Below are 144179 nucleotides of genomic sequence, written 5' to 3'. Positions count from 1 at the left end.
CCAGCCCAGCCTTAAATCTCCCCACTTTCATTGATATTTCATCTCCACCATCTTTAAAGATCTTTCAGACATTTGAGCAATATGCCATATTTTCTCATCTGTTGTGAGCAAGGTTCAGGTCATCCATGCAACCATAATTGGTTTGTCTTAACAGGTGGGCAATGCTCTGCTGAAATGTAACAGTAGTATAAGTATAAACTTGAAGAGCTTTTCTCTGCCTAGTCAAATCTCTAAGCACTCCAAATTTTATTAACATCTACTATTATCTGATTTAGTATTCCAGTGCATTATGGCTCATAAGCAATATGGGTGGACCATCAAGAAGTGGCTTTGCTGTTAGAAACAAGACTGATGTAAGAAAAGAGAGATCTGGCTTTTGTCTCCTGACAGGAGGACAAACCAAGGCAAACTGCTGTGTGGCCTTAGCAACTTTGCTACCAGAATTTCCTTCTAAACATTCCTAACAGTGGACCCCTGATTTTGACAAATACTTCACCTTCAAAAGAGCCTTTAGCTTCAAAACGATGTCTTTTCAAACAAGAAACATACAGAGCATGTAAAAACATGTTTTATGGAGTAAAGATTTTAGGACTGAAATGGTTTTGATTTTCCAGCTTCTAGTAAGCACTCTGTAGTACTAATTTGGTTTGCAAGTTAGTATTTCTGTACAGGATGGTGTTTCCTCCAGTCTAACCTTCTTACAGAGAACATTTCTATAGGTACTGCAGTAATTCAGTTTAAATTCTGCTTTTGATCCACAGTGTGGGAATTCTGCTTTATCCACAGATATTTGTCTGGAAACCAGTGTAGTGATAGTATCATCTGCTGATTTTTGTCTTCTGAGTTCATCAGTTTTCAGAAGTGAAATAATAATTTTTGAAGAATATGCAACATGGTTATTAGATTAATCACATATTTACTAAGAGAAAAAACATAAAGGAATTTATGCCCTGTGCATTTATTCTACATTTAATGAATAAATTATGGAAATTATTGCATTTGTTCACAGAAGAGAAAATCTTATTTGGGTACTTACCAGTACTGTATTCAACCATCTTGTGGATATAACACCCTCTTCCCCTTCTGTTGTACTTGACCAACAACAAAACCAAAAGGTTTTCTACATCTGTTCATTTCTTTGCCTCAGACAGCAAAAAGAGAGACAGTTTGTGTGTATTTTTTAGGAAGAATAAAATCATCCATTGTCTTAACTGAAAGAATAAATAGTTTTTCCAAATTATCCAATGTAGATTTTTAGAGTCAAGAAGCTGAATTTTGAATCATGTCACTATTTGGTTATTTGGAAGCAATGAAAGTATATGTCAATAATAACGATTTATCAAGCATCCAAATTTATTGTCTTGATATTTTTTTTCTAGTTAGATGGGAATTAGGTATTAGGGAAGACTGTTAGTTATGGATGATGTAATAGATCACTTTGGTACTCTGGAAACAGCACGACCTGCATAAATTGAGGAAGAAGAAAAGCAATTTCTTTGCCAGGGGCCCAAAGATGTAGGTAAAGAAAGCTTCAACCCTTTGTGCTGCAGCGTGAGTATACTGGGAATCGCAGTGCATTCTTTTAAAGAAGTGATGCTGAAGACACATCTTGCTTTCCCCAGCAGTCAGACCACTCAGAAGTTGCATACAAGTATGGCAGAACTGTATATCCATATTAGGTGTTGATATGTTGTCAGATCCTATTGACCAGTTTAATGTTATCCATTAGTATTCAGAAACCTGAATATTAAGGCTCCTGAGTAAGGATAAAAACATTTCTCATATGACTATAGAGCATCTACCTTCATTGAATGCATAACAGCTGTCTGCAGATCACTGAAAATTTGGTGATTTCAACAGTCGAAGAGATTGAATGTATTTTTCTCTGTTTTTAACTCAAAAATCTTTCACGATATATTATCATGTCACTATGCTGGAGTAGAGGCAAATACCAGGTAGAAATACAGAAAAATGTCTGTGATAGGAAAAAAAACCCAAACCCTATGTTGTGTTGGTACGAGGAATCTCTGAGTCAAGAATATGAAAGCTAGTGATTTAACACTGTTTTCTCTCTGTCAGATGCATTGCAGTGTTTTGGGCCTTTAAAGTGCTTTTTATTAACCTGCGATCATACAATTAAGGAACTGCATTACACTGCTCATGCCTTGTTCAGACGCACTGACTTTGAATACTTACCTCTGTAGTATTAGAAGTGCATTAACATAACTTATTTAAACTAATTTGAACATAGTTTTTGGATTATAATGCAGTAATTATTTGAAAGTACTGTATAATCACAAAGTCTGTACAATCTATTTGTAACATTGGCTAGGAAGTCTCTCTTGAACCTTGCAAAAATACAGAATGGTTAGTATGCCTGAGGAAGCCATCTATGGCCATCTAAGTATGGTACATGCTACCCATTTCATCCTGTCCACAATAAATTTTTGTATCAAAAGCTGAAGAATTTTCTTATCCAAGTCCAAGTAGCATTTCAAATTCCTGCCAACATCCTACTTCAAACGTGGTAACCTTCTTCCGTGGTGTCTTTTTTTCAGTTTTAAAAACTGTCATTATTCAAACATTGGTGCATTTCCTGTCTTCTTTCTATTTACAGTCATTGCTAATTGAATGTGTAAAAAAAACTAGGCAGCTATTTCCAGTCACATTTTGTGAGTGTGCATCCTATTATGGTGGGTCAATGTTTGTAGGATGCAGAAATAGATGCACAATTTAAACGTGGACAAAATCTAATGCTGTATGTTTATATTTGTGTGGATACATGTATGCACACGTATGTATATGTGTGTGTGTATACACGCTATCCTGTCCTCATGCACTGGCAGCCTTCTAAAGTCCTTCATCTTTTTTTCTTTCAAAATAAGATACCTGTTTGCACTCCTTATACCAAATCAATTTGGAAGTGGTAGCAACTTAAGAAAAGTCAGTAAATCCTAGGCAGGTAAGTGAAAGGTCATATGTTGGGAACAAAGAGAAAGAACATCAATTGTATGCAGCGAATACTGTTTATCTTTTTCATTCATCTGTCAATTTTGAAAAATTGTATGTTATCTAAGAGTTAAAAATAGAAGAATGCTAACATTTTACAGAAATACTTGTTCTAGATCTTAAATTCCAATTATTGCCTATAGTACATTGATAATTTAGTGCAACTTTTATAAGCAGCAAAGCTACAGCTGCCTGCTGTACCTTAGATGGTTTCAATACTTGTTATAATCTGATGTGTAAGTTAGCGTACCATGAGGAATAGAGAGTCTTCCAATTTATTAGCTGAAGTATCTTACATCTTTCGATACTAGAAAAAATTTTATATTGACATATCCGGAGTTTTTATTGAAGTTATATTAGTGCTATCTATCAGGGATATGCTAGAAAATCTATAACTTCCACCAAAATGTTGCCCATGTGAGCAATTCAGTTTATGAAGTACAATCTTCCTAGGCTGGCTTAGTGCCTCCTGGTTCATTTTTCAAGCTATGTGATGTTTAATGAATTTGTCAAAATAAAAACTAACACACAGTTTCACGTATATCATCAAATTATGCTTTCCAATATACAGCTAAAAGTATGAAAAAAGACACCTATATGAAGGTCTGCAAATGGAAAACATCTCAGGTCTATGCTGTTCTATTTCTTGTTTTGACACTTCTTCACAGCCTCAGAGATGTTTTGCTTTGGTTGCAATTACACTGGGAGTTTGTCCAGATAAAGTAATGACACTGTTTCATTATGTGAAGCATGTAGATATTTGTCTGTGGTACGCTATCGAGCCAGTCAATATATTTGCAAAAAAATAAATAAAAGGAAAGGTTGAGAGGTCTTTATGACCTTGTTTAAAGCAATCTCAGATCCCATTTTCTAAACTACTAAACAGAGATTTTCAGACTCATTCGTTTTCTCTTACATATTAAGTCAGAACCTTACATCAACTAACAGCCTGACATTTTTAAAATAGCTTGACATAATGTTTGCCCTGTTTATATATGCTGCATCGTTTTCCCGGGGCCTTAAGTTTCTTTGAATAAAGCTAAGAACAGTAAACCTCTAGGAATACTAAAAGGGAAAATTACTTCTCTGTGCCCTGTTTTGCAGGCATGAGTAATACATGCTATACTGGCTACCAATTTTCATAATCATCAGCAGTTGTCAATCATAATAAATCAGCCTCTGCTGTGACCTCTGTGGGATTATGCAGGTCACTGCAGAGTGCTTCTCATGTTTTATTTTTCAGTTTTGATGGAGTGAAGTAATGACACAATGGTGAGAGGAGAGTTAGAAGACCTGTAACTTCTCAGGCCCACTAGCCCTCTCAGATGCCATGTGTGCACTCCCTCGGACAGTCCGGGGCTTCAGGGCTGCAGAGCTTGGTTCTCGCTGCAGCTGAATGCAGGGTTGACGATCCCCTGGCCTTTCTACACATAAGTGCAGTGTTCAGGCATATTAAGCTAATAAAGCATGTTAAAAACCCACTGGTGGGGCACCGCTGATTATGGAATCTTTAGTAGCCTAAACTACAGCACAGAGAGGCTTATTGTGGAGAACATATAACCATCAACAGACATTCCTGTATTTCATAATTAGAAAAGTGTGTCTTAAGTGTATCTTTTTACATCCTGTAGTGCCAACTGCTGAGCTGAAATGATGTGGCCTTGAATTTACTAGAGTGATGATGTTTTATATCCACTGGCATAAATTTTACACATGTAGATGCTATTAATACCAGCATATGGATGGAATAATATATAAATGCCTCAAATGCATCTGGCCAAACAGCTTGCTGGCCTTCAAAACTTGTGTTTTGTGCATGGTACTGGGTGTGCCTTAACATGTTGGAGTGTAAGTGTAACCTGAGAAATGCATGTAATCGTGTTGGATCAGGAATGTGAAACAGGAACTGTACGACAGATAACAGTAAGTACCGTCTGTAGCAAGTACTCCTTTTACTACAGAATACAGCATATATACTGGCCCAGATAGTGCCAGTCCTAGCTAGTCCCTGGCTAGTCACACTACTTCAGTCCTATGCAGGCAGACTCTGACAACTTTTCTGCTGTTTTAGTGTTTTCCCGTTCTTGTTCAGGAGATGATACCGCTGGGATAGTCTGCAGAACCAGAAACACCAGTCAGTGAATGAAGATACTAGGTCTTGCAAAGAAATACAGATGGCTTCAGAAATAAAACATGGTTATAGGGTTTTTCTTTGGGTAGTTGGGTTTTGGGGTTTTTTTCCAGGCAGGGTTGAAGTCCCTGCCAGAAAGAAAATTAAGAATTTGAAAAAGGCAGAGATTTCCCCGTGGAATGGTGACCATAAACAGGTGCAAGTCTGGGAATAAAGAAGAGAGGTAGTATTGAAAGCCAATCTGTTGAGGTCTGTGATTGCCCCAAAGGGGTTAATTGAGTTTTTAAAAACATTTTCCATTGGTTTCATATGATAATATCTAACTAATAAAACAAGAATGAAGATTCCTTGAAGGAATGTTCATTAGCATAATTATGCTCATTAACATAATATTGTCATCACTTAATATGGTTCTGATTGGCTTAGTTAGGATTAAAAGCCTGAAGCTGCAAAACTGAAGATGACCTTTGCTATGAGCTGGCAGACTTTACTGCTCAAAAGGTTTGTGGTCACAGGGTCCAGAGTCCTGTGTTTTCACCAGTGCTTCCAGTATATTTTTGTTCACAATTATAGCCTCAGAATAATAAAAGCTCTCAGAGTTTCTTTTCACTGCAAGAACATCTAATATTTGCCAGTCAGACAAATTCCTATGAGACAGTGTTGTACATAGGAGTGTATTCTGGAAACAGTTAATATAGAACCTCTGTGTAAGTTGAGTTCATTTATTCTTGATAATAATGGAACACTAGGTTGGCATCCTAATGTCCTATTTTTCTGCTTAGTTGGAACCTGTCATGTGCATGTTGACATTAACAGGAAAGCTGAATATGAAACTTGACTTCACTACCTAGAACATTAAAATTTCAGTAAGTTCAAAAAAGAAAAATGCAAACATTTGAGAGGTCATTTTGCTTGTTCATTTTTTACAGTAAATTGCATGCAGCTCTCATTATATCATTTATCTCTCATAACAGCTTAATTTGGACTCCTTCCAAATTAAAATGGAGACAAAGTTATTGTTTTGCTGTTTTCAAAAAAGATGCTGAATTCCGTATGAATAAGGCAATAGAGCAATGTCTTGAATACTAAAAGGAATACACAATTTCCTTCTGGTAGCTGTGCTGGCAATTGAGTTAGTATGTTTCCCTTGCTTGAATGGCTAAAGAAAATAATGGTTTTGTCCCTTCAAATGGCACTGTTGAATCCAAGAGTTGATTTCAGCAATGTGACTCATACATCATGCTGTCGTAGTCCGCATATGGCCTCTTCTTCTAGAAGAGTTTCTTGATGGCTTCCCGTGTGATAAAACACATCTCTCTGCAGCTTATATTGCTTCCATTGCATCCTCCCCACTGCAAAGGCAAAATTAGTAGGTAAATCCTGCTTACCTGACCATTCCCTTTTAAAGGCAGTATATGATGTTATTACTAAAAATCATAATTTTCAGAGATGATCAGACAATACTTATTTTTTTAGGAAGAGTCATTATATAATGATATCCACACAAGTACTGCCTATTCTTTCTGCCACTGTAAGCTAAACTGTCAGCATGTTGCATGCTAGTTTAATAAGGCTGGTTCTTAGGCTGTAGTAAGGCTGGTCCAGTACTTAACTACAAATGTCTGTAAGCCAGTCACAAGGAGCTAGAACAAACTGTGTACCTCTGTGGCAGCTCCATAAGTAGCACCCATCACCTATGTGGTGAACTCGTAGGAAGTTGTATGACTGTTGTCATAAACCTAAGGCTACTTTGTGGTCACTTAGTGAATTTCTGCTTTACATTCTGCCTGTCCATAGCTAAGTCCAGTATCGGCTTGTGATAAAGACCCAGCTGAAATTTTCAGAAGCATTCCAGTTTTGCAGTGGTGCACCAGGGGCACGTCACAAGGGCCACATGGTAGCAGCGTAGACTTCAGTACGTTTTATTGGTCACTCTTCAAGACTGTGCTCGCTTCGCCCTTTTATAATTTTTTTTTTTCATCTGGGAAGATCATAGAGTTCAATTTCAATTTAACAAATTGTGACTTTGATTACAGTCCGGAAACTCCAGTGATTTTCCTGTGGTTGCCTGATGTTCCTGGGTTTGCATGGGCACTGAGAGCAGAATATGACCACACACCACTGTCAGATGTAAATACAGGTATTAAGAATAGCAATTGTAGGCATTTTTCAATAACATCCCACAATAATATGGAGCACGTTCTGAAGAATAACACACGCCATTCACTGAATTTTAAGCAAGCAAAATGCAAGTGTTTGCACTGGAAAATGGCCAAGACACAACTATTATCTGCCACATTTTATTTGAAATATTCTCCTCCATAACAAGTGATGAGAGGAGGTCAAAGACAACCTTTAACTCATGCCTTGGAGATAAACACAATTCATGCTGCCTTTTAAATATTAACTAGTGGCTGTTCTGAATTTTCCTATGACTTAAGTAACAATAGTAATCATTAATATCAAATGCTCTCGTGAACCTTTCAAGGCATGAATTTCAAAGAACTCTGCAAAAATATGAAAGTATCTTTATTCCTCAGTTTTGCAAATAAGGAGAGTGATGTGGTTTGGATTAATGATTTGCCTAAAAGCACACATCAATATGATGCACTTCTAAGAATAGCACTTAGAAGTTTTTGGCTCTCAGCCAAAGGATCACTTCACTAAACCACTCTGCTTCTGATACCTGTGTTAAGACCCATGTAACACTGATTTAGATACGAACCAAAAGGAAGAGCACCATTTCATCTACCAGCAACACTGTGCATTTCAGAACCTCAGATTGTGTTATGAGAGATCAGAGATTTCTCATCTAAGTACAAACAGACCTAAGCTGTTGCTTATTTGACAAGTAGGGTCATAGTCCTCAGTTCTTGGATGATTGTATACAGGAATATTTTTGCTTGGTAGGTTTTAGCATGCTTTCCTCTCTGTAATTCTTATTGTTGTGCCCACTCTTCTTGAAGATTTTACTTCATTGATTATAAGTACTGATGGGGCGTTAAAACTTAAAGAAAAGTCTTAGTTCAAAGTGAAATAGAATGAAATTCAGTGTGAATGGTGAAATACACAGCAGTGGCTGTGGGATAAACTTGAGAATAGAAACCCCTGCAAGTATTTTGTTTATAGAGTAAGTTTAGCATTACTAGTCTCATCAGAGATGAGCCAGCATCTCAGTCTGCACCATAATTTCTTCATGGAAACTTTGTCACTAGCTACAGCCATAGTAGTTAAAAAATAATATTGAAAATTTAATGAAAGGTAGAAAGCCACTGGTAACTTTTTACCTCAGATGTAGAAGAGAGCCAAATTTTAACAGCTGTATTATTCTTCTTAAAGTAGTGGAGAAAGAGAAAATAAATATCTCCACACAGCATATACACTTACAGTTTGCTTTGAGATGTACCCAAGCACTTTGCAGTCTTTCACCATTTCCTTTTGCACATGTCTGATAGCTGATGAGGTAGGTAGTGTTACATGTGGTGGAATGTGGCACGGAGACTCACGTTACTTAAGTTAATGGGTTTTGATAGGCTCCATTCACCATTGACTAGTCCAAGGTCCAAATCTTTAGAGGCCTTTATTGGTACTTTTTTTTTTGTCTTGTCGGAGTTGGGAACATTATCAACCATATGCCAAACCACCTGAAGATTGCATGAGTCTGGTGAAAGATAGACCCCACAACACATGCACCATAAGGCTTATGTTTTAGGCACCAATGATCTGACCAAAAAAAGAGACTTCCCTGTGATGCACAGGATAATTCAGGTATAGAATTCACAGATGATTTCAGGTGATTAAATTCTGTATCAGGAGATAAAGGTTTGATGCCTGGGAACGTGTTTCAGACAAGCTGCACACTGAGGCAAGGGAAAGCTCTGAAAGTTCGCTGAAACAGCTGAGGAGAGGGGTGTTACTCTCATCCTGTTTCTCTTGTGCGCTCTTTCTAAACCTTGCTCTTACTCGTTGAAGATGTACCTCTAAGCTACAGGTCCTGAGACTCAGTTGAGCACTTAGGAGCACTGGGGAAAGGTTGGGATAGGGAGATGGGGAAGGAGGGAGTGAAAGAATAAAGGAAATAACAGATACCTAGGAGACACTAACTACCAGAATGTAAAATAGTCTTTTTGAAATTGGACCACTGTGCAGTTGGAAAGTCAGAGGGTATTCAGCTAGTCAGTAGTATGGAGTATTTGAATCTATTATAATGAATAAAAGTCTGAAAAATGGAATACCAACATTTTCCAGTTCCTTGGTCAGTAAACAGTATAGTAATGCTTTTAATGAGTCCTTGTGTTTTTCAGTTCTGGCTGCTTGCTGGATCCCTTCAGGAAGCACAGTCCCTGCAGGTTAAGTGTACATATGCTATGCTTAATTAATTGGGGTTTCCAAAAACACAGGCAGAAATGGATGTCTAATTCACAAAGTTGCTTAGGCTGAGTAGACACTCTCTTTCCCATATCAGGACATTTTGTTCTGTACATGTTCCAGCTCAAAGGTTTTGAGCCAGAGAGCTATCTACTGTGTTTTAGATACCCTCAAGGTTCAGGTGGCTGTTGCTAATCCTGCTGATTCTTTTTTAACGTAGGTGCCTAAATTCTGCTTATCTGCCATTGCAGGAGTCAAGGAAGGAGTCTGAACGCCAAACACAGCACCTAAAGCCTGATGCTGTCTCTTAGGGGAGAGTAACTTCCTTACTGTTCAGGGAGGAAGGAGGAAGGGATCAATCCCCTTTGCTCTCCTGAGACAAGTATTTTGTTTTCAGGATTCATTGGGGCGGGGGGAAGATGTCTGGAGGTGTAGTCATAGCAATATTTATTTTCCCAAAATATGCCCTCAGAAAAAGTTGTATGGATTTTTGGTTTCTTTAATAAGAAATGAACCTAAAGTAAAGAATTAGAATTTTTGGAAAGAGGCTAAAACTTGGTCTAAGTTGCAGGCAAGGAGAAACTCTGGCTTAAGTGGAAAGTGGCTGGAAAACATCTTTTAGATGTAAATTACAAATACTGATGTTACTGTTATTATAAGCCAGCACAGGAAATGTCTCCTTTTTACTCTTCTGTTCTGCATTTATCATCTTTAGCTGTTAAACTACATTTTCCAAAGTTTTAAGGCAATTTTTTTTTTTTTTTTCCTTGGGGCATTTTATTTTGCTGTTTCCCATCTCTAACCAAATCCTGCCATTCACTTCTGTTAGTTTAGTAGCCCTGTAAGATTCACTTCCCTTTTTTTTTTTTCGGTATGTTTATTGCATTATCATTGGGACATATTTTCTTAGAACTACATTGATTTAACCTGTCAACTTCAGAGTCCAAATTGGATACAATTCTTTTATTGAACCCCTGTAGTTAAACATTAGATCTAATGCCAAGTCATGGTGATGTTATTAGCACTGGGTAAATAATAAAAATGAAGTGTCCAATAATTTATTTGAAAGTATCAAATAAATACTGAATAGTCTATGACTATTGTTCACTAGTGCAACGGGATCTTGTGGTGACTCAGGGAGGTGTTACTAATGTAAGCATTGCTATACTGCCATTGAAGTCAGAAGTTCCCTGAAGCTGAGTAACAAGATGAAATCTCACCACACTTATCTGAGTATTGGTGTAGAGCTCCATTCATTACTTTAGCCACTAATCATTTCTGCCAGGAAGAATTAACTGCCATTCATTAATGATTATGGATCTCTGCTTGCATGTGAAGTGCAGTTGACACCTTGCAAAACACACTTTTTATTGCCTAGCGTAAAAATTTGGTTATCAGCCGTATCTTCAGTTGGTGTAAGTGGCAGGACTGCAATGGGGTCCTGCCAGTTGAGGAGCTCTCCAAGAATTTCATCATGTTATATTCTCTGGGAGCACATTATCTAATACAGTCTTACTCATGTATTGCTTTATTTTGCAAGAGCACTGTTAATACCACTGTCACGTGAGTCTTTGATATAACAGTAGGACTGCGTCCAGACTGGCATATACAACCGCATGTTTCATGACAGTCTGTTTGCCCTGTAGCTTTGACTGTATTTTTTCTGAAAGAGGTTGATAGACCATGTTCTTAAAATGAAGTAATTTAATTAACAATTTAAAAAGAGAAAAAAGATTTTGAATGACTTCGTTACAAATTTATTATTATCATCTGGCACTTGACTGAGTTCTCAAGCAAGCTGCATAGCCTGTGTTGCTAAATTACAGTGAGAGAACAGAGTTATGTTACATATTCCATCTTTTACTATATAATCTTGCAACCTACAGCAGCCATAGTTTACCCTGCCAATCTTCTTTTTCTCTTCTTGTCTATCTCTTTTAAGAAGCTGAGTTTAAGACAGCCCTGACTGTCACTGCCTAGGATCTGAGCCTAAAAAGTGTACTGCTGGTTTCTTTGCTTTCCAAGGGCCAAGATGCCAATCTTCTGTCTGTCTGTCTTCCAAACAAAGAGAATGCTTTGCACGTGGTGCTTCATTGTTTAGGAAGTAAAAACTAGGTTAGTTTCTATGTGTTGTAGTACCTACTCTCCTACTTGTCTCTCCCTCTTGGATACAAAAAATTAATTTTTGTCTACCTGCACTGTCTTCTGCAGGAGAATTTCTTTTCCCTGTTTGTTTTAACTGGTAAGCTTTCACCGCAAGACTTTAATTTAGTGTGGTCCACTTATGTAATGTAATCATAAAATTATTCATTTCATATGTTTTTAGTTATACCCCTGCCTCAGACCAGCTCAGCATATTAAATATTTGAAAGTATATTATAGCAGCAAAGGAACATTTTTATCAATACAGTTTACAATATAATTAAAGAAATTGAACTATTGTGTGTAGACAAGGCCTTAACTTAGTAACACGGGGTTTATTCAGTCCTTTCAGCTAGTCCTTATAGCAAAGGTTTGCTGCTATATATATTGGTAGAGCTATAGAGGAGAGCAATAAATCAGTGTTCTTATCATGTCCTCTGTCAGTATCTGGTCTTTACTGGGAAAATTGATGATTAAACCAGCAGACGGAATTCACTGAATCCCAGTCATTCAGACATTCACCAAAAAGACAGGCTACTCTCCTTGAAAATCCTCCTGGTCTGGGTGCAACTTATAACAGTAAAAGAGTGCTTTTGTCGGAATCGCTTATGCCACTTTCCTGGATGAAATAAGCTATGTCTTTTCTTAGTGTGACTGTGTCTACCCCAGGGCTTTTACTACTACAAAAATACTCCTAGCTGACATTGTTCAATGGAAAATGTGTATATCTAGCTTTAGTCTAACCATGATCTTAGAAATATGAGATTGCACTTTAGATTCAGATTGAAGTGGGAAATGAGCACTGCTGTACATGGTCGCCAGTGTCACAGTAACATTATGTATGATGCATTTGATAATATTTTCCTGTAACAGTCTGGCAATCTAAACATGTGCTGAAGAATTTGTCCCACACTCACCCGGTATCATTTAATTGTGGGCGCCTAGACTGAGTGAGTCAAATTTTAGACTATGTGCAACTTTAGTAATTGCAGGGAGATGAACTTGACTCTGCATTTTCTTGACTTATTGATGGCATGTAATAAAATGCAAATGCCTACCTTGTATCTGTGAAATAATAATTAATGATAAATACTAGTAGTTATATATTTCTTAATTGGATAAATATACATTTCAGAAAGGAACCGGTCACATTTTACAACCTAATTAAAAGAATGTATAAAAGGATTATTGCATGCAGTGGTCTATGATAATTGAGAAAGACAAATAAAACTAAGCTTTACTGCAGGCTATTTGAAGCCAGAAGTTCTATAACAGAAAAGGAAAGGAAAGTATGCACTGAATGGGCATTGCTCGGCATGTCAACACAGCTCATCTGCACATGGAAGGCTTCATGGAGTTGTTGCCACTCTTCCAACAGTTCTAGGATAATACTGTATTGCATGGCATGAAAGGAACAACATGTATTATCAAATTCCATTACCCAGAAGCTAGTCTTCAGAGTCTTTGGTTCAGGTAATTATCATGGTCCCTAATTTGGCAGCTTGCAACGAATCTTTCCATCATAATGCTGCAGTCAGACAATACTCAGAAATGCTGTAGCAAAACTGGCCCAGAGTTCTTTCCCTTGGTACTGGAAGGTGCAGAGAAAAAAATTAGTTAAGAAAGCATACTTACCTAGGAGACCTATGCTACGTGCTCTGCTACCAATTTTATTTTGCTTCTGCTAGCAATTTCTCTTCTCTCTTATTGTTTCTTTTTTGAAAGAGGAAGTATGTGAGTATCTCCAAGATAAAACAGACAAAACAAAAAAAAACCCACAAAAAACAAAACAATGGCAAAATGAGAAAACAAATAACACCACTTGCAAACTGTGGAGATGTTTTAAAGCTTTAATGTGTTGCTGTGTATAGGAATCTTCCTATGCTTCAGATCAGACTTTTGTGTCTATTGTATGAGTTTTGTATGTTAGTGATATGTGTCATTAGTTACAAGGCATTTATAGGCCAAAATATTCAGTAATATCAGTGACATGCCATGAGCCTAGAGTTTGAAAATGAGTGGCCTGAACCAGGCTTTAAGAACACGCTGAACAATTTCCAACTGAAAGGTTTATGTAGGAAGAGAAGAAATAAAAATCTTGCATGGGACATGCTACTTTCATTGGAGTTTTCAGTGAGGCTGTATTGAAATATTTAGTAAGATCAATATATCGTGTTCTGTAAGAGTACAATGCAGCATATTTTGTTAGTCTGAAACATTCTGATGATCAAAATGAAATATTTCACACCGTTGTTTTTATTCTGATTTGAGATGATGAAAAAACCCCAAACATGGGCATGTGGAGTAGAATTAATATCTTGAGTTTCCTGACAGTATAGAAAAGAGTCTCTATACCTCATAATAGCAAAATCATAGACTAGCTGAAGTTGAAAGGGAGCTCTGGAGATCATTTGCCCAACTCTGCTCAAAGCCGGTTGCTCAGGCCATGTCCAGTCAGACTATGAACAGCTCCAAGACACTGCAACCTCCCTGGGCAACTTGTTCCAGTGTTTGACTATCCTTACAGGAAAGTTTTTCATATGTTGAAATGGCATTTCCTGTGTTTCAGCTTGTGCCCATTGCCTCTTGTCCTGTCACTGGGCGCTACTGGGAAGAGTCTAGTTCCATCTTTCTCACTCCCTCCCATCAGAAATCGATACACATCGATAAGATCCCCCTGAACTGTCTCTTCTCCAGGTTAAGCAATCCCAGCCCTCCCAGCCTCTCATTGTCAGATGCTCCAAGCCCTTAATCATCTTTGTGGACCTTCGTTGGACTCACTCCACTATGTCCATGTCTGTCTTTTACTGGGGAGCCCAGCTCTGGACATAGTACTCCAGATGTGGTCTCACTAGTGCCAAATAGAGGGGAATAATCACCTCCCTCAACCTCCACTTCACCATCATCAAACTATGGCAAATACTAACTGGCAAAATTCAGTTATGAGCCTTGTCACCAGCCAAGACTGAGTCTTGTTTTTAAATGTATTTATTCAATGTTTAGGATCTGATTCTTACCTTGCTCCTGTGTATAGGTTGTAAGAATAACTCTATTAAAGGTTAACTTATGAACATAAAATTGCCATTGTAAAGCATTAGAGAGATCCTCTGCCATCTATGTGTTCATAAATACATTGACAAAAACCTTTTCAAAGCTCTTAAGTTTCATCATCAGTATCAGCCAGGTAAAAGAGTAGCATTTTCTGGTAATTTTTTTACTTCACAAATGTGTCAATAGATAGGACAAGGTGGTCTATTCTTTTAATTTTGGTACTATTCTTTTAATTTGGAGGGGTAAGTGAAAGAGGCTAAAATATATATAATGAAAAAGGAGAAAGCTGTTTTTGCATATGTGCTTTATTTCACTGTGATATAAACAACAATGCACAAAAGTTGATAGTAAAAACTAGAGATCTGGGAACCTCTCAGGGCAGATTGCCTAGGAGAATGTCCATGACAGGATCTTTCTATTTCTGTTGAAAATCTGTAATCCGTGCCGTCAGGTGAAGTCAGGTAGTAGCTGGATAAAGAACCTTTCCTTGCTGCTGAGGCAAAAGATCTAAACCAGTGGTAGCATCCTACACACTTTGACAGTTGAAGTAGGGCTTTGTACCCTGTTGTCTTGGCTGCACCAGAAAAATTAAAATAATTTTTGTTCCAGCCTTGTTTTATTTTCCTATCTCCTGTACTACTGGAAAAGCAGAAGGTAGAGAAGTGTATACATTGATCCTGTCACATAGGCAACAACTTCAGAATGCCATTGTTTCTTTCCTGCTCTGGAATGAAATAGTTGACCCCTTGTGGGTTTGACTGACAGTGAATTTTCTGAATCTAGAATATCCCAAATACTCTGAATTAATGTCATATCATCTCTGGCTTTAGCAGTCTTTCATGCAAGTGTCAGAGTGTCCTGCCCAGCTGATTGTCAGTGAGTATTATAAGCTTATGCTGTCTCCAGAACTGTTCCCAGTGCCTCCTGTATCCTGGATAATACTTAAAATCTGGTAAATGGGCATGCATTCACTTCTGTGAGATTTTTTCCTTTGGTAAGGAATGCAACATTTGCCCCATTTTGAACAATAATATGTCTGATCTTAAGTCGTAGCACTGCACACCCAATTTTTGGCAATACTTTTTGCATCTTTATTTACAGATGGAAAATGCCTTCTTTTCTGGAGAGAAAGAGAAGTATCTGACAGTTCTTTGAAACATTTACTATGTGTAAACAGATTATTAGTATTCTGGAATAAATATTTCCTTCCAATTTTAAAACTCTCAGCAGAAGTGACTAGTACTCTGATACTGTGTTTTTAAAATGCTTCAGGAGGCAGAAGAGTCTCCTTTAGTACTAATTTGTACATGAATTTTAGTATAAAACAGCTATATTTTTTTCACATTAAATATTGATGAAGCCTGTTTCACAGTTTCATGAAAAAATTGACTGCAGTAATAATCTCCTCCTGGTCATGTAAAAAATCTCCTCTGAGCCTCTAGCTAAAATTTGACAATTGGCTAATTCTATATGAAAATAGTCTTTTGTTCTAGTACAAAACCACACAGGCTATGATTTGCTTCCTGAATGTCACAGGGAAAACTCAGCTGCAGTCCTCAAATAGGAAAATGAGCATATAGGATTGGTGCTGGTGTCCTGCCACAGCACTGCAAAGGATCCCTGCAGCCCTCCAGTGATACTTAGAAAATGGTTTGGATTGCCTGGACATGTCTTTTGGGCAGGCTGCTCAGCGAGTCCTAAACCTTGCTAAATCCAGTCCTGCCTAAGACAAGGTACGGGTTTTTGGCAGTGGCTGGGCCAAGAGAATTTACAAACTAAAATTGATTATTTTCCTACACAACCGCTTTCTGCTTAGGACAGAGGCTAATGCAGTTCATTTAACTCCAGTCAGGATGAATTCCCCCAAGGAAAGAATTCAAAGGCCTACATAATGTAGAGTAATGCCAAGAGTAGCGTGTCTCTGCAGAAACCATGAGCTGTCCTCTGCAGAAACCATGAGCTGTTATTGTGAATAGCGTTGGTTTTTTCTGGGCTAAAATAATTGTGAGAGGAGCAGTCTGAGTTTATAAAATTGGGTTGAATACATAGCAGAGTTCTATAGCTTAATGGTAATGTTGCTTGTGTCTCTTTCAAGTTTCTCTGCTGGGAGACCTGTGCAATTCAGTTGTACTCCTACATATTTAAGTATGACTTTGCTTGCTTTAGAGTTGTGGTCTAAATATGCTCAAGAATTATGCAAAAACCCTAGGTTTGTGAAGCCTTCAGCATCGTTCTTAAACCATTAAGATGGAATTTAAATCACAAGGGAACACAAAAATACTGTAATTAAGTTCAGAAGTTTTTCTAGCATAGATGAGATACATTGTTTGAGGCAGTTCCTTGCCATTAATGTCTTTTGCTTAAGATGTTGCTGTGTGTCAAAAACCCAACCAACCAAAAAAAAAGCTACCCACAAAGGAAAAAACTAGGCTTGTCCATAACTTGCAAAGCTGCATTACCATAATCCCCTACCTTGGGCTGAACTGGTATGCCTGTGTGGCAGTGGGCTTCATCATATGGAGGTGGTGTCCTTCATTGCCTGGAAGTCTACAGCACCATCCATCTGATACCACACCTGTGGTGTTCAATATAGCTGATGCTTAATTCTTAATCAGTCTGGGAGAGCTCTGCACTAACACAGCTGAGTGGTTTCCAAAGCTCAAGATAGACTCAGTGCACTGTGCTGTTGTGGAGGCAAAACAGTAGATGGACCAGCACGGGTTGATGCTTGCTTATGATTCTCCGCATTGGCAATCTTTACAGCCATGCTATGCTATATAGTTGTAGTCCGTGTTGTTTTACCCCTAGGAATGCTCCCTCTACTGTGGAGATCCTGTGCATGCTCTGCTCCCCTTGTTTCCTTATCTCACAACTTTTCTGTTCTTCGTCTTTTTGGTTTTTTGACCCCTTTCTGTAAAACCATTATTTTATATTGAATTTCTGTTATTGCGTTTCGTGTACCACAAAGCATTTAACACATGACATTTGCAGAACTACTCTAATGGAGTGTTTCTGGGTTGTTGGGTCGTTATTTTGGGTTTTTTTTCCATCTGATATACAGAACAGAGTTATTTGTTGTTTGTCTCTCTTGGTGAGAAAAGCTGCTCTGACTGTTCAGACAGGCTGCTCTGTTGCTCTGGTGTCCATGTTTTGCTAAAAAATAACATGCAGTGGGAAAGACTAAAGTTCAAGATATGGCGGTGACATTAGCAGTGGCTCTTTTCTCCCTAAGATTCCCCCAAACCATCTGCCATCAATTGATAAGACGGCGTAAGTGGAAAAATGTAAGCAACAGACTTCCTAGTTCATTGTCTGCATGACCACAAGAGACCTGAAAAAAATGACAGTACAGTTCTGCCAGGAGGTATGAGCATCAGGGGAGTACCCTTAATAAACTAACATACTAGATGCAGTGTGCAGAAGAGTCACTTTAAGAAAGGCTTGAATGAATGAGAACAAATTCTTTATAAAGGTACATAGGTATTACATCCTATGAGAGTGGAGACAAGAAACAATTCTGTAAAATCCACACCTGTGGACATTAGGTCTAATATTTATGACAGACAGACTGAGCTTTGATTGACCACCCAGTGTATAATCATTCTGTAAATATCCAGAGCATGCTATGCAATGGCAGTGACCCAGTGGGTGCAGTTTTATTGGAGGCTTCATACCTGCCTTCACATTATTATGCTGCTGTGGCCTTTTGAGCATAACATTTAAAATGAATGGACTCCACACTGGGTAGGATTTACCTATAAACTGTCATTTCTGTTTATGCAAACAGTCATGACTCCTAACGAGAATTGACTCAATTGCTGGTAGAATGCTACTGCCTCTCTAGCCAGAAATCACAGGCTTCTAAGTCTAATTTTAGGCATCCAACCATTTTTAAAAGGTAGATTAAAAGAGATTGAATTTTGATACATGAAACCAGGTTTTCAAAAGGCCTATATATTTGGCATATCACTCCGATATACATAGCCCCTATTACATGTATTTTTTAATGTGTTTCACTCATCGCACAGGCCTTTGAGAATCTGCCACCTGGGGCTCTGATTTTCATAATACAAGCCTTTTCCCATCAGGTGCACGCATGAAAATCATCTCGTGCAGTCTGTGACTACGGGTCTAACACAAAACAGTTTTGTGCGTGAATGTTGCTAACATGGAAAGTCAGCAGAGCCAATTTTCATCACACATGCTGAAATTCTCAGATGAAATCATATTGTGCCATGAGAGGTGAAGTTGGTGCCAGGGACAGCGTGGAGCAGTAGCAGCCAGAGGGATGCTCTGAGAGAGGCAGGAGGTCTGCTCTTCCTGAGCATGTGGGGAGAAAGTGGGCATTTCAGTTCCCACTGAGGATGATGTAGCTGGGCTCTTGTTTTCTGTGGCTGGAAAGATCCTTCTCTCTCTCTCTCTTTGGAAAACGGAACGTCAAACAAAATTGGCAGTAAAGCATTCTGAAATCAATTGGATTTGGAAGATACAGGGAACAAAAAGGATGGAACATCTTTGTGCCTTTTCTAACCCTGAGTATAGGCACCAGCTAAATGTAACTGGCCCTCACATATGCTAATTTGGCTATCGTCTTTTGTTTTGTTATTTTTTGCTTTGTTCAATCTGTGCACTGTAGCATAGATTGTACAGTCTTGTAACATCCTCTAGCTGCCTTTATTCGTTGTCTTGAAAACTGTCTGCTTACCAGACATGCAATTTTCAATTTCCAAAAGCCCTCATTATTCCCTAAATCCTGCTATTCTTGAGGTATTGGCCTCTAGTAAGATGATAACAATTCCCTATTGGTCTGCTGATGGCTGAGTAGTTTTTTCCCTTTTTTATGCTTTAATAATTCTATGAATATGAGTAACGAATGAGCCACAGCTGATTTTTGCTTGCTTTTTCTCCCAGTGCTAGTTTAAATATAAGTTGGACCTATTCTAAGAATTATTAGCAGTGACTCCTTTCACAGGTCTTTAAGCCTTCCGAGTTTGGCAAGCCAAAATTACAGGCCTCAGTTGCTGTGCAGCCAGCTATATTTACTTTGCATGTGATAATTGAAATCTCAAGTTCTTTGTGCAGGGCAGGAGGTCTTCTGTTTGTTTTGCAAACTCTGGATTATAAAATCCTTTTGTTTTTGCTCATGTAGGCTTATACATTCCAGGCCTGGTTTTTACCTGGTGTAAATTAGTATCATTTCACCAAGCTCAGTGAAGCTATACAGTTTTCTACAAGCTGGCACTCTAATACATGCAATTGCAAAACACAAAGCCCTGAAAATGACCACAATAATTTTTCTTGATTTTATTTGGTTTCCATGCAAAGCTGAAAATTGATCTAAGCTTCACTGACAAGACTGGCCTAAGTGTCAGGCTTGTGACAAAATTAGAAACCAGGCAATTTTCACCAGATACTGAATTTTTACTAGTGAATTTTCACACAGGCATAGTTCTAGGCTAACTGATGAGGAGTTGTGTATTTGTAGAACTTACTCAGTTACTCACCAGTGACAGAAGGCCCGTTGTTTTGTGATGTTCTGCAGGCATCAGAGGGGCAGCTTTGACTGCCGTTTCAGAAAGGGAGAATAGTTTTCTTTCCCCACTTTGTAAATTACTTTGTGCTTTTTGCCAAGGAAAAAACCTGTCACGTAGTGACAGTCCATACGAAAGGAATTTCTTGTAGATGGGGTGGTCACAGCAAGAATGGGTTAATAAGTTACTAGCTCAAAACATTTCCATGCCATAATTTAAAAGTGGCACTTGAGAGATGCTAAGTGCTTAATTAGTCAAGATTTCTAGGTCTTCTCATTCACATGTATTCTAATCATAACCCTCATCCTTTAGGCCTTCTCCCCCCCCCCCCCTTTTTTTTTATGCTTGGGTACCATTCAGCAGCATGGTAATATTCTGCCTAGAGGCTGTGAACTTCTGCCCCCACACATCAGCAGAATTGCAATCATTCTCTTCTTCTGTGGGCTTTCTTAGATTGGAACAGGGAGCTCAGAAGCAATTGCTGAACTCCTGTCATCCATGCTTTAATTTTGCAAACCTGCTTTTCCACAGTGCTAACAGATCAGTGATGTTCTGAGTTATGGAGCATCTCTACCCCTTTTTTGCTACTAGTCAGTTTTCAGTGTAGGGTACTACATTAGGACTTTCAGTCCCTTTCTGGTCATTAAATGGCTTGACCCAAAACCTACTGAAAACAACAACAGTCATTTCATTAACTTCAGTGGCCTTTGGATCAAGCTGTGTCAGGCTGCATAGGATGGCTCTGAAATAGATCTTTTGAGAATTTTTTTCTCCCTTGGAAAATGTTAACACTTAGGAAAAACCGGCATTTGTGAACTTCTTGCTTCAGGAAAAATGCTGAAAAAAATGGCTTCAAGCTGCTGATGTGTCACCTTTTTCTAATGAAAACAAAATGCACTTTGTTTTGAAATATAAATAGCATATACGTGCAATATTTGAAAGACAAAACCACCCAATACATTCTTTAAATAATTGAAACAATGTTTCAGTTTTCCTCATCTGGCTTTTTTCACATTTTTGGGAACCTAATTTTGCCTTTTAATCCCAACTTTGGATAAGACTATTTTACACATGAAAAGAGCCTGTGAATGTGTGATGACTGTTTTGTATACAATATTACTACGCAAGATCCCCCCTCCAGAACTTTTGCCACTGTGCCATTTGCCCAGAGTACCATTATTTAATGTGATAATAAGGGGAATGAGAAAAGCAAAGTAGGAAAAATGACTGAGAGGCGTAATTCTAATTCCTAAATCTCTTGCAATCTGAAGAGAAATTTATCATCTTTATTTTTATCAGGCTGGCTATGCATAACTTTTCTCAATCGTACTTTGCATTTTAAATCTTTGAAGTCTGGCATCATTTAAGTTACTCAGTCCTACATTCCTTCAAGAGAAATTATATCTTATCTAAGAAAGAATGACAAATGGTAGATATACTACTCTACGTGAAGTCTAACCATTGCCTTGCAAGGCAATAACACCGCCTGCTTTGATTCACATTGTATTCCCTCAGCTCACCTCCCCCCAGCCTGTTTATCTTATTCACTAGCAGCCAAGTATAAGGCTGAAAAAAGCTTTTGAGGTTTGTTTCTGTAACAAGTGCCAATTTTTCTATTCTGATCAGCCTGTTGACTGTCTTGTTTGTTTGCACTTCCTCGTGCACTCTTTCTTTTGCTCTCTGGGGCTTATTGTTTTAAATGTTCCCTGATTGTACCACATTTCTCTGTCCATTTATCTGGGCCTAGGTACACTAATAATGTAATGAAAAAGGATTTCTTCTCTGTAGGAGCTGTTAAAAACTGATGTAAAGAGCCGTGCAGAGGAAACCATTTGCAGTTCACAATAACAACAAATTTTATTGGTCAATAAATCCCAGGAACTATACTGCTTTGTTTTCTTGGAGCATCTGCTGGTCCCTTATTTATTAACTACCGATTTCAAAAATATAAAGCACTTTTAATACCAGGGCCTGATCCAAAGCCTCTGGGTAATTCAGTAGGTTTTGTATTGGCCACTAATACAGATGAGTGCTTCTGCTGCACCTTTATGGGTGCCAAAACAGGCAAAGATAGCTCTTCTTGCCTTACCCTCATTTAACACTCACTAATAAATATGACACGAAGTCAGGGTTTCAGGTAGCTGCTCATAAGTATGTCTTCTGAATTCTATGTTCAGCATGCATCTGTGTCTTTAGAGAAACACTGCCCCGGCTCCCGTTTAAGCATTATAATGGCTTTCTCTGCTGTTGCAGGGCTCTTCATTGAAACTGCTAATTCCCCTATTCCACATCACTTCTATACATATCTGCAGGGCTTTCCTGTATGCATTGGCACTGAGAAAATGGACATTAGAGGCAGCAGACATTGGTCTGTCCCTGGCTGGGAATTTCTCAGTAAAATTTATTTAACTAGAAAAAGAGATAAACAAAAGGAAGAAATCAAAATCAATCAAAATCAAAACATTATCTGAGGAGCAGTGGCTCTTAACAAATTTCTCATTTTAAAACCAAAATTGACGTTTTCAGATCTCCCATTTCAAAAGGCTGATGCTATCATGCAATATTTTGATTGATGTGATGAAAAATTGGTGAGGCAAGTAGCTTCAGCATTTCTTATCCAGCGTTTAAATTTGTAGATTTAGATTGCCACACACGTGGTAAGTCTGATGCAATTTCACTGAGACCCCAGGCAGAATGTAGATATAAATCCACAGCGCGTTACTGCAATAGAGCTCTGAGAATATTTTAATTAAATTAGTGTTTCAGAAATAAACTATTAAACCAATCTCAGAGTTATTACTCAGGTAAAATACCACATGGCAGAAAGACTTCAGGATGTTATGACTAGTGTAGCTTATAATGATTTACTGGGCAACAGTAATATTCAATTCTGCTGTTTGGGTTTTTTAATGTTGTTGCCCATGCAACCGCACTGGAAGCTGGCTTTGTATTAATAGGTGATATATTTAATTCTGTCAGTATCCCGCTTAACTCCTCACTTGTGATCTGTCATTCATGCCTTTGCTTTAACCTGTGGTATGATTGATACATGAGTGATGAGATAAATAATCCTTGCCACATTGTGAGGTCCTCATCTTCTTCAGGGGTGTTTGTCTTTCCCAGAAAGGAGATAAATTCTTAATTATTTTAGGCTGACACTTACCTTTTCTGAGGAGGATGGAACATATGGAATGATAGCAAATGATGTTGGGGGAAGAGATAGAGGAATATCACCTTGGGCTTTTTAATTCATCCAGCTCAGACAGAATCACTGCAGGATCCCAGCATTACTTATGGGAACCAATTTGTTGTTGGTGTCCTGTATGCCCCTTTTACCATCTGAGCATCTATTAGGGAATAAAAAAAAATTCCTACGTACAGGGAAGGTTTCAAGTGCAGACCAAAGTGGTTGTGCCAGATCCATGTCACTATGAGAAAAGTGGAAGGAAGTGTAGAAAATAGCATGTCGAAAAGAACAGATGTTGCTAATGAAACATTCACTCCAACGAGTCTGTGTCCTGGCAGAGCTTTATAGGAGCTGAGTGATCTCAAAAATGCCTTTACTTTTTTGCACTTGTGTTATGTATTGTGTTATGAGGATGATGATACTTAACTCCCATTGACAAGCACTTTTAGCTGAAGTGCTATAGTACCATTAAATATTAGGTGGATGAGGACCGTTAGCAAACTATTCTACTTTATCAGCCCACGGCTGCTCAGAGTGCATGCTGACTTCTGAGTGGTTGAAATGTTTCCCGAGGACCTCCCGGTTTCCTTAAAATTCCTATTGTGGAATAGTCTGGGTTTCGAGCAGAAGTCCGTTGTCAGTATAGGTAGACGACTAGCTCAGTATCTGTCTGGATTTGTAATGGCTGAGGTGAAAAGCCCCTTCCTCTCTGACAGAATAACCATTTAAACGTGTGTCGAATGCCATGGGTCCCAGTTTGGCTGCTAAGATGCAGAAGCTTCATCTGACCATGGTGTGAATTCCTGCCTTCTCCAGATTATTCTTCATTATAGATTTCTTTGAAGGGTATTGTTTTTTGAAAATGAACATGCTCAAATATAAACAAGTTTCAAAAACTCAGAGGCTGACACAAAATGGAGTTGTTATCATCTGATCAGCCTTACCCACGATTGTTTCCCATTACCTGTTATTTCGATACTTTGGAACAGATTATTCAGAAAGAGAAGAGGAGAAGATTTAATTGCTATTTTGCAATTTTAATGAATAAATGCCATTTCTGTTCATCTTCTATTTACTTTCACAATTTAAGGCAGAGTTCTAATGCCAAGAATGAATTTCATTACTAGCAGAAAAAAAGACACTTCATTAATACTGAACTGTTATTGCTGGCATATGTGCTGGTTGGCTAATGTCTGTGATTACCAGCAGAAATACTCACAGCTTTTCAGACACAAGAGGAAGGCTGCCGTTTCAAAAGTAGCTAATTCTCAGGGATGCTTCAATTTTTGTAATTTTGGTGTGGGTACTTGAAGAAAAGTTAGTTTTTGGAGCATTGAAGATTGGAATTTTCCATAATTCAGATCTTCATTGATCTAGGTAAGGGACTAAAACTAAGCCCATGGCTTCTTATAATTACTAGTCATTTTCCAGATGAAAAAAGTTGAGGCTCAGGATACTTTGAGCATATCTGCATTAAGGACATTACATCCATAATTCAATATAATTGAAACAATGAGGTTGGAATAAAATCAAAGATTCTGAATCACAAGACTGACAGGTGGTCATGTTCCTGTCTGAAACATTTGGAACAGTAAGTCTCTCAAATGTGAGCTATCTTTGCTTTGAAAACCTGGGGTTAAGGTAAGAAACAAAATAAGGAAAATGTTAAGGAATATTTTAATGTTTCTTTTTCTAATTTAGAAATGTGATGAAATGGTTGAAGATCATTTTGATCTTCATTTTGATTTGATAGTTAATAGAAGACCACAATGAATTTTTGACAAAAATCTTTCTCTTTTTTGGCTGTTTTTATCAAAAAATTGCTAAATGCTAGAAGATTATTACAGGGAGTATTTTATAGTAAAATCATAACTACCACTATGAAGTGTCTCATACAGTAAGGTCACACACTGATATATATACACACGTACATTGATAAATACACATATAAGTAATTAAGCGTACACTGGCTTGGCTGCATTAACTGAATCACTATAATCTCTCTGTAAATGCTCCTAGATCCATTGATACCAACTTAGCAAAACCTGGCAATAATCTGATATAAGATAAACAATTAAATCTGAGGGTGTTTTTATAGGGATTTGCACAGAAGTAGATGTTTATATGCTGTTTTTAATTAAAACAGTGCAATTAAATGGGTAGGCCAGTTTTGTGGTTTTTAAAATACAAGTATATATAAATTGATTGGTGTACACCAACCCCTTTTCCGTTATTAATTTACCAGTAAATAAATGTAGCAGCATTTGGACCCCAGTTTTGAACACAACCACTTGCATCATTCTATCCCCCATATTTTTTTCCTTGCAAAATTCAGAATTAGATCTGAGTTGGCATTTAATTTATTTAGCCTTCTGTACTCAGTAAAAGAAAAAAACATCATTATTGTGCCCATGTGTTTTTGTAATGACAGTCCCTGTCCTAAGAACCTGAACATCCATCTTGGCTTTAAAGTTCGGGTTGTGATGCAATCTAGGTTTCAATCTCAAGACCAGCTCTTACAATAAAACTACAGCACTAATCCTTTGTATTATAGAATCATGACTATTTTTCTTTGACCTTTTTTCCCATTGTATTGTCCTACTGTGTGCAAATGTTTTTATACAACTCTTTTAATCTTGCTATGGATGTATGACACAGCTTGGCTATCTGATGCTATCCTCTCTAGTAATTTTTTCTACATGATTTAAATTACAAAACCCACATAGCCACCAATCTGTCTTACCAGCTGTTCATATACCTATTCTTTCTGATTATTAGTAATCACACTAGTTTCAGGTTTATTACTGGAATTCAGATTTCACTTTAGTGATATTTCTTTACCAGAAGTAAATATCATTTACTTCTCCACAGTGGTTTTCCTGCATAATAGCTGATTCCAGCCAATTGTCTTTAAGTTCTAATTCCTTCAATGTCTGGCTTTTTAAGAATCTAATGTCCTTGTGCTGTGCCATTTGAAAATACTTCGGATATATCTCTGATCTGATTGTATCAGATTAATTAGGGTCAGACACATCCAGTTATCTTCAGTGCTCACTGTGGTTAGCATATAGCTAAGTATAGAGAAACTTTATACCTGCCTTCAGTTACCCCTGCAGCATCCTGCTTCCACATTCAACTACCCTGAGTATTCCTATCTCTCTCCCTGTTGCCCCACGTCCTCCTGGGGGGTTTCCACCCATCTCATATGACTGTTTTGTTCTTCATGTAGGTGCAGGGGATATTATGTATTTTCTCTCTATGTTTTTTCCCCTTACATCTTGACCTTTAACTGGTTTAATTATACCCTTTTACTTTATGGGTTTGTTTTAAACCCTTTTAGGATAATGATTGCTTTTTTTGATGGAATAGAGGTTCTAGGAATTATATATCCTCAGACAGTGAGGATGCAAATGAGAGGACAGCATGACTCCTCATGCTTTGCGCGCTTCAGGAAAACCACCTCAACAAATAAAATCATTGAAAAGAGGAAGTCCAGAGGTTAGTAACAGAAGAAGTATTTACAAGAAGTAGGTAGCTTTAGTCAATTGACAGAGGAAATGGAAAACAGAATACGCATCTTTAGTAAACTGAATGGCCCAGCTCAGCCATTTTATGATTTAACAGCATTTACACTTTTATTGAAGTGCAGGGCCCAAAGAACATCAGTTTACTCTTTTTCTTACACTGGCAGGTTCTTTAGACAGCTTCAGCTTGTAGTTTTCCTCTGGTCACATACATGCTGAAGCACATTAGGTGTAAGGGGATGCAAGAAAAGTCTCTAACTCTTAAGTAATGCCACTGATATCTAATGACAGCAAAATCTAGTCTCTAAAAGCAGAAAATGAGTTTGGCACAACAGAGAAATACAGCAGTCAACGTAATTGTCCTGGTTCTGGCAAGGATAGAGTTAATTTCACAAGGAGCCAGGACAGGTGAGGCAAGCTGGCCGGGGGCTATTCCACACCATGTGAGGTCACGCTCACCATAAAAGGGGGCTAGTCGGGCAGGGGCGGGCTCGGCGTGGCTCTGGGATGGGCTGAGCGTCCGGTCGGTGCTCGGATTGGTAAGTCATTTTCTGTTATCACCCATTGTGAATATCTGTTATCAGCATGTCGTTGATTGTTTCCCTCTCCCTTGCTGTCCCAGTAACCTGTCCTTATCCCAACCCTCGAGGCTTTGCCGTTGTTTTTCCGTTCTCCTCCCCATCCTGCCGGGGGAGGGGTGAGCGAGTGGCTCGTGGCGCTCAGCTGGGGCTGGGGCTGGGGCTGAACCACATCAGTCCTTTTTGGCGCCCAACATGGGGCTCGAGGGGTTGTGATAACAACAAGTCTGACCCAAGTGTGTTAAAACAAAGTTGTTATAAGCATTTATAATGTTACTGAAACAGTCACTGGTCATAATGATGTTCTGTTTGGTCACATGGCTCTGGTTTGTAAACCCGTGTTTACTCTATGTAATCCCTGCAGCGCTGTTTATCACCTCTGGGAGAGGGGTTCGTGTTCTCATGTTGTATTGTGTGATAATGACTTATGATAAGATATCATTGACAGTCATGGGTCTGAGCTGGTATGTGTATGTAGCATTTCGGTCAGGCCCGTACCTTGGTCAACATCTTTCAAACATCTTTCAGAATTGATTAATAATTGCACCCAATCTATGGGGAAGACGGGGGGGGGATACCTTCTCCCACTCTTTCAGCTCCCCTTTTCCCTTTTGGTTGGTTACAACAATTTTTGGAGAATTTTGAATACCCTTGGAATGTTCAGGCCAGTATATTCCTATTGCTAGGTCTCCTGCATGTTTTCCAAGTCCTGTTCAGGGTTAGCAAAAATTGTTTCAAGAATACCACCCAGGGATCTTCCCCGAGGCTGAATAGTCAGGGCTGGCATGTGGAAGAGTATGGGCGGGTATCTAAAAACCTTTTCACCCCCACAGCTGAAAAGGATGTTAATTTTAGCAATGTTTGTCAGAAATTAAGAACAATTCACATATAAGAGGAATCAGATTCTCTACAACACCAAGAATTCCTTGGTCCTTTCAGAAGCCAAGATACTGAGCTGCATACAACAGTGACCTCACATTACACCAAAACCCACAGAGCTGTTGAAATGGGGGGACGGGGGGAATAAAGGGCAGAGGTATTTTGTTTCCAGCGCTGACAAAAGACACTCATATTTTATACAGCATTTAATTTTAACATAGAACAGCATGAAACAGGTGTATTTTGGCTCCCCTCTATTGTTCCACATTAATATTTCAAGAAAAATCTATTATTTTCTCACATAAACATCAACAAAGCATTAAACAAGTATTTTACGTAGGCTGTGTAATTCCATATCATTGAAAATGATTATACTTGACTGACTTCTCCATGTAAAGGTTTCATAACAGGGTCAGACCTTCAACTAGAATAAATCCATACTGAACCCATAAATTATTTATATCACTTGTGGTCTATAGATCAAATTTGACCCGTATTTTCCCATATGTAGTTTGCTCGGAACTTGAAAAACATGTGCAGACATTGCTATGCATGGCAAAGATGAGAACAAATTATTACAATAAGCCAGATAACATGACATTATTATTACTTAATATTCTTAATGTGAGGTATGGCTACAGTCTGTGACTCGGCAAGGCATAGGAACGCTGCCTTTGGCTGTAGGACTTCTTTGAGCTCACATGCTTGAGAAATTCTTGGCTGAACCAGGGCTTAGTGCTAAACGTCTTTGTAAACTATTATTAGTGCAGCCTTTCTATTACAACTTCTACTAGGGGTTAATAGGCAAAACTCACTACACTATTAGCTTTCTATGCCACATGGCTTATTTGTAATTGAAAAACATAAGCTGCGTTTTCTAATCACATTTGTTCCTTTACCTGCTTTTTCCTATGAAGAAAGCATATTTAATGATCAACAGAAGTCCAGAGCAGGCTACAGTTCACGTCATCAGATTGCACCAGTCCTCCTCCTTTGAGCAATCACAGCACCCAGATGCCAAGCTGTTAAAATAGTTTTCTAGCTATAGCATCTGCCTCCAGATTGATCAAGCAGTTGTGTCTGAGTCAGTTATGTGGTTAAAGGGATAATGGACTGTCTGTGCTGTCTGGCCTTCCTGAATGCCAATTTCTTTTGACTTGCGTTTCACAGTAATTTATGCATCTTTACCAATTCTTCAAAAGGCTTTGCTGCAGTCCACCTCGCCTCATTTCAGTTTGCAGGAATAAACAGAAGCTCCAAACCCATCACGCTCATGATTGGACAGTGTCTGTACCTAAGAACGTGGGTTAATTTATTTTTTTGCTAGATTCCCTGTTTAGACAACAGTAGCACCAATTGTCCGCAGCACAGTTGCAACAGACCCTTTGTAATCATGCTGTCAGACATTTTTGCATGATTCTGGGCCACAGCAATTTAGTAACCTAATATGAATATTTCAGTGTTTGTAGCTCTGAATAACATGGGGGGGGGGGGGGGGGGGGGGGGGGCGGGGAACCCGACATCTCCTTTCCCCCCCCAGCTCTTTTTAATAATTTTAGCTCTAGGAAGAATATGAATTAAATGTTAGGTACTAGAATCTGTGATTTTTTTCCTCTAATTCACCAGTATTGGGGATGAATAAATATGATGAATTTATTGCATGTGAGGTAAGGGTTCTGATTTTTATCTTCTCTCTGCATGAAACCATTCTCTCTGAAAGGACATTTGAATCGAAGAAATAGAGGACAAATATAAATATGGATGGAGGTTAAAACTCTCAGTATAGGTGTGAAGTCATAAACCATTTGACCAAAAAAAATCAGTATGTTGTTTCTGCTGCCAGCTTGCTGAGCTGATACACCACAATTTCTTGAAAGATAAAGGAAACAGCATGTGAAACAGTGAAAAATTCAGAGAAGTGACATTCATATAGTGCTAATTTTATTGCATTCTTTTGTAGTGAAGTCACTCTCCAGTGCTTTCATTTTTCCCTCCCAGATTTACGGATAAAAGGACTATTTTCAGACAAAGGAAAATGCTGTGAGAGTACATGTTGTACTTCTGATTTCACAAGATGCACACATGTACATGTTTTCATGGATCACATTGGCTTAATAGTAACAAAGCCGTAGGGGCTTATAGAATGCACATCCTATTTATTCTGAGGTTAAACATTTTCCTATCAAGCTGCAGATAATGGTTAATATACTGTAATAAGTGAAATCTCATTATACATTCCTGTGATTTCAATTATTAACATGCTAATATTTTCTATTAATTTTTAAATATTCAGGGTTTGAATGTAAATCATTGTATGCCTCTGAATAGATTTTTTTATGTTAATTATTGAACCTTTGTTACTGTACCAATACTTTGTTATACATAGTTCAATCTTTTTTGCTAAAAAAACCCCCAAACCAACCAAAAAAAAACCCACAGATGAATTTATACTACCTCTGGATGTAATCTGCATCCATCTGTTCATACACACAGAGCCTTGTATATACATTGCTGATTTTGTAAATAACAACAAAATGTCTAATTTATATTTATTACTGCCGAACCAGAAACTGACAAAATTTGGATGATTAGTGAGGGACAGTGTGTGAGAAAGAGACTAATGTTTAGAAGCACTTAATGTCTCATTGACTAAAGGACCAAGAAGGAGATCCAAATCTGTCCATCTAGAGAAAGACAATGACATGAGAGCAGGAGGAAGAAAAGGTCTGATGTGTAGTGTCCCAGATTAGACTCTTGAAACATGGAGTGAGAGTGGGAAAAGGGCATTGTAGCTGATGGATACTCTAGTTCTGCTAACCTTACCCCTCCCCAGAGCATTCAGGTTTGATTTTGCACGTGGAAGTGATTCTAAATCTATTTTTGGAATACTAATTAAGGGAATTCATCCTGACTACCATAAATCATATTAGCCTCTTAAATTGATGGAAAGAAAAGATGCCTTCGTCTAGTGCTAAGATAAATAGATCATAGATCATAGAATGATTATTCTATTCACGATAAATGTCTGAAGCGGATGGACTACAGAAGGAGGTTAGATATTTCACTAAGAACAGACCCATCATTTTTTTAAGGGTCAAATTAGAAATAGCCAGAATAAAATTCCTATGAAATGTAAAAGGGCCAGGGCATGTGCAAATGTGTGTGGGATCAGCACCTTCAGGAGTGACAGGTTCCTTGTATCATGAACAGAATTGCTGTCATTTGTGATTTGCATTATGTTGCTGTACTAGAGGTCAATTTTTTTGTACTCTTTGGTGTCTTAGCATGCCCTTTCTGCCTGACTCTCACCCCACTGTCTGCCCCACTGACCATGCCATTCACCTCTCCCTCAAATGCCTTTTTTGCCTTTTGTGGTGTCCTATTTACATAGTTCCCTTTTGTTCTCCTTCAAATCTCAGCCATTTCTTCTGTGACTATAAATGACTGGGTAAGAAACAGTATTTATATAGTTTTGCTCTGTAGATTTACTCCAAATATCTGACTGAAGCCAATGAAATTACTTCCATGCCTGAAATACAACATATACCTAACAGCTTTTATAAGTGACGGTCTGTCTCTCTTTGCCATCCTTTCCTTTCATTATATGCTCGTTGTCTTTTATACAGCTAGCTCTTCAGGAGACATACTTGTGGCATTACATATGCTTGATAGTAATTGCAGAAGTAGTAAGAATAGTAATAATAATGTGGTATTCTAGGTTGTTTATTTTATGCTCATTTAAATTGGCATTTCTACTTAATAAATCTCTCTAAATGAATCTGAAAAGCTTTAGCGAAGGTCCTTAGACAAGAAAGTTACCTGTCACAAAACCCAATCAATCAGTGCCATCACAGCATTTTAAGTGAACTCAGTGCCAATCCTCAAAAGTCTTCAGCTTATTGTTGATGCAACTGATGTTTGGATAAAACCCTGTACTGAGCCTCTTTAATTATGCCATAGATGAATTACAATTAATATGTAAATAGAGACATAAAACTAAGCTTATCGCATGTAGCTATCTGTACTAGTAATCAGGCTTTACAAATCCCTCCCTTTTGAAAGTCCCTCAAGCTACTTGCTTCACATTTTATTTTCTCTTTGACTTTAGCTACCGAACTGCAAGCAGAATTCCAAGCACACTGCAGCCTCTTTGTAATTCACACCATTCAAAGGCATGGCAAATTATGATCCACTTGGCTAACTAGCAAGACAACATACTGCTGCTTTGCTTTTACAAATACCTCTTCCTTCCACTATATTTTATAAATGTATGTATACAAAAGTTTATAGATTTGTGTAACCAAATTATTACAGCATTAGTAAGAAACAAAGACTCTTAACAGTGGAAACTTTCTTTAGTCACCTGCCACAGAAACACCCGACCAGAGCTTGTGTATGTGCCAGTTCAACTGAGTCTCATTTTTGCTAGACTTACTTGCACAGCTCTGTAACTGTATATCACAACTGGGCAGCAGGCAGATTTTCTTTTTCACAGAACAAATAAGCAACCCCAAAAGAACCCCCCTGAAAGCCAGGCTTTTCGCTGAGCAACTGCAACCAATATAAATCTTAAAACTTTAAATCTGTTCTTCACCCATTTGTAAATTGCAGTATTTACATGCCACAGAGCTCATGGTGGGCATGGTTAGAACCACTGAAGAGAGGTAATGTCATAATTAATAATGGTGACTGGCACTTTCTGGCACTGAAAGGCAGACTGCATCCAAAACCTCCACATTTCCAGCCCTACGGAGCACTGACTGAAAGTCAAATGAACAACTTTATCTGATTGTTGTTGTTATTAGGGATGCAGTAAAAGCAGTGAAAAGAAGGAGTCAAAGTGAGAATTTAAATATATGTCTCTGAAAGCTTCTTGCATCTACAGATGGAAAACTCCTAAAAGAATAAGCATGGGGGTAGCTAGGATATACAGGAGCTTTAAACATCGCTTATTTATTTCGCTGTTGTAGTGATATGCTTAGCTGAGTTGGTTTGTGTCTGCTTGGAGCTAGTCTAAATCAGCCTGTCTCAGTCTCAGTATGTTTTTTTCCCCATGCATAGTCCCTGGAATACAGTGCTGGATTTGCAGACCTCAATCAGGATTTGCTAACAACCTTCCCTCTTCACTTGAAGATGCATGTCTTGCAACACATTCAAGAATAACCAGGGCTTATCTCTCACATTTACATGTTTGAACAATGTTCTCAATAAGAAGAAAAAAATATTTAGTAATTTGAAGTACAATATCCAGAAAAGTTTGAAGATTCAGATTTTTCAAGTATTTTTGAATGTACACATTTCCATCGATCTTTAAACACTTAAGTAATCTCTTGGACTATGCAGGTTTTGTTGAATTACCAGTTTCCTTCAGCTTAACTATGAAAGCAAAAAGGAACAGTTAGTCTTCAAAAATCCATGATTCTATATATTCATGCTATAGTATATGTCTGCATTCTCTCAGAGCCTGATCCCAGACTGAAAGTCCAATGAATGTCCCTGAATAATGCAAACATAACAGGCTTTCCCAGGCAACATTACCGTGAGGCTGCTCCCCCGCCTCACACCCTCCCCCCACCCCGATCATCACCAGAGTTTGCTGTCATCCTGGAGGTCCTGACCTGCATTCATCGGTTGCTTACAGTTCTCTAAAAATGAGAGATGCCCAGGTGTAAGTCTGTGATGCCCAGGCCCTTTTCCAGCTCTGAAACATGCTTTCTGTAAAACCTTATTGAAATTCTGGAAACTCTGAAGGAATTGGTCAGAAGCCGGTAAAGCAGCAGCAGCAAGAGCCAGTCCTTGTCAGGCTCTCTCTAAATGGGATGAGGATGCTCTCATGCTGTTCCTGCAACTGTGCCCATGTTCCCTGTGATGTCCCCATCACTCCGGCTTGACTAGTGGACCTGAGTAGTTGCAGACTGACTGCAGCTTCCCCTTGCAAATGTCCTTGTACATCCAGGCCACATCCAGTGGCACGAAAGCAAGCCCTGGCAGAGCGCAGTCTGTGCCAAACTATGCAGCTTCTGATTCCTACCTGATGCAGAGCAAGTAGTGCTGTGCAAAGGGGTACGTCGGGTAGATGCTGGGATTGATAGAGTGTCAAAGATAGAGTTTGGCCTTTTGGTTTTAAACTTGGAGAATTATTCCAATAACGATTGCATTAATCAAGCTTTTATGGCTTAAGCTCTTCAGTTATGAACTTGTTTCCAACCTGTAGCCCCACAGATCAGAAGGGTTGAAGTATTCTAGTAACTATGCAGATCCTATCAGTAATTTTCAAAATGTATTACATTTGGAAAGGATCTAATAAAAATACAGGTAAAATCATTCTCATCAATGCCTTTTTATACCAGCTGCATTAGAAAAATAGATCATTTTTGTGACAAAATGCAAAGCTGAACTATTGTGCTTCTCACTGTAAAGATGTTGGCAGGTCTGATGTGTGCTGGATTTGAAATATTTATTGTACTGCTAGAGCAATCTAAAACCAAACAGTTTTACAGATAATTATGCCCACTAATTATATGAAAAGGCATCCATTTCTCCTTCAGTGATACTATACACATATGGATCTTCTGCTAAGAACAATCAAGTTTACACACATACATTAAGGAGAGACAGAGCAACAGGCTCCTCTCATCTCTTCCTTTAAAAACTGGACTTCTTTTGCAGATCAAGCTGTTATAAATTAAAGCACTTGTCTGAAATCATAGTACTTTCTATAACATATGTGGGAATGCAGAAAGCAGTTTGGAAAGAGAGAGAAACCTAGAGGGGCTGGATGAGAGCCAAAACGATAAAGAACAATGAGTGGGCTTGCTGGTCTGTTGATCTTGGATTCTCCCCAAGTAGCATTTTTTTTTCTATGAGCTGCCTTTTTGTTGTTTTTTGTTGTTTTTTTTCCTCCTCCCTCCCCTCATCTTTTTTTCCTTCTTACAAGACAAGGACAAGAGAAAGAGAGCAAGGCACTGCAGTAATTTTAAAAGGAGGATAAATAGGAATGAAAAAAAGAGGTGTTTATTAGTACAGGAAATTGGTTTACAGCTTCATAAATTTAAAACAGGCATATCATATTGCACAGATTATGAAGTGTTAGACTGCTCTATTCAAGAAACTGGACAATCTGCTTTGCAATGCAAAATGTACTTACAAAAGCGCAGTGTGGATTTAATAGAAAGTTAGGGACTACTTTATCCTTAAATAAACTGGATATATACACAGAATTATAGAACAGCTGAGGTTGAAGGGAGCCTCTGGAGATCATCTAGTCTGGCCTCTCCCCCTCAAAGCAGGGTCAACAAGAGCAGGTTACTAAGGGCCTTATCCAGTCTCATTTTGAAAGCCTCCAAGTCCATGGTGCTGGACAAGATGCATCCAAAGATGCTGATGGCATTGGAAGGTTGCTGTCAACTTTGAAAAGTCATGACAGTCAGGGAATAGAAAAAAGCAAACGCTATGCCCATCTTCAAAAAAGATGAGGAGGGTCTGAGGAACTGCTGGCCATAAAGCCTCAATTCAGTCCTGGGCAAGGCCTCCTGGAAAGCATTTCCAGGCCCATGAAGGACGAGAGGGTGATTCGTATCAGCCAGTGGGGATTTACCAAGGCCACACTGCGCACGACCAACCTGACTGCTTCCTGTAATGAAATGACTGCATTTGTGGCTCAGGGCAGAGCAGTGGATGTCTCTTACCCATATACTTCAGCCAGTTTTTCAGAAGTGTCCTTTAGTATCTTTGTAGCCAAACTGAGGAGATAGGAACTGGAAAGGACAGCTACAGAGCTGACTGCCCTGCTGGATCCAAAGAGACAACTACCAACCAGTTCTAAGTGATGCATGCTGGAGGCTGATACTGGGGCTGACACTCTTCTGCTATTTGTATGAGCAACCCGGGCAGTGGCATGGCATACATCCTCAGCAAGTTCACGGGTAACACCAAATTAGAGGCATCACTTTATTTGCTACCCTGGAGCTGTCATTCAGAGAGATGTTACCAGGCTGGAGAACTGACAAAAAAAACAAGTGAGCAAAAGCATAGTTCTGAGCTTGGAACAGAACAATCAGTGAGAGAGGCAAGGGGCTGACTAGCTAGAAAGCAGCTGTGCAGAGAAGGAATTCCGGTCCTGATGGACAAAGGGGTGACCGTGAGTCAGGACTGCATCACTGTGGCAGCAACAGCTGACTGTGTATGTGGCTGCAACTAGGAGCACGGTGCTGATGCTAAGAACATAGCCAGGGAAATCATTACGCTTCTCTACTCATCAGGAGAACTGTCCACTCTTGCACCTCATGGACAAGAGAGAGAATGCTGCACCAAGTCTAGACGAAAGCTACAACATGGTTTGGGAACTGGGGCAGCTGATATTTAAGGACAGGCAGAAGGGAAGTAGTTTGTTCATTGTGGAGAAGAGATGGCAAAGGGTGGATCTCACTCCTGTCTTCAACAACCTAAAATGGAACTATGGAGATGATTGATCCATATTCTTCTCAAAATGTACAGCAAAAGGGAAAGAAGCAAGAGATACCAGATGTAGCAAGAGAAATTCCACAGATACAAGGAAAGTTTCCCTACAGCGCAGGTGGTTAAAGCAGTAGACCAGATTGTCCAGAGAGATGGTGCAATAACTATCCTTTCTGATACCCAGATCTGACTGGACAAAACCCTGATCTAACATTCAAGTTGACCCTGTTCTGATGTATCATACGGAGTTTTACTATCTGGCCTGCTGGCTGTCTCCCCTGGCATTTTGAAGACATGAAAAATTACGCTTTGGAGGACTTGCCAGCTAAATTCTTTCCCTACAGTTTTGCTGCATTACATATCTCTAATTTTCATGCATCCAACTTTCAAACTTTATTATTGTTATCCTTCCAAAATATGGAAGTTATATTAAAGTGTCTCTAAAGCCCCATGGATTCAACAAAAGTTATGCTGATTAATGGAGACAATTACTTCTCTATTAGAGTTACATAAATGAACTAAAAAGAAATTATTTTAATTTTTCAGTTCTCCTTACACTTAATACATGTGCTGCTTCTATGGCAGGAGCTAAAACAATGAACAAGACAAAAGAAAGACATATTGCAGAGTACTTCATCAGGGAAATATATTTCAAGTTCCGTCATTGTTTAAGCTTTACACTCAGTTTGTGCACAAGTACCTTTGCCTTTTCAAACATGGAGACTTACACAGGACATTTAATGACACTAAGACTAAATACACCTATATTTTTCATTTTTTGTAAACCAGATAGCTGACTACATCTCAAAAGGAAAACTATTTTGCTGTGTGTGCAGGGTCAGGTTGGAGAAACTGTTTAGAAATGATAATCAGACTGGGCTTCTCCACAAAAGGTATGTCTGCTGATCTCAGGTACATATTTAGTCCCACCACATATCTGAGTAATTCGTTAACAGCAGCGTATTAATCTTCACTTCACTCTCATGAAATAGGTAAATTCTCTTATCTCTGTTTTACAAGTAGAAACCAAGGCAGAGGAAATACTAAAAAAAACATGGCAAGAACAAAACCACTGAATAGCAGCCTCATCAATTGCAGATGACTTTCTCATGCTTTAGTATCTTTTTGTAGGTTTTTAGCTGGACCATAGTTTCAGCCAGAAGGGCAATCCCTTCTGTTTCTAGTGCATGAATAATGTACCTTTTAATAACATTATAAAAGTATGAGTGCAGCTTTAATCTTATTCCCATTTCAATCATAACTATTTTTTGGCATGGTAAAACACTCCCTCAAAACACTGTCATAGAAGCTTAACTTTGCGGTACAGTTCAAAAAAAAGCAATTAACTAGTTATTATTTAATGGATGACTATGAATGACCTGTGAGAATTACAGCCCAGAGCAGTATCAGCAGTAAGATGAAGTTTCTAACTTCCAGCCAGCGAACAAGGCGATACTGCCATTTTCCACGATGAAGTATCTTCCACTTCATGACTGCAATCAGGTATATAAATACATCACTGCGTTTTACGATGCAAATTTAGTCATCTTTACATAGCGTGTTCAATGTAAATGTCCTCAAATGCATAAAATGAAGCACAGTGAACAACAAATATGCACAATGTTACACAGAGCATGGAAGGGGTGTTTGCTCAGACAGACTCTGAGCACCATCTGGGAGACAAGTGTTTAGTTTTGCAACAGATTGCATAATTTTCATGTAGAATCTGGAGAAAAGCTCTAAATGCTTTAATAGATAGTTGATTTAACATGCATTTAATCTTTGTTTTGTGTTGTCTTAAAGGCTATGCATATGTTTTGAATGACAGAAGTAGTCATTAACTTATTACAGTGCTCATCCCTTTGCACAATTTGCTTTCTTTTCTTTTCTTCTCATTGTGTGTGTCTGTGCGCATGCAATATTTCACCTTACAGAGTTCATTTTCACAGCACATGGTAATTAATCTTAGTAAAAGCCAAGCATTTACTGCATATGCATGCCATTTGATTGATTAGATTAAAAATTTAATGTTACAGTTCATACATTAGCAATATTTCAATATAACATATACCAAGGACTCTACTCTCAATATAAGGAATATTTCAAGAACAACACAAATTAACACCTGAAGCATAAAGAATGACCTTGAGAGAATGAAATGCTTTACCTAAAACACACTGCTTAAACTGTATTTAAACTGAGCAACATGTTTATGTGCTAAAAAAGCTGTAGAAAGCACTGCCCTTCAGAACAGGAGAATCTCAGATAAAGAATTCCTCACTTGGAGCATTTTAGAAGTGGCATAATGTTTAGAAACACTGCATTCTTTTTTAGGTTTTTTAGTGGTATGCATCTAATATATCTGCTACACAATAGTAAAAAGCTATACATTAGAACTTTTTTCAATTTTTTTCTTGCACAAGTTAATAAAAACATTGTAAGGCATAAACTGAGGATTCACTTTATTAGGACCAGAAACATAGAGAAAGAAACATAATAAAAATGAGACTATACATACTGTATAAAAAAGGCATGCTGTATAATGTGACATTGTTATGACAAAATGAAATAGCATCCTTCATTTGGATATCTGTTCTTCTATATCCAAAAGCAAAACTACACCAAAATACTTCTGCACTGATTGACTTGTAATGCAATACACTGCAGCATCTTTGAACCTTAAGCAATGATAATGCTTTCAAACCTGCTATAAACTGGGTCAACTGTACGAAGAAATTGTAAAAAATGATGCAGTAATTCAATTTAGCACTGTGTGAAAACTGCACAATAGCAGGATTAAAGGATCTGAAAATGAAGACAAGTGGTTCATTATTAACTCCTTAAATGTTGTTCCTTCTGCTTTGTCTGGAATGTCATTTATTTCTAGCTTAGAACTGTAATTTCTGTGTCATGATACACTGGATACATTCTATATTGCCTCTCCATATGAGCACATTGAAGTTCCCCCAAAGGCTTAATAAAGTTTATTAAATAAGTCAGCATTCACTGTTAATTTTACCCACATAGGTAACAAAATAAATTAGAAAGAAAAAGCATTATACAATCATATAAAAGCTGTGGTGTGTATAAAACATAGTCAACTTCAAAAAAAAAAAAAAAAAAAAAAGGAAAAACCTCAGCTGTTTAACTGGCCAAAGCCACATAAAAAAAATATGCTAAAGCTGCAAATTTGAAGTGCTTGTATGCAGAAGAGATAGCCTTATTTGTTCCTCATATAATACAATCATTTAAACAGCTGGCCTCTTTTGTACCACAGTAATTTTATAGACATCATTTCTTTATGTGCCTAAAGAGTTTTTGGTTTTTTTCTTTTTTTCTCTTGGGCTATTGTGTGTTGTATGTGCATGTGAAAATGTCTTGGATCAGCATGTGTAACTGCCGTGGCCATCCCTTCAGCAGGAAGTCCAGTCTCTGTCCCAGTGTATAACAATAGCACTCCATGCTGATGATCACCAGAATCCAGTGTTCAATTCAGAGGCAATGTCTAAATGAGTAACAATCGAAAAGAAACCAGCCTGGAATGATTTAAAGAACTGGATAAGCCTAAGATATATAACAAAAAAAAAAAAAAAAAAAAAAAAAAAAAAAAAAAATCCTGCTCCAGGGGAGTAATTGTACTTTTGTGTATGAATCTATAAAAAAACCTCCTCTGAATTCTTTACTTTGAGAGCTTAGATAGCTTCAATTAAATTCAGTCTGGACATCTAAAAATAAAGTTGATAACAGACAGAAGTGTAGTCTTCTGCTATAGAAAATTGTCTTTCTTCCAAACTGTAGTATGTTTGATCAATCTCATTTTTGAACTTAATCTTATTCTTAATTGGCAGAGGATTGATGCAAAATTCCACTTGGTGCTTAGTATTCGTGCCTAAATTGCAGGACAGTGTACTCCAAAATGCATGTTACGATTCTGGCTACCAGTCGTCCAAACCAAGAGCTGTGCTGGAGCTCCTCCTCCCCTGCCTGGGGCTTTCCTGCCAGGGCAGCTGGGCCCCAGTGCTGTGCCCTGCCTCTCATTTCAACAGTCATGGTGCAGCCAGGGCTGGTAACTTTGTTCTGGGGAGCAGTCTTAGGTCCCCCAGTTTCATTGTATGCATGGCACTTTCCACAACGAGAACTGTAGTTGCTTGGCCATCAGGACAAATAAATTAAAAACTGACGTGGGCGAAAAATTGTAATAATCCAAAATAAAATAGCAACTTGAGTGATGATCAGCACTGATATTATCACTAATCAAGAAGTGTCAACCTAAATTAGTGATTCAACTGCAACTTGCAATATGTGTTTTAAAGAATTTGCAGGTGTTTTCCTCTGCTTTCCTATCCCAAATAGTAGTAGTATTTATATGAAATACGACTCCCGTTTGAACTCATGGTTACATGATCCCAGAGCACAGAAGCTACTTTATACCTCATATATTTCTGTATCATTTTATTGTGCAGATCTAGTGCTACATGGGATGTGGCCTGCATCATCTACTTGTTTCAACTTTTATCATAATTCGTCGTAAAATCATTGGTCAATGAGCTCAACTGTAATATTAGTGCTGAGCTATCATTAAGTCAGCATGAGATGAAAGAAAGTAGCTGAGCATACAGAAAAGCATTCATACAAAGAGACTTCACTCAATGACACAAATGGGTATCATAAGCAGAAAGTATTTTAAATAAATATTCTGACAGAACAGTTTGTTTTGAGAATAAAGAGAGAGAAAAGGGATACAATCTTCTAACTGTGTAAATGATCATTACGCAATTAATGCTTTCTCCATCTGTGGTCCAAAACGTAAGTTCTCCTTCAGAAATGATCACGCACTATGACTGTGGATTTACTTTTATCTCTAGGAACAAGGAAAGATGTGCAACTTACCAACTTCTCTTTAAAAAAAAAATATAAATGTTTAATTATATAAGAGAAAATTGACTGAAGGAGTAAGGAAAACTTTAAAATCAGAGTGGAAGCAATGTTTTTTTCCCCTGTAAGCATAATAATACTGTAGATTATATTTGTGAGATAAATTTACAAACCCCTCATAATGTTTGTTTTCTCAGTTTTTGCAGTTTTCTCAGCTTGGATGATGACAATGATTCAACCTTTATGTTTGCTTATAGTTGATCTCATGTTTAAGTTACTGGAATTTGCAACTAGAGCTTTCATACTCTGGAAGAGTGCTCTATGGAGGACAAAAATCAATGATCCTGTTCCTCTCAGGTTTTTTCTAAAGGGTTTTTTTGTGTGTGTTTCTTCTTGATACACAACTGCAGTTCTGGAACTCCCGTAATTTCATCATGTCTTTATGGTAACTTTCAAGGCATCCTGAAACTCAGTTTAACACTAACAGATTTTAACTGAATTTGTTCTTAGCAAAATCAGTATACCTGGTTAACTTCGTGAAACTGAGATTATCTAAAGCGTGAGATACAATGTCTACTAGAGCATCAGATTTCTCTCATGACCATGCAATGGGAAAAACTTCCAGATTTCAGGTTCATAGTGTGAAAAGGGTGTTTGTGTTAAGTTAGGTGCTATTGCAGAGAGCAGTTCTGCACCAGCTGGACCATGTGAGCAAAGAGGTACACGGGGATTTAACTGGAAAAGTAATCCATGGCCTGATCAGCAAAAGATTAAAATATTTGGAGTAAAATTCAACTGGGGCATAGCAAAATGAGGAATGGAAATTACAGCAATATATTCCCAGTTTTTATAGTTTCCTAAATTTATTCATTTACTTATCTTGACCACTGTGCTTGTGAAAGCAAAATGTAGTTTGCTTTTATACATACCTTGCTGTATATAAATGCTTGTTTCTCAGTAGTAATAATATGCGTTTTAGGGATATGACATCAAAAGAGAAGTTTGTATTGCTCTCCAGCTTATTTGAAACAGATCCAGATCAGGAAAATAAGTGGTATGTTCAGTGTTTCTGAGTGAAGTAACATGCGTCAATTAACTGTGCCACAGTTAGTTCTTGGCAGCATCTTTGCAAAGTGATTGCCAGTTGCTTTTGATGGGTATGAATGAAATTAAGACCTTCAGGGTGGAAAAGCATGTACAGTCCTTAGCTGTTTTATGTGAAAAACCTTTTTCATGTGGGGCACAATAGCAAAGAAACAGGGTTTTAGAAATGACATTTCTGTGCTAGAACTCCTGATAAAGTACCTGATATGGGTACCACCAGCACAGCCAGCAGAACCTGTTTGGATGAACCCCTTGGCAAAACAATAACGTGTGCAGAGAGGAAAAGAAAGTTTACTTTCTTGGGGTGACGCTAGGGTGGACGTAATCACAATGTAGGTGACAGGTGACAGCATAACCTTTAACATACAGGGGATTAAAGCAGGAGGTGGCAAAGAATAAATGTGGACTTCTAAATTTGTTTGGTATGACAGACGTGCAATTAGAGGAAGCAGAAATTTAAGAGCCAGTAAACCCTAAATAGAAGGCAGACCTGTCTGCCATGATAAGGTAGTCATTTAGGCCCACAACAAGTGTCACTACAGTAATTAGAATATACTGAGAAATCTGATTGGAATTTTTGCATGATGAGAGCATTGCCAACTGCTTTTGATATTGGCTGATAGCAACAGTAACAGACTGACACCACCTGTTCTGAAATCTTTACCAGCAAGAGGGGGAGATGCTTTTCAGTGGGTTTATCCTTTAGCATCTCCCCTTTCTTTTCCAGCCTCTTACGTCCTTGGTAACCAAATAAACAGCAATGATATTTTAAAGGGTTAGTTGTGCCAGCCATTGCTCAAGCTCACTTAAGAGGAGGTGCCATATATGAATGCATTCTTCATGTGTGAGCTTCCTCTCAGTATTACATTTGCCATCGAGTTTTGGGTTCACTTTGCAAGTCTTCAAAGCAATATTATTCTATTCTGATGTTTTCCATAAGCACTGGCAAAGGGTTTTGCCGTCCTCTCTCCTCTGGAGTTTCAGCTTGCTTGAAACAAAAAAAGATTACTTGCAGTAGATCAATATTCCCTTAAGATGTAAACGCATCAGCTCTTCTAAGTGAAGCAAGATTTGGCCTGGCCAGTACTCTAATGTTAGATCTCGATGGAAATCTCAGGGGCTGCAGAAATTGTAATGAGGAATCAATAACTAGAACAAATCTCTCACAGGCCTGATGCAGCCTCTCAGAGTGTGTTTGTGTCTCTGTATAACTGGAGGTAGCTTTCTGCAAATGAGATGCAAAAATGGAGGAATTCAGGAAATGCATGTGGCAGTTTCAGTGCTGGGCAGGGCTGTAAGTTTGATCCCAGAGGTAAGACTGCCTAAATTGCCATTGGAGAAAATACGCTCCCCTTTACTCACCTCTCTCAGCTAGTATACGTTGTTTCCTTTTCTGTTTAAGCAGAGGCTGTGTTACCCTAGGTATGCCTGAATTATAGTTTGGATTAAAGTGAATAATTTTTATACAGTATTTTGGGGTGAAATGAGCAGTTTCAAGTCTTTTGAAAGAGTATTTTGCTCTCTCCCACGCTGTTCTTGGATATGAACAAGCTGAGCTTTCTTATGTCCATTTGATAGCTTTATAAGAGAATGAGTCAGGATTATGCTGCTGGACCACCACAGCCAGCTTTCTGTCTCTCAGAGCATGAGGGACTATGTAAATATATGCATGTGTGTGTGTGTGTGTGTATACATATTTCTATATCTATCGGGGCTATTTTTTGTACCGCCTTAAATTGAACTGTTCTCAGATGTTTTGCCAGGTTGGAGATCCAGGACAAGTTGAATACCTCTGCAGCTGAATGCTGAGTGTGTGTATTTATTAGGCAAACAGGAATCCTGTTGTATTTATTAATAATCTGAGATGCACAGAAAGTCTGCAAATGGCTTGATATTCATAAAACATAATAAAAGTTCAGATGCTGCATACTGGGATGTTACAATTCTGCTGCAGTAAGGACCTTTTCCCTTTGTTTTGTGAATGACCTTCTCATTCAGGAGTCCTTTTTGTTCTTCTCTCCAAGCTATTGTTCTTTTGTGTTAATTAAACCCCAGACCATTAAGTATACAAAAGTGCACTCAAGCTTCTGTGCACAGCCAGCTGAAAATGGGGCCAAATGACCAGAAACACTCTAGCAGAGATGCGAGCTTTCTCACTGGAGTAGAATGACTGAATATGAAATTCATTATTGGGAAGCAAAGTGACATTTAAATTATGCTGCTGTTTCTCCTACAGGCTTCTGACAGGGTATTTTCAGAAAGAAAATTAAATGAGTTACAAGGTGCTTCAATGCAGTGCTTGAAAATGGTATCTTAATGTGTTTGATTCTTAAATGAAATGTTAGCCCTGTGTATCTCTATGATTATACCATGAATGTGACATGTAAAACTGACACTACATCTCCTCAAATCTTCAGTGCACTAACTTGCATCCTTTAAATGCTGGCCTTGTGTCATTTGTGTTGAACCCACACAATAGAATTAGTCATGTGGAGAGGGGAACAGCTGGCAAAAAAAAAAAAAGGCATGAGCAGCCAGCTTAGCAGTGTCACAGGTAAAAGACAGCAATGAATCACAGGCAAGTGCAAAACTATCAGGGGAAAAAAAGCAAGTAATAAAGGTGATTCAACTGTAATGTCAGGGTCTCTCGAGGAAGCGATCTGCAGATGGATAGAGAAGTGGAGAAGAAATGGCTCCAGACAGGTGAAGGCTAATTTTTGATGTTGAGAAGAATGCTTTATCCTTCTTGTCTGAGGCCCCAGTTTAAAAAGGGTATTTATCTATGGGGTTAACTTCATCAGCTCCACTAACTGCACTCCAGTGAGAGATAAGAAGATAATTAAAATTACCACCATGCTTAATCAACTTGCCAGCATAGGGATACTCTCTTGAATTGGGGCGCAATTAAATTAAGCTTAACTTCTTCCAAATATATGCAAGAAGTAGACATCTGGCAAAGTCTAGCTGAAAATGCACAGAGCTACATTATGCCAATCTCCAAGGACAAAGGAAATGGAAAGTGAAAGGGTATGAGAGAGCAAGACTTCTGCCAAGTCCTTTAATCTTTGTTTTGCAATGCAGACTACCAATCACAAAAAATACTAGTGATTTCACTAATCTATTGCTAAATCACTAAACTAGTGATTTCACTTGTATATACATATATATGAAAATGTATGCATGTATGCTAATGTACATTACTTTATAATGTTTCGGTAAGCATCTCTAACTGTTGTGTTTCACAACAATTTATAACTGTAATTAAAAGGTCTGAAAATGATATAAGAGGAAGCAGACTAATTGAGCTAATCAGAGACAAGATCAAGGCCTTCCTGGCCTGGAAATCTATAGCTCCATGAAAAGGGGTCTTTAAGTATTTGCTGAATCTAAGAATATTAATAATCAGCAGTTACAGTTCTGTCCATCTACAAGGGTATCAAAGAATTAGTTTTTACAATATGCCCAGAAGGTAAATAGTAGAATTCCTATTAATTTTACTGAATCAGAAAGTGGAGAAGACCTGCTGAAGCCACAGCTGCAACTAGTCACAGCCAGATTACATGTTGCAAATTCCTGATTCCTAATCTCTGGGCATCTGCTAAAAGCTCACTGAAGACAAAAAGGCTTCCATTCAGATTGGGTCTGATAAAAACAGTGTGACTGGCAGTTATGCTCTCACACTCTGAGAAGTCAGAAAGGTTTGAAAATAATTCAAAGTGGAAGTAAATAATTATTTTTTCTTATTTTTCTTTACAGTAGGATCCTTGAAGAACCTTTTCAAACGTGAAACCGGCATTTCAGAAGTAGTATAAAGAGTACAGTCACTCACCAAGAGCTGAAACCTAGGACCCATCAAGCGCTTTCTATTTAAATGGTATCTATCTTTATCTTGCAAAGGCATCAGCCCATTCCTTTTATTTAACTATGTGAAGAAAGATACTCTCTTTTTCTTCCCCCCAAACTGTAGAAGTAATAAGTTCATAAGCTGTGTTCTTTGCTTTTCTGTGCTTCTTTATGTAAGTTGCTGTTTCATATACAGGAGGAAGGTTATGAAAGTACTGATGGAGGTTGAAGAAATTAATTTATTCCTTAGTGAGGTATCATTTGAATGCTTTGGAATTGCACCAAATCTGCTGAATTCCCAAGTCTTCCTATATGGCTTGTTCTAGCCTGGCCACAATGCCTGAGCAGTAGAATATAATTGGAGAGCTCTACTTTCAGGAGATCATCCTCCTTTTTTAACAGGTTCTTCCTCTTGCTGGGATCTTATCGTTGATCTTGCCCTTGTTTTCCATTTTACATACTAAATACAGGATTTTACAAAATAGTTCAGCATATCAAATGTTAGTTTTCAGCCAAAATGTGTGACTCTGGCAGCAGTCAGTCCCTTCTCAAGTCACTCATTTAATAGTTCCAGTGGCAAATTAAAAGGGTGATTTATACCTAAATTCTTGTCTGCACTCCTGAATGAAATGTGTCAGAATCCACTTGAGTTAACTAGACTCCCAAGCCATGCTTATTCCAATAGTTTATACTATAGTCTACTATTTTCTACTTTTAAACATTTCCATGATAGCCAAATGTCAGTTGAGCAGGTGATGAATCTTACTCTGCTCTTCACCAGTCTCCTGGGCAGCTGTACAGCAGGCTGGCAGAGGTGGGTCGGCTCCAGTTCCCGTGTCTCAGGCCTTGTATGTGACCTCCAAAGGCGCCTACCCAGAGCCAAACATTTGGAATGCAGACAGCTCCCACCAGCTGGGATGGAAAATTTGGAACCAATGAGGAATATAAAATGAGGCTCTTCACATATATGCATCATTAAGTTTGTATATGGATGCAAAACCAGAAGCATTTGACACGCAGGGTCTCTACAGACCTGACACCATCCCTGGAGGTACTGAAAAGATGTACAGTTGTGGTGCTTAGGGACATGGTTTAGTAGTGAGTGGACTTGGCAGTGCTAGGTGTTGGGACTTGATGATCTTAAAGGTCTTTTCCAACCTAAATGATTCTGTGATTCTATGACACAACGTACTTAGAAAGCACGGGTTGATTTTAATTTGACTATATGTTGGAAAAGAAAGAATATTATCAAACACCTTCAGTTGAGTCTGGCAGTTAATCTAAATAGAAGAAAACCTCAACATGCAAAAATCTTAGACCATAAAAAAAGCCAATGTTGATCTTGGCACATGTATTAAGTTTCACTGGCAAATAAAACACTGAAACATTCTCCATGTTTCCGTAAAGGGAGACAGAGCAATGCAACTCCTGAAGCCTCTACTCAGGCAGAATTTGCTACTAATGCCAGTTCTTACACCAGATCTCATCAGGCTTGATTTGAAGGAAGTTGTAGGCTTGAAGCCATAAAGTTCAGTATTAGAAAGGTAGATCCAGTGGGAAGAAAAAGCAAGAACCAATTTTTTGTCTGAAATTTTACTCTTTGAGTCATGAATAGATTCTTCTGAAAAGCTAAATGAGCAATTAGCAATTTTTCAGAACTGTCCATGCTGGACTACCTCCCCACAGAAAAAAAAAAAGGATGCTTTCATTAATAGTAATCCCAGAAAACCATTCTGGCATGCTCACTTTTGTTTTCTTTCATTGACAATCAAAGAACTGTGCTTGTGAGGGAAAGAACATTCCAATATCCCCATCATCTTTTTCCCTTCCCTTTCAAACTGAGAAGAGTACATCTCTTCATTTCTCTGTTGTGTTCAGCTACTCTTTTACAACAGTGGGTTGTGAAACCAGAACTCCCACTGACATTGGATCAGAGACAGGCTTAAGATTTTAGAGGTGGTTCTGAAGTCCTGAGAAATCCTTCAAAAGCTGTATGCTTTTAGCCTTGCTGAATTGCTACTGTCTTCAGATCTAATCTTTCCAGCAGTCGATTTTCACCTTATCCTGTGTGACCAGACTTCTCCCATAGGAGAAATCATGGTTCTGGCTTTCCTAAAAGTCTGTAATTCTTATTCCCACAGTGGCACAAAAATGGGTCATACTTTACATCCCATTTACACTAGTTTCACAAACTTATTCATTCCTTTATCATGCAGATGGTTGTATGTAAGAAAACATATTTGTTAGATGTAAATTTTAGCTGCTTGGGGTCTCTGTCTCTATATTATATCTAGCCTAATGTCACCATAGGACAACATTTATGTTTTCATTTAAAAATAAAGTAAGCAGATGGGACTTCTCTCATCCATACAGTAGTAAATTAAAAACAAAAGTAACAATGTTTTTAATGTTGTACTCTGCTGGGATGAGCGTTTGGCATTATGACATCTGGTCTAATTTGAGTATTCCAGTAGCTGCCGTACAGGATTTACTAAAACACTGAAACGAAGCCTGCTAGTATTATTTTTGCATAATCCCTGTGAACATGCACACAGAAAGTCTGTGTTTACCCACTTCTCAGCAAAATAAAAAAGCCCAGTACAGACTTTGTTACTTTCACGGCATATGTCAAGTAATAATCGCTATAGTTGAAACACTATCATGCAACGTCCATTTGAGATAATCTGTCAATGAAGACAATGTCAAAAAGAGATCCAGTCTCCCAATTTCTATCTTTAAGAATTTCTTCCCAAGTAAACAGCTTTTTCTCAGTAATATTTAGAACTCAATTCTTCTGTGAATCTTCCAACCATTAGAGCAAGTTTTTGAGATGCCACTGAACATTCAAAATGTTTCTTCAATAGGTAGAGACCTTATGGTGCTGAGAAACTGTCAATATTAACTTAATTTCTGTCCTTTAATTATAAAATATTAAAACTTGTCATTCTTAACTAGACACAAAGCATGACTAGTAAATTATTAAATAATTTTCAAGAGTTCAACATAACATGCTTCATATATGCCATAAAATTGAAATGCCTTGTCTATAGAAATACAAAATCCAAGTAAACACACTAAATAGATAAATGGACAGATTACAGTTCCCAGGAAATAATATCATTTGCTCTACTATGGAATAAGTAACTCATTGACTCTAATCTGGTCAAAAAATCACCTGTTGGAAACTGTTGCAGTTGCTAGTTGGTCTCAGACCAAATAGAAAGAAAATCAGGACAGGTTTCTCATTCAGAGGTAAAGCAATCTAGCAGATAATGTTACTGGATACACATTGAAGAACAGAGCTCCATTCCTTGCTTGACTGATGGCTGAACTGATGGCAAGTCACAGCTGTGTATTTCCATAAACTGCCTAAGATTCTCCATCTGTAACAAAGGAATACAGTTAGCGTTAGTAGTATTTCTAAATGGCATTTTTTGATATAGTGCTTTGAAAAAAACCCCAAAAGCAGTGTGATTTGTTTGGGGGTGTGGGTGGTTTTTTCAGCAAGTAACTAGTTCAGCTGACAGTGACAGAATGCATTTGTCTCTTGTCCTTCAGGTTTCAGTTTGGAGCTGAGAGTCCGACATGCTGAGGTCAGTACGAATGCAGTGACCTTCCGGACATAACTGATGACTTCTGGCTCCAGATCTGTTCACCCCACTACCTTTTCATGAGCACTAAGGATACTTACAAAGGACACATTCTCTTCCATTTTTCAGGAAAATACTTCTGGCAAATCCAGCCAAAATACAAGTTCTTCTTATGTACTTACATGACTTTTTGAGGGAAAATCAACATTATTAACCTGAGAGGAAGTGCTTTTTGTCAGTAAGATTGTATTAGGGCTTCATAAGCATTTACCTTCTGCTTCTAGCTAAGAAGAATGAACAGTTAGTAATACTAAGTGATATGAGAAAACAGCAAGCCATGTGTTATTCAAAGGTTATGCAATTTCTTTAGTTGATATTTTTGTTCTGTGACAATAATGATACAATATTTTACACAAATAAATAATGAATATTGTGAATGCTGGTATTTTAAGGAATTGTATTGAGATAAGAAAAAAAATTATTTGGTCTTAAGCATCATACAAATTTGCTGTGCAAGAGGAAATACAATGAATAAATATTCCACATAGTCTTATGTGGGTAATCCTATATGCATAGTGATCCTGCAACTGGGGCTCTGTGCAGGTGCAGGGCAACATCAAAATTTATGTAATTTTAGAATTTAGACACCAGTATGGAAAATGAACTTTCCTCCTGAATTGGCAGCATGTCTGTACTTTCATTGGCAGTAGCTAGTACATAATGTTTAAAGGACTTTGAGCCGCCTTCTTTCCAGACACCTAACCATATTACCTGTTAGTCTTGGTCAAAATCAAATTCTTTTCATAGACAATTTTGAAAGAAATCTTTTGCTTTTTGCTTTTCAGTCTAGCTTTTATGGTGGGAATAAAGCACTGGAGTCCAAAAGCAAGCATGGGCAGAGGGCCATTTAAAGTACCCATCTGCAAACCTGAAGGATCAGGTATGTCTTAACACCTTCTGTGGACTTAAGGTAGGGGGAAATACTAATCTTCATTCAGAGTTTCTTTTGAAAAAAATAAGGCAAAATGCCTTCTTTTAGACAGAATGCTAAAAAGTAGATGTTTCCTCTTCTGCCCTCATTTATCACAGTAGCTAAAGTACTCACTGAAGAGGTAGGGTACTTCAGTTCTCAGCTTCTTCTATCCAGGGAATTGAAATTCAAATTTAAATCCTTATCTGTCTTTCTGGAGAGCGCTGCATCACCACTGTAAGGTGCACCATGTGTATATCTGTAAGTATGCGAGAGTGCGTTTTTCTCAGTTTTTTTAGGGAAGCAGTTTATTTTGCATGACATACTAATTAGGGAACAGAAACACTCCTTTACAGTCTAATCTTATGGTTAGGACACTTTCCTGAGAGGGAGGAAAAGTGTAGGTTCAGATTCCCTAAAACATGGGAAGTAGTTCAGAACAGACCTCCTGCACTGTGTTCTAGGAACTGGATATAAAGAGTTACCATTGATTATCACTCTTGTATTCTTCTAATACCATATTTTAAAGTTCTCATGAAATTAAAAATGAGCATTTTGTGCTGGAACAGTTTTGTTCCTTAGTAATAACAGAGAAAAGAGAAGCTGGTCTTTGCAAGTAGCATTCCCATGTTGGCTCCAGAAATTTGTTTTATTGTCTTTAGGGCAAGAACTAATTCAGAGAAAGGCTCTTTTATTTGCCACCTGTGAATCTTGACCTTGACTTAGAAAGTCTATCCTCACTGTTGCATGAGGGGCAATTAAACTTCTGTGAAGCAAAACCTCCCTATCATAGCAAAATACGTCAAGTGTATCGGAGCTCAAACCTCCAACCTCATTTTATTCCCTTTAAATGTGCCAAGCTGCCTCACATTAATTTGACTGAACTGAGAACAACAGCATTTAATAGGGTTGAGAAACTTGAAAGTTTCTTTAATCTTTTTTTGGGTTGTTAGGGTGGGGGTTTTTGTTGTTGAGGGGAGAATAGGTTTCCAAAATAAGACAGACATAGATTTCCAAAATGAGACATGAGGCTCAGACATTTAACTGAACTACACTGGTCTAAGAAGTTTCTGTGCACCAAGTGAATCTCGTAGCTGTAAGTAACAGCTCGTGTGCTTACTAATAGCCTTCCCTGCTTGAGAGCTAATACAACAGGCTGTTGCATTTTACTGAGGGAGGGGGCAGGCTAGAGTACACACAGGAACTGTTCTGTTATGGCAGCTCAGCTGATGGGAACTAATTTATTAAGCTTCTATTACTAAGTGGTTGATACACTGATCACTGCTGTCCTTTCACAGACTCCAAGGAGGTGGGAAGTGTGCCCAACCAGAGCACATACTGTTGAACAAATCATGGTCAGACAGCTCACTGATTTCTTACATAAAAGCAAAGATGCTTTTAAAATTCAAATAGATCCATGGATCCTCAGATTCACACTGAAGGAGCAACATAAAAATCTCTGATATTCTGGGTTTCGTCAGTAGTGTCCGACCACAATAAAGCTTTGCTTGTCTCCAAGAAATGCAGGTAATAATTATTTTGCTGAGATCTATGCTTAAATATGCCTTGTTTTCTTATCTACCCAAATGAAATGCATCCAGAAGCCTTTTTATCTTACATCCTTGAAAATAAGAAAGTTTACAGCAGGGAAGAGGGTCCTTAATGCTGAAAATGACATGTAGCTCAGCTTACAGTTTTCCTAGTGAAATCAATGCTTCTAGAACGCTGGATCCCAGGGTTGTGCAATTTTGCATTGATCTCATTCACCTCATTTCCCATGGGAGCCTTTCTGAAATACTGCTATTGAGTAACATGCTCACTAGTATGAAGGGAATAGAGAAGGAGTAACCTTTGCTGCTTGAGTAAAATGCAGAATGACATAAAGCATCCAATTCAGCCTCCTTTAGGGTGTTTAAGACACGGAACTCATTTTTCTGGATGAAAAGCAGACAGTGGCACTGCCAGCAGCAACTGTGTCAGCTCAGGTTCTCCCAGCAGGAGGGACATACAGGGTGGCTGGAGAGGGAAACACAGCAGATGCCACAAATGGAAGTGCTCATGTAGAGCCCACATTTAACTACATAAAATGAGACGTGGAGCATGTAGAAGGTAACAGTGACTCTTCAAAACATAACAAATGCAACTGATCAATAATGAAAAGTATAGAACAATTAAGATCTGTTTAAATGGGGGGTCCCAGCTTGCATCCAGAGCATCCATATCTAGATGTGGATGAATAATGAATGGCTTGGTTTGGTATCTTAACCACAAAAACAGTCAAGAGAGAAATTAGAACATAGTTTAGGGAGGTACAAAAGGGAAATGTTTTAGCAGAAAAACCTTTCCCCTTCTCCCAGAATACCACCACAAATTATGTAATAGTTACATTATATGTCATATTGTTCAACCAAAATGTTTTATATCCTATTTTATATTTATCTCCATTAAAAGTTCTTCTATTGTGTCTATTTTTAAGGAAAAATTATACTTAGTTTTTAGGAATCCAAATATCAGAATGAACTAGATATATTTTTAAAAAAGAAAAAAAAACCCAAGGAATTTTGAAGAGACATGCACAATAGAAAATACATTAGTTCTAAGTAGACTACGTTAACATTTTATACTGCTTAGCACTAAGGTGATCATTACAGGATAGGACTTATGTCATACTCTATACATTGATAAATTAGAAATTAATTTTAATGAAAGAGAAAATATTAAAAAGCAGAAAGCAGAGTTATTAAACATTTAGGACATGATTGCTTATAGTGGTTGAGATTAACAGAAATAAAATTATTTTTTTATAAGTCACGGCTGCTGATAAATTTAGCATTTTCCCAGCACTTACTTATTATTGGCATGGCTCTGTGAACAAAGCTGGTTTTGTTAACTTGGGACCAATTAATAAAGCAGTGCCTGCCATGATCTGTAGATCATCAAAACACTGATTAGGAGGGCTATAGCGACTTTGTTTCTCTGTATAAAGAAGTGATCATTTTCACTGCCTACTAGAGAAACAAAAATCTACCTACCAACCCTACCTACTATTTAAAGGAATGGAAAAGATGTGAATTGCTAACTATAGTTTCTTTTTAATGATTACATTCTCTCCATCTACTTATAAAGGTGGCAGATGCTTCCTGGTTCTGTTAATAGTCCATCATTACATATTATTCTATAATGTGTTCTTTCGTAATAGCTTTTTCTTGAAGTCCATTGTAATCTCTAGGTTGTGACTCAACTGGAAATGTGGCATGTCTACTTACCTGCACTAGAAAAGTGCAGAAATTTAAATAGAGCAACAAGGCAAAAAGACAGGTAAAGGTCCACGGCCCTGCATTATCACTGGCATGCTTTGCAGCACTAGGTTTCTACCATTTAATGAAACTCAAAATAGGGAACATGCAATTCAGTCCACTGACAGACGAAGAGCAGTTAAGCTCGTGTTTTCTCAGGACTGCTATTTCTCCACTCATGCCTCCTCTTTTACTGTGAATTCTTACATGAAATCAGTCTCTTAAGTCCCTCAGATGTTTTTCCCATAAAGCAGTTACCTGATGGTATTCCCATCATCTTAGGATAACCCTTAGATGTGGCTTGAATAATACACGGCTCTGCAGAGGGTGAGTTTCACTTGGCTGAGTGCCAGAAGAGAGATGCAAATAGCTTGAGATGGCCCATGATGAAGATTACAAGTAGCACTTCAATGTCATTGTTTCCATGACCTGTTTCATTTCATGAGTGCACTGGGGTTAAAAATACTGTTCTGTCTGCTGCAGTGTGTTTGTGATTGGGGCAGACTGTATCTGTCAGAGAGAGGGAGGACTATAGACAAATACAGCTAGATTAGATGTGCCAAGGCTGAGACATGCTTTGTACAGCTGCTTCTGCGTTGAGCTCACCTGGTAACGCAGTTCTCAGACCACCAGAGTCCCTGGATGAGCCTCAGCTGTGGTAACGTTTGAGATGCACGCACAGCTATTCTGGGTCCTGCATGGGAAATTCTGCTAATTGGGTAAACCCACTCTAGTGTACAGGCACCAACTGGCAGACACAACTTTCACAATGAGAGAGATCCATAATTTTCAAATGTAACTAACAATTTGTGACAATAAAGCAGCAACAGGAGCCAAGATGCTGGCACGTCTTGTCACCTCTTTCAAGCACAGTAACTAGAATTTGCATTTGTTTCTTTTCCAAAGGCAGTAACTTATTTTATAAAGTAGGTATTTAATGCATGCGGTTTCTTTGGCACAATTTTATTTTTAAGCCCAAGTCTCTAAAGAGTTTAGTGTTGTCTCTCTTAAGAAAAGAACCTGAATAGTATTTAATTAATACTGTATCAAACCAGAGAAATGTCATCATCCACACACTGAGTAGAGATCAGGACTGTCTCAAAAAGGGTAAATAACATAATTGTGATAAAGGAAGGTGAAGATGATGGAATTATACAAAACTATGGGTGACGCAGACATGGTAAACCAAAAATTCTTGTTTAAACTTTCTAATAGTGACAAAGGCAGCGCACTTTAAACCCACAAAAGCTAATGGTTTATCAACATGCAGTGTAACTGTCCATTGTCATTCATGAAACAGTGTCTTGGTTGGTTAAACAATTAGCTTCAGTTGCAGCTCCCTTGTCCCGTGTGTACCCTTGGCTTGTAGGGCTCCTTTGAGGGGAATTCACAATTTTTTCATTTTTAGACCAGGCCGTGGGCTATGATACGCAAGATCTCAATCATTCTTACCCTGGAGGTTAAACTCCATAAAGAAGTCTATGCATGGAGGAGGGTCAGTGCCAGAACAACATTTTTAGAAGAAAAGTATTCTTTATTTGTCATATAGCTGAGGGCATCAATCTTTTAAGACAGAAAGAAAAAAAAAAAAGATGACAAAATTGGAGGGGAGATTTTTAAACACTGGCATAAGCATTGGTAGGGAGCAGGTAGACTAAGTGGGGGTAGCTTCTCAGACACCCTAAATTCATTATCCTGGTTCTCCTGTGGCAGACTTCACAAGGAGACCCAACAGGGCAGATGAAGCAGCATTAACCTGAGCAGGTACATTCATACAGCCCTGTGTTGCGCTGTGGAGGATAGTAGTTCAAACTCCAAACAGGTTATAGCTGTGGTAGCACGGAGCTAGCTCTGAGCTAAAACCATCTGCCTCTCAGCGGCACACATTAGGCAGCCCAGCACCATGTTGATGTAAACATACTGCTGTAAATTCTGGAAGCAGCTCCTGCATAGTTGCTCAGTGCTCCACTGTGCAGCAAAGACTGGCCCTCTCTCATTAAAAAACTCCTAGTTTAAATATTGCCACTTTTTTTTTTTTTTTGGGGGGGGGTGAATCTTTAATAATTTGTAGTCAGAACACGTTTTGTAGGCTGTCTGGAAAAGGAGGTAGAGTCATTAAATCCAACAGTTCTGACGTTGCTTCTTAACAGCTCCTAAGTGTAACTTGATGGATGGCTGTCTGGAATGATATCCTCCTTCCTGCTGATATTCCCGACCAAACCCAAATGATACAAAATGTCTCAGAATCCCACCAATCATCTATTAACAATAAATTATTACACGGCACTCCAGATCTTTTGCGGTCATCTATAATACACTAACCCCATATTGGATTTGAAAAGGATTAGACGTTGTATGGATAATATGCACATCTGCAGTTTTGTTAGATATGAGCGAAAGGGAAAGATCCTGAAACCGAGATTCGCTGTCAGGTTAGAATGGAATTTCCCCTATCAGTGGATTATTGGGGCAGGGTGCTGGATTAGGTGACCTCTTTAAGGTCCCTTCAGGTTTAGGGTTTTGCCCATGCCCTTCATGTTCCATCCCCGTCGTCCCCACTCTGCTTTCTATAATAAACAGGGTTTCAAATTTCTGTGAAGCATCTGTTAGTGTCCATTGCCAAAGGTAGTATAATGGAGAAGCTGAACTACAGGTCCGTCCAGCTAAGACAATTCCTATGTTCTTTTTCACCATTTTAATAAAACAAAGAAATGGAGAACTCATTTGGAAATTTCCTATACACCAAGAAAACAGTTAATTTTAAAAATACAACTGGAATTTTATGATGGTAATTCATATCAAATATTATATAGGCAGAAGCTGCTCTATTTCATTCAGCTTCTGGAGAAAAATAATTACGCTCTTTACAATTTGAAGTGCATTTGTATTCCTTCCAAATAGTCCTATTACAACAAATGAAGTACTTACTATACATCTTTTTCCTGCTGCTTTTCAACTTAAATTTAATTTTCACATAGATTTATTTAAAACAATTCTCAATGTGACTCAGCCAAATGATGAATTTATGGAAGGTTTAGTAAATGTGTAATCTAGTTGCAGTTAAAAATGGCTACTTTGTGATTCTGTGCCTAAATGAAATTGCCCATTGTAGCCAGCTATTGTGCATCCATTTAAAGCCTATTTCTTGAGACACATATTCAATCTTTAACTGAAAGAAAGCATAGTGCAAATATGCTAACAGAAAAATGTATATACACATATATAGCATTAGTATTAAGCAAATGCCTTAATTTCTTTTTTCTATTCTCTGAACGTGCTTGAGCAGTTAGTATGTGTGTATATGTTTTGTATATGCAGAGAACATGCTGTACGTATTGATGTCTTATTTTTATTACTCTTAATACATGACTGTCTCTGTCCAAATGTAAATAGTCTAAATTTAAGAAGAGTTAAATCAAATGAATGTTGCAGAGCATAAAAATATTTGTAATGAGATCTCACTGCAGAAAAGGTTTGTGACTTGTATTGGTAATAGGACAGACTGTGCAAGAACTTTGCCTCAGGCAAAGCGTGATTCTGTTCTGTGTTCTATTGTTGGCACAAAATCTGTGGTTACACCACAGTTAAGTCCAAAATCAGCCAATGTCTGATAAAGAATATCGTATAATCAACCTGTTGGAGAATTTTCCAAGAGAGAAACTGTATCATTGAGGTTTCAAATAGATACCTGGCGTGGAGGTACACTCAACTGAGTGCTTATTATTCAGGAGTTTTGACCAAGTGATCCACACTAAGTTTGGTCAGGATAAAGTTCATTTCTCCCACCCAAATATATAAGAATCGAGCTACTAAATCCTCTGTCCGTATCACCACAACTACGTACCAACTACAGACTTGGTGTCTAATCCAAAACCCACTGCATACAATTTGTGGAAAAACTTCCATCTTCCTCACAGTTCTAGATGAGGCCTGCATTTCCTTCTGCAGTAGTTGTTTATGCTATTTATTTGGTAATGTCCTGATTCATACTGAGGGATTTCCATTACTGTCTTTGCAAGAATTGGATACACAGAAGGACATAATCTCAGAGATACGCAGGCTCTCAAAGTCAGACTGTATTCCGTAGTTTGCATTATCCAGCATGTAAATTAGACTTCAGTTGTATAAATTACTGAGAGTGAGACTACTTTATTCTTTCTTTAAACAAGACCAAAAAAAATCACAAACTGTTTCATCTTCTTTTTCCACTATTTTAATGTTTGACATTAAAAGGTTGACAGCTGCATGCTAAGGAGATAGGCTTACACTGGAATTACGACAAGGTAAGTGAGGGAACATGCCAGCTCTTTTGAGGTAACTGTCTCCGAGTACGTCTTTAACCCACAGCACCTCAAGGGAAAGGCAATAGAGCTTATCCAGCTTCTGCTGAGGGGTTACCTAACGTGCCGGTGTTTCAGGGAAGATGCTGAACCCTGTCTGTTATTACAGGCTGTTTAAGTCAATGTGAGATCATACCCTACTTTACCTTATAATAACTTCTTCATGACTGTGATGTTACTTTTTGATACAGGATTAATGGAGTGCAGCAAATACTCAGATATTGATTATAAGGGCTCATTTTTCATTGTTAGTATCTCCTGCCTACTATTAAGCTATACAGCACAGCAAAGTCTGGAATTTTAATGTTCAGAAAAAGAGAATTCAGAACTCTCTTGCCTGTTGTTGCTTTACTTACTTTAAACCAGAGTGCGTGTACTGAGAAAAAGCTAAAAGGTTTTGATTTGTGATTAAGCTATGGGTTTTAACCAGATCCTGTTTTATAATCCTTTAAACTGTGCATGAGAAGTTTCCAAGTGTATTTTATTACAACAACAGTCCATCAAAAGAGCGACTTTATGTCATGCAACCAGCACTTCCTGAGCAATGCTATACAGGTATATGGAACTCCCAGTAGTTTAACTACTGACTGTCTCAAATCTGGTTCAGTTCCCCACATGGCAGCACAAGGGGTTGCTTTCTTTGGAGAATTTTGTACTCGTGATGTACAGTTCCAAAATAATACTGAAGCCTGGACTTGTATGAAAGCCTCCTGAGTTCCTGGATTCTTCAAAAGGCTCATAACATCTTTGAAGTTGATAGCACCTTCTGTTTTGTCTTCTGTATTCAGTGAAATGGAAGGTAGAGAAGGCAGTTGGTTTTTGTTATTTTGAAATGAGCCAGTGGAAAGGGCCTGCCATAAAAAAAGCTTATGAATAAATGAATGCATCTGACAAAGTTGTTAATGATCACATGGCCTGAGCCCAAATTCTTGATCAATGAATCATGTAGGCTGCTTTGTTTAGGCTTTGGCAAATCAATACTCCATTTTGTTAAACAAGTAAAATAGATTTTTTGTGGGGGTGCTCTGGATTAATTTTTAAATATAAAGTGTCAGACAAAGAAAATCTGCAAGGGTGCTTGAGAGTACTGCTTGGAGCTTTTCAAATTTCTTTGCTTCTTTGTATTTATTTTCTCGTTCTGCTTCTTACCAGGTGACAACACATAGCAGATGACCAGTTATGGGAAAGAAATATTAACATTTAGACGACTATATTGTAGCTACAAAGCTGTAAAAGAGCTCATGACTTTGCAGATTTCTTAGTATGGTATAATTATGTCACTACATTAGATTGCTATTAAATGAAGTGGGACTGGTAAACAGTAGGACCCTCTTGATTCCATTCTCTCCCTGGGCGTCTAACACTCAGGACATGAACAGTTTTTCTTTTTTTTTTTCCTTTGCTATCATGTTGGAGTTGTATTTGATGCAGATGATTACATTGTCCCTCAGTGACCTGCCACACCTGTACTAGGCAAAGCAACTCCAGTAGGTAGTCAGTTGTTGGGTTTTTTTATGACAGAAAGCACAAAAGTCAAGATTCCTAAAGGTACATAATGATGCAGATAGACCCTTCTCCAGTGCTAAGAAATAAATTTAGGCTGGTAGAAAGTTTCTATCCAGCAGCAAGGTCATGTCAATTCCACAGGAAGAAATGTATTTAAGTACTGTGGGTTCCTAGTAGTGGGTAAAACTGGTACCTAGTTTTCAAGAGAACTTGATTGATTTTTGAAAATTACTCCTGCAATATCAGATGTATCAGAGGAATGAATATCAGATGTCTCTTCTGATTCTTGCCCCCACAGCATTTTCAAAGTGGATAGAGCAGACAAGGCAATTAACTCCTGCTGAATGGCAGTGGAATCCTTCTCCACAGTTCACATTCTGCTGAAGTAATTCTGTAGATCATACCAGACATCTACGTGTACTTTTGAATCCTGTCATAGTTGCCGGATTCTGGCCCCAAAATGTTGGGTCAGACCCAGTGCCATGATGCATGTGAGTATTGTGGAGTTTGCACCTGTCCTCTTGATAGAGCAAACTACTGAAATTCCTGGCTCTAGGGCTCAGTGAGTGCAAAAAACTCTGACTTGGGAAGAGAACAAAGTTTCTAACCTCGTCAAGAAAATGACAGTGTCCTGCACTTGATATTGCCTGAACAATATTCCTGAAACATCACTCCTAGATAGATCTAAGTAGAGACAAAACGCCAAATCTGATTACATAGATCAAAGTGGTCTGCTTCTACAAAGCTCTGAGTACTCACAGCTCACGTTGTCAAAATTAGATTTGTGGCTAAGTGGAATTTTTCATCATCATAGCGATTTGTTTTGGGTACTTAACAATGAACTTAGGGGCCTAACTTTAAGTAGCCAACATTGAAAGCTTTGGTTTTCTAAGAAAAGCTACTGCTGCCCAGATTCCCAGAGTTATTTATTACCTTTGGCAGCATATCTTGTTAAAGAGAGTGTTCAGAACTAACTTCCAGCAGGAAAAACGACCAGTGTTGAGACCTGGATAAGAAATGACCCCTTCCCCTAGCCCTGCTGGTTACTGGCCTTTCATCAAGCTTATACATGCAAATACTGCCCTGTCAGAAGATGACACTGTGACTTTAATAAGAAGGCTGAACAAGAAACTGCTGTCTGAACTATGAATTAAGCATTCTGTTATGGTCACTGCATTGAGTCAGTGAAAGAAAAGAAACCAACTGTTCTGCAAAAGATAAGTTATTATCCCCTAAAATGGTTTATGTTCCCTTGGTTATTTGTAGTGAATGATTGAAAGTCAGGTAGAGGACACAAGCTATTGAACAGATCACTGGGGACTCTTCCAGGTTTGGTCTGCTAAAAATCTTCACAAGTATATAAGAAAATTCTGTACAGAATAGGACAAAAAGGAGCAAAATAGAACAAAATCCAAATCAATGGTTATGCCTTACAAGAACGTGCAAGCTTGAAGATTGTTAGAGGAGCTAAAATCTGTTTGGTGGTTTGTTATTTTAAAGCCTGAGCTGGGTTATTGGAATGCTAACAATTACTCATTCATCGAAGAGAAAACAAAACAAGAAACTGCCAGCAAGTAAAAAATAAGCTTATTCACAAAAGTATGGTATTTATTTTGCAAAGCTGTTGGCTTGATATTCTCAGGCTGAGACCACCCAGAGGCAAACACTCTTTCCATTTAAACAGAAACTAAGACCTCATAGCACTTCTTAAAACCAGGCATTTTTTCCTATTCTAACATTCTCCCTGATTGCAGATTCACATATTGCTGAAGGTCGTTTTTTAAATCCAAGTAGAGCTCGATATTAATAGTGGCACAGTTAGTTACTGTCCTTTTCTTTATCAACTTGGGATCAAATGTTCTAATGAAAATCAATAGAGTATTTCCCTACTGTGTCTCTGAAAGCAAGAACAAATACATACATCAGATAAAATGATTATGTTTTCACAAGCGATTAGCATGATTCAAGTGATACACTACTAAAATAACTTTATGCAGAATCAGTGTTTTTTAAAACAGCATTTCACTTTCACTTGTCTACAAATATTTCCGTTTTGGCATATCTTTTATGCAGCAGTACCAAACCAGAACCCTGCTGCACACTGATCCAGGCCATTAGCATCACCTCCATAATTAGAAGATGCAGTCTTACTCATTCACTACAGTATTGCTTAGTAGACTCAAGCACAATGTGTTGTGGTAGATGGAAGTTCAGAACACAATTTTCCCCATGCCTACTTCAGTGCTTAGTATGTAGAAAAATGTTTTGTGTTTAAGAATAAAATGACATATCAGAGATTTCCACGAATCAGTCATACAGAAAACACAACAGAATTAAAGTTAAATCCATAGAACAATTACAGATCTCAAGCAATAGAAAGCATGAATTTGTTAACAGTTTGGATGGCAGCATTGGAATGTCTCACATATTTTAATTTGTTTGATGTAAGCTTAGTGTATCACTGTGACTTCTTTTACTAATATATGCTTGCAAAAAAATAGTATCAATGACCCTCTTTTCCCCTTATTTTAAAGTCGGTGAAAATACTCTCCAGTGCACAGCTCTCAAAAAATCCATGAGCAGGACTTCTGTAGTCTACCACAATGTAATAGCAGTTTGTAATTACAACTTTTCTATCCTGTTAGAGAAAGGTAAAGAGGCAGCACTAGGTTTCATTGGATGTTTTACCGATAATTCTTAAAGGCGATCGGGAACCAAATGCAGTGTAAATTTATGCTGCATTTCCAAAACTAGGTAGTAGCCACTCCTGGTGCTGTCACTGCCAGTGCAGTGCTTACAATGCTGAGACCTGAAAACCTTCAGTTTATGTTTATGCATTTAATGTATGTTTTCTCATATAGATACAAAGGCTGACATGCACCAAAGAATATTCAGTAATCTGGTAGATAAAGCATTCTGCTGGGAACTTTGGTCACAGCGAGAGAGAGAGAGAGAGAGAGACAGACACATGGAAATCTCCAGTTCAGAGAAAGCTCGAAGTGTAATAGAAAGCATGTTGGCTGCGTCTATCCCCAAGACAGAGATTTCACTCATCATTGTTACAGAATGAAAAATTTAAGAAAGCCCCAAGAGAAGAATTTTCTTATTTTATTCAAACGAAGCTTCCATCTGAAGGCACATATGCCACCATATGGGATCCATTTCAGGCATTCATTAGGAGAAGAATAATTAGTCTAGCATCATACCAGGAAGAAAGGAAGAGGCCCAGAGGATAATTACTTTAGAAACAGAAATAAAAGACCTTGAAACTAAATTTGCTAGGGACAAGTCTATGAAAAATGGAAAAAAAAAAGACCTTATTTAAGGGAATTTTGAATTCAGTTATCAAGGAGAAAAAGAAAAGGGGCATGCCCACGACAGGATTATTTTTAGCTTGGGGAGATGCTGGTACACTATTGTTTTAATGATTACAGAAAACATGTAGTCTCATATTTCAGCCATTCACCACAAACAAGAAGCCTCTTCTCTAGTACAAAAGAGATGAAACACTTCCACATTATACTAGGAAGAACTGCACTGTATGTCCTCTCTTTGCAAATACACCATTATTAGTGCTACTGGTCATAGGCGTCAAATACGGCTGTGACCCTTTAAAGGTTGTCAAAAGGGATTATTCCTTTGTAGACCTCACTATGAGATGACCTGCAAGAAAGAGAAATATCCGTATTATGTAAATAAAGCCCAGATTGCATAACATGAGAATAGAGAAGCCTCAAAAATATGTCAGATTTAGGGATTTTTCTATGAGCAATTAAACATACTGGGATAATGCTCTGTATACATCAATTTAATCCTAACTGTGCAGTTAGCCAACATATCTCTACTTCATCTTCTGGAAGGTGACAGCTAGATGCATCATATTGAATAAAAGACATACATTGTATAGTGCACCACAGTCTGTCTGCAAAGCCTCAGGCCCTAAGTAACTAACCCCTAATTAACTGCTGAGTTTGGAGTTTCTGTGCTACTCAAAAGGCCCATGGGAAGTGAAGAGTGACAAGATTTGGCCCTTCAAAAAAGCACTGGTGACTGGATTCCTCCTCTTCATACTAGGAAACACCTGATATTCTGCAGCACTGAAATCATAATGGGAAGTAAAGACTGTCTAGGTAAAATTCTTTGATTGAGATAGTGGTCAAAGGGACAGTTCTTTGATGTCTGGAGCTCTTTGTAACAAAGAATAAAATGAGATGTCACATCGCTGTGTGTGAAACAGATGGTATGGGTTATGCCAGTGGTTCATTCATATTGGGAACACTTGTTACAATGCATTATCTTTTAAAGATACAGAGAAAGCTATCTAGCATTTTGTGACTCACCTACAGTATAAACAAGATAATTACCTGGTTCACCTGCTAGAGCAGGGAGATCGATTATAGAAGCTAATTAGAGACCTGTTTTAAGCAGATATGAACTCCCGGGTTTTCGTTATGGGTTCTTCTCCTCTTAACACACCACAGAGAAAACCATAGAACAACAGTGATTAGCCTTATTTCATTTTTATTGCTTCCCCGTTCAGAGTAAAACCACAGAAAGTCAAAAGTGTAGCTAATTTACTTTAGCAAGCCAGCAAATGTAAGTTAATTTCCTTGCTTTACTACTTAGAAAGCGCTGCCAGAGCATTAATGTCAAAGGAAAACAAAGAAAAAATACGTATCCATATGGAATATGAATGCAATTCATGGTAGCTTGACAAACACTGCTAGAGAAAACTGTCACATTTGCAAGGAGGTAACAGATACTGGTAGTGAGCATTTGAGCTCTTCGTTAATTGTAGATGTCAGTAACACACCAGATAGATACACCAGGTTGTGATGTTTGTTGATTTTTACTTTTCTGGCACTGGAGAGCACTTGCGTTTCCTTTAAGTAGCAGTCTTCCTTACTGTTGTTCCCAAGAGCAGAACATCTATAGCAGTGTCCATGAATTTCTGATTGCTCATATTTAAATAAGTCATATGTCTATGATCTGCAGTCATTTCCCAGCTCCATGTGATCTGTCATAGTCCAGGAGGGATTACTTTAGAATCTGTTCAGTCTGAAAAATTTCACACTGCACCTCCACCCACATGTGGGATGAAAAAACAAATTACTTTAGGAGGGCAGAAAGATTTTAATAATTAGTACTTAATTCCCAAGTGACCTGCTGTCTAGTGCAAACCACAGTTCTGAGTAGGGCACTCAGGCTTCCAGCCCACTGGAATGAAAAAGGTATGACATATCTAAGCCACCAGACTTGGGCGTGAACTGTCACTGTCACTTGGAAATCCCAAGGAGTGCAATGTGGCCTGTACTGTACCCTTGTTAAACATCTGCCGCAGAGCTATAAAAGGGACCTTGGCATTTTAGCCACAAAATTGTAAACTAAAACTTGCATTCACCAGGAAGAATCTAAAGCCTTTAGGTTTTTACCAAGTCCTTAACAAATTGACTGTTTTTGAGAATGTTTGCCTAAATATTTCAAATAATTATGCACATGGCTCACATCTCAGCGTGCTGGGATGTACAAGTTGGGTTATTTCATCTCTCGCATGCAGGACCAAGGGAAGCGTCATTCTAAGACCATGTCTGCTGATCAGGTTGTACATAAACCACAAAGCTTCCCCTGCTCCCCTTCCTCTTCCCCTGTGCACGGACTAGAGCACCAAACTGCATCTCTGTGGCTCCTCCTGAAGCTGTTTCAGTTTGTAGACAGTACTTACCTGATCGAGCACAAGCGAGAGACTGACTCTAATGAGCAGAGCACTAATGTAAGGGAAATGTTAGCTCACATTTGCTGCCCCAGTTCATTTTTTAATGATTCATAGCTTATGTAAGTGTAATAAGGTAAATATGGTAAATGTAATATAGTTTAAACAGCTTGGGCTGAGGAAGTCCTATCCCGAAATGTGCTATACCTGATGTTTCAGGCACTCTCATAGGTGATACAAAGCTAACCTACTCCTCCTCCTCTACTCCCAGTCCTAGAAACTGAGTCTCCAAAACAACAAATGTTCCAGGCTGGATGGCAAAAGCTGCTTCTCCTACCGGTCAGCTAGCCTGCCTCTTCTGTGTCAGGCCAACACATTGATGCTGAAGGTTCCTTCTGAGACTCACCTGTCCAGTGAGGCCCACACAATTGAGGTAAATCAGGCAATGTAAACTGTTAACAGGATTAAACATAAGCAAAACACCCACAAATTTAGCACTGTCAAAAAATGAAATGTCTTTGGATGTGCCCATAAGCAGAAATGGGTATCTGGAGAGTGTGATGGGTGGAGAGAGGCTCTGTACCCGTTCAGTCACTTCATCGCAGAGATCAGCCTGCTCTGTCCTTACTCAAATGCATCAGTGCAGCATTGAACCTGAGACAGTAAACCCTTTCTCAAGCCTAGTAGCTCACCTTGGTGCTGTGCTAACTGAAGCTACATGGGCTGCCCTGAATGAAGGCAGCGTAAGCTCAAATCTGCATGCAGAGGATCATGGACAAATATTTCAAGAATTTAAGTGCCTACAGAGTTGATTGGCAACCAAGAAAGATCATCACAGTCTCAAAGGTACTTAAATAGTGGACTTACCTGCCTGGCATGGTATTTTTCCTGTATCTACGGCTGTTGCATGTGCAGATGCTCAGCTGCCCATCAGTGACATCATTAACACTTCTGCAAAAGCTGGATAGTAACAGATACTAAATGTGTGTAGCTGCTTCATTGTCTCAGTGATAGAGTCATATTTACATCATTTGCTTGCTAAACCCATTTATTCCATGGAAACTAACACAACCTGGGTTACAAAAGCAGCTAATCTTGACTGAGAGCCCAACTCTGTGGCAACATTTAGCACTGACAATCCTAGGGCACAAGATGACATCCATCTCTGACCACAGAGCTGCAGTTCTACCTGCCTGTGTCCTCATTAAGCACTAGGCTAGCGTAGAAACTGCAAACAATCTCCTGAACAGGCCTTCCTTGTGCAGTATGAGTCCATACATTTTTTGGGAACATGGAAACCTATCTTGGGAGGTGAAAATTGTGCTCTCAGGCAAGGAACCAGGTTTAGGGATGGGTAATGCTTAGAAGAACTTAGCATGGACCTACATTCATTATTGAAAATGACATTAAATGTTTGACTAAATGCTTGCATTCATGCTACCAGATTGGTGCAGTGTAAGAAACTACCCTGCAGTCATAGAGGGATACACTGGCTATGTAATTTGAAAAAGGTCGCAGTGCATCTACTCCACATACTTCTTGATATCCTATAGAGAAGTTAGCACCTCTGATAAAAAGACTAAAAGTCACAAGAAACACACCAAAAAATGAGAAGGGCATACGCAGTGTCTTAGGCTCTGTGAGGACAGTGTAGTTAAATTGGGGAGTAATGATTCTTTTCCTATTGAACACTGCAATGGTAAAAAATCTATCAGTAAAAATAATAATACACTTTAAAGCAGGCCTGGCACCAAGATCAAACTGTGCTTGTATTTTATGGTCATTCATCTCTGCTCAAAAAGAACTGATAGTTTTCTCTCTCCTTTCGAGGAAAGAGATTCCCTAGCAATCCAATGAAAGTGTTCACAAGCGTCAGAAAAGGCTATCAGGTACCAATATAAAACTTATTAAAGCCAAACTGAGAAGGGGGAATAAAAAAAAGCCCAACCCAAATCCAACCAACAACAATACAGATTGGGGGGTGGGGGGAGAATATTATTTTTAAGAGTCCAGAGTTACAGTAATATGAAGTTTTTAGGTAGTGCTGCTTTATCAATCAAAGGCTGGCTTTTCACCTTAGCTCCTTAAATACCCTAAATAGTAATTAATTTCATTGATACAGGACAGCTATATCATCCCTGAATAAAGTGATTTGTATAGATCTAAAAGCAAATGGCTCAGCAGAAAGACAGGGGTGATCATTATTTCAAAGCTTTTTTTATTTTCCCCCTACTCTTAAGACTTGTGAAATTATTTATTTGACAATCTGAAAATAAAACTTGAGCTGTATTAGTATGTAGGCTGCTCAATAAAAGGGAAAAAAGGGAGAGAGAGGATTAATAAATTACATGCTAGAAATGGGAAACAAGATTAGAGGTGACATTTTGGCAATGTTTTCTTCACAGTGAAGGAAAAAAAATGAAACAAGATTAGTTAGAGGGAAAAAAGGGAGTCAATCAGTAGGAAAAATGAAATTTAGAAAATGTGAGAAAGGCTGTGAGAAATGGAGGAGTTGATTAGGATAAAGGGTGCGATAAAAGTGACTCCATAGCAGAGAGGAACATCATTGCTATCAAAAGTTAAGAAAGACTCAATGAATCAGAGACTGGAGAATTACAGGCTGATAGCAGTGAGAATGCACAATGGAGAGGATGACAAAAGAGGAACAAAGTGAAAACAATGTATGTAACTGGCACTAAAAACCAAGAGGACTGAGTTTCCCCAAGGCCTGTGCCTGTGTCCTGCCTACGTTCTTACCTCTCCTCTGACAATATGGATAAAGGGTAAGCTATACACAATCGTACAAGAAACAATAGTCCATGTGGATGCACAGATTTAGGCAAGACTAGATTTTCAACCAGTATGTTTTCATGGGTCAACATTGATAGATTGTATCCTACAGCAAATCTCAAATATGCATATCAGGTTGTTTCCTCCAGCACATTACTATAGCAACAACACTTGAATCACTGATATTTGACATCACTGGGGCTGCTGTTTCTCTCTGTTTTCAATGGCAAGGCAAAAGAATGCTCCAGCATTGTGCTACCTTCTCTGCATGGCCAATGGACCTCTTCTCCTTCAACTTCCTCACCGCTGTCATGAACACTTGCCTCCCTAGAACCTACTATCTTTCTGTTCCTCAACCTTCTCTGTCACTGCTAAGATCTCCATTCTTTTTTTCCTCTCTCCCCCTCTTTTTATACCCTGATACTTAGAGTGGCTGTTTGAAACTTGTTTCAAATGAAATGAGAATGTGGGCAGGACAAGCAGGGACTCCTCAAGCTGTAAATAACAAAGAGAAGTGATCACTCTGGATTGACTGTAGCCTCAGCAGCTATTTCTCCTTTGATTAACCAGATTCTCCTGTCCTGGTATATTTGATAATGAGCAAAACGGACAGGGAGAGAGTAGAGTCCACTGCCATGAGACAATGAAGTGAATAGCTATTTGCCTCTTTTCCATTTGCTGGCACTCTGCCATCAGCACTCAGTCTCAATAAAAAAGCCAAAGCACCTCTTGCTTCTGAGTACAATGAGTGTGAAGAGAGCACGCGTAGACGGTTTGCTCTCATTCTGACAAATGTGACGTCTGCATGGAAATCACTCTAATGCATGCCTCATTTGAAACACAACTCATATAAAGCAGCAAACAGGAGGGAGCAGAACAAGACCATGGCTTTGACTGTGCATGAGGCTCTCAGATTTTGTCCAAGCAAAGCCTGTCCTGAGGATGAACACACTGGCAGTTTAAGAAGCTGCTTCTCAACTACTAGACCCAGATTATCATCTGAAACTGATACCTGTTGGTAATTGTGTACACTTACGACAGGATAAAATTCCCATATGCTACCATGAAAGTAAAGTTTGCATGCCAGGCATGCTGTGAACAAGCTTGGAATTAAGAGCAAAAAAAATGGACAGCTAGAAAACCCAAACCTTTTGGGGACAAGTGTCACAAGAGTGACTATTTGGTCACTCTTTGGTAGCAGTTTTAGTCCTTGACTGTCTTGGGCCTCCATCCTACTATCCAGGGGATCCTAAGTAAAAAAACAAACAAAAAAGCAAAATCCAAAAAGTCCTTTGGGTTGACCCTATTAAAATTTACAGGAATCATTCCAGTACTACCTCAGCAAGATCCTTCACCAAGATACAAACATGTGCTCAGTCCAGGATATGGAATGGTGGATCCTGCTGTAATTCCTCTTTACGTGAGTGATCATCTGAAAAAGATGATTACCACAGACAACAGCTCATCTTACTTCATTTGCAAGTATCGGTAAATGCTGACTATGCTTTCTTGCAGTCTTCTACAAGATGCAGGGTACAGGAAGATGTCTTCTGCATGCAGTAGTAATTATCATCCCCTAAAATGCTCATGTTCCAACAGCCATTACACCAAAGCATCTAGGTCTAAGACACAAGGTAGGTGGGTTTTTTCCTGTGTTTAAATATAGGATTTAACTAGTAACTACTGTCATTCCTTGCCAATGTTGACTTTTTGAATCATAATTCCTGTAACTATGACTCATTGAAAAGTTACATCCATTTGTCAATGACACTGAGAGTAGTTAATGTATTAAAGGTATTTTTTCCTGTTCTGAGTCAGCAGGAATATTATACTGCTGAAATATTTATTAAAATTGAGAATTTGAAATGAATGCATGCTTTGCTCATGGTCTTAATGGGACATCATTTCACCTAAACACAAAATGCAGGTAGATGTGTAGTATTCTCTTTTTAATTTATCAGCAGCTTATTAACATCATTTTACTTTTCAAGTATATTTTTAATGGTAATCTTTTTCTAGATTATTTCACAACGTGCTTTTAATTAGGATGACAGACAAATTTAAATTTGCCTTTATTTTCCTTTCTCACAAAGTGTTCTTTATTCCCTATTAGTTTCCCACAGAGAATTTTTTTAAATGAAGAGGGTTTGTTTCAGAATTTGTAATCTCCTGAACAGACTTTATAATAATGAAATATAAGTCTCTTTCACACAGTAACCTGCTGTTTTTCTTAGCTGTGTTTGGAAAGCTTCATGTAAGGCAAGAGGTTAAGTAAATCTCCGGTTCCCTAGGGGTCAATGTGTGGAACATGCAGATACACACCTATACCTTGTATAATCTCTTAAGACTCTGCAAATGTTGCTTATCATCTTGGCCTATGTTTTTTAAAGTTGTGGCAAAAACATACCAGAAGAACAACAACAGCATACAAGAAGAGATGTCAGCCAGTCCCTTACCAAATGCAAAATATGGTGCTTACTTAGAACGGCTTGTTGGAAGATCTTAACTTCCAGATTGCTGAACTGCCATCGGAGACTCGCTGTTAACACAAGTACAAATTTATCATTTGTTAAAAATTATTTTCAAGAGAATCCTTCCTAGTTTTTTTAATCCATCTTGATCAAAGACCTTAAGGCAAGATTCAGTAGTCAGAGCTGATAAAACATTCCTTGTACAAGGCATAAGAAATACAGTTTCATCTGGACATCACCACTTGAAAGTTTTAAGTTACCAAAACAAAAGCACAGAGTTAGTATTCATGATTTCAATCCTACACGACTGGACTTCTAACCATGCGCTGAAGGCATGTGCATTAGTTGAATGACACTTAGACATGTATGAATAAGTTTTCAAGATACTGGGTCAAATTTTTTCAGCATTTTTTCTGTTACTGACCTTAAAAAATCTTATTACTTACTGTGCTTCAGCCAAAAATTCCAGCCTTCATGCCTGGAATAAAGACAGTGATGGTATGTTCTGAAGATAACAGAGTTGTACAAATCTTAAGATGTTAAATGAGAATACTGTAAGACGCAAGGGAAAAGGTTTACATTTGAGATGTACACTAGGTAATGTCTAGCATTATGTGCATTATGGAGCTACAACTATAATACAGAATTAAAGGTAATGAATGAAAAATTTGGCAGGAAGAACCAATGATATGAAAGAGACATTTGACCAAACATTAATCAAAACCAAACAACACACATGTGAAAGTACAGTTACTGATCAGTTTTCAGTCCATTTGATAAAAATTCTGAAGAGGAAGGAATCACTAAAGTATGGCATAGTACTGTAAGTAGAATTTGCACACAATGTAATAAAAAAGAAAAACTAAAAGAGAATTAATGAAATTTGGCAGAAAGCCAGACCTGATGAAGTTACTAGTTGTGTTGGTTTTGCGTGGCAAGGTTTTGGTAGTGGGGGGGGCTACAGGGGTGGCTTCTGTGAGAAGCTGCTAGAAGCTTCCCCTGTGTCTGATAGAGCCAATGCCAGCTGGCTCCAAGACTGACCCGCCGCTGGCCAAGGCCAAGCCAATCAGCGCCTCTGTGATAATATATTTAAGAAAGAGAAAAAACAGTTAGAGAGCGCTTTTGCAGCCAGAGAGAGGAGTGAGAAGATGTCAGAACATCTGCAGACACCAAGGTCAGTGCAGAAGGAGGGGGAGGAGGTGCTCCAGGCGCCGGAGCAAGATTCCCCTGCAGCCCGTGGTGAAGACCATGGTGAAGCAGGCTGTCCCCCTGCAGCCCATGGAGGGAGGATGAGGGGGTGTAGAGATTCCCCCTGCAGCCCGTGGAGGACCCCACGCCGGAGCAGGTGGAGACACCCGAAGGAGGCTGTGGCCCCGTGGGAAGCCCGCGCTGGAGCAAGCTCCTGGCAGGACCTGTGGATCTGTGGAGAGAGGAGCCCACGCCAGAGCAGGTTTGCTGACAGGACTTGTGACCCCGTGGGGGGCCCACGCTGGAGCAGTTTGCTCCTGAAGGTCTGCACCCCGTGGAGGAGACTCACGTTGGAGAAGGCCGTGAAGGACTGTCTCCCGTGAGAGGGACCCCACGCTGGAGCGGGGGAACGATGAGTCCTCCCCTTGAGGATGTAGAAGCGGCAGAAACACCGCGTGAGGAACTGACCGTAACCCCCACTCCCCGTCCCCCTGTGTCGCTGGGGGGGGCGGAGGTTGAAGCTGGGAGTGAAGTTGAGCCCGGGAAGATGGGAGGGGTGGGGGGAGGTGTTTTAAGATTTGGTTTTATTTCTCATTCCTCTACTCTGTTTTGTTTAGTAATAAATAAGATGAATTCCCTCTCTAAGTTCGGTCTGGTTTGCTCATGACAATAATTGGTGAGTGATCTCTCCCTGTCCTTATCTCAACCCACAAGCTTTCCGTTATACCTTTTCTCCCCTGTCTAATGAAGGAGGGGAGTGATAGAGCAGCTCTGGTGGGCACCTGGCCCTCAGCCAGGGTCAACCCACCACACTAGTTCAAAAATAGCCCCATTATTTTAATGTTGTATCTTCAAAGTGGAAGACTGCTATGTAAGAACATTGAACTGGAATTTTAGAAAAGTCAGACAAGTGTTGGGTAAAAGGAAATGGGATAAAGAAATGAAGGAAGAAGATACAGAAGAAAATTTTTTTCTGGACATTAACATTATGTCCTAGAGGATAGTACATAGCATGACCTCCAGCAGCAAATACCACAATAAAATGTCTAACTGGAAAAAGTAATCAAAGGTTAAGGAGCGAAAACTCTCACAAACAGTGGTACATAAGAGTAAATGAAGTTAAAAGAGTGTAACAATTGTAAAAGAAAAAGGAATAAGCTGAAATTGTATATGAGATTGTTTTTATAATATGCATAAGAAAAGAAAAAATGTTTGTAAGGGCTGAGAGGAGGACCATAGTGGGGAAAAGAGATATAGAACATAAAATATTTTTTTGCCAGGGAATGACACCAAAAGAAAATAAAACTATATATATAAAAAAATGCCAGATAGGTATCAAAGAGAATCAGTTTCATATAAAAGAGGATCAAGAAATAACAGTACCTGAAGATTGACACAGCTTTAGAGTGAGCTGAGAGCTGTCCTAGAATTCCAAATAAAATGACAGTCGGTCAGGTAAGCCTCTCAGAGAGATGCAGAGATGAAACCGCTTTAGGAAATAATTATAAGGAGCCCAACATCTATATTCTAAGAGAGAGTCTGGTGAAATTCACTCCTGTATGGAGGATCTTTGCAAGTTCTTTGCAGTATTTAAGATTTCAAGTTTAACAATTAGAGTTCTCAAACAGTCATTATAGAACTCAGAGCTACTGGTAAATACGATGAACAGTGAGGAGATAAAATTTGCAGACGATGCAGTTTCTTAAGATGTACAAGGCGAGAAGACAGTTTCAGGGAGGGTGACTACGCAAAGCTGAATGAAGGCACATCACACAAGACAAAGTTCAATGACACAGTATTGCAAAGAATTATTTAGGCATCTGTTATTCATTGCTAAGGTCTAAATGAACTTAGAATAAAGGGGAAAAAGAACCTCACAAATTTTTGGACTCTTCAATGCAACCTTAGTAAAAGAGAGAAGAATCATTCTACAGTCTCTCCAAACTGTTGCACATTAAGAGAGACCAAAGAGCTGTAAAGATATGTACTCAGGTGTGTGCATGTATTTGTGATTATTGCCAGTCTTTTTTACAAAATTATTTTGTAATGAGACCAATATGACATGGTCAGATCAATTTTGTAGCCACTTGCATGCTAGAAAGCAGGGAAAAAGGGAAGAGCAGAAGACGTTGGAGAAAAAACAAAAATCTGGGCAGATAAACTGGTTTCTTGTTCTTCATTCTCTAAACATTACAAATAGCCTTCAGAGTTCCTCAAATGTGAGCAACTAAATCCTAAGAAGCATAAAAAGCAGTGAGGACACAGTAAGTCAAGACAACTGCTAGAATGCTACACCATGAAACCAGACCTGTAATTACACAATAGACCTTCCAATTAAAGCTCAAAACCCTCTTAGAAGGCGACGTGCTTGGAAGCCAACAAATCTGACATGGGAACAATGTTCATTAGCGGAGTGTACTGAAAACATGATTATCCAAACACAGCTTGGGTGTAAACATCTGTACCCTCACAGTTGCCTGAGTGGGGCCCCTGGAAGACAAACCAAAGCTTTGTTAAAGTTGAACACAGTACTGCACACAAACAAAGCCTGTTGTTGCTGCTAATAAAAAAAATCTAAGAAGGAAGAGCAAACTGAAGATATCTGTAATACTAAAATGGTTGTATTCTGAAAAGGGAGAATTAATGGTGAATCACTTATTACCGTGATGGCTCCTTGGCTTGTGTCCATGCTATATAAGCACTTGTCTTCACCTTCTGTGGTGTGTGAGGGCACTGGAGGGTATTGCGGCTGCCATATGAAACTCTTGCTTCTGATACTTAATTTACTGTGCAACAGAATGCTTTTGAAAACAAAATGAAGTCTTTGCTTCCCTAAATAATGCTCCCTCCCCCCACTGCAGTCATTGTCTTCTTTGTAATATTTTATGATTTGTCACATAACACTCTGGGATATTGTCCTACAGAGGATATCTAAATATATTGCTGAAATGAAATATCTGTATGGTGTTCCTTACTCACAGTACAGCTTGAGCAGTGGCAGACTAGGCTATATCCATATCTTAATATTTTATTTTGATTTTTCAATTTTTGTAATAAAGAGAAAAAAGAAGCAAAGAAGAAAACAAGCTTCACATTGATTTAGGACTTCAGGGAGAAGAATAAAGCTATTCTATCTATTTTACAAATGCGAATATGCTTATAACATTGATCTCAACAGTGTAAATCAATAATACCCAGAGCTTCCCTGTCTCCCACAGATTGTCTGCAAATTATAAATGGTGGTTACAAAAGTATAATCAGGGTGAAATATTATCAAATCTCATATTCTACACTGCTGTAATTCAAAAAAAAAGCAGATATCTTGGAACTTAGAGTTTTGATGTTTTAATGAGTGCACTATTTTTTCTAGTGAAGCACAACCAATTAAACTGAGCATCCAGTCTTTTGCTGAAGGAACAGTCTGCAGCTTCCAGTGATTGCAATTCTCTCTTTTGCCATTACAGAAAAATCTTTTTATCCTGTCACCAAGCTCAGTGCACTCAGAAGGTATAAAGCAGCTGACAGCTAACATTAGCAGTATTCAATATACTCAGATCGGGCTGTGTATCTGACACAAGGAGCCACAAGAAAACACTAGAACATATTTTGAAATTACATCTTTCATTGTGGAGTAAAAAAAGCAGTGTTTCACAACTTTTTCAGGACTTTGGTCCATATCAAAATTAGTCTTTTAGAGGTGTGTCCAGGTTGTTAACTGTGCTTGTAAAAAAAAAAAAAAAAAAAAAGAAAGAAAAAAGCAAGTTTCAACAGGTTCTATTCTTGCCTTTCTATGAGCAGTAAATGTGGGAATGCACCCTCCTCCTTACTCATGTGTTAGTAGTTGAGTAGGAGTATGGAGTAGAGTAGCTTCAAAAAAGACAAACCAGAAGAACTTCTCCTAAAGTGGCATAAGGGATGGAAGATGAAAGAGTCAAATCTACTGAACCAGAGATTTTTTTCCTATGTCAGCTGAATGTTTTAAGCTCTCTACTGCTAGATATAAGACCTATTAAAAAAAACCCAACCAACCTTCTATTCCTCCTCCTGATATATTTTGCCTGAGACCTAAGCTGGTAGGAAAGATCTGAGCTTTGGCTTTCATTTCACAAAGACTGGCTTATGAATACCAGAGAATGTATCAACCATCTGCTGCCTACTAAACATTTAAAAAATCTAAAGGTCCACAGAGAACATCACTGCTAGAAACTCTGATACATTGGATGTTAGGTGCTTCCAGACTTTGACTTTAGCTAAGAATTTCGAGTATCTAAAGTTTGAACTTTGGTGAATTTAGCCCTGACTGATTTGTCCAGATTCCTACAGAAAAACAAGAACAGAACAGACTTTGACCCTGCATCTCTCCAAGCTCCAGCTTCTTTTTCCAGCCATAAATTCGATTTTACCACCCAGTTCAAATTATTTTTTATCAGAACTGGCCAGTTAAAGGAACTCTAAAAATACCAGACTCTGTTTGTTAGAGAAGGTAGCACTTGATCCCTTTCCCCTACCCCACATTCCTCAGATGAGGGTTACATTTTTCCTTTTTTGCTCTTCAAGGAACTCTCTGTCTGGCTTCAGCAATGGTGCAGTAATATTTCCAGATAATTAATATTATGGGTAAGATATTAGCAGTCAGGCTGCTGCAGACAACCTCAGAGATAGTCATGTTGAAGAAGTGATAGGCTGATACTATAAAGATCAGTGTAAATAACATAACTTTAGTGAGAAGCACAGATTAGTTAATGTGTTTATACCAGACCACAAGCAGTAAGTCTTGGTGCCTGCTTACTTCTAGGCAATAACACTGAAAGCAATGAACATTTTGCCATTGTTAAATGCTTAGTTTCAGTCTCTGCCATTTAAATAACAGTAGTTTGAAATCTTTCTTCTGCTATAGTAAATGGAGGTATGGAAAGGTTATTGATAGTGCTAATAAATAAGAAAAAAGTAATTTTACCACTTGCTTAGCAGCATTCGAACAGTATAATACAAATTCCTTATTATTTGCTTTATAGTTATGCCACATACAAGCTTTATGTTAAAAGGTACACTTTTTTCCCAGAATGACAATTAGCCAGTTTTTTTCTGACTTCTGAAACCACCCAGAAAGAGACATAGTTTTGGGAGATGTTGAAAGGCAGACATGAGCCTGATGACAGACATCATCAGTAACTCAGGAAACAGATGTTATGGTGTTTGTTTAGGCTTTCCAAATTGGTCTGGAAATTATTTTTCTGACTATAGTTTAAGAACTTCTTTTCCATGTTCATGTGTTTATTTGTGTTCAGAAGTTTCACATTTTTTACTAGGGGAAAAAAAACCCAAACCACACCTAAAATGTTTGTGGGCTTGTTTTGCCGAGTCCAGAGGTGACCCCAGCTTTGTGCTTCTGTTCTTATATGCATCTATTGTAGCAGTTTGCGAGTTGCTCGCACCTTTTAATGAAGCTGTCCTCACAGTAACCCCATGGGTAGGTAAATGCTATTATATCCATTTTACAGACAGAGAGCTGAAGCACATAGGGACTAAGTGATTTGTCAAAGTTCACACACAGGGTATAGCAGAACAGGGACTTGAAATCGCCTTTCAAATTACAGGGCTTGAACTTCTGCCTGAGGTACTGCCCAGTCCTTTCTCTTACTTTGTCATCCCTGTGCCCCCTTTCCACAGCCACCTGCCTGCCACCACAGACTAAACTCCATCATGTATTCAATCTCATTTCCTTCTGGGCATAGGCCAACTAAATCATTTAAATCACCTGGGACTTCACAGAAAGTTAAATGTAAGAAGGCATATTATGCATACATCTATTCCTGACACACCAGCCTGTGAGACGCTCAGCCTCTTAGAGGGTCCTGGGAAAGTGGACGAGAAAGAAAAAAACCTGAAATTCCAGAAATGGATTTCAGAAGTGTCACAGAGATGTTTTTCCACTGTTTTTGGACTCTTCACAGAGCTAAACAATGTATTCCTGGGAATATGGTGGACATTTTCAGCAGTGTCTCCCGGAACTAGACCTGGGTTCAGTATGCAAGCTGGAGAAATTTTTTTCAGTGTAAAGACACTTATAAATGTTCTACGCTTGGGTAAATATCAATAACTATAATATAATTAATATAGAATTAAATTATATTTTAATTAATATAATTATATAGCATTATAGAAATGAATATACTAAAATATAAGTAGAAGAGGATCTCAGCCCATAAGGTTAAGGGGATGCCTTGCAATTACTCTACCTATGAGGAAAATAATAGCTTTTTTTTTTAAAGCATGACTTAATTGTAAGCTGGCTATATGTAATTCTTTATCAAACTAGATCCTTGTTTCATAAGCACACTGAAAACTTCTCTTGTGTTTCATATGGAGAGCCAATAATTGGCCTTATTTAGTTTAGATGAAATAAATAATTTCACAGCCACTTCTCATTTAATAAGGTTGGCTACAGCCTGCCTTTTTTCTCCTCAGCTTGTATATTTTTGTTTGGAGTGAACATAAAAGCATATTTTCTTGCCTGCTGAGTGTTCATTAAAACCACTTCCAAATCTTTGCAGCCATTACAGTCCTCACTATGTTCTGATCTTACTGGCATATTGATTTAACTGTAAAAACATTCCTTTCTTCAAATAATAATAGTAAAGATATTAACTGAAAGTTATGAAGGACAACTCTTCATCTGAAGGCCTAAACTACTTGCAACGGTTTCAAACAAAGAAAAAAATAGCCCACCAAAACCCAGAGGGACTCTGAAGTAACAAGGGTAAATCTAATGAATTCTACACTTGTTGCTGAAACACAGTTACTGTTGCCCAGTAAGACTATGAAACTGGTAGGCTGCAAAGGAATTACAGGAAAATTCTGTTCCCTGGCTGGAATACAGACAGATACCTGGCCATGCAAAACTTGCCAGTAGCCAAAACCAAGCTAGACAGGAGGAAATCACCATCTACGGCTCCATGTTCTGGACTGGCCCCTGCAAAAATTCACCAAATGAAAAGCCTTCATCGACAGCCATCTTCGGAGACTGGAGCAAGAGATACACGATCAGAAGAAGCCACAGCGTTTGTCTCCACCTGAGGCCCTGAAGTTGGCCTTTTCACCACTGTACTTAGGACCCTGCCCACAAACTTATGTGGATAAGGTGTTCCTCTCTATGCTTACCTTAGCCTCTAAAAGACCCCATTGAGTTTTGAGACTGGTTTTCCTATTTTGGCACTTGTAAGCAACTGTGTAAATCACATTCTCTCTCCCAGAAGTCTGTTTCAAACTGGGTATTACCTACTTGGGAATTTCTTACCTGTTCCTTATTGTGGTATGCAACTCCTCCCTGAGTTGGGAAAATAAGTATGAATGGCAAGAACAGCCCTTGATAATGGCACTGATAATGAGTATTATTATCTTGTAGACAACTGGGGAACTCCAGAGCTCTAATGTTACCAAGGAGGCACTACTAGAAGCAGGTAAGAAAAATATGTAACTAAACATAAACAGAATTTCCGTGAAGTACTCCCTTTGTGAAATTGTAATTTGATATTCTTTTGGGTTAGCAGTCTGAGCAAAATTACTGATCAGCTTTTCAGTACATAGACTGTTTGAGAATGTCTTCCTCTGGTTAAGGTGACACATTGCACATAATATAGTAGACAACACAGCTATATTAAAAGCCTACTTAAGCTCTTACTAAACCAGAATTCTGTAAATAACTTTGCTTTTTAATTACTGAAGATTTTCTATGCATAAAAGCCTCAAATTATATAGAGGCAGAGAGACAGTGCTTTGCAACAGCAACAGGGAACACAGAGAGTAGATCATCTTGTTTTACAACTCCAGTTTTCAGACAGTGTTATAATGACATTCAGCCAGCACGCTGACAAAAGTACACAACTGATTAAAACTACCTAATAGGGAAATACTGAGGACAGGAGTGCACAGACTGCCTATTTATCTGTCTGTACTACTGTTTAGTACTACAGACTGACTAGTTTACTACTACAGACTGCTGTACTACTAATTGCAGTTTGTTGTTGTAGAGATGCTGCTCAAAGGATATAAGCACGATAAAGTCATAGGAAAAAAGTAACGGCTTATTATTGCTAGAAATCAGATATGCTAATAAAGTTCTCTCTCCCTACCTCACTTCTGCTCTGATTGGGTACTGCTGATTACTTCTCAGAGAAAGAGATAAGAACAATTATGATAAAATTACGGAAGTCATAATTTTAGTGAAAGACAGAAAGACTGCAGTGCATACCACTGTAATAAATGTTAAGCTGTTGTCAAGAAAGAACTAGATAAATGATATGATCCATTCTCCACATCTTACTGAACATACAGAGCTGTAACTATTATTCTATTAGGTCTGTCTAGGCTGACAAATTGTATGCTAATGGATAAAATCTTAATCACAGAAATAAGGGCATGAAAATCATTCAGTTTAGCTATGATGCTTCATAATCATCAGTTACTCTTTCATTTGTCCTAACTCATATTAGTAGTTCAGTCACACACCTCATCATTCCCTTAAAACTCAACAACCTCTTTGCAACTCGTCTGTAAAATTTTCCTTTTAACTTCAGTTTACTGTTGATGCCTCTCTAAAGAATTTTGTGTTACTGTACATTAAGGCCATCCTATAAAAACACAATTTATTTTACTACATTATAAAAGAATGCCAGTTATCCCGACACATCTGTGTTATCTGTGTAGTCCCACGGGAAATACTCATGCAATATAAGGGAATATGTTACAATTTGTTTGGAAACATTTTTACAATCACCAGGTGAGCAAGTAATTGCTCACATGAAAATGGTTATCTCAGCGCATTATCTCAAAGATGGAGATTACTGTGTGTGCACAGAATATCAGTAACTGCTATTGAATTTCTTTGGCAAATCTAGCTAAATAACTGGCTAAATGAAATAAGTAATGGAAATGGGAGTGTTCATATTTGAGGGAAGCTGGTAAGTTTTCACTAGGAAATGACACTGTGAGCAGCTGATTCTGAGATATTGAGTACAATTACCCGATGTTGACCACGGCATTGCATGCAGCGGGGGCAGAAGCGATTTATGCTTAACCTTGTATCATCTGGACTCTGCTAGAGCCTGACTACACTAACAGCAGAATCAGGACTCCTCAAATTTAACAAGATTTCTCAGGGTTGTAATCTAAACTACCACAATCTTCTGATGAAGACTGGGATTTAATGAGAGACTGAGGGAAGCCACGTGTCCCTCAGTGAGGGAAGGCAGGAGTACAGGAACCTGGAGAGGCATTTTTCCTGACGAAAGCAAGATATCATTCATGACTTTGGAAAAAGTGGATAGTACAATACAGGCAAATACTTTTTAGACTTTGAGGATCTTTACCTCCTGCTGATCTGCCTGGGAGGGTTTTGCTCTCTTGGTCTCACTCTCTTAACTGAACAGTCTTCTTATGGCTCCCAGCTATGAAGTAGGAGAAGGACTTAGCTTACTCTTTTCTTACATGTTAACATAACACGCTTACAGACTATCAGCGCATGGCTTCAAGAGGCAGCATGCTCTGCCTAAGGTTTTACTGCCTGAATTCATATACATGGAGGACCACAGCCTTATTTGTAGGACTGACTGAATTTTGCTAGTAATAAAATTCTAATATAAAACTAAAACTAAAAAATTCAAACAAAAATGGCTTTTTGCTACAACAGTTTGAAAAAAATAATGTAATGTTATTTCTCCTCCCAAGCAAAATACAAAAGCTATTTTAAAAAATACTTTCAAAAATAAAAATGCAGCAGCTCAGACATGCCTCTGAAAAAGAGGATCTGTTGGAAAATGTTAGTTATCTCTACGTAGAATCAACGGAGTTTAGTTTATTCTCTCTCCCCAACATACCTACCCAATGCTCTAAAAAACAACTCCCAAAATTATCTTTTGGTCACACATTATTTTTATTGGCTTTTTTTTGTTGGTGGTCAATTTTATTTCTTGTTTTAGGCAATTTTCAAGAAATCTTAAGCTTTCCTCCTTTTTCACAGGTCTAATTGTTCTGTATACACTTGTGATATATCTAGAACTACATTTCTGCAGTCCTCAGTTTCTAACTATATGTTGTTCACAACTGGTGATCATCCTAAGGTTTGTAATGCTATAAATAAAAGTTGAGAAGCAAAGCACATCCCTATTGTTATGATGTGCTGAACAAACAAAATGCATTCTTTTCTATTCTGTAAATGGACTATTATCTTGTCCTTCAATACTCAGATGGTTTCCCCTAGTAAAAAAATTTAATAGATAATTTTACAGCTGAATAACATTTGACCTTGGAACTGCTCATTGACATCAATGAGGCAAGTTGATTTTTATGCAGTATCTACGTACTAAAAAGGCACTTTAGGCAATTCTGAACATGAGATAGCATAGCAATAGGAAACACTAGTTTCTTGAAACATGAAAGAGCTTGACTGCTCCACAAGGCTTGTTACTTCTCTGTAACCTTCGAAATAAGTATTATACATTTTAGCATAGAGGGACTCATACAAAAAAACCTCCACAACTGCTGCACTAATAAGGAGATGTAGTGATCCTAGGAGTTTCATCACAGCAGAGTATTTCTAGCATTTTTGATATTTTTTTAATTGAAAAATCTCTCCAAGGACTATCAGCATAGGTTTTTTTGAAGCCAGCAGCTACTGCTAAATGAACTTGTTTTTATAAAAGCACAGCTGAAGCCTACTATGATAGGCTCATATTATTATTAAGTCTCAAAATTCAGAGTTTAGAAATCCAAATCCAGGCCACACTATTAATGTGCAGGCTGATTCTTCTGTCACTTGAAGTCACCCTTCACCAAAAAGCAAAATCATGGATACAGTTATGGAACTTGTATTAATTCTTATGATTATCTATTCATAAATAAAACACCATATAGAAGTGTGTTAGTATATTTAACAGAGAGATTAAGAATTTCTGGACACTAATCTGAAGAGTGAGTTTGATCTGGTCTGGATGAATATCTCATGAACGTATGAAAGACTTTAGCGCAAAACTAAATTCAAATCTACATGTAGGTTTGAAATCAACGTGTAAATTCCTATCTGGGGAAAAACAAATAGCTGGTCCCAGTCAGTTGTTTGTCCTCCTTTACAGACACACATTTAGTATAATGAACGCTAGCAATTTCTTTTTTTCTTCATTTTTTCACTTCCTCAGACATTTACAGATTCCACCCACACACCCCCAACACCCCCCCCCAATCTATGGCAGGCTTCTCACATTAGCATTTATTATGTGTTGTGGAACCACAACCTCATAATTATCTTCAGCTCTGACATGAATGACTGTCCAGATAATAGCTACTAGATAGTTCATAGCAATATGCTCAAAGACAGAAGAAATTAATGATTGGGGCTAAAAAGCCAGATGCCTCTCCATCATGACATGAAATAGGCAATGCAGAACACCCATGGATTGTACTTAGGCTAACAAAAGGACTGGAAAGCAAAGATCTTGTTATTTTTCAAAAACCTGTGATAATATGTAAAAATGTTTTCCTCCAGAGAAAACAAACACACACTTGATCCCTGCTACCTGAGGTCTGTTGAAAGGTCAATAAAGGCTGCTATTTCAGTTTTAAAATACAAAGTTCTGTAACATGGAACAATTACCCCCTACATGATATAAATTACAAATTAATTTTTGCTGATTATTATACACTGAATTCATTTTAGAGAACAACTCACTAGAGCATAAATGTCAATTTCATTATTATTTTTTTAAAACCAGGATTCAATTTTGCATTTCTATCATATTAAAAAAAATAATTTTCTATGTAACTCAGTGGGATATTCATATGTGCTCAGAAACTAATGAGGTATGGGAAATAGATACACTATCATAAAAGGAAAATTACTAAATGAGAAAAAAAGATTTTTAAAGAATCTCTTAGAGTAAAAAGAACAATTTCATCAGCAAATGGAACTGCTTCTTCACTATATCTCTGTTTTTTGCCGTCCCAAGTGGCCTGTTCATTTATGTAACTATTTTGGAATATTCTCCTGCTTTTACTGATTGAAAGAATCCTGTTCATTAAACATCTTTGTAAAGTAGCATTAAAAAGAAAGCCAAAGTAAAGAAGTTTATAAATACTATTTTAAAAGTAAGACCGTGCTCATTTTCTTTTGGTAATTCTGTTATTCTGAACCAAATAAATAGTTCTCTAAACCACAAACAAAGGGGAACACACAGCTGTACTGCTAAGTAACACTCCCTCATTATTTCCAAGTAACTGAGTAATATCTTTCTCATCTCATGGCCCGAGTGCCCCTTTTCATTTGGTGTACTTTAGATAAACTGGCTGGTCAGTGCTTTCACACAGCTGCTTGCCATGGTCCAGCTCTTAATGAAATCTGTGTTTGACTTAGATTTGCCTGCTTTCAAACTTAATTTTGGCAATTACACAAAGATCAAATGATTTGCATGAGCTGATTCCAAGATGCAGGTATTCAAGCTTTAACACGTGCCCTGATGTAATGACAGTATGTGATGTCAGCCTGGACAAGAATGTAAGGTGTGACCCTCCAACAAACTGGCAACAGTTGCTGGAAAAGTGCAGTTTCAGATGAATTAAAAATTCTCTTTAATTAAGAGCTACACATTCAGAGAAAGTTAGTGAAAGATGTCTCTAAGCAGAGTAAGAAAAATACATATTCATATTCTGATAAGGCAATCAAGATGTTGATGTTAATATTAGAGCAATAACTTTAATTGTATTTCAGCAAACGAATGGCAATTAGAAAACAAATTATCTCAGAGAAGCATGTCTGTTGCACAGCTTAGCCCCGAAGGCAAGCCAAAAGCTAAACCTTTTTCTTGAATTTTAATGCAGAAGATAAATAGACACACCTCTGGAATTATTCTAAATAGAAATACATAAACGGTTTAAAGTTACTCTGAGACACAAATGTAAAAATTGCCTTTCCTCTTGAAGTGGATTCTTTGCTGCCATAACAAACATTAGCATGCAAGAGTAAAATATTACTCTGTGCTTTAAAGATGAGGAAAATGTAACAGATGTTGGCCATGCTAATTAAAGAGCATATGTGTATAGTAAATGATTTCCATTAGGGTAAGATTTAGTGCATAAATGCAATATTAAAGATTCAAGGTGAATTTTCGTACTGCTTCTCAGCGCTATGCTGTTTACACAGTGACCAACCACAACTGCAGCCACGGTATTTTCTGACAGAAATAAACACTCCCCCTGCTTTGTATCTGACCATATTGGCTCTAACAAAAGAGCTGATAAGGTTGCTTGAATCTGCTCTCACCCAGAATGACAATGGCCAGAAATACACTGGATTTTTGCCAACGCAACTGAGAGCTAAAATCCGGTGTAACATCTCCAGATGTAAAGTTATCTTCTGTGATAAAAATGCCTCCTTCCAATAAAAGTATACTCATGTTTCTAGGCATCAGTGTTTTTCCTTCTCCCTGGTCCACTCCCTCAAGACAATATGCCCCATCTGTCAAGATGAAAGTCTGTTCTTACGATCCGTAAACCTTTTTGGTCTGTATGATTTGGTGTGGACAGTATTTTGCTAAAACGGTGGTATAAAATGCTTAGGCATTACTCAGCCCTCCATGGTTTCAGTCATACTATTTAGAAAATTTATAAAATCTTTTGATAAACTTTGAATGGGTTTAATGATTTGGTAAATAAATCTACCCAGATTGCAACACAACATTACAATTTTCAACCGTCAAATTATGCATAAATGGTAAAAAGATGGGCTGCAACTGATATCTTGATCCTTAAAAATCTCCTCACTCAGAAAGGAAATCAGTGACAATTTCTTATTGTACCTGCAATGCAACAGTCCATCTTGGTTCTACAAAGCAATTAAGTACCTCATTAACTTTAAGCACCTGCTTAATTCCCATGGCTTTGAAATCAGTGGGAGTTAAATGCTTGTTCCTGAATTTGTGCAGGAAAAACATGCTCGTTAAAACTTGCAAAAAAAGAGGACTATGTCTGCTGAACTTGTTTAATAAACTAGTTTAATAAACTTCGTTATATTTAACCTTCATCTTTGTTACATGCAGAATCAGAGTAGGGCCCAAATGTCTGACAACATATATGTCGTATCTTCAAACGATGCCCCTGACATTAGGTGATTGTAACAGTCTATTTAGAATTTGAAATTACACTAATCTACTCAACAGACTATGACTACCAAGGGGGGGAAAAAATCTAAGAAAAAAGGAATAGAAATATTCTTGATGACTTCACGACTTCACTGATAACTTATGCTTTTAGGAGACTGACTATACCATCTTTACTGAACATGTTCTAGGGCTTGAAGATTTGCATGAAAAATGTGGTTTCTGGCAAGAATTTTCAAGATGGTGGTGGTGGTCAGGTGTTTCACAGCACTTTAAATACGCTCACATATGTCAGCCTTACAGTATCTGTGTTCTCACTGAAGACACAGATGATGAATACAGATGTGGACTACGAAGATGTAACTGACTCTTCCAAAATTGTGCTGAAACAGTGGAAGACAGGCCTGTTACACATGTGTTGGAAACAACTTTATGGCATTCTCTACCAATGCTAACCAAGGACAGATGGAGGGATTACAGTGAGCAAGGCCTAAGAGACATCTCTATGAGCTTCCAGAAATGAGACACATACCTCTTTAGCAGGATGAGGTAGGGGAGGGGTTGCGCGAGCAGCCACGACCTGTGCACTCTTGCCTGCAGAGATGGGAAACAGCACTATGATGTACTTCGCAAAAAATGAAGCATACAGTGCTAACTCCCAGGAAAATATTTTCTGATGAGTTGGTAATGAACAGAATGGTAAGCTCACTAAACTACCCACAACCACCTCTACACTAACAAATATATCAAAGTTTTTATTTTACATTGTGAGCTTCACTGTGATGCAGCTATATATATATATATATATATCTCAATAAATAAAAGATGTCCTCTGGACTGCTGAACACTTCAAAGTACATATCTGAATGTTTTCTTCTCTGTTTCCTGAAATAAAAGTATTTTTGATTGTCTTGGTTATCTGACCACGTATTTTTTGCACAACGCAGTGATCATAGTGCTTTTCTCAGAGCAGCTATTTACCTTCACAGGTGATTAGAGGATTTCTCTGTAATCCTTTTTGATCTGAACAGTGAGATAAAAACTCAAATCTTAGACATTGCTGCTTTCAGCGGGTGAACTTAGCGGTAGAGTGTGTGACATTGTTTGCTTGACTACGAGTAGTCACATAAGCCACAGTATCTTACCCACAGCACTAAGCCCTTTTCTACTAGCCAGGACTTCAGCCATAGGCATAAAACATGTTGAAAATCTGGTTTATTCTGAATTTTTATTAATTACAATACTTTCACTTAAATTAATCAATGGTGGATCAATGAGTTACCGTCAGAAGTGAGACATTTTTATGTCATGTACAATTTACAACGTTTTTTCAACTGTTGTTTAGCTTTCAAAATGTAGATTGAATTTTCCAGTAAACTTTTCAAGCCGTACATTCTTTTAAAATGTATTATGAAAACTACTTCTCAAATATGTCTGCATTGCTTTAACAACAAGAGACAGGAAAAAGCTGCTGAGGAGAATCCAAAAGGCTACTGGATTAAAATTCATGAAGGGCAGTTTCTCTCTTCAGTGTCAGAAGTAATTGCATATACACTGAACATCAGAGCAGTTCCAGAAGTTGAAAACATAAGCAGCAATTCAAATGTTTGCAATCCTTTGCACCTGCTAATATCTTTCTGCAACTTTATCCAGTGATTTTTTTATCCTTAAAATTTTGATTGAATCATAGAGCCATCATAGAATGGTTTGGGTTGGAAGTGACCTCAAAGATAATCTAGTTCCAACCCCCCTGCTACGGGCACAGACACCCTCCACTAGACCAGGTTGCCCAAAGCCCCATCCAACCTGACCTTGAACACTGCCAGGGGTGGGGCAGCCACAACTTCTCTGGGCAATCTGTTCCAGTGCCTCAAAACTCTCATCGAGAAGAACTTGTTCCTCATACCTAATCTAAATCTACCCTCCTTCAGCTTAAAGCCATTACCCCTTGCCCTATTGCTACATGCCCTTGTAAACCGTCCCTCTCCAGCTTTCCTGTAGGCCCCTTTAGGTACTGGAAGGCTGCTAGAAGGTTGTCCTGGAGCCTTCTCTTCTCCAGGCTGAACAACCCCAACTCTCTCAGCCTGTCTTCACAGGACAGGTGCTCCAGCCCTCTGAGCATCTTCATGGCCCTCCTCTGGACTCAGTCCAACAGCTCCATGTCCTTCCTATGTTGGGGACCCCAGAGCTGGATGCAGTACTGCAGGTGGGGTCTCACAAGAGCAGAGAGAGAGGGAGAATCCCCTCCTTTGACCTGCTGGTCATGCTTTTTTTTTTGATGCCGCCCAGGATACAGTTGGTTTTCAGGGCTGCAAGCGCATATTACTGGGTCATGATGAGCTTCTTGTCTATCAACACCCCCAAGTCCTTCTCCTCAGGGCTGCTCTCAATCTATTCTCTGCCTGGTCTGTATTTGTGCTTGGGATTGCCCCAACCCATGTGCAGGACCTTGCACTTGGCCTTGCTGAACTTCATGTGGTCCATATGGGCCCACCTCTCCAGCCTGTCAAGGTCCCTCTGGATGGCATCCCTTCCCTCCAGCGTGTCAACCGGACCACACAGCTTGGTGTCATTGGCAAACTTGCTGAGGGTGCACTCGATCTCACTGTCCGTGTTGCTGATAAAGATGTTAAACAGTGACAGTCCCAATACTGACCCCTGAAGAAGGCCACTCATCACTAGTCTCCGTGTGGACACTGAATTGGTGACTGCAACTCTTTGCGTGTGACAATCTAGCCAATTCCTTATCCACTGAGTGATCCATCTGTCAAATCTATGTCTTTCCACTTTAGAGACAAGAACATTATGTGGGACAGTGTCACATGATTAGGTAACAGTCCAGATCAAAAAACCTTAATTACTCCTAATGTTAGAGATGCTGTAAGAAATACATCTAATAAAACCTGAAGAGTATTAGACCTACTTATCTCATGTGGAAACAGATCAACTGAAAAAATGTCCTGTAGTGATTCCTAAGCCACAAGTTGAATAGTAGAATGTATTAAATACACACACAATTCACATTTTTCTGTCTATCTTTGTAGTTATAATGAATTTAAAAATTTGACTGTTTAGTGCAAATAACCTATACTGACGATATCAGTCTCTATTTAGCCTCTTGGCATAGAAGCTTATTACATTTACATCATAGCATGTTAAAATTCACAGGGAAGCTTCCGTGAAGAGCACACTCTACCTTTTCCTTATTTTGAAAAACGTTTTGAAAACAAATCCATCATATTTAGCATTTGTACATGGTACTCTACCGACAGGCCTAAATGTTACTGAGTGACAGAATTGGTACAAAAATATACTGCAGCACTACCTACTGCATCAATTTTGAAGTCAAGGGGACCATTTCTAGTGTGGGAGGAAACAAGTTTTATTTTTTTTCTTAAGAGAGACAAGCCAATTTCTTTTGCTAGGTTTGCCAACAAGCGTAACAGTACAGGTCAAACACCACGGGTCTATTTTTAATACAAGGAAAGGATCATATATGGTAGAAATTATCTATACTATCTACACACGTGTGTACATTCACACACATTTGTCTCAAGTATAACACATAGACCTGAGTTACACAGAAATATAAATGCGGGTTTTTTCCAACTTCCATGCAGATGCCATTCCTACTTTTTCTGAAAGTGAAAGGTGGCAACTGAAACTGGTTGCACACTGGTATTTCCCAGTGGCAGAGGAGGCACCTCTAGCCTATTTGAAGTAGGTACTTTTCTCAACTTTAATTAAATTAAATGGTCTTTGAGGAATTTACAAAGAGAACAAAAGAGAAGGGAAAAGATAAATGAGGAAGTGGAATTTAACAGCATTTTATTGCACGTATCATCATGTCCTTTGCCTTCATAATATCTACCAGTAAAATGCTTTCTGAAAGTGAAAATGAATTATTTTCTTCAAAGTTTATTAATTAATCATATCCTATTTTATAAGAGACTGATTATTTAATTTCAGTCATCAATGGAAATTTTGAGCTTCTTAGTATCAGACTGAAGCCATGTAAGAAAAAAGAATGTTAATTAGTTTCTTTCCAAAAAGCAGGTGGAAAAGGCAATTTAATGATCTAACAGAGGCAGGTATAGGCCCTGATCTCATGTGAAATCTCATTACTGTCTTTCTTTTGCATGACTGTTAGTTAAAAGTCTACTATTCTGAAAGTTACTTTGTGGCCTACATGAAATAAGTTGATGGTCTCACTCTACTTCCAAGTGTTCAGGTGCCAACATCATAAGGATACTGTCAGAGCTGTCACTCTGACATATATGTTGACAGGATTATCAGATAACAAAGTTTTAATGTGCACAGAAACTGAGTGCAACTCAGTTGCACTGACCCTATGGGGACTGCTCCCTGAGGCACACATGGGAAATGTTACGTGAGAATTTTAATTTGCAATAACACCTAGTAGACTTGTTCTGTGAAGAAACCAGATTATCTTAGTCTCCTTTCTTGTTATTTTCTCCCTGTTTATTACACATGCATTCTGAAAGTTTTCAGTGAAAAAGTGCCTTTGGTTCACTGGAAAGGTTAAGATAAGAATTAGAAGTGTGTGGGGGTGTGGTTGTTTGAGAGGAGAGAGATGTGCTGGCATGCATATATATGCATACATAACATAGAAAATAAAAGAGAATGTTGACAGAATGCAGCACAGATTAGATGTCTGAGTGTGCAGAAGACTGCTGAAAGAAGTTAAAGGTACAACAAAAAAAATTGTGTGTCCCAGGGCACAGGGCCATGAGAAGGGTTTCCTCCAATGCCTACCCCTTTTTTAAATGTTAAGGAAAAAACAAAGCCCAGTAATGACATAGACCCATTATTAATGCATACAATACTTGAAATAATCATGCAAAAGCTTCAGTAAATATATCTGAAACATTTGAAACGGACCGATGTCCTTGAGTCACACAAAGCCCCCACACTGTTTTCCTGAATATGCATCTATACTGACAAAACTAGCCAATTAGTTATCATGAGAAGTGTATAGCACCTTCTCAGGTCACTCTAAAAGTGAATGTAGTGACTCTGGTGTACTATAATTAAGGAAGATACCACCATCAAAGGTTGAGATGTTGAAGGCAAAATATTGAGTCTTTTTTCAAGTAATTGAGTTTTATAAATCAGAAAATTCAGTTATTATAATAGGACAAATTTTAGCTTCTAGTACTACTCCCTCACAGAATGATCCTGCATTATACTTTCTGAAAAAAATATTTTAGCAGCTAGAAACTGAAATAATTTACACATTTCAAACTTAAATAAAGAATATGAAGATCAAAGAAAAGGTAGGAAAAAGTTGTTGCCTGGACAACAGAGAAGTAAGCAAAGTCCTGCAATGACTAATTCAGAAATCTCTCCAGATGACATTATCATACCCCATTCATGGAAGGCAGCCATACAGACAGATGTTGATGTTGACTAAGTACATTTATTCTAAAGAGTGACATCTGTCTTCTGCCAAGCATAAGATGTGTGACTACATCTGTTCACTCCACTAAGGGAGCATGCAGGCATAGGACAGAAGAAAGGGCTGCCATAAAATAAAATGTTAATTAGTGCACAGAGTCCCATTTGAACCATTAGGAAGTCTGTATTTCACAAGCCTTTAGGATTAGCCTACCACAGGTCCCCCAGAAGGCGATGAGGGCTGTGCACTTGGTGTCAATGAGGGAAAAAACAGATCAAAGATTAGTAGTTAAGTCTGACCGTTATCCATAGACTCTTAAATAGGTGATGACAATAAACATCCGTTATCTACATACACGTAGATTTATGCACACATATCCACACTCACACACATACACATGCTTATTATTATAACAGTGTACATACACCTTCTGCCTCCAACTCTTTCTCTTTTTATAAAACAACTGGAAAACAGAATTCTTATGTTAAACTTTCTACATTAGTTAAATGCAAAGATCAAAGGAATAAGAACGTAATCAACTTTGGTCCTGGAATGAATATATTCTCATGGTACAGTTCATGTGAAATATCAAGTTGATTTCCAGTAGCATCATTAAATAATACAACACTTGTAGAGTTCACTCAGAGGTCTGAGACATACAAAACTAATTCATGAATATATCCCTTGTTTTGCAGCTTGGAGTTGATTTTACATTGTACTGTTGCCTTCACTTAGGTTTTAAGTGTCTTCAGGGCACCCAGAACAACTGTCAACTGGAGTACTTTTGTAAAGGAAAATACAATTTGCACATTTGCACATTTATACGTATAAATGTAGTCTTCTATGGAAACATCTTCACATGCTACTTTACTCTTATGTGTATATCTATATAATGCACATACATAAATAAGTTTCCTGACTTTGACTAGCTGGGTTAACAATTGTGAGTCCTTTCTAGTGTAATTCTGTGTTATGTTCTCTTCTCCTTACTGAGTCCTGTTGCTCTGGGTGAAAGTGAAAACGAAATTGCCAAAATCTCAAAGATCTTTAAATAATAATTTAAAATATTTAATGCACTCAAATCTTGAACTGTATCCTAAAACAAGGCAGTAAAACATGTTTATATTGATTGCTAACTTCCTTTCATACTTTGGCTACAGATGTTCTGCTCAGTTTTTGGAATCTATCTGTATAACACTTCTACTCTTCAAATAATCCAGCAAGAGTGGCTGATTTTTGACTGTGTGTTTTGACCATCTGAAAAGACATTCCGTAAGATCATGCATTTCCCTTGATGTACATACAGGACAAGTAAACCACCTTATTTTAAGTTTTCATGGGGTTTACCAACTGACAGCTTAGAAGTTATAAAGTGACTTCCTGGCTACGATAAAGCATGTGAGAGATTCGTTTTCAGTAACTTACTTGGTAGGACAGCCAAGTCATAGTGAATGCTATCTATCATGCATAGCTGCTGGCAAAAGTGTGCTGTAAGCTACCAGGTATGATCATCCTCTGAATTAACAACAGGAACACTGATGAATGTGGCTCCAAGACACAATAAATTAGTAATAACTTCCATTATTATATCCCCAAACTAAAAGTAAGAATAACTTTTCTGCCAGAAGGATATGCAGTAAATGTAGCACTCTAAGTTTGTTCTGATAAATTAATTTTTTAATGGCAGTTTCTGTATTATATTTTGTCTTCATTGCATGAACTGCCAGTTACCTACAAAGTCTTTGCTTCAGTGTTTTGTGGCTTTTATGCAAATATTTGATGTTAATAGCTTCATTTTTTTTTCTCGGTTTGCTTTGTATAGTTTTACTAAGTTGCATTATGCAGTCATTAAAAATGAATAGCCAAAATAAAAATATTTCATATTGGAAACCATACTTAAAAATTAATGGTGTTTTAGCAAAAGACTGTTTCCCATAATTTCACAAGCACAGCAGAAACTTCATAAGGGAATGGTTAATCAGCTGAAGACAGCATTTATCTGAGCCCTTTCTACATTTGGTAAAAAACCCTATAGTTGCTTAAGCTATATAGGATCACACACGCAGCCCAGCAGTGCAAAGGTGGCTTAAAGCTACCTTGTCCTCTGTGCAGCATGCTGCCAGCTGGAGGTACGGCACAGAATTTCCTTCCAGTCACAGTGCTTAAGAGAATGGGAAATAACTTTCTACAAATTCTTGTGCTTTGGACAAATTACAATTTCAGTTTTGTCTGTGGATAACAACAGTAACTCTGCTAAAAAAAAAAAAAAAAAGCTATTTGGGATATCCACCAGAGAATAGAAGAATAATGAGTCTTGTTTCAAGAAAACTAAAGGAAAACCCCACGGATTGTACTAACTGGATTTACATGAGGCACAGAGCCATGACAGCCTGATTCCTCATTGTTTCTCTTTTATGGATGGACTGCAAATCCATCAGTCTCGTTCAATCGAGAATCCAGTAGTCACAACTGGACTTCCTCACTGATAAAGTTAGAAAGTATTCAAAGGATTCACTACGTACTATAACTGGTGTATGTTAAAAAAAAAGATAATGCATTTCTAAGAAGCACAGGTGCAAACAGTTATTCAACATATTGGAAAATAAAGAGTGAAATAATAAGGGCAGTGATTATCCCATTGCTGATTTTATATTCTTAATTGCTCACAGGTTTTTGTAAATCAGTACATGAAAGTCTTCATAGTGTCAGGAAGATGAAGGGAAAGAAAAAAGAAACAAATAGAAATAACCATGAACAGAAATGGATATGCAGATATGGCAAAAGCAACTGAATATGGCAGCACTGGAGTCAGATGCCATACTTAGGGTGGGAAAGGTTTTACTGTCTGTTCTCTCCTGAATTCCCTGCTATCATCATGACTGCATTTTTTATCCCCTTAAATTATATTGCGCTCAGCAGAGAAAATGGCAGCTGAGATTTTTCTCATGAGTAGGTTTAGACTAGGCAAATTATGCATCCTCTTATTTCTACAAAGGATCAGTTTCAAATTCAAACCACTGTATGATTTTCAGTGAGTTTAACATATGATTATGAAAGTTCAGCTATTCCATTTTGGAAACAGTCCAAATTACATTCCTCGTACTTGCGCTTGGTTCTACTTTGCAGTCTTAAATATTTCACTGAGGTGGACTTTGCATCTGCAAGTCAGAATGCCAGTGATTGATTACTGAAATTCTCTCAAGTACATAGTGAACATCAAACAAAAGTGCGTACCCTGTTGGTATTGATTTAGAACTGATGATCTCATTAGAAAGCCCTAATTCTCAGCATTGCTTTGGTTTACATAATCTTTAATTTATTTTAAAAAAGCCGATTGGCCAACTATTTCAGTCTCATGACTGTGTTCTCATCTTACTAGACAACTGCTTTAGTCTTTGAGCATTTAAAAGGTCATTAATCCAAATGCTAATGCAATCAATACTATATTAAATAAACTATAAAAAGTAAATTAATATTAGGTAACCTGATGCATTCTGCCATAAGGTTTTAAAATGTGCTTATTGTCAGCACATTTAAAATGATAAATTAAAACAGCGCACCTTTCAAAAAAATAATCCCTGGAACCTTTTAAAATCACTTTCTCCACTATTTAAACATTGATTCATGGTAAAAACAGTAAGGAAAATATATATTATTTACTTTTTGGTTGAGCTAGCTTTTATACTGATGCTATATCTCAAAAAACAATATGTATGTGAAATTGAATTGTAAACAGAAGTGGAAATCTGTATGCTCAATGAATTTGGCCTTAGAAATAGAAAGAACTTATGTCTAATGTGTTGTGGGTAGAGGTTGATGCCCTGTTAACTGAAGCTCTAGAAGGCAAAGGGGATCAGACCTAGCACACACCTCTATTTCAGACTGCAAAACCCCACAGATTATATACAAATAAGTATTATTTTCTATTCTGAGAACATAAACCTCATTCCAGCTATCTTATCTAATCTGGCCAAGTTAGCCTTCATATTCATATCTCTCATAATTTTTCCATGCTCTTAAATAGTAAGGGGGTTTGTTGTTTCTGTATTTGTAAACAAACCTGTTCAATAGGTCCCAATTCTGAGCAGCCAATGTGCACAACCATAATAATTTACATCTCATCGACATAATGGCATAAAAATAGCATTTGCTGAAAGTTTCAGAAAGCATATCTACATTCTGAAATGAATTTATTTAACAGGCTTTCAAATAAAAAAGCTAGTTAAGACATCAATGTATATCCACCCTCCAGAATCTATGCATCTTGCATCCTGTGGATTTTAAATCTGAGGCATGAGAAAAAGTTTATTCGGTTTTTAAAATCTTGAATAGTGAAAACTGAGCTCTTGCAGCTACACTGTTAAAAGCTTTCTCCCTTTTATCATCACTGGAAAATCCTACATATCTTCAGTGTTTGCATCTACATCTCTGTGCTATTTACCTTCCTTCTTGCATTTTCTTTCTGTATCCAGGTCATTGTCTAGATAGCTCCTTTCTGCACCTTTGCTTTGAATGTTAAAACAATCACTGTGGACTTTGGTATATCATGATTCCTTTAAAATGCCTCCAGTAGCTGATACTGATCATTTTCAGTCTTTCTAATGAGCAGTTGCTAAAAAAGTACCTTTTTGGCAACGATAGTTATTATCACTAGCATTCATTTCTCATTCACTGGCTGTACCAGCTTTTTAGGCTTTCTGTGCTCACCTTCCAGACCCATCATCAGCCTGGCTTTCTCCTGTTCTGCCTTCTGCTAACAAACCTGTCAACCTAAACTGCCAGCTGAAGTGTTCAGCTGAGGAAGCTTTTGGGAGACAAAAACAAAAAACAAAAGGGTCACAATTTATAACCACAAGAAAAAGAGTCGGAATTTGTATCTGCAAAATGAAGACTCATGCTTTTGCTCCTGTAAAAATGGAGCGTGCAGACTTCAGTATTAGGCTCTTCAACTACCAACTTCAAACCAAATGGCTATAGTTGCACCAAAATACTGCTGTGAGCACATTATTTGGGAGAAATTGTTAAGGAAAGAAAATTGTGTCTGATAAAGGTGTAAATGCCCTGTACAAAACAATGTTGCACAGATTATTGCTATGCAGTGATGACAATCCTAAAAAATCACAGCTAGCAATACAACAGAAGTGAGTGACCCCAGTTCAGCCAAAAAAAAAAGAAAAAAGAACAAAATACAGATTGATGAGAAAATCACTTGTTAGAGAAAAATAGCATTTGTTTATAGAATTTGCACCTTATGTACTGTTCCAATTTGCTTGTAGTTGATCCTTCCCTTGTAATCCTAAGGGAAAAAACTTTTTTAGCAGGCCAAAAGCATGCAAAAGAAGGGCTGTGGAATGAGTGGAAAGCCTGGGTCAAGGTTGTTTTCAACTTTATAAACTGATGGAAACAGGCTAACGTAAGCTGTTCTACTGTTAAGACAGTTTGGCTGAAGAAAGAACATTTTAATGGATCAAAGCTAGACTGCAGAGCTGCAGCTCTGACGAGCTGGCAGCTGATACAAAGTCTGTGACCAGTATTGGTGCAGGTGAATATTTATGGCTTAGCGATGATTGCTTGTTCAACCTCATCATGTACTGGGTGTTTGCTCTGTGGAGTATAAAGCTCTAGGAACTTTCTTTATTTAGAAAATTATGAAAGTGAAAGGAATAATTGAACAGTCCTGTGTTCATTCTACTAGCATTGAGAAGTGATTTGCTGTAAGTACATCATATAGTAACAAGACTCCAAGAGAAGCAAGACTACTGCTTATAGCGAGCCTCCAGGAGCAGTACTGCAGAGGCTCACTAGACAGAGCTCACAGCATGAAGTGATGAAGTGGTTCCTGCTGCTCAGAGGCAATATACCCACAGCAGTAACTCTTTATGTGGTATAACTCAGCTTGGTAGTTTTTTAACTGAGCTGATAGATGATGATAAACAGAGCGCTTTAAAAATAATTTTCCTTGATGGGAAAAAAAAATCAATAAAAAGCCAATCATACTTGGATATGAAAACATTTTCTTTCACTTCATTTTACTTTTTTTCATTGCATTTTTATGTTCCCAAGTGTCTTGTTTCAAGTATCTTGGATATTTTGCAACACTATCCACAAGGGGTGACATAATGAGTACAGTGAGAGCATAACTAAGTGATGTGAAACAAAGTAGTGCTCGTTTGTAGGGTGAATCATAAAAAGAAATTTTTACAAGAATATTGCACAGAGCACAGAGAATTTGAAATGACAGTGTAGAGAAGAGAGGTAGTGGTGAGACTATTAAGTGATTACAAGGTGTAAGTATCTCAATTTTGAAGAGGTTAACTTCAGAGCTCTCAAGTATTGCTAGTCATACCAAGCTGAGCATTGGGGTAAACTGCAAATGGAAATCTACCACGGAACCATTTGCAGGTCACCAAGAGGCAAATACTGGGGCTGAGTAAGTATCATCTTGCATAATACTTTTATCCAGAGTAACAACAAATTATGAAGAAAATTCTTTCTGGAATTTTTGATCGTTATTTAAAAAAATGGTTGCTACACAGTTGTGAGTTTTCCCTAATTGCTGGAAGTCTGGAACAGTGCAGTCTTCAAACATTTAATGCATTTGCAGCATTTCTTCAGTGGAGTCACTCAAAATGGAGGAAGCATGCTTCTAAAATCAAGTGCTGATGCAAGGCAGTATTTCATTATGTATATATTGCCGCATAGTGTTCTTAGAGAATACAAGTTTCTCTGGGACAATGGTGCAACTATTTGCAGTGAAGTATATTTGCTAGCAATTGTCAAGACTGTTATGCGTGAGTGCATCCTCACTTGTTACAAGTTCCATGTGCTTCTTACTTCTGGTGTAAGTCACACACTAAAAATTAAGATTACTCTGATTTGAATGAAATTATGCTTCTTTTTCCATCTACATTAAAACCACCACAATCTAATAGTGGATGTATTTTGGATTTTTTTAAAGGATGTTGTTGGTAAAGGATGAAACCCCTTCGCCAGAGTGGTTCCAACACAGTAGTTTTCCCGGCTAATCAGCACCAGAACAACACAACGGTTGAAAGACTATTTTCAATTTGCTTTTTCTTAAGAATCAGCTGACATCTAAAAAAAGTAAAGAAGCCTTAGCACTATCTAAAAGATGATAAACATCAAAGAAATGTATGCAAAGCTTTGTTCTGTTTTGTATCCTTAAAAAGTGCCAATTGTTCACACGGTATTTGGGTCAGCTACCCCAGCTCACAAAGGGAGGATCACAGCGAAAGAAACACGTAAGAATGAAACCAATTGCGCCCTAGTGTTAAGCAAAAACTCCAAACACCTATCATTATCGCCGCCTTTCATACCTTGGAACACCAAGGGCTAAAGACATCAGGTAAAACTTCTGCTTATTGAGGACAAAGTTTGAATCTACAAGAGATAAATATGTCCCAACCAACCTATTTTGATTTCTGATTCTCTTCCACCACAGGCAAAATGTTAGAAATACTGAGGTATCACAAAAAAAGATTAATTTTAATATTTAACATTAGTTTTAAACATTGCTTTTTTTTTAGTAAATTTACTAAATCCTTTCAATCACAAGTATAACTTACTAATATTACGACTTCTGTAAAAAAGACAGCAATGAAACAGGATAAATGGAGTTGGAGAAATAATAACAGATGTCAGAATAAAGTGGCATGGGCATTGTGTGATCCTAGATTTTAAGAATGTCTGGTAATATTGGTTTTCAAGTCTGTTTAATAAAGACATTTACTGAGAAAAATGTGTCTTCGTATTTAGCTGATGTCAGGAATACAAGGTTCTCTCTGATTACAGCAGCACTACAAATGTATGAGGGCCTATTTGCATCCTTCACATCTTCTACTATGCACAAATACAACAGTTAGGAAGAATATGGCCCTAAGTGATTTTTAACCCCATTCATCAAATGCCAGTTTAACATCAAAGTTTCACGCAATGTTAATATCCTAACTGACAAATTTAAGAGACAGCCTTTACTATGAGTTTGTCTTAAAAGCAATGCAAGGAAGGATTAACTTTGTCATTCTTCAGAAGAAGGAGAATATGATTTCTAATATGCTCTTGGTGAGACGAAGAGGAAAGCAAGCATACCACACATTACAATGACTTGAATGACTTGACAGCTGTTAGCTAAACAATACAACATTAATTTTCAACATTTTTGCACATGGCTGGGTGAGAGATCCCTTAATCCCAGTTCCTATTCTACTTCTGCCTCATTGTTGCTGTCTCCTTTTGTATCACTTATTATAATCAGTTTCTGCTGCATACTCCCTTTCACCTTATTATTGTTGCAAAACTAAGGTACTAGGTTAATTCAGACTTGCTTCCCTGGGGTACATTAAGATGGATTTAAGTACTTTATTGAGACAGTCTGACTTCAAAAGCTGCTTTATCAGTTACTACCAGAGAGAGAAAGACCCATCCATGACAGCAGTAAACTAACCATAAATTCTCATATTCTATATGCTGAGTGACTTTCAAAAGAAGAACTATTGATTTTGTCATTTATGAATGGATTTAGTCAAATTAGTCTTTTCATTGTGCACAATAAGACAGCATTGTGATTAGGAATTAGAGGATAAAACTGTGTGGAACAAATGGAACTGTCATTTTTGGGATCCTCAGCGCAAATTCAGTAAGCTTTAGTTATGCCACCCTGATCATTTTGTTCATGACCAGCTACTCTCCATATTTTGATTATCTTCAAAGGAAAGGAAAAGTGGCCTCTGTCTTCAAGAGGCACTTTGCTCTCCAGAAGACTTAACCTTTCAAAGAGCTCTCACGTCTTTACCTTTGAAAGAGCTAATAACTTGTTTGCCAAAATGGCATGAGTATTTACAGACATACTTGAAATCAGACAAAGATTACACAGTGAAATAAACAGAGAGACTGTCACTGTAACAATAAATTAAGTTTGTGCTAAAAACATAAAATGTTTAGAGTGTAGCAGACATCACTAAGCATTATGCTTCTCAAGCCTCTGAACTTTTCCAAACACAATAAGCACTGATAGGCCGTGGATACCTTTTCCTGAAGAGCCACTCCAGATGGTTATTTCAGTAGCTGGGCTGTATTGCTGGAAACAACAAGGCTAACACTTTTGTCCTGATTTTCATCCCCTTGTGTAGTGTCTGGCATGAATATACCAGCTCACAGCTATATAGAGAAGAGAGTCTCAAATGAAAAGCCACTGAGGAGGAGAACTTGTGTGCCACTGTTGTGTAGCCTGTATCTTTAGGTGTTTGTGCATCCAAATGGATGCACAAATGGGTATACATAGAAATCTTAGGGTTAAAAAATGAAATATGTTAACCAGCCCAGCATTTGGTACTTCTTAATTACTTAATTGAAAGGTTTCTGCATCTAAACTTCACCTTGCAATTTAGGAGTGCAGAAAAGCCTAGATTTTTAGTTTCTTCACAATTACAACATTATTTTCTAACCACTCCTGTGTCCTATTTTGTTTTATATTTTACATGCTACAACAGAAATTACAAGGCACATGCTACATCTGCACTCTGAACAGTGCTCCTATGCATTCATGTATTTGCTTGGAAATATGGACTGGATACATTTTGGAAACCTTAATACAATTTCTGAATTTATCATAGACCTAAAAGATTAATGTCTTTCACCTGCTGCGCTATGTCCAGAGATGCCAGAAACAAAGTGAAAATAAGGGAATTTCTAAATGTAAAGTATTTCAATCTCTGATCTCCTTCACTTTCAGGAGGAAATTGTGCATATCTTATGTAGCTAATGTATATCTATGAAGCAAGTCCAGCGCTTCTGGCTGGCTTCTATATGAACAGTAATTCCAAGAGGCAGAAACAGCCATAGGAGCTATATCTTATGCAGTGTATAATGAATCCACTGTGTCCCAAAAGCATCAGTCAGTGCAGGTAGAAAGCAACTGTACAGTATGTACACAAAGTCACACACTTCTCCAAAGTTTTGGTCTTACTGCATATGTAATATACAATACATCTTTCAGAGTAGGAAAACATCATCAGTGCCTTGTAGATATGTTGCAGTTTTAAAAAATATATTTAAAAGAATCTTTTTAGAAAACTCTGACACAAAACAAAACAAACCCCAGATATTAATCACGTAATGACTTTTGTTTTTTTCATTTTACAGCCAAGTGTTAGGTGCAGAAATTGTCCCCTTTCCAGAGATAGCAAAGGGGAAACTGAAGCTTGTGCCAACACATTCAGGATTAACCACTGACTGTTAAATGGAATTAACTAATGGGGAGATAGAGACGAAAGACTTGAAGGCTTGGCTAGCTGTGGCTGCTGGGTTCTTAGACCCTCCACAATATCAAGACCATTCACACAGGTTCCTGACTTCAGTTACTAAATTGTAGTGCTGGTGACATGATTTGTGCAAGTTTATACAGCTCACACATGGCAGAGCCAGGTACAGAAACCAGAAAAGTCCCTTGGCTCAGACTTTTTAAAACCAATAGCAGCTATGTTCTAAGTACATTGCAAACTTACCCTACAGTTAAGTGAGTATAACAAGCCTGGTTAGGAAAATACACATTGCTAAGTAAGCAATACATTGAGTATAAAATTCATGATCTGCTAAACACAGCAGATTATTTAATATTAATATCTTTATATACCTCGGATGAACCATGTTAAAATGAAGTATAGCCATTCCCACCAAAGGATAATGTGATTAAGTTACTCAAATATCTCAAATAAATGGATAGGGATGTGAAATGGGAAAAAAAAGGATATGGAGGTAGGAACCTGTCTGAAGTCACTAGGAGTTTTACTGTTAATTATTACAGGAATGGAGTAAGGCCCACTGTCTCAACTTAGTCTGAAGATGAGCGATCTTTGTATGAAATTAACAGATAACTTTCTTGGAGACAATACTAATATCAGATTAAAAACAGAAAAACAAAAAAAAAAGAAAAACCACTGGTGCACAGCCATGCTTATGCAAAACAGAAATACAGTACAAGCTTAATTATAATGATATCCTAGGGCACTGAGTCTGAAGCAGATGCAAAAAGTTAAACACATTGATGTGCTTCACTAAATAAGAATAAAAGGGAAAAGAGTAGCTAAGGTATCAAGCAAAGGCAAGAAAACCTCAGTGATCTGAGATTTAAGTACAGCATAATACAAGTATTTATTGGGCTCAGTGCTATTTTCAGTGTATTAATTGTTTAACATGAACCAAGCAAAACACATCCTGTCTTTGTCTTGTCTTCTAAGATCACACACCATTAGTTAGAACAGGTGCTTTAAAATAGGGCATTAATGACTTTTGAGACATAAAATAATTATATAAAATAATAACAACAACCATTATACTGAAGTTTGTGTAATTCAAGCGGAAATAATAAAGACATGACTTTAGCTGGTTCATCAGAACAATACTTAATTGTAACATTTACATGGAAAGAGAGCAACTGCTTCAATTCCTACTGCAGCTTTCATTTCTATCATGTTATTTCTATCATGTTATCCATGTAAGAAGGATGTGTATAATGCTCCCACGCCCTACTGTAAGTTAGGACATACTAAGACCATACACTTAAGAGCATTTTCAGGAAGATATTTTGTCAGTCTCCTACCAGAAATTGTTACTGGAAGACACCGCTTCTTTGGTTGCTGGAAAAAAGTAGGGTTTTAGCTACACAACACAAATCTCTTTGACAGTCTAGACTTATTGTGCAAATGCTTAAGCCAAGGGGATTTTAATCATCAACTTTAATGTCTTTAAGAACTGAGCCCTAAATAATTCTACCATTACTATGGCTGGTAAACTGTGTAAGCTCAACTGTTGTGTTATTCAAAAACAACCCTTCAAAAAAAATAAATCATACAATCTCTAGCATCATCATTTGGAATATCGAAGGCATTTGTGTAACAGGTTTGTTTATGCACCAGTAATTTTGCTCTCCATTTTCCCTTGCTATTAACTAATAATGCAAAGCAAAATGTTCTTGCAGAGAAAAAGAGCCAGCTGTAAACAAATGTTACACCCTTGGAGGCTTATGTTTTCCCTTATGAAAAGGAATGCATTGGATAATGTTATATATTTATAATAAAAGATACCCCAAAATATCACTGCATATGACTTTAGAAGGAAGATAAGATTTAGATGTTCGGATAAATGTGCATACATGTGTAATTAAAAAAAGGCACTCTGAAAACCAATGATTTGCTAAGCTTGAAAATCCATGAAGAGTTATGCATTCAAATGACAGATTTAAGGTATAGAATATTATCCATATTATTATTTTAACACTGGAGTCTAAATTCTGGTTTCTTTATATTGCTAACTTAGCCTTTATAAAACTCTATTTACAGCCTGACATCTGAAAATTGATACAGTGAAAATGAAATCTTTTCTTCAACTTTTCGGTAATTTCCACATTTTTCTTATGTGCTGTCCTTCCCAAAATAATTCACTCACTGACAAAAAGCTATTTGAATAATCTTTATATATACAAGTTTCTGCAGAATGGAAACTAAAGAATAAAGAAGTGAGCTGAATACCTAAGTACAGTCTGAAACATTAGGATGCATGAAGATTACGTTATTCACTTCACAAGTTTTCACTGCTAGAAAGAATTCGTCATCAGGGAAAATCGATCCTGAGTCTGGAATGCTATACATCGAGTACAAGACATTTATCATCAAAGGTCTCTGAATATATACGGCATTACTCTTGTTACAACCAAAGGAAACAAAAGCAATTACTGCATCTTAATTAAGGGTAAACACTGGTGGGCATGTTATCTACAAGAATAGCTATGTATCTGAATATGACTAGATCTAATCTAAAATGAGTGCTGAGATTAGCCAAAATCCTCTAGACATTATCTCTGTGTAGGACTGTTTTTATAATCTTGTTCTAAGGCTAAGATCAATGAAACCTTAAAGAAGGATTTAGTGATGCTGATAGGATTTTCTCTTTTTGATAGATTGTTAGGTGAAAAGAAGCCATATTACTAGGAATACATTAAAAAGTTTCTTGATGGTCATACTACGTGTAATACCCATACTGTAAAAATGAGTTGTAAAACAATCCTTTATTAACGTACGACACACTTTTTCATATTGGTAATGCTACTTTAGATGCTCATAAAACATGAATCTTTCTGAGTATAAGATACGAAATTTAAATCGTAAAGAAAGGAGATTTGGGCAAAGATTAAAGCTAATGAATATACTGAAATCTGTTTCAGCTGGATGAATTTTATCTAAAGATAATATCCTGCTTCATATGCTTTCAAATATCCCAATGCGTTAGTGACACTTCCTATCTGCCAACCGGGTGTTTTCTTTAGCAGCAAATGGGTTACATACAATTATTGTCCACATACTATAACCCTCTGCTGAAACACACTCAATTCAGTTATGTGAGAGAATAAAGGTTCCTGGCATTCTTTAAGGTCTTTTAATCCCAAATAATCCAAGAATAAAACAGAATCTGCAGATATTCTAACAATCATTGAAAAAGGGGAACTGTCGGTACAAAATAAAATCCCACGCTCCTCCTTTTCCCTGGAATATGTAAAAACTCTATTTAACAGCCGTACTTTTACATGACAGTCATGTCTGAACTACTATGAACTGTTTTTATTCCTAATTTCAGTATTACCAAATACTTATTATACATTTAATACTACAGATAATTACTGCTGTCAAAACAAACTGTCCACCTGCGTTTAGAATTAGATGCATTTCTTTTCCTAGATAGCAATTACAGAGAGACAGAGTTATCTTTCTAGGAATTGCTGTATGGTGTCCAAATGCAGAAGAGAAAGAGGACTGGTTCAAGAACAGGCAGACATACGGCAACAGGAGAAGTGAAAAAAAGAGACAAAGATGTGGATGGGAATAACAGATAAATAGAGAAGGTAAGAAAGGAACAAAGACCAGGCAGAGGAGGATGGGGGGGCGGAGGCTGGAGAAAGCTGAAAGCAGGTTAAGAGGCCCATTAAGCAGGAAGTCAGGGTACAGCAGGCTGTGGTTCATTAAAAGAGAGATTTAGAAAAAGGGCAAGGTGGGGGGTTTGAAATATGTCAGGACTGGAAAGTAGTTTAAGGACAGTGAGCACAGTGGAAGTGGGAAAAATAATATGCAGGAACGAAAGGTTATATAAAACTTTTATGCAGTATATGTACATTTAGCAGTGATTTTACTGGGAGGTAGTATTTTACAGTGAAACCACCAGCTCTTGCCTTTGAAGACAAGCACTTCAGCCTGAGGGTTGCAGCCACCGTCCCAGAATTCCTATGTCGGGACAAAAAGAAGCTACCTAAAGGAAACCATCCTGGCTACCTCATGCAGTAACTAAAAAACTGGTTATTTTTAGTGAACAAATTGACCAATTCAGCAACTCAGTTGCAGTAGTGCCACCAGGCAAAGGAGAAGGAAAATTCAGTAGTTTGCAAGATAAGGTAATAGATTGGACACGTTAAATTTTATTGTGAATGCAAAACAGTAGCGAACTGAAAACTACATACATGCAAACTGAAGAGATGCTGCACATAGGAAGATAATTAAGCACTAATTAGTACAAATTGGCTGAAAGTAATTTGCTAGGTTTTTACTAGGAGATAGGGATAATTCCACAAGTCAAAAAGCTTCCTTTCCTTTCCTTTCCTTTTTTTTTTTTTTTTTTTTATCCCCATCCCAGGGCCTTTATCTCTTACCAATCATGATGGGCATTTTTAAAATCCTACAGAAGATTTGAGCCACATCCTCAGTTCAACTAGGCTGGAATGTTTTACATCTGAGGCATCTCGGAGGCTGATTCAAGTGAAGAAATATTATGAGAAACAGATTTGAAGGGAAAATATATTTTAGTGTCCCAGAGAGCACCAAGATTTCAAAATCCTCCCACTCTGCACTGAAATAGTAATCTTAGGAAACCAAGAGCAGGAAACCATTAAAAAGGAACAAACCCAGGAAACCTCATGAAAACTGTCCACTTGTAGTCTGCTTATCACAGCACTGCTCTGGAATGTGAAAGAGCCAGGTTCAATCCCTGCTCTGATTTTCACACAGCAATCCAAATCTGGAAAATGCTTTCACAATCCAAAAAAGCTTCTTTCAAATCTTGTGTGTTCCAGCAAAACTCTGTTTTTCACAAGCTGATATTTTCTGATGAAAAACCATTAGTCAGAAATTTCTGATACAGAATATTTCTGCATACATGATATATCCAGAAAAACAGTCACTCACAGACAGTACATAGTATTACAGTAATGGTTACAGCTCTTGTTGTTTAGGCTGAGACTCAGAGACAGAATAGTAGTTCACATATTCTGAATGTGTGCAAATCAACCGTCTGTGTTCAAAAGATTCAAGAAAGTATATTCTTCACCTTTTTCTAAGGAACAAGTGGGGCTTTAATACTTGTGTTGACACAAAACTTATTACAAGTTTAATTAAAAAAAAAATCTGACTTCAATTGAGCTTCTTTTAGTAATATGAAAACCAAAAAAGCCCAAACAGCTGCCACACCTGCCTAGCTCTAAGCATCTCCAAGTCTTTGCAGCTGCCATGGACTTCAGGAGAATGAAATAAAATGTCTATCTACACTTTTGACCTTGTTTAAAGAGAAGTTTCCTTCTTAGTTCCGTTCCCAATTTAATCTCACTGGACTAAACTTACAAGGCAGCATTAACCCTATTTCAAAAGAAGGAATTCTGAATTAAAAAGGGACTCAAGTCCTATTTATGTATCCCAGACTAGAGATATAATAGCATTTAAGTGTGGCTTTAGTCTCCACTTATTCTCTAAATAGACCCATTTGATATTCTTCCAATTCTTATTCAGTCAAAAGCTGAGAGATGGTTAATAACTGCTACTCTCAATGGTTTTCAAGAGGATTTTCAAGTAATCTTGATTCTATTAAAGGGCTATGCCCTGTTTACTTCAATGGGCCAGACTTTGGTCAAATGCACATAAAATACCTGGGTAAAGATTAGAAAATTAGGTCATCAGCTTTCAAGCCATTTGAGGGTAGGGAAACAGGGGTACTCCTCAGTGCCACTAAATCTACATATAAGTAATTGCACTTAAGACAGCTGTGCTCTATGGGGAAATTTTCAAGCTGTAAATAGACTCAAATGTTTGCCTTTGTGTTTGAGTGAAGTAGTTGGTCCTGAAAGCAATTTGACACATTTTATTCAGAGTTATCAGCTGCTGCTAACATAAACAGTTTTGAAAATCTCAACTAAAATACATCTGTGATCATTTGGGCTGGATGAAACAGAACGATATGTGGCTATTTGGGAAAACAATGAGCAATGAGCATTCACTGGAGTTCAGAATTTAATGTTATTCAGATGAATCAGTGAAAACGTTGGATGCAGTGCTATTTCAGACAGATAAGCTGGAGTGAAAGCACATTCTTCTTTTCATCCCCATTAGCAAAGTGCAGTTCCTTTTCCACATTGTACGAGGCCTGCTGTTTTCTCTTTTTTTGTGTGTGTGTATTGTGCATTTTATAGTTTTACAGTTCGTATAAGGGGTCAGATCCTGAGAGATGATGACTGATTGCTACGCATACTGGCTTAAATAGGTGTTCCAGGAAACCTGCCTCTGTTTAAGATTCAGTTGTCTTTACATATTGCTTACATCAAACTCGTTGCCAGTTTTTTGAAACAAGGGGAAAGCAATTGCCTTGAATAACATATTATTTCCTACTGCGTATGTAAGTCGGAAAGCATTCTGCTTCCTTTATATTGCAAAAGAATTTGTCTACAGTCAGTTGACATATTTTTACTGACTGAGTCTTGTATCTCTAGCACAGAAAACAGACTCGAGGAGGTTGCTTCTTTTTCAGACAGAGATAAAAGCCTAGGACTTTTGTTCTGAAAAATTACCAAGTGAAATAGAGCTACAAGCCAGGACCCACAGTTATTCGTGGGTTTGGAATAACTGTGAGATTCTAGAATTGACCGTAAGGTATTCATGAAACTTGGGATTCAGAAAGCATGAAATGCTAAACTTCAACATCCTTGACATTTCATTATCCTTTAATCAGTTTAGATGTTTGAATCTATGTAAGCTGATTGTGCAGTTTATGCTTTTATTCTGATTGATTTGATGTAACTAGTGATGTAAATAGTTGGACAGAGCAGCAAGCAAACTAAGTGATGAGTGGACTCTACAAGGGTGTGCATTAGCAACTTTTTTTTTTTTGGAGAGTCAGCTTTCCTGATGAAACAGGCTTAATCCTCAGTATTAATCCTCCTCTCCAAGTGGAGAACGGTGACAAGTGGCATCCCTCAGGGGTCAGTACTGGGACTGGCACTGTTCAACATCTTTGTCAGCGACATGGACAGTGGGATTGAGTGCACCCTCAGCAAGTTTGCCAACGACACCAAGCTGTGTGGTCTGGTCAACATGCTGGAGGGAAGGGATGCCATCCAGAGGGACCTGGACAGGCTGGAGAGGCGGGCCCATGCGAACTGCATGAAGTTCAACAAGGCCAAGTGCAAGGTCCTGCACGTGGGTCGGTGCAATCCCAAGCACAACTACAGGCTGGGAGAGGAATGGATTGAAGGCTGGCCTGAGGAGAACGACTTGGGGGTCCTTGATTGATGAGAAGCTCAACGTGAGCTGGCAGTGTGCGCTTGCAGCCCAGAAAGCCAACCGTGTCCTGGGCTGCATCAAAAGAGGTGTGACCAGCAGGTCGAGGGAGGTGATCCTCCCCCTCTACTCCACTCTTGTGAGACCCCACCTGGAGTACTGCGTCCAGCTCTGGGGGCCCCAGTACAGGAGAGACATGGGGCTGTTGGAGCGAGTCCAGAGGAGGGCCATGAAGCTGATTGGAGGGCTGGAGCACCTCTCCTATGAGGACAGGCTGAGAGAGTTGGGATTGTTCAGCCTGGAGAAAAGAAGGCTCCGGGGAGATCTAATTGCGGCTTACCAGTTTCTCAAGGGGGCCTACAGGAAACATGGTGAGGGACTGTTTATCAGGGAGTGTAGTGACAGGACAAGGGGTAATGGGTTTAAGCTGAAGGAAGGTCAATTTAGATTAGATGTTAGAAATTCTCTCCTGTTAGAGTGGTGAGGTACTGGAACAGGTTGCCCAGAGAGGTGGAGGCCCCATCCCTGGAAGTGTTTAAGACCAGGTTGGATGAGGCTTTGGGCGACATGGTCTAGTGGAGGGTGTCCCTGCCTGCAGCAGGGGGGTTGGAACTAGATGATCTTTAAGGTCTCTTCCAACCCATTCTATGATTCTATGATTTTTCTTGCTTACACTGCCTGAAATACTGAGGGACAACATTCTGTCTTGTTCATATTCTGCCCAGAAATTATCCATTCTTTACAGATAGGCAGTCTTTGAGGGTTTAGCATGGATAACTTCATACCCCTGCATGCCTAGCTGTTACCCATTCTAGAATCTCAGCATTATTTGCATGGTATCTCTATACTTGTCAGCTGTCATTAAAGTATTTTGCATGATGCCTGCTCTTAGAGATATATTATCATGTGCTCTTACCTTGATTCATAATATATTTATCCTTAGAAGTTGTGGTTTTGCCAACAGGCTTCCTGAGGCCTTAATCCTGCCTTGGTAAAGGAACTGACTCTATTAGTGAAAACTATACAATGGTGAATACTGAAAAGAGTTATAAATAATGCCACTAGCTATTCATGAGATTTGCCATCATTTTTTTAAGAGATAGGGTAATATTCTCCAGGAATGGTAAAAGTGTTAGCAACTACCTCAGATTTTACTGCCCTAAATTGAGTATTAAATTCGAGGACAATAACATTTTGATAAATAAGTGTTTTCAGCTTAAAACCATGGAAAATTCAGCATCAGATTCTTGAACTGGATGAGAAGTAGAGTTACTACTACAGTATCAGCCCTGTGAGATGGTGAAAAATGTTATCAGGGGATATTTTAATTTTTCACAAATTTCATAAGAATACAAAGGAAAAACATCACTTTTCATTAGCACAGCTGTACAAGTTTGTGTTATAAGCATTAAAAATATATTTCAACTTAAAGCTCTAACTACTGTCATGAAAATCATGCTGAAAACAGCTATCAGACATGCTTCTGTAGACTTCTGTAAGGCCTCCTTACTCGATGGATAAATTAGATTATTTTGGAATTAGTCAGCTTATCAGAGTGTTTACTGACCTTTCCCCATTCAGTAACTCCTTTGTTAGGTGCTTGTGCTCAGTTATTTTTTGCTTGTTGTAAATTTGTCCTAAAGTAGCTAGGGTCACTGTGACTTTTGCTTGCTAATGAAAATGGTCACTGAATCAGTCAAAGAAAGATTTTGTCCAAACCCAAGAATATCTATACTTGGAGATATAGATACATAACCGCTCCCCAGCACCTCCACACACACATGTAGGTATGTATGTATACAGAATGTTGGAAGAGAGATATAATGTTGAACAAAAGAGTGAGTGCAAGTAAAAACATAAGCTCTGTGAGCAAGAGCTACTCTTCCACATTAAAGCTAAGCTGTATTCCACATTTCTGAGTTGATCAGGAAACCAGGTATGAATCTGCTTTCTTCAGCCCACACCTTAGGAGCTACCACTTTAGAGAACAATCACAGAAACGGCCACTGTTTGAATAAGGGAAATTAATAATTTTCTAATGCTATCAATGAACTATGTTATACAACCAGTGTACAAAGCAACATTTAGCATTATACAAACCTTGCTGTTCAAAGAGCCACTTCCATCTCTCAGTAGTACCTCCTGTACAGAAGACTGGCTGAGCATCCTCAGACTGGGGCACCTTTCTTACTACTGTAGGGAAATAGGAAAAGAGATCATGATTAGATCATGATTGTGACTGATAGAAGTAGCGGAGTTTCAGGTACCAGAGGACAAAAAAGGTAGTGAAGCTCCTGTAGAGGTAACAAGAAACTCATTTGCAGTTGCTAAGGATCCACAAGCTGAGAAATCAGATCAAACACTGCCATGCCTATTATTAATAAGCACTTCATTTTTAAATACTTAACTCATATGCAACACTCTAGGTAATATGTGTTCATGCTTGTAGCTGAACTGTATTTTAATTGTGAAATTCCAGAATAACAGTTTTCCTATCGGCACGTGAGCAGAAATCCTGCTCTTGCAGAAACTTTGCTTATGGTTACACTTTCCTAGCTCATGGTCAGCAGGATATGCAGATATAGTTCATAATTTAATTCTTCCTTTCTACCTTAGAAGAAAAACTTGTACAACATTATATCCATGACAGAATTACCAAGAAGACAGCAGAGATTCCTTTTTCTATTTAATACTAAAAAAAACCTCTGTATGACTATGCTGTTGAACTACCTAGTCTGGGAAATATCTATATAGCACACAATGCTCCAGTATACAGATTTTCTCAAGTAGCTCTAAATATACTGAAACTGGAGAATAAATTAGCCCTATGGATCAACCCTTGGTCATCACTATAAAACCAGATTGTTTACAGCTAACTTGAGTATATCCAGCCTTCCTTGCAGTATGTAGTACAGATATACCAAGTATTACTTGAATTCCCCATAGCTTTTATCAGCATCATGACAATAACCACTAGGTACCATTCAACACATGAAAACAAAAATGCTCCCCCCTGCCAAAAAACTAACAAGCCAACCAATCACCTCAGGCAACCACAAACCTAAAAAAAGAATAGTGCATGCCTTCCCATCCATCTTCCTCCTCTGACCCTCCTCTACCTGTTCTTCTCATTTTCCTTCTCTGTGTTTTTATCATTGGAGAAATCCTGTTAAGATAGCACATCTTATTTATTCATTTACCTTGTAATCCCTAGTGTGGTAAATAATAAGCTGAATTTGTGCTTTTCCAGTGGTGCATACCTATTTCCATAGATATCTGCATTACACTTAACAAGTGGGTACCACTCATGCAACAATGCTGTGAAGGCAGCATGGTAGGATTTGGTTCTTGAGAATGGTCTGACCTTTGAAACTACACTGGCTGGTTACCATTTGCGGCAGCTCTGTGAGCTCTCAAACCATATGACAGCAAACATCTCTTTCAAGCTTGGGAAGTTCAGTGCTACCAAGCCAGATACCTTCATCAGCTGGGTCACACTGCAGGGCTTCAGTTGGACAAAGTTACAGTAACGCAGATGTGCCTCCATTTGGTACTCCCTTGTGACCGGGCATCCTGCAAAATTCACAGAGATTCTCTATCTGTTCAGCTGCCAAATATATCAACTGGTGCTTGTGCAAACTGGCATATTACAGTTTTGTTTGGATGAATGGTTAGCATTTAAAACACATTCCAGACAAGGTCCCTGGCAAACTATACACAAAGATGTGTGCTTTTGATTTTTCACATTTGTAACCGTATATCCTCCCCCTTGTTTCTCTACTACAGCTCAGGTTTCACAGGCAGTTAGTACATTGGTTATTCATCCCCATTTTCTTCCCTGCTGTCCCTGAACTCATTAGCCTTTTGCATACAGCCTAAGTCCAGCATGACTGAAGTTAACTTAGAGTTTATTAGTATAGCGCCTAGCAGTAAACTTCTGTGTTGAAGCCTGTACAATACACTTTCTCACAAAAATGCATCATCTTATACAAGCTGCACAAAAAAATTTCCACATTCCTGTACGATAAAATAGGCAATCAGATCTGCAAAAACCTGCTTTTGATAATCCTGTGCAGATGTATCTATGTTAATCATAATACAGCTACAAACCCATATAACCAAATGAGAACAAGAATAATATAGGAAGGCACAGATGTATTTTGCATTAAGTGTCAGGGTCAGGTTAGAAGTTCAATACAAACAGAATGTTACTGTCGGTGATGTACCTAGGTTTTGTTCTGTACATTTTTTTTTTAATCTGTCTTCAGAGAGTTCAGCTGAGAGGTTTTGATTTGGGGCTCATGGCTACACAAAGAGTATAGCCACTCAAGGTCATGCAGCAAGTTGGCAGTTTAATTAGGATTTGATCTCAGAATTTTCCCAGCTCTTGGCTATTTGCTCTAACAAGCTGCTGGTACATCCTTCTAAAGATATTTATTTAGATGGTCAGTGGCCAAGAATGAAACCTGTTCCAGGCAGCTGTGTTCACCACTCTACTACTCTCTTATTCAGGAATCTAGATAAATCACCACATAATGAAGTGGCTGGATAGCAGTTTCATATGAAGGGATTTGGAAGTTATAGTGCATTGCAAGCTGAACATGACTCACCACTTAGGTGTTGCACAAAGGGAAACACCATACTGGGATTATAAGCAAAAATATGACCTGCAGGATGCAGAAAGAAATCTCTCAGCTCAGTGCAGCCCTCACAAGTCCTCAGTTAATTTAAGTCCACTTTTGGGCAACACACTTGGAGAGATGCAAACCAATTTGAGAGAATCCAGAAGTGAGAAAAAAAAAAATGATCAGACTGAGAAACACAGATGACAAGGAAAAAAAAAAACAAACAAAAAAATGGAGAATTCAATCTGCGCTCCAGGCTGTGGTGAATAGGGCAGCAAGCAGAGAGATTATATTGCAACAAATAAGGTATTGCTGAGACAGTAAAGAAAACTTACAGACAGCGTAACAGTAGAGGGTTGAAACGTTTGTGATCTATCCTGTTGTAATGAACACAGAAGACACTGCATGTCTGGAATAACATAGTTGCACTTGATTTTGTGGTTCTTTCCAGAACTGCAATGTGCTGGAAATTATTCATATGATAAAACCTTAATCGCCACTTATGTATTTCAAACACCAACCTGTACTTGTATCACCTCTCGGTGGCCACTGATATTCACAAAGTAAGAAGTACTAGAAATTCAGTACCCATCTCTCACACATACATGCTTGGGACTATGTTATCAAAGCATCCACGCAGAGCTGTCCTCTCACTAGACAATTCCCCTTCTGTACCACGTTTTAGGGACGTTACCTCCCAGGTGCAGAACGGTGCTTTTGTCTTTACTGAACCTCATGGAAGTTTTTGTCGGCCCACTTCTTCATCCTGTTTATATCTTTATGAGTGGCAGCCTTGTTCTGCTATAAAGCAGATCAACTATCCCACTCCATTTGGTGTCATCCACCAACTTGCTGAGGATTTCATCCCAACAAACAGGTCATTACTGAACACATAAACAATTGTAGCCCTTTATTAGTATCAACTCCTGAGAAATATAACTTTTAAGTGGCCACCAGCTGGACTTTGAACCAGTGCCTGTTAGTTACTGGATGCCATAGGATCCATATTGCCTTAAAGTACCAACATGTGAGAGAACCCAAGAGAATCCCATAGGATTAAGCACACTCTATCACTTACTCAGCGCATGTGTACTGTCCCACGTATTTCCCCTAACCCCTGTCCCCACACTCAGATACCCTTTGTGGATAAAGAGACCAAGCCATAGCTTTAGTAACATGAACAGATTTAGAGTGGGGAAAAAAAGTAAAAAAATAAATACAACATCTTACTTAGAAACAGCAAATCAGATGCCCACAAATAAGAGGAATTAAGCTTCAAGTGATATTCTGCAAAGTTGTTGAGACATAGTATGCCTTGACAGCCCATCTGGTAAATGTGGATGTCATTCAATACTTTGAATTTCCCAGTGAATGGCACGTCAAAATCTCACTAGAATAAGAAATTGTACACCAAATGCCAATCTTTCATTATTTTCTAATTTTCTAAGGAGTATTTTTCATTCAGTTTGGCATTTATAAAGGAAAAAAATGCTGTGCCTCTATAAATTCTGCACTTTTGTATCAAGCCACGGGTTGACACAATGCATGCACCCAGGCTTCTCTGAGGGGTGACCGCACGCAAGATATGGAAATGGTGATGCTATGAGCAAAAACAAAGGCCTCATTAATGTGCTATTGAATTTAACAAAGAAATGAAAATAGAACCAAAACTATGCTCTTATTTTTTCCTGTTCATTTTCATTTTCTAGATTATCAGTCTAGGAGGGAGAAGAAATAAAAGCAAGTGCAGGAATACCTCAAAATGCCATAATCAATAACTCAAAGTGACTGGAATGAATAATGCAGTATCTTGCCTAGATTTTACATGTCTTATAGGCTGCTTAAAAGTAACGTATTCTGAAGTATGAAGAAGGACATTAACAATCTCTGTGTGCGTGTTAGTGAGGGTATGTAAGAAAATATAAATAAAATAACACGTAAGAACTGCAGGGAAAATGTGTTTCCTGAAAACAGTAGGGTCTCCAATTTTCATAGTTTGCGGTGTATTATTTAAAGTATTTGAAGTGACTTTTTCTATCAATTTATTTGACACCTTCAGTTCTTGTTGACCTGCTGGAACACATACACGCAGTCTTCCTTCCACCCACACCAAAGCCAGCCAATCTAAGCAAAGACAGATTCAAATTGACTAAAACTTTTCTTGAACTTATGTGAAATATGTTAAATATATCATTCTCTGAAAATATTTTACATACTTAGTAAGATTTAAAACAATTCCAAGTGTGTAATACACAGATGGGAAACAAGAAAAGAAAATGTGCAGCCCAGGTCAAGAGAAAAGGCCACCAATGCAAAAGCGATCTGACCTTATATGACCATTGGTTTTACTGAGCTTTCAGCCTCCCCTCAAACTGCAGTGCGCGTCTCTGAATTGAGGAATATAAGAGAGTTGTATACTGTCCTGAAGGATGTGCTAAGGACATATAATGCTTCAGGCATGAACACTGAACACAAGGTATGCCTTGAAAAATGTCGAAGATAAGGGATGAATGAAGGTGTGTGTGACCTTCATTGCACAAGGGCTTGAAACAGGGAGAAACTCAGAAAAGGCATTGATTTTCCCCTCCGTTTGTATGTTAAACTGTTGCTTCTCATAGGGGCAAGATGAAAAGCCATTTTCCTGAAAAAATGTCCAATTCTGTCATGGACATTCTTTTAAAAAAACTCCTCAATTTAAAAATATTATGGATATGATTCATTAAACTGATACACTATTTTCACCCCAATCAGTGGTTATCTCAGCATAATAGAATACCAAAATCAACTCCAGCCTATTCTGTTCTGATTTAGTGAGATACTTAAGCATGAAAATAATCCCAGTAAAGTCAGTGTCTGTGTAGACACGAGAACTATTCCCATTGTTGAATTTTAACAGCAAATGTTCGACTATCTCCATCTTTACCGTGCCTGGAAACCCACAGAATTATAAAAATATTTTCCTTTTTTTGGTTCATTTGCTGACCTGAAAAAAAAGAAACAATATATTCTTATGGATCAAATGGATCTTAGATCATTTGGGTTTTTCTCACTGAGATAGTAAAATAATTCAACAAATCATCTTCACCCTACATGCAACATTTGTTCCTAAAACAAGGTGTTGGAATAACAGCTTAAGAAAACCTTAAAAAAAGAAAAAGGAGGCTAAGAGTCACAATATTTCCAGGGAAGCTACTTATCCAATTATATATAATGGTGCATGGCTAAAGCACACAGGAGCGCAGGAAACCCGCAGCTATCTCTACTGCTAGAAGAAAATGGTATTCATTTCTCCTGCCTCCTAATGCCCCCAACACAAAGGCTGTAGTTAAGCAGAGACTTTCAGTTCTTCTCCCTAAACATCCATTCATACCAAAAACAAGACAGTGAGAATCAGATAATCAGAAAGCTCACCTGGAGCTGATTCTGTCTCTGCATTACCGGCATATCCTGGTACCTGCTGGTTAGGTCATTTCCGTGGAAAGTTAGAAATTTGAACTGAAATTCTTCCAGGCAGGAGGATCTCAGGCTTGCCATATTCCAGATGAATTCTGTAATAGCTGAGCTCCTGGATGCTAGGAAAAAGGCCATTCTCCCACGTCTCCATCCAGGACATCTAGCGCTGACAACAATTTTTCCCTTCCTTTGAAATTATTGAGTAAATATGACCAAAACTGTGAGGAGGCAACCTACATGGTTCATTCTTTGCAAATAAATATCTGAGGAGAAAAAAAAGAAGAAAAAAAAAGCAAGCTTAGTTCTCAGTTTTGTGACCTACTTTTGTACCACTCATCTATGACATAACCCCTGTACCAACAAATCCAATTTTCTCTCATCAGTTAACCCACAGAACAAAGCAGATGGATTCACAGTCTTGCACAAGAACTTGTCATTACAGAACATAAGATGCCCTTCACAGAATTAAATTGTGAAAAATATTGCAATGATCTGTTCATAGATAGCTTTCTGGAAGCGGTCTCTCTTTCTTCCTGTTTCCAAGACCTGTGGTAAGTTAGCATAACTTACATGCTTTTGTGGCCTCCATCATTATGGTATCAGCATGACTCACAAACATTAATTCATATATTTATGGATTGTAAGGCCAGAATGAACTACTGGGACAGTCTAGACTGACCTTCTTCATGATGCAGACCAGTAATTTTTGCATCACATCTGTCACTTCTGCTGAGCTATAAAATATCTTTCAGAAAATTGTTTAGCCTTCATTAAAAGATTACAGTTGATAGAAATTCTAATCTGTCCATAACAATTACCTTTCTGGGCTTTTAAAAACCTTCCCTTTATTTCCACTCTGAATTGGTCCATTTTTGGCTTTTACTTACTGTACCTGCTTATACCTTTTTTACAAATTAAAGAGTAACCAGAAATATCTTGGACATCAAGACAAGGTAAAGCTAAGTCTCCCTTTTTCAAAAGTTAAACAGTTTTACCTTTTCTTGCTTTCCCTGCTATGATCTTTTTTTATCAGTTTTCTGAACAGGCTTCTCTTTCAACTGTTTGCTGAGCGTTTACACTTTTTTATTTCATCTGTCCAATCTTTTTCTTTTTTTTTTTTTTTTAAAAAAGATTAACCAATATTCAAAAATCATTGTCTCCCCAGTTCCATGTGTCTACATAGAGTGGAAGCAATGCTTTACCCCATAAACGTTCACTATAAAATTAACATAAGATATAATATTTGCTCTTGTGAGGAAAGGAACTGTTATGTCCAATTTTCAAATAAAAAATAGACATAAAAGCATTCTGATTAACATCATAAAGGAAGCATGTGGCAGAATCAGGACTCAAATATCTACTCAGTTCCAGCCTAGCCATAAGACAAGATTATCCTACCCCTTTATTAAGCACAGAGCAACTTACTGCATTTAGAAAAGGAGATTCATGCAAGTTCTTAGATCTGTTTGTGTCTTTTAATATTAATTATGATCAGCAGTGATGGCATTTATGACTTTTAATATACTATGTGCCATGTATACATGTTTTCCTTACCAAAATGCTGCTCAGTTTCTTAAGATTTTCTAATAAATTTTTTTTTTTAAAGAAATTGTGCTTTAATTTCCATACTATTTTTCAGAGAAACACAAATCCATGTATGTCATTTATCCACATCTGTACTATCACCATAACATACATTTCATACATTCCACATTCAGAGTCTGTCACATCCAGACTGATGGCATACTATTTGTCAAAGTGTACTGCCATCTTCATGGTTACATCAACTAAAGTGCCTGGGTGTTTCTTCACTGTTAGTTTCTGTTGTTGCTATTTGAAAAAATGACACAGAAGACTTACTTTCTGATTTAACAAATAATAGAAACCTATTGGCTAAAGAGATGATCCTACATCTTTCATTTTATTTTAAATTTTATTTTATTATTTACTTTTGTATTAAATACAATGCTTTTTTTAGAGATTTACTATTTGCCAGAAATAGAAATGTTCAGCACTTTGTACTAAAACACAGGAATCGTGTTTCCTGTGACAATAAACACTTACAAAACATGATCTGTTCATGATCAGTAAGACTTTCATAATGATATAAGACACTGGAAACAGCGTAGCAGAGCAATTTTGTTCTCATTGTTCTGGGGTCACACTAGTCTCTCAAAAAAGGAAGATTTATTGTGGCAGAAATGATAGATGGATCATCTCTACCCCCACTCCCCCCTTAACCTTCTGTAGACTTTCTCCACCTTTTCAATTTCGTGTCCCTCTGTACATGTTATCTCTAGCAATGCAATGCTTGCTCCTGTTACACCCTGATAATGAGCATTTTTAAAAGTAGCTTTTCTTAGGAAAAGTTACTCACACATTCTAATTATTCTGATAGTTAAGACTGAATTTTTACTCTATTTTCAAAGGTTTATCATCTACAGTATGTCGAAGTGATTTTAATTCTACTATTTTATTATCATCCAGTATGCTTATACAGTGTATTATACAGTTCTTATACTGCCATAAAGTCAAAGGAAAACTATCATAGCAATTTTGATTTTATTCCAAATATACTAGCTGAGACTTCAGCTTTAACAGAAATGCATTTTTATTCTTATTCTTTTTCTTTTTAACTGTGATAGAAAAGGGATTGCTTCTGTGACAGTTCAGGGAATTTTCTTATGTACAAGTCATAAATTGCTCTATCACTGAATGTGCCACCGTATGTAGGATTGGGTATATATAAGTCCCAGACCAAAGACAATGGAGGGTCATTAAACTTCATGGTTCTCAGTCAGTTATGATGATATTAGGGAAAAAAAATATTGGCTGAACACTATGGAAACCAGTCCAGCCCAGCCCAAGAAGAACTTGTGAAGAAGTTTCTCCAGAGGCAGAACATATGTTATTTAGTATGAATTAATTTTATTAATATCGTCTGATTTTGACCATTATCTGTAAGTTAAATGTTACCTGGGATAACTTACAGGTATCTCAAGTCTAACAAAAACCAAACAAAACCCCAAAAAACAACAACCCTTCCCCCCCAACAAACAAACAAACAAAAACCCACAAAAAAAATAGGCAGGATAGATAAAGAGAGAGGGATGCTTTAGGGCCAGTAGGAAACTGAATGCACAAACAGGGAAGGCAAGACAGACTCCACAATGTGGAGAGGGAGCAAGTCAATCAAGACTTCCTCTTTATACTCAGGTCACTTTTTAACTAAGTTCCCATGATTAGTTCTTTCCAAAAATCCAAAGCCTCCATTTTTCAGGAGTTAAACTTTTCTTTTAAAGTGTTTTCTGAGGCTAACACTAATATCTTTACTTCTAGTCAGAACAATGTTTTCCTTCTACTTTCTGTTAAGTAGTTAGACATGACTTAGCCTGCTAACAACATTTAAATGGCTGCGCTGGAGAAAAGATGGTATTATATTATTCCCATTTCCAATATTATTGGGAGGAAATTAGCAGCAATTCAAAATTCAGACAATATAGTTACACGAAAAATGTCTAAATTCCCCATTACGTGTTGCTTTCTGTACACTGACGGTGTTTTTAATTTACTTCACAAGACATACTTCTAAATTACAGAAACAGACTTCCATCCTTAAAAGGAAATGTTAAAATTAAAGCTGTTCTTACTGGGATAATTAAATTCAGATAAAAACTGAAAGGGTTGTTGTTTGGTTTTTTTGTTTTTTTTTTTTAATTGCAAGAATATTTTTTTATAGTCTTTAAAACAGAATCGCAAATCTTTAAGAACTAAAAAAAGTTTCTGTCAAACCACAACCCTTTCAACACTGAATAAAACCAGAGGTATGATGAGACAAATCCCGTTTCCTGATCTATGTTTAGCCTTAAAAACATAAATATTTGATTTCTCAAAAATATCCAACTATGATATCTTAATGAATAATTTGTACTCTGCTAGGGGAGAAAGCTTCAATGTCTACTGCGGATTGTTCCATTGTGATTAAGACAAAACCAAGATAAAACAAAACAAATAAAAAGATTCACTCTTCCATCTATTTCCATTCTACCTTACAGAAGTAGATCTGGTTTGCAAAAAAAAACACTCTTGTTCAAAACGATGTCATTCAAAGCTTGTATTAAAATTCCACAAGCTTGTGCATGACTGTTCATGGTGAAATGACCCATTAGGTAACAAAGTAAATTCAAGCAACATTTTTAAATTGATAAAATGTTGAACACAGTAAATATGTAAGAACTATAGCTAATCTAAGCCATGAAAAGTTTTATTTCATTCAAAAAAAACATTCCCATGAGTAGGAATCACACTATTTTATGGGAGCTTCAATGTCACTGCAATACATCAAGACAGAAGGGACACCAACATATTCATTGATTGTATCCTTACACCAATGAAAGGGATACTAGTAGTAAATAAATTTTCACATTATATTTTGCATCTCAACATATATTTACAGTATTTTACTGTTAAACTATGCAAATCTTACCCTCAATTAGCCTTAATATTGCCAGTTTAGTGCTGAATGAGATTTACATTTATATGTAAATGAAATTTCCTTCTTAAAATTTGTCGCAAAATAACTTTACTTCTGAGTAATTGTAGGGGATGAGACAGGGAGATCCCTGCTTGTTTTTCCCATGCTTAGCACTGTATGGCACACATCCTAAAAATATTTTTATTATTATTATTTGAGGGATTGTTTCATATTAAGCTAAATATTTTTAGCGGGTGTCTCATATTGTTTCATCAGAGATTTCACATTCTGAAGGTTAAAGAAACAGCTTTCTTAGACAATTTTAAATAGAAAGATAATTTCTTCTATGGCACACAATATTTTTCCCATTTCTAAGCCATCCTCTCACCATCTCAGTTCAAACTCCTTGGTGTATTTCCACTGTAATGCTGCGAATGGAGGATACTCAGGAGACACTGTTGAAAACTGTTAAAGATCCCTTTAAAGAAGAGGAAATGTAATGTTCTTTTGAGATAAATAGTTGAAGGAAGAGAACTCAGAAGGAAGTGTTCTGCCCTTCTGATAATAGCAATCCATAAGAAAGTCCCTTAGTCCACAGTTCATTCCTCTGTAAGGGTTCACTACAAGTATATCTTCTTGTCCTAAGTTTTAAAAGAAATTTAAGCGTGTACCCTAAAACCATATGCCTAAGGATTTAGCTTGGAACATCTCCATTGTAGCTGGACAAGCTACAACAACTTACACCAGTTTGAGACTAGTGCTGAAGTCAAATCAGTGATTGAAACTTAAACATTTGCCTGTTAGGCAATTCACATCTATACTTTCCTTGTCTGCAGCTTTCTTCTCCATGTACTAGCTTTGGTTACCTATAAAATGGAAGTGGTTTCCTCAAGAAAACTTTAGTCTTGTTCTACACTGAGACAAACCTGAGAGGCTTTCATTAGCATATATGTGCATGTGTGTCCATGTATATATACCTACACGTATATATGTATGTGTATATTTAAAATAAGCAGGACCTTCCTCAAGATGAAGTTAAGGGGTAGTACTCACACACAAAGTATGAAAGCCTGATTTAAATCATACCCAATTCAGACAAAACATTTAAACTTTGACTATAGCCTACTTAAATGACAACCTCATTAACATTCTCTGCTAGTCCTCTTACCTTGACTGTAAATTCTGTCCTTTACTTTTCATAAAAAGTTTTGTCAAGACTGTCAAATCCTAATTTTTTAAAGGACAGCTTATCAATCACCATGGTTTTGATGAGAAAACATTCTTGATCAGACCTAGTCACAATTTTTTTCTCTGCCATCTGCCTGTATCCATCTGTTATCTGTTTTAAGATTAAAAGTGATTTAAGACAGGGAGTGTCTTGTTCATTTTTGTTTGTAAATTACCTAGCACAGGAGGGTGATGGTCCAAGCCAGAAACATACTGCAGTTTCTTCTCAATTCAAATGATAAATATGATAATCCACACCAACAAGTTCCCTGCCAGGGAGGTGCATAATGAAGGCAGTGTGGTAGGGTTTCCAATAGTAAACTCAGTATTCTAGTCCCAGACATTAAGTGAAATTTTGATAATGAATAATTTGGTCCTGGCTCTGAACAATCAGGTAAGTTTTATTTATTTTCTGTAAAAGTTTTTTTCCTAAATTCTAACAAATCATTTTCATCTGGGATAAAAGATGTCATGGAGATGTCCGTGCTTCTAGTTGCATCCTTCATCAGGAAAGCCTATAATTTTGAGAGCTCTTTGGGGGGGACAGGACGGGATGACAGGACGACACAGTCATTTTGTGTTTAATTGCTTTGCCACTTCCCTCAGGAAGCTTCATCTTTTCTTTTACACATAGCAGCTGAATACAGGATAGATCTGTTTCAGTAGGTGCAATGTTAGCTTTTAAGCAGCCTCCAGGGAGTGTGAGGAGTTAGCTCTATACTGCATTGACATTCTATATTCCCCCACTCCCAGTGAGTATATTGCTTTTGTGACACTGGTGGCCTATTCAGCAATACTGGCTAATTCCAGCTCCACAGTCCTTTATTAAGTGTTTTGTTTTGTTTGACCTCGCATCACAGGATCATCTTGTCTACCTCTGACTTTTTCATTACCTTTCATTACCTCTCATTTCAGCTTTCCCTACATTACATTGTCATCTTCAGAGACTTGCACTCATAACACTTAGAATAATTAAGTGATCTGCATAGCAGTAATGCTGTTGCCCTCTGCAAAAATGCCATGCCACCAGCTTTTAACTCAGAATGACAGAAATCCAGCCCTGAAGGCAGCAAAGCAAACAGCTTAAATTCTAAAAAGTTTCCCCTGGCATCTTGAAAGGTGTAAGGCAGAAACAAGAAAGGTGATAGTGAAGTTAGCATTTTCAGTGAATGTACATGACCAAGTACTTTCCCAGAAGATAGCTATTTAGTGTTGCAGTCTTGCAGAAAGACGGAAGGGAATTAGGCCGTGGGTTTTCTTCATCTTTCCTATCTTTCTCTTGGCATGCAAGTCAAGATTTCATGTTATACTCTTGTATTTGTTCTTCCTACTGTTCGAGTGTTGCTCTCCATCTGTTCCCAAAAGGGTCACTCATCACTGACATGCATTGGTTCTAAAGAAAAGGAAACTGAGGCAAAGAAGTTCTCACCCTGGGTGCAGACAGTAGCCATTACTCTTTAGCCTTTCTGCTGAAGCATTCCTTAGATGCACTTCAGACAGAGAGTGTCAGGAGAGCAGACCTTTCAGCTCACGCATTAGGAACGGTGACCCACCTTCCGACAGGTCCTTATATCCATTTCCAGCCTTCATCTCTCCACCAGTTCAGGGCAGGGTGACTGAAAGGACCAGTTGACCCTGCTTCCTGCTTGTCAGATAAAGTCACATGGGCTTGAGGCTTGCACAGTACACCAGGACACACTTTCCAACAAGTTTTAGTGCATTTGAGGAGTCGGCTTTCCTGATGTGCACTGATGCAAATGCTTTGTTACTCAATTTTTTGAAAGACAATTCAACTGAAACACAAGAAAAAAACCCTTGAGAAAACAAATTACTTTTTACAGTTGCTTGTGGAGTGGAACTGAAATCTCTCATACTTTACAAAAGTTGCATTCTTCAAAACTGCTTTCTCAGGGCATTTTTTTTTTTTTTAAACCTTTTCCTCCACACTATCAATTTTACTGCAGTAGGCTGACTGCAGTAGGCTGAAGCGTTGAAGAATATTTCTGGTTTTTACATACACTGTACTGTGACTCAATCTTTCCTCCCAAACAATTCATGAGTACGCCAAGTTACTGTTGGGCTCTTCATCTGTTTAACACACACACGGTTCAGATGACTGTAGCTCATGTTAAACTCTCCTGATGTCATTACCAATTAAGGAGGCTATAATTCAAACATTTACTTGCAGCTTCTCCATTTGTCACTGAAATATTTTCCACAGTCCTGCATGTTACTTGAGCTATTTAGAGTGAAACCTGGGACCAATCTAAAAATTGTAGTTAAAATAAGAAAGCTTGAATCTCAGGTAGACACAATTAACATGATTTCCTACACAAGGTCAGAAGAGCTGTTTCCTCTTCTTAACGTGCGTCATTCTCCTATTCTCTAATAAAGCCTTATCTCCAGCCCTGCTGTGCGAATGCATCATACCTGGTTTTTTTCTCCCCCTTGTTTTCCTGTGTATTGCAAACTTCTAATCACAACTTCTTAGTGTCTTTGAAGTTGTCCCCATTTCTTTTCTGAACTTTACTGCTTCAGTTAAAGCACTTCAGGCTTATGAGTTCTACAAATTGTCCTCTCTGGGAACTTAGCTGCTATGCTTATTGCTTGCAGACTTTCAGGTCCCCAAGTGCTTAGCTTACAATATAGTCCATTTTACTGTTGTTCGGTCTCTAATAAGACTATACTGATACAAGTAAAGAAAAAAAAGTGAAAAAGGAAGAAAACTTTCACTGACTAAATTCCTTAATCCAAATAATAAAAGTATTTTCTCTAACACTTCCCACGGCAATGAACATTTTGTTCATGGGAGCTTATGTTTAGCTACAGATGAATCTTCAGGGATCATAATATCATACGTATTAAATAAAGTCATAAAGTAGGGCAGAAAGGTCACTGTGCTAGTTAGTGACAACGTCTTCTGCTCAGTGGAATGTACCGAGGACTGTTCCTCCAGGCATGATCTTATCTTCTCCTTGCCCTAAACTAATGTTAAGAGAAGAAAAGCTTGGATTTTTTTTTTTTTTAGTTTGAGTTTTCTGAAGAGATTTCAAGGGTGTGCTTGGCCCTTATTTGCAGACTTTTCCCTCATGCAACTGGAAATTTCATTATTAAAGAAAAAGTGCTAAAACTTTCACAAAATACCACGATTCCAGCATTTGATATTTTGAGAAGGATAAACAAACAGAAATCAAAGTTGCAAGAATCCTAATAACACTCCAGGAGACAGCAACAATGCCAACACATGGAAATCATTCAAAGACAGCGGTATAGGATTTATCTCAAAGTCGACAGAAGCTCATCACAGTCCATAAAAACAAGTAAACAGCTATATTAACACTGAACAGTAACATTTGCAACAGGAAATTGAATTCTGTAATCAATGAACAATTAAGAATTGCCATAATATTTTAATGTGTATTTCCTTAGGAGTTTGATTCCAGAAATTAGGGGTAGGAAGGGCATCTGATACAAATGTTCCTGGGAAGGAATAATGACCAAATGGCTCCATTGTATGGCTTAGGAAAAAAAAAAAAATCCCTACACATCTGTAAATAACTCTAAACCAAGCTGTGTTTTATTTTTTTTTCACAGCTGGAATACTAGTTTTTATTACAGCTCAACTGGCATTGCAAATTAAAATCCATCTCTGTTTGTTAAACTGCTACTTAAAATCGCTTCCACCAACTGTTACAGTTGGATATTATGTTGTCATTTATGCATTAAGTGGGAATGGTTCAATAGCATGAATATTTAAAAACAAGTACATGGAAAGTATTTTAATTGAGTTTCCATTGCTAACTGCTGAGTTATGTTCCCAAGGTTTGGTCAAATCTTGCTTAATTTTTCATTACCTGTGAAGCAGCATCCACTGAATTAATGGAATCAAGACCCTTCACAGGTGCATCTCAGGGTGTCTGATCATAGCAGAACAGCTTTGCACTTTTAATGGACACCAATTAAAGTACTCAGCAGACTTTTACCATGCTGGTTAGTCTATGCTGAACAAGTTATTTGGTGTACTCTTCCTTAGAGATGTTAATTGGGAAAAAGACGACCACCTTATCATGAACAAAGGTACTATAGAATGACTGTAAGCACACCGGAATTTCTGGCAGAGATTTTCAAAGGTTTGCACTGGAGCTATGCATGAAACATTGTATTTTCACGTCTCACTATATCTATTAAGGCGCAACATCCATGGAAGCTGTGGTGAACTTTGCAAAACAGGTAACTGTATGAGGATCCAGGTCTAATTATATTTAAACTACCTATGTGAGGATACAACAAGCAATTGTCAGAGGTAACCAGATTATTTATATGGGAGTTAGGCACTTCTGAAAAATTACAGTAAATCTTCACCATCACGTTTCTAAATAGCTCTTAATGACTGACTGCAACTTCCTCAGATGTTGTTACAAATTTTTCTCTTTAACCTAAAAATCACATCCTGCAAGTGACACAAGTATCAGTCTTATCTATCACTCAGAGACAGTCACGTTCAAGATATTTTTGTTAAGGTTGTTCATGAACATTTTCCCAGATCATCTAACTTTACAGAAAGCCCCATGTTCCATATACTGAAGTTATGACTTTTACGATAGCTGAGTTATGAAACACATTGTTAAGGACTTATCCAAAGAGGTACCAATTACTCAACAGCATATTTATTTAGAAATTAAATAAGGTTTTCATAAATGTCAAAGGATTCCTAAATATCACTAAAGTTCAATAGGGCCTGGACACCTAAAATACGTTCAGTACTACTGTTTAAATATTTCCACATATCTATGTGCCTTTGACATCCTTAGCCTCAGAGTTTTTTAAACCACTTGCACTTGTATTGGAAGCCTTCAAGGGAAGAATGTGACTTGTCACGGTGGTCACTGAATGACTGTGGAGGCCAGGAGAGTTCACAGCCTTCCCAGCCTTCTTGACACACCAGGTCTTCCTGGAAAGTGTTACAGAGAGTGTAAATTTAACAACTTCTTTTTTCTAATTAGCTGCATATATCGACTCCAAACCAAATACATTTAACTGCCTTGTACTTTAAGCAAGTGTGTAAGTCTATAGCTCTTCATTATTTAAATATTTTGTAGGTGCAAAGCTAAGTATTTTGAAAAACATTACATTAACTACTCATTTCCTTAAAGTGATGGAGACTGTCCTTTACATTCTGAGTCTTGAAAGTACCTAATATCAGTAAGGACATTATCATCCATCCATCATATTTCCCAAAATAAAATAAGCAGCAGATTTGCTGCCTATTACTGAAAAATACTCTCTTTCCCCCAATCTAGTGATTCTTCCCTTGACTAAAATAAAGGAGTCTGCGAAGTTGAATGAAATTTATAAAATTCCTCATATTGTCTTTTAAGATAATCACATTGGTTTTTAAAATATAGTAAGATAGTAAACATTTGCTGTAGTTGGGGCAAAGGAAATTAGTCCCCCACTGGAAAATAATCTGTGAAGTTTTAGCTCTATGTGGATTTTGTATGTGATTATTCTTGTGGTACATTCATAAATATCTAAAAAAGTGTGTCCTTTGAAAAAGTCTCTTCCAATCCAATTGTGAACTCCCAACATGATTTTCTAGTTGTTTCATTCTTTTCAAAGGGATGGACTAGAGTTGTGGGAAGAGCACACACTCTACTTTGGACTGGACTTTGGAAAATTTAGTTTTCTTTTTTTGACCAATACATGCTGTTCTCCCAAGCGCTTTCCAAGAGCACTACTACCAAAAAATTCTCCTGCTTCAAAGCGATAATGTACTTAAATTATATAAAAAATGAAATCTTCATTAACATTTATCTTAGTCTGAGGTTTACCTCCATTTGAACCTCCCAGGCAGACCAAACCCATGTGCCCATGGGTATCGATGAGTAGCCACTTGACACTCTGGAATGTGTTTCAGAGCATTTACTGTCTTCAAAATAAAAAAATCTGTCAGCTTAGTTTTAAGTAGATTGAAGGTCAGGCTTCCAAAATATCTACTAACTTTCAGGATGTGCCACTGTTGATTCTAGCACTGAAGACTCAAACCATTTTGCCCATTCTTTCAGAAGTATTTTTTCTCTAAGTACAAGATACACGTGTCTCTGTACCCAACTCTCTTCAATGTTTTCCTTCTCTCTCTGCTTACTCTTCTCCGATGTGATTGTTCTCTCAACTTCAACAGCACTCCAGAATTTTAAGAAATATTTTCTCTTTCTGGGAATACACTGTGTAAAGGGGTTTTAGATCCAAGAACCTTTCCACTCCCAGGAAACTCCAGAGGAGATTAAAGACTCATGGAAATCAGCTATTTAGAGGAACTCCACTTTTTTACTTCAGGACATCATTACAATATTGAACTGCTTTTTAAAAATCTATGCTATTTCAGTAAAAAGAAATGATTTCTACTTCAGTGATCCAAAAATGTTTTATTTTAAATGAAAGTATCAAAACAGCATTTATTACTGTATCTTTCAGAATATTTCTACCTGAGAAAATAAAAATGTCTCTATTTCAGAGCAGAACCAAATGTAGATAACATCTAAATTTCACTGAGATCTAACTCTTCACTATTAGGTTTTAGGGCACCTGTATTAAGGGGTCCAAAATGGCAGTTCTGAGATGTGTCTATAATAATATTTGCAGAAGTGTTTCCATCCTTTACTACAGGAAAAGAAAACAGCTAACTGCATGGAATATTTATGTTCAAACAACAAACTGTTAACTTTCTTCATTATATATCTAGCTATATTTTTTCTTTTTTTAACTACTCACTCTCCAGGATGTAACTGTTGTTGCAACTGAGAAACTTCTTCCCCTCCTCCCCCCCAGCAAAATATAGAGTACCTCCCTATTGTTAAACAATTGTTTGTCTTGGCATGGAGAACTGTCAGTCTTAAATCTTTTCTGCACATGGTTTAATACCTCCAAAAGACCAAAAATCTTTTTTCCTAGGGACACTGAATGAAGACAGACACATTTTGATGCAGGTTATACTCTCATTAGTTTGAGCACATGTCAAAGATGGGAAATAGCTTGCATGGATAAGTCTATTTTGAAGGACCTGATATTTATGGAAAAGAATAAGATACTGTATGAAGCTATGATGGATCATGACTGATATAAGAGTTTTCCCACTGACAATCCACTATGCTTCAGGGCTTCCGTCTTCATAATGCTAATGACAAAATTCTCCATCAATTGGATGGAGAATTTTAGGGAGTTTTCTCTCTAAAAATGGAGAAAGAAAAGTTGACTGCATTTCAGGAGAGAAACAAAAGACTGAGTCAGTGAGTTTCACAAAAAAAAAAAAAGTTGTCAGTAGTCAATTATAAGTGTTATTTAGAAGAAGGCACTTCTATTGAGGTGGTGTTTTTTTTAACAGGACCACAAAGAGAAGAGGAGGGTACATTTCGGAATTCAGAACATCTCAATTCTCCATCCGAAGACAGCACTATTCTTCCCTGCTGTCCTATTAGAGACAGCAGATTATCTATTTCTATGATTATTATTGAGATATCAGGTAAATTTAAGTATGGTCTTTTCTCTGGTACTCAAGCATAAATAAGGATGACAAGGTTGACATTTCTGCATTTCATCATAAAAGTACCTGTTAGAAGGGAAATGGCTCAAATACTCAGTAAAGGGAAGCAATTTGAACTGGTTAGTCAGGAAGATCAGATAATTTAATACAAATTTATGTAATTTTCATTTCCTTTCCTGTCAGCCTTTTTCCAAACTAGCATGTCATACAATGTATAATCATGAGACAGCAAATGATGACGTGAGACAGCGTGTCCTTTGAATGACTAGTAGACTTTCGCTTTCTTCATCTTCTAATGAACAGTTTGGTTATCTCAACCAGTGGGTGAGAATTGCCTCATCTGCTTACAAGAGTAAGCAATACAACATAACAAAAATAGGCATATGATGTTCAGGAAGTCTAAAAAACAAAAAAAAGCTGGTGAGATCTAATAGTAAATCCACAGCTATAAGTATGGGGAGATGAATCAAACATATTTTGAATGCTATTCATCAAACTCATTATCTTAGAAAAGCAATAGGACAATCCAGAGAACTGATGCTACTACTTAACAAAATTTAGCAAAAGGAGAATCTGAATCAGTTTGTCTTTGTATTACATATGCACTCTCTTATATATGATAACATTAAGCAGCAGCGTCATATGTTATTATGTTTTATTGCTTAAATGGGCAATTTCCCAACTTAGGCAGGCCTTGGGAAGCTCTTTAAATGCAAACCTAATCAGGAAACTTGCAACTCTATAGATTGCACTTGATGAAATATACTGCTCTCCAGCTGACCTTCAGGAAATGCAGCATCAGTTGGAAGCATGCCTCACCCCAGGTCTACGACTCAGAATTTAATTACATTAGAGAAGGGTATGATCTGAAAAGCTGATGCTGTTTTTATTCCGACCACTGAGCTTGTTGCCAGCTTAGTTATCAAGCTCCATTCAGCTGAATGGTCACTTGGGAATCTGTGGTGGCAATGTTAATACGAAGCTTGTGGTGCTGTTTTTCCTGTGGTGGCTGCTCTCCTGCAAGAAGACATGACGGGGTGGGGTAAAGGGGGATGTCCAGTAATGCAATTCATCTGGGCAGGAGTTAACTTGTGAACTGTTTTGCAAATTCTAAAAGGTTGCAGAGACAAAACTGCTTGATTTATACCTAAAAACCAGAACAGACCCTATACTTTTCACACACTATTAAGCGTAATTACAGGTAAGTGGTTGTAGAAGAGATACAGAATTATTATTGCCCACATTTCTGGCTAGTGGGGGAGATAACATTCAAAAGGAAATCTGCATTCACTGGAAATTGTTTGGTTTGAATGTTAATCTTTGAGTCTCATAAAATAGGTTTACTAGAAATGAATTAAAAAAAAACAGGTTTCCATATTAGAAGACAGCACCAGTGCGGAATGTTCAATATCTTCTCCAGCAAGGAAGGCTGGTCACTTCGCATTTGAGAGTCAAAGTCACTTCCAAAATGCACCAGTATGTATTCAGCTACACCTGTGACACAACTTAGCGGAACAGTATTTTTCCAGTTATGCCCTAAACCAAAATTAAGATTTCCATTATTCCAGTCGTTCCAAAGAGCATGGAACAGACTACTGTATTACTGTTTTATAAATACTATTTTAACCTGACAATTTCTTACACAAGAAATATTTTTTTCCTAAGAAGGAAAAGGGTTGCTATCAAAGCAACATGGGTAGATATAAAACCAAAAAATAAATCATATAATGAAGCCCTCTTTTGACACTGTTCCCTGACAGATGTGTTGGACAGAGTGCTGCAAAGCTGAACTGAACACTGTATTGTCACATTCAGACCAAAGTCCATCTGGTCCAGATTTCTGCCTCCAACAGCAACCAACCTAACACTTCAGGGAGAACATTTTAATAAACAGCTACAAGTCCATTTACACCAATTTGAAACTGACACTCTCTTAACATACACCAAGTTTCATCTCAACAGTATTAATTGCTACAAATAAACACAGCTAGAAAACTTAATCCCAGGCTTTGAGGTCCCTCTCAATTCAGGTACCTACATACTTTAAAAGCCTGGGACATTAAAACTCAGTTCTTCAGCCATTAAAATGAATGGCACTTATACATTCAGGAATGACAAAGCGCAGACATGATGTGCTAACATCCGACTGACAGACCACAGAATTCCTTCAATTCATCTCTGTTTAAATTTAGATTTTCAAAATCCTTAAAACAAGTTCAATCTTAGCTAAAAAACTCTCAAAGAACCCCAACTGACAGAGAATGCAATAAACCATTGGCAAACTGCTCCAACTGTTAGTTACCTCCACTGAAAAAAACCACCTTGTTTCTTAACTACACTTAGTGAGCTTCAATGTACAGCCATTGTATCTTGTTGTATCTTTGTCTCCTAGACTAAGCAGCCAACTACACCTTCTAGACACTTACACACTCTGACCAAGTCCCTTAATATCTTGATTTAATTAAACAAAAAGGATTCAGACCTCAGAGAAGAACAAGGGATTTCAGTAATGTACAATGACAGAAATAATAGAGGGCCAAAATTTGAAAGGATTTAGCTGCTAAAGTGAGAATGAAATAAAATTTAGGCACCTAAATACTAGAAACATCTTGCTGGTAATACAGAAACCCCTTACTCCACAGAAACCTTAACTATTTACTTTCACTGATGCCCAGAGTGTACCTCTGTGTATTTCTAGAATTAATCAATTTGATTCCTAGCTAACTCATAGGCCCAATCTGGACACCAAAGTGAGGCACTCCTTCACCTAGATTGCCAGTGGGCCTTGCTTTGGAAGGGTTCGTAAATCATTCCTTACCAAAAAACCAGGATAAATCCCATGGAGAATGCCGTAACAGCTGTCATTCTTTTAAAATAATAGGTGGAGCAAAGAAAGGATGTGAGAGCGGTGCTCCTGTTTCCCCTTCATTTGCCTTAACCCACACCTGAGAAGCAGCAGATGCAGGTTCCCTTTGTCTGCCAAAGTGATTTCAAAACCACATTTCCACCTTCTACAAAATATGTATACCAAGATGAAACTTCAATCTTACCAGCAAGGAAAACAACATACTACATCCTCATGATTTTCTACTGACTAGATTAGGCAGCTCTCCACTTAGTGCTCAGATGCTGTGAATCTCTGAAAGAGCAAAAAGAGAACCTGTATGTTGGGGAAATAAGCATCAAGCTTAGAACAAGAGATTCTACTAGAAAATTAGGTGCTAAGAAGTTAGGTTATATCATGTTTGGTACTTCAATGTTGTCTGATAGACTTAACATCACTACAGCATCATTTATCCTGAACAAGAATCCCTTGGTCATTGTACTTCCCTGTTGCACACAGCATCTTAGTGGGAGCACACGTTGCACTGATTTTGTAGCACGATCTTGAAGACTTTCAGAACTACTTTTCTGAGTCGGAAGTCTCTCATACTGAAAGCATATTGAAATGCTTCTGGTCAGCAGTGAAAACCAAACTGTTTTCACCTACTTTGCCAAGTGACCTGGGTTGTTTTGGAAACATGCCCATCTTAATTCACTCATCTTTTTCAATATGTCCAACCGTTTTCACTACAGATTTTATGCATTTCCAAGTTGATAAGTAAAATAAAAAAAGCCTAAGTCAGAATATGTACTTTCAAGGCTCCAGGAAGATTTGACTTAGTAGAAATTCCCCAGTTGTAATTGCCTTACTGGACAGTTCAAATCCGTTTGGAAAGTTCCATGTTAACTCTGTAGCTTCAAGAGTCTTGTCTGATTTGAACTGTAGCTGTTTATATATATTTTAAATCAAATCTGTGACTGTTTTTACCTGTGGAGATGTGTATTAAGATAGGCATTTCAGGGACTTATGACAGGAACAGCAGACACTGGTGCACTCAATAGGAGAAGCAACAGGCCCGCTCATGTGCTGAATGGTGCTGTGAATCATGCAAAAGGAAGGTTCATATCATACTGACTTTTATCATCACACTCCTGAAGCTTCACTCGTACATCTCCAATTGCATTTGTCATCCTTGACTCCAGTGGTTTCATCATTTTGATGAGTATGTAAAGGGCATCCTCCATTCATGAACAATGAACATTGAAAGCAAATCAAAACAATTTCAGAATAAGTGTCTGTGGTGTGCAAATACATTCAAGCTCTAGAGCCCTGTTCATTTTCTTCAATCTTGTTAGCTAGTCATAAACTTGAGAATTCCTATTCAATTGTCAAGCTATTATATACACTCCACCAATGGTTCGATATGGAAAATTGCATAGTTTATAGTAACGTTTACTGCAGCACAGCAATTTTACTTGGAGAGATCCCAGTTTAAATGTAGCATGAACTACATCTGCAAAAGAGGGAGTGGGGCTCAGGGTCAACTCAACATTGAGGTGAATTAATTTCAAAACCACATTATGAAGTGATCTGTTGCAAGCTTTCAATTATTCTCGTAAAAGCTCCACACCAGGCTATCATCTGGGCTCCTGCACAATAGAATTCAGTTAAATCACTCTTCCACAGCGCCTGCCCACAGCCCATTCAACTCTCAACAGTGCTTTCACTGATTACAAACACTATAATCAATGCCCAAAACAAATTTAAGAGAGGGATAAAGAGTCATCTGCCATCATTTGTATGTTCTTTATCCTTCAAAGGCTTCTAGCAATTAATTTGTTGGAAGTTTTATTGTTATCAAGTGAACACTTTATTTTGTAGGACACTATGTGTAAAAGATGCTATAATGCAAACAAACAATGGCAATCTGTTATTATGCTATAAATCTGCTTCCAAATCTGACTCATGCACTGAGGGCTTAGGATCTCTCTAAAGTAACATATTTGTTTACTTGTAAGGGGAAAAGGTCCTTCTGTATGTACTGCATAGATTAAAATTTAATCAGAATAAAAATGGCACTATCTGCAAAGTATCATTAGGAATACAGTGATATGTGGTTTCATAACTAAGGGAGAATTGTTTAAACACTTATTGATGAATGACTATAGGAATGCTAGCAACCATCAGTGTGTCCTTCACACTCACAGAAGATAACATAAAAGTGCAATGAGACACAGTAAGGCCAGTAAGGATCCTCTTCCACAGATCTCATGCATCTATCACACAGAGGTCACACCTTTTTCTTTTGATTAACATATTTGAATGTTGTGCATCAGCCTGTACCCAGAACTGTCAACAGTCACAGGGTATTTCAAATGGGTTACGTGCCACTTCAGAGTCTCCTTACAATACTTCTAAGGGCAATCACACTTCCTGCTCATCTCCATACTTGTACATGTGTGTATACATGCATGTGAGTATTTGGCTATAGGCATATACACAGCTAAACAAATATAATGCCACAAAAAAATCCAATGGGATATGTTTAGATATGTATTATGGACATATATTCATTCAAAAAAATGAGAGACAGAAAGAGAGATGATGCTAAAAGGGTGTTGCTAGCATTGCTACATCAAGCAATCAAAAGTTGGGAAAAAAGGGAGTGTAAAAAATTCCTCTCTCTCAGGATGTGACAATGAGAAATGAATGCTAATCAGCTGGCATAATCACATCTGCTTTAAACACTCTCTTCCCTTTTAGGGGAAATTATTAACTTCACAGAGTAAGGCAGACTGTTCAGAATAAAGCATGAAATAGAGCAGCGCAGTTTCTCACAGCACCTGTAAGGAGGTTTGCATTGTATAAGTAATTATGATTTGAATGGATATTGCATAGATGTTATCGCCTTCAATTACGGCTGCCATTTCCATAATGCCATTTCCATGTGAATGTAGAGCAAAGTCTGTCAGAAAAGTGTTGACCCTCCTAGGTAATAATACACTACTGATTGTGATAAAAGTGGAACTCCCGTGCTCTGTAAAAAAGCAGCTTGTGTATCAAGGACAATTTAATAACAAAAACCAAAAAACAACCTTACTGTAGTCAGTGGTGGTTGTGTAAAGAAAATGCTAGTCACTTGCTGCAGTTCAGGCACAAGGATGATTGTCCACAGGGCATTATAGCCAATCTAACTACTTTGCTTGGTACTTAAGCATCCTGAAGCCTATTAAGAGTGACTGTCATTTATACAATCTAAAATACAGAAAACCCTCAAAAGAAATATGGCATTGATGTCCATAATTTAAGACAGATTACTGGTAACATCCTTTAAAGAGTAGATTAAAACCTTCCTGAACAAGAATGATCAAGCGTTTTGCTTCTGACTTTTGTTCCAATAGAAACAAAATAAAGCCCAGTCTTTGCTTCAAGTACACTCTCAGTGCATATTAAAATGGGTTCTTTTTCAAAGATACTATAATATTGCAACTTCAGTCATCAAAGATGATTTACTAATCCACATATCCCATAATTATCACTCAAATGGTGCAATCTTTTTTCATACCTAGCTCAGAATTAACTACAAGGGCCTGATGCATACATTTTCTTAGGGAAATAATAGAATTAGTCCTTTTCCCATTAAAGATTGTGGCAGAACTCCAATAATAATGAGCAAACTCCTAATAATATTTAGCTGTCATATGATTACTATGTAGTAATTCTATTAGTAATTAAAACTAAATGGCACTTAAGAAATCATGTATTATCTTCTAGCTTTCCTAATACCTGGCCTTTCAAACTAAGGGTCAAATTAATGTCAGTGTATGTGAAAAATACTTAAAAGAGAGGGAAGAGGTGTTTTCTGTCTATTTATCCCTATAAAAAGTCACCCAAAGCCCTTTAATTCCCTTAAGCACAATGTATCATCAGGGTGAGAAGCAGAGAAAGCTCTAGTCTCAAGAAAATTGATTTAGTGAAAATGGAAGTTCCCGATACTCTTCTTTTTCTGCATCTGCTCTTATAGCTAAATTGCTAACCAGCAGGCATGTGCAAACTTTTCTATAGTGTGGTATCTTTATATATCAACCCTGGGAAGCACGGCTTAGGTAGTCACTCCTGCCTTCCTTTCTACCCTTCAGCTCAGCCTGGGCTTCAGCATACCCCCTGGATCTGAGTTCTAGGGTGTAGCATAAACCAAGCCTCTGAATCACCCATGAGAATCCATAAGTGAAGCAGGGTATGTGCATTTCAGCCTGTTATATTACATCTGCTTTGGTTTTTTAAATATATTGCTCTTTTGATTGAAATTCCTCTGAAATGAGGCATTCAGAGTGGAATGGGGAAAATGTCTATGTACAAAGAGTGATTCTTCTGCAGCTAATAGATCTTTACAGCACTTTTTAAATGAACTCCTCCCTACTGTATGCCATTCTGGGAATAATACCAGATTTTGCTTCCAAATCTTCCCTTTTTCCTGAAAAATATTTTTACCTCTTTTTTTTTTTTTAAAAAAAACAAATCAATAGATAGCTATCAATCTCAATATTGTCCAATTAAAAGTAATTAAGTACTGAACTACAAATATGAGTGCAGTAACACAGAGTTAAGTGACAAGCTGAATTTTAATACATGGTCAGCACCTAGCTACTAGTACCTATCTAGTCAAGCCACTACTAGTAATTTACTACTGCACTACTCTGACATTATCAGAAGAAGCAAAAAAACCTTAAATCTCTTATGAAATATGACGCTGTTAATGCTAAACAATTTTTCTCCTTTTTTTTTCAAAAAGCCTTGTAGGAAAACAGATAGTTTGCAAGTGTTTTTTGACAATGTTTTTTTCAAGACACTTAAGAAGAAAGATAGGAACCCAGGAAAAATTCTGACCTCACATGCACATAGTGGTTCTTGCACAGGATCTTCTGTTCTGTTGTTGCAACAATCCCCATAAGAAAACTCTAAGTTTTGGATATCAGTGCACCATTGCAACTGGTCCAGTTTAACTGGACTGCCTGAGTTTGAATGATCAGAATCAAGGCATATTAAAAACGTAAATCAATTGTAATAATCATCACAAGCATCTGAGAGCACAGCTTGGCAATAGCCAATAGTTTAAACTCCTTAAAAAAGTATTTATTACAGATTTCCTTGAATACATCAAGTTCCTATAAAAACCATAATAGGAATAAAAATGCACATTGTGATGGAGATGGTAAAAAAGTATATTACACACACATTCCCCCCCCCCCCAAAAAAAAAAAAAAAAAAAAAAAATTGAAGCTCAAAATCCATTCTGGTTGAGAGTGGAACTGAATCAGTGGTATTTTGATCAGAGAACAATGATCCTACCAGGTAAAACATAATGCGCTGGCTGTACTTTCCTTTCTGACAACAGGAGCCCATTTTGCCAGCTAACGCTGGAGACTAATCCTTAACCACTCAGGGCAATGGAGTTTCAAAAATGTGCTCGAGAAAGTATACAATCAAATTCTAGATGTTATGTACTCAGCAGATCTTCAGCTAGCATGAATCTGCATAGCTCCACAGACGAGCAAACAGGACCACATCTGAATTAAATCAACTTAACTGTCATTTTAAACTTCTGCCAATTAAAGACAGTTGCAAAAGTGGAATTTTCTGACTTACTTTTTTTAAAAGTAACTTTGGTGTAATATCTTACTTAGGCATTTTGTATGTTTGTGTCTAGCCTTTCCTTTCCGTTTTATTCTTCCAGTAAACAGAGCAGAACTAATTATAAGCTCAGTGCTGTCTAATACCTTTCATTTCTTCATTCTTTCCAATTTTTATTTAACATCCTGAATTTGATATGGGATAAAATTTACAAGGAAGTGTAAAAAATCCCACATCATGTGTAGAACAAGAGGGGAACAGAGCTGGTATCATTTCTTCGGTTACTTCCAAACAAATGAGCAAAACCCAAACAAACAGCCCTGTACAGACAGCTCTACATTAAACCTGATAAAAGGCTTTCCTCAGTGATTTGATGTTATTGCTCCATTCAAAATATTTTAAAGTTTGACTGCAACAAGAAGCAATTCCACTTCTGCCAGAAGTGGTCTCCTCCCACTTGGCCTCTGCTGTTATTACTGTGCTCCTGGTAGATTATAAATTATGAATTGTATTTAGAAATTTGCAGACATGTATTTTCTTTGCAAAGAGGGAGCAAGCTCTTATTATTTGTACTTTGACGTACGCCCATACAGTAAAATGAAATCACCGCTTTTATAATACCCTATACATTCCAAGCACTTGACCCAAATGTATTTAAACAACACGGTATTATTTTTGTGTGTGAAAAATCTCTCCACCCACCTCACACCTCTTCTCTTTTCTTGGGGTCTTTTTATAGCTCAAAATAGCAAAGCTTATCTCGCTGCCAGCATCCTCAGCTCATCTCAGTGTTCGGGGAGATAAGATTAGAGGCCTTGATCCTCCTGCTGTTAGAACAAGACCTCAATCTCTCACTGTCTCTATTTAATCAGGTTCCTATTTTAGCTGCCACAAAGCTGTCAACAAAAGAAAATAAGCTATATGCCATCAAGGGGTTAAATTGGATTTCACAATGTGCAAATGCTTGTCTGAACAAAATTCCACCTGCACCCTCCATCAGGCAAATTACTTCTGACTTTTAATTTATTTCTCTAGGAAATGGAAAGGTATGGCATACCCAAAGTCAATAGGGAATAAAGAACGAGGTGTAATCAGCCTGCTCGCCAATTCAGAGCCCTCTTCTCTGTCAGCTTTAATAGATTCTCAGACCACACAATTTATAGAATGTACGATGTATCTTTTCTGGTCTGTGTTTTATTTTGGACTTGTCTAGTTCATGGTCCTAACAAGTGACAACTGATGTTTGTTTGATGTAACAGTGCCTGTGAGACATATATGTTACCCAGGCAGATTTTGGACAGTCTGTCTGCCCACTCTAGGCTGCAACAGAACTGGATTTCAGCTGTGCTGATCTGCAGTACCAGAATTCTGTTACAATTTTGCTCAGGAAGCAAGCTGGATAGTGTTTTATTCAGATATACTATGTAGGTCTAAAAACCCCCAATAATTAACCACTTCAAACTTAATGAATATTTTTATTTCTTTGTTCAAATTGTTGGTTAGCAGTGTGTTACCAAAAAAAGTTTTCTTCTCTTATATACGATATAATCAGTATCCATCAAATAATCACTTCACATTCTTTCAGAATATTTCTCTTTTTTGCCCTCTCCTTAATATTTCAATTTTCTTAACTTCATCAGGCCAAATCCAAAACCTACTGAAATTGGTAGCTCTCCTCACTCCCTTCTCCCAGGGGAAGGAACAGTGCCCATGAAGGTGAAATATCTCTAGGGTAATGAAAGGACGCTTAGTGTAATGATCATCTACTATAAAACCTTATTGGCATTGCTGGTCTTGTAGCCCTACTCACTTTAGTTGTTTGCTGGCCCTACAGCAAGGCAGAATTTGATCTGCAACAGGGGCACCATTAAAACTTAATCGTAATCATAAAGCATAGAATAAAATCATAAAAATAACAAAACTCACATCAGAGGAAAATACTTCAATCTCATTAATTACATGAATAGCATTAGAAAATCTGCACCATACGTGATCCTCACACAAGGGATAAAGGTCATTTTTTCGCGAAACCAAAGAGGAGGAATATCTTTTGCATCTGTACTTATTTTCTAATCCCATGTTATGAAACGTGTATTTGCCTGCAGTGTGTTTATTGCTTTCTAGTAGGACATCTGCTACCTTGCTGCTAACATCTGTCTACCTATGATCACGTAGCGTTAGGCATAATTTTGTCCTTAATAGCTTTTCTCAGGTTTTGTCTCTTTACCTCTGATAGCCTGTATTTTGTGATCTGAAGAATAAAACTGCTTTATTTTTAGTCTAATTAAGATACACAGATCCTCATAATTGCAAAAATAATTAATTTTTATCCAGAATCCCAATCTATCATGGTGATATTAAAGGTCTTGGGAACACACCATAAAATTGGGGGAAAGGAAAAGCTACTACTTTGAAGTGAAGAAACCCGTAGTGGGATTAAAAGGTAGATTACACCCTGCTAACAAATTGCCATACAAGTTATTATTTTTATCCTCTTACAATGGCACAGGTTCATGTTTTTCAACAGAATGATTATCTGAAAATCAAATGCATGTGCCTGAAGTAAATAAGGACAAACAAACTCTATGTAGTAAGGACAAGAAGCATAAAACAGGCAAAAAAGTAAGCATGCAATACAAAGGCAGATTAAATATAGCTTCCAAGCATTCTGATAGACTCTTCTTCAAAGGGATCCCTCACATAAACAATTCAGAAACCTGAAACTGCAGTCTGAGTTGCCTTCTACCTCTCTTGAAACAAAGATGCAATCTTTCGGCCAAAAAAAAGTACCACTACCAGTACATTGTGGAGCAACAGCACAGAGAAAACAAATACTGGAGTTCACTATTGCTTATTTATCAGCTAAAAGATTTGGGATATTTTATTGTGAAAGTTTACATTTCAAACAACAGTTTGAAAGTCACTTAACAATAGCTAAATGCTAGGATACGTAACATACTCTGTATTGAAACCTCATCTGAAGGTTCCTGAATCTATGCAAATGTTCTGAATATGCATGTACAATAATTAGTTTCTAGTTGAAGATACAGTGATACATTGAGGAGGTCATGTCTCAGTTACCTTATTATAGTTTATTTCGGATAGCTGAGAAAATGCAAAGTGTTTGGCCAGAAGCCCATTCATATAAAATCCCATAAATTTTCTTAATAAAAAAAATGCAGAAATAGCTTTTGGACACAGTATTTTATTTTACCTGAAACAAATTTCAGTTGTTTGAAAGTTAGCTAATTCGCATTAGGCTGCACACTTGCAATGTAAATTCAGCTAAATTTAGTTCAGAAATTTATTTTTTTAAAAAGAAGAATGTACAGACCTATTGATACAATGTACAATATCAGTAAAGAGAGGTTTTGCTTTTCCATGTTTCATTTAAAAATCGTAAATGGTTTCCCAGCTCCAATACTAACACAAACACTCTGCACTGCAAATCTATTATTGATTTCAGGTAATGTTGGAAATATCTATTTGTACACCAAGAATTACTAGGTTTTTATGGTATGGAAACATACTACTAGGGAACAATTATTATTAGCATAGCCAAATGCAGGTGTTGGGAGTTCTCAGACTCTGAGACCTTCTAATCACACTGCATCCCAGACCTTTTTGCAGTAAGCTGCAAAGCTCAAGTATCCTCACAGTTTCAGAAAAGAAGCTATCTGACAGATACTACCTAATTAAATATAAGTTATTATTACCATTACCATAACATATTATTAAAAGTTCCATAAGCAGTCATGTATTTTCGAGAGGCACTGACTTCAGACACAGAATATATTCAGCAAATATAAACTAACAGATTGTCTTTTGCTTTATAAATTCCACATATTTTTCAAAACAAAAAATCCATTCCATCTCAATGGAATGGCTGAGATGTAAGCCTCTGAAAATACGAGAAATTGGGGTTTTTTGCATTAAAAATACATACATGTTCATCAGGACCCCGAAGGACTCATCAGCACCCTAACTACTGACAACTATTATAATATTATGGTACTGCCTATTTACTCTGAATCAGGATTGGAACAATGTTATCAACACCAGTAGGACTTCCCACCCACACTTCAGAAAGCTCTAGTGTTCCACTGCAAAAGGAGAGAAACACAATTTGCCTCCATGCAAGGATGACCCAGAAAGCTAAATCTTTTCCCCAGGAAAAACAGATAAACTTGTGCTTAAGTTCCTATAATGGCAGTGCATTCAACTGTTACCTAATAGAGAGTGATGTTGGATCATCGAGTTTTCCCTGGAATTTAACATCTCTGCATGCAGTTCTTTCAATAAATAACCCAGTCCAGGTGGTAGAATAAAGAAGTCTGATGCAAAAATCAAACAAACAAACAAACCAACAAACCAACCCTTTAATCTCAGTAATGACTAGCAAGTCAATCAAACTTCCCTAATGCTTTGTCTCATACATCAAGGCTTCAAATCCGGAGTTTGAAGCCAAATACCGGTCACTGTGTTGAGCCAGCTGCAAATGCATACCACTTACGACAATGCATCTGTTTACAGGACACTGGTATAAAGCATCTGTGGTGCTTTGCTAATTACAAGCACAGCAGTCATAAAGCATCAATCTCAGCCCCTGTAAAAAAAGGACTGCTGCATAAAGGGAAACACATACTATTAGCACTTAACTCTCAAACCCTAAAGGGTCCAGAAGCATATAGGAACAACACAT

At 37.7% G+C, this 144179-nt stretch overlaps 2 long non-coding RNA genes across 7 annotated transcripts; one reads left to right on the top strand and one right to left on the bottom strand.

The window, feature by feature from the left end:
• The first annotated feature begins 51113 nt into the window (after nucleotides 1–51113).
• Nucleotides 51114–87538, top strand: LOC142603731 (uncharacterized). 6 transcript variants are annotated; one of them, XR_012837618.1, is made up of 7 exons: nucleotides 51114–51209; nucleotides 52538–52766; nucleotides 65939–66151; nucleotides 66363–66524; nucleotides 70397–70515; nucleotides 79946–80000; nucleotides 81591–82698. It is a non-coding gene; the product is annotated as an uncharacterized LOC142603731 (long non-coding RNA). The 6 variants fall into 6 exon arrangements; XR_012837620.1 differs by lacking the exons at nucleotides 52538–52766; nucleotides 81591–82698 and adding an exon at nucleotides 87008–87538; XR_012837621.1 differs by lacking the exon at nucleotides 52538–52766 and having other exon boundaries at nucleotides 81642–82698.
• Nucleotides 87227–117974, bottom strand: LOC142603732 (uncharacterized). Its single transcript, XR_012837623.1, has 3 exons — nucleotides 117740–117974; nucleotides 111804–111896; nucleotides 87227–87278 (listed from the first exon to the last, which is right to left on the bottom strand). It is a non-coding gene; the product is annotated as an uncharacterized LOC142603732 (long non-coding RNA).
• Nucleotides 117975–144179: the final 26205 nt, after the last annotated feature.

Source organism: Balearica regulorum, chromosome 13 (genome assembly GCF_011004875.1).
Source record: "Balearica regulorum gibbericeps isolate bBalReg1 chromosome 13, bBalReg1.pri, whole genome shotgun sequence".
NCBI classification, from domain to species: domain Eukaryota; kingdom Metazoa; phylum Chordata; class Aves; order Gruiformes; family Gruidae; genus Balearica; species Balearica regulorum.
Note: the sequence above shows the minus strand (reverse complement) of the source record. Positions and strands in the feature narration are given on the sequence as shown.